A 144,179-nucleotide genomic window follows, 5' to 3' on the forward strand; every position below is an offset into this window, starting at 1 on the left:
CAGACCCCGCCTCCTGGCAACCAGACCCCGCCGCCTGGCAGCCAGACCCCGCCGCCTGGCAACCAGACCCCGCCGCCTGGCAACCAGGACCCGCCTCCTGGCAACCAGACCCCGCCGCCTGGCAGACAGACCCCGCCGCCTGGCAGACAGACCCCGCCTCCTGGCAGACAGACCCCGCCTCCTGGCAGACAGACCCCGCCTCCTGGCAGACAGACCCCGCCTCCTGGCAGACAGACCCCGCCTCCTGGGTGTTGCGATGGTGATCGTGTGTGTTTGGTTAGTGGTGGGTGTGGTGAAGGCGGGACATACCTGCCAAGAGTAACTGCAACCCAATGGAGTCTCACTTCCTCGCCCGTTGCCGATCTCCAACCTGGCGACTGTCCTTCCATTGGACCCGCAAATCATGTCCTATGCTCGGCTCCAGTGAGGGGCCGCATGTCCGACGGACCCCCTCCAGTCTTCTCCCGCTCCTGACCTTACACCGGGGGGGGCGGGGGGGGGTCATGGGTGTGTGGGCGGCGATTGGTGCTATGGGCGTTTTCTGAAGGCCACGAAGAATCCAGCACGAGTTGTAGAATAGAAAGAAATAACATTTATTTGCAATAACATACATATATATATACAGCAGCAGCAGTAAATCCTTTGCTGCTCACTCCTCTCTATCTGGTTCCATACTGGGCAGCTATATTTATGCAGGGGATCTGCTAATTATTTCTCCGCTCCCCTCATTGGGGAAGCTCAATCCCAAGGATTGTGGGATTGCCATTAGTCCCCAGCCAGAGGTAAGGAGGCAGGTTATAACATCGTGGGCCGAAGGGCCTGTACTGCGCTCTATCGTTCTATGTTCTATGAGGCAGGTTATAACAGGGCACACTGCTGTCTACTCACACTTCCTCCCCTCCCTTTTTACCTGGGCTGCACGCCGGTCCTCGTGGTGTTCCCACTGCACTGACCATTGCTGCCACCTGCGCCCAGTCCTGGCGAATGGCAGCGGCTGGCAGCCTCCTTCCCACCCGGAGTACAGGATCGCCGGTCCTGCCTCCAACGCATCTAAGTAGCATCTCGAGTTCAGCATCCGCGAACCTTAGTGCCGCACGTCTTGTTGGCTGGGATGGTGTGTGTTGGGAGTAAAGTGTGAATGTGTGGCTGCAGTTTGTCAGCCTTATGAGTGTCAATCACCAACCCCGTGAATCATGCACCATTTCTCATTGGAATCGATTGTGTTCCACTTGGCGCCAGTGCTAGCCCCTCCACAGTCACAGAATCGATCCGGGTGTGGCACCAGCTTTGCTGTCGTAGACATCCAAGAATCCTGCCTCGGAACCAACACTTAGGGCTGGAGTCTCTGATTTTGCTGCTACCTCCCGAGGAAGTGTCTAGTTTTACGATGGAAACTCGGCGCCGCTCCGCCCTGTGAGGGGCTAGCAGCAGCCACGTAAACCCCCGGTGTTCCCAACAGACACGGCAGCAGAATTGCCGGGTCCTGCAGCAGTCGCGCTTTACTACATGGTACCCGCCGCTTGCGGACCTGGCCTGTCAGATAGTTGCCCCCTGAACCCCCGATCACCACCTCCGGACCACCCCCCACCAATCCCCCCAGATGCCGTTGAAGCTCCCCCCCCTCCCCCCCCCCCCCAGAGCAAAATGGCTCCTCCCGACACAGTCCGCAGCCGCCACGCGAGTTTGATGAAGGCTAAGGACACATGTGATCAACGCCGTCGGGAACTCGACCTAGCAGATGCGGAACATCTGGGGAGGGCCTTCAGGTGCCCTCCTGAGGCAATCACAACAGCCTGCGGCATAGTCCCCGATGATGCCACTTTGGAGGAACGGAGCATCCTTAAATAGGTTTCGCCTCCCCCCATTTCGGTGTCAAAAGGGATTCTCCTAGTTACCATTGCTGCCTCACGGCCCCGGGGACGCAGGACCGATCCCGGCTCTGGGTCACTGTCCCTGTGAAGGTTGCACATTCCGTGTTCGCGTGGGTTTCACCCCTGCAACCCAAAATATGTGCAGGCTAGGTGGATTGGCCACGCTAAATTGCTCCTCAATTGGAAAAAATTGGAAAAACAATAAAGGATTTCACAGCACAGCATTTGGAAAGCAGCTGTGTCATCAGAAAAAGTCAGCGTAGATTTGCGACAGGAAAACCATGATTGACAAAACTACTGGAATTATTTGAAGATGTAACTTATTGAGTTGATCAGGAAGCACTGGGGGTTCTGGATTTATTCAAACTTCCAGAAGGCTTTTGAAAAGGTCTCCCACAGCAGGCTACTCTGTAAAGTTGAAGTGAAGTTTCTTGTGATGGATTTTTCAGATTGGCAGTGAATATTGGAGTACCGCAGGGATTGTGCTATGACTCCATTGTTAATGTTATACATTAATTATTTGGGCGAGAGAACTAAATGTATTATCTCCAGATTTTCAGATGATACTAGGTTGGGTGGGAGGGTGAGCTGTGAGGAGGATGCAGAGATGCTTCGGGGGTTTTGGACAGGCTGAGTGAGTGAGTGAGCAGATGCATCGCAGATGCATTATAATGTGGATAAATGTGAGGTTACTCGCTAGGAAGGCAGATTATTATTTGAATGGGTGTAAATTGAGAGCGATGGATATTCAGCGAAAACTTGTTGCCCTCGTGCATCAGTCGCTGAAAGTTGGCGCGCAGGTACAGCCGGCAGGAAAGAAGGTAAATGGTCTGTTGGCCTTCATATCGAGAGGATTTGAGTATAGGAAGAGGATGCATTGGTGCAACTGGTTGGCACATTGGTGAGGCTACACCTGGTGTATTCTGTGCCGTGTGTATGTCTTTATCTGAGTAAGGATGTTCTTGCTGTGGAGTGTGTGCAGCGAAGGTTTCACAAATTGATTCCTGGGTTGGCGGGCCTAAAATATGAGGAGTGACTAATTCGGTTAGGATTTTATTCATTGGAGTTTAGAAGAGTGAGAGGGGATCTCATAGAAACGTATAACATTCTAACAGGACTAGACAGGTTAGATTGAGAAAACATGTTTCGATGGTGGGGGATTCCAGAACTAGGGGTTATAGTTTGAGGATAAACATTGAACATTTTAGGACTCAGATTAGGAGTAATTTCTTCGTCCAGAAACTAGTTGTACTCGGAGGCAAATACCCCACGAGAGGCCAGGCTGACAGGGTACAATGCACTTTATTCCACAGTAGTCACAATAATCACTCCACTCCATTCCCCGCAGGGTCTCCTCACTGAACAGCTTCTCGGGCGGGGTTTATGTCCTGTGAGTAGTTCCTACAATTGGAAGGAAGTTCCTTCTCCGAGTCACCTGAGTAATTCATATCCTGAGGTACAGGAAGGATGCAGATGCTATTCAAACGCTGTCCCTGAGGGGGGTTGTAACACCCCTTTCCTCTACCCCAAGAAATGTCCATGTCTCCTGGCGGAGGGTCCCGTGGCCGCGTGGCGTGTGGGCGGAGTTCGAGGGGCGGTACAGCCCACCCGGAACGTGTTTAGCGCACCGGGGCACGCCGCTTCCGTGACAAATGTCGTAGTTGGCATGGCTCCGCGGTAAGGCTGCTGGTACAATCGGTGCCGATGCATCATCGCCGGGTGGCCCATTGTCCACATCGGAATCCGTGTTGCTGTCTACGCCATCGCTGGCCGGCTCCACTGGCAACACAGGTCTCCTGGCGACTTGGTGTTCAATGGGAGGCAGAACGGGCAGGTGGTGGTTCCCCTCGTGCCTCGGGTCTTCTCCTCGCCCGTACTGGGGATGGAGTCCGTGCCCTGTGTGAGGCCTCCGGGCCATCTCCCGGTGATTCCTGTTTGCGTAATTGTAATTGGTCCAGGTGGCGATATGTCTCTGCGCCTTGTACCTAGATCGCGTGGCAGCCAGACCCTGCCTCCTGGCAACCAGACCCCGCCTCCTGGCAACCAGACCCCGCCTCCTGGCAACCAGACCCCGCCGGCTGGCAACCAGACCCCGCCTCCTGGCAACCAGACCCCACCGCCTGACAACCAGACCCCGCCGCCTGGCAACCAGACCCCGCCGCCTGGCAACCAGACTCCGCCGCCTGGCAACCAGACCCCGCCGCCTGGCAACCAGGCCCCGCCTCCTGGCAACCAGACCCCGCCTCCTGGCAACCAGACCCCGCCGCCTGGCAGACAGACCCCGCCTCCTGGCAGACCCCGCCTCCTGGCAGACAGACCCCGCCTCCTGGCAGACAGACCCCGCCTCCTGGCAGGGATACATGTGGCTCCGGTGCCGACGTTCCTCACATAAACCGCGTGAACTGTGGTCAAGGTTCGCACTGGTGAGTGGCGGGGAGAGGCCGTTTCCGATTGGTCCTGCCGCTGACCGACCCGTTCCCCGATGTCCGGGAGCACGAGGCTGAGATGCATCCAGAGCAGCTCTGCCGGGGCAATGCCGGTTGTGGCGTGGGGCATCGTATGAAAGCTGAAAACACACCGTGCCAACCACGTTTCCCATCACCCCGACCTTCCCATTCCCATGGCTCTCTTGAGCGTTTGCCCCGCCGGTTGGGCAGGTGGATGCGGGACTGCGAGCGGGCCTCCCGCACCTGCCTGCGGGACTGCGAGCGGGCCTCCCGCACCTGCCTGCGGGACTGCGAGCGGGCCTCCCGCACCTGCCTGCGGGACTGCGAGCGGGCCTCCCGCACCTGCCTGCGGGACTGCGAGCGGGCCTCCCGCACCTGCCTGACGCCAGTCAGCTCCGTGAACAAACGGAACTCCTGCTTGGTGAACACAGCCCGATTGTCGGACACCAGGACCTCGGCAATTCCGTGCGTTTTAAAAATAGCCTCAGTCTGTCCGTAGTTGCCTGTATGGTCGCCGTGGTGACAAGGTCAACTTCAAGCCACTTTGAGTGGGCGTCCACTAATGACAACAATAATAAGGAACGTGGCCCCCAGAATCGCGCCAGTAAAGTCGATGTGTCCATGTGATATACAAGCTGTCTCCCGGGAAAATGAATGGATTCAGTCCCACAGAAAGGAGTTGAGGCCAAAAAGTTGTGGAAGTTCAAGATTGACTTACATATAACTGTTGAGGCTGAAGGAATGAAGGGATATGCGGAGAGATCAGGGTATTGAACTTGATGATCTGCCGTGATCATAATGAGTGACCGAGCTCGCCCCAAGAGCACACTGGCCTCCTCCTGCTTCTCCTTTCTGTCTATGTTTCTATGTATTCTGCCCAGCGAGCTATTGTTAAAGAGGGAATGGCACAGAGTGGGGACGGAGAGGTTGAAAATGCAGGATAACAATGGGTAGTGGGGAAAGTGTGGAGTGGGGAATGCCATATATAATTGCCAAGTGCACTCAGGATTTCACAGTGTTAAGATCCATTTTCCCCACAGATTCTAAGGCATCCGTTGCGTTCATGTATCAAGAATTGTACAACATTGAGTTTTGAGTTCATAGTACATAGAACATAGAACGATACAGCGCAGTACAGGCCCTTCGGCCCACGATGTTGCACCGAAACAAAAGCCATCTAACCTACACTATGCCATTATCATCCATATGTTTATCCAATAAACTTTTAAATGCCCTCAATGTTGGCGAGTTCACTACTGTAGCAGGTAGGGCATTCCACGGCCTCACTACAGTTCAGAACTGCTCGGTACCATCCACGTCATACAAATCTCCATGTCCGATATTAGATCATCTCCCAATTTCCTTTTGAAGGTCCACCGTATCAAAAATGCAAACGTTCAAAATCCTGTCATTGGAATTTGCTGAACAACGCGACTGGTGCGTCACTTCACTGCATCGTGTACATGACACAACATTCTGCCGCTGTGCCCCTCATCCAGCCTGTTTTATGTGGCCGAGGACGAGTGAAGTATTTGAAAGCAGAAACCTCTGTGTTGCTTGGATCTTTCCACATGGACTATTGCATTTTCTGATGTAGAAATATCGCTGATCACTGATCAAGAGTCAGCATCTTGGCTTCTTCCTTTAGGTTATAATGAGTGACGTCATTGAAAAAATTGAAGTATTTGTGCCCAATCAGCCTGATCAATCGCTCTAAAGATGCCACAAGTAAATCGGTAAGACATAGGAGCAGAATTAGGGCATTCGGCCCATCGCCTATGCTCCGCCATACAATCATTCCCATTGTTCTGCCTGCTCCCCATAACTCATGATGCCTTTATTGATCAACACCTATCTATCTGTCCAAACAAAACTCAGTGATTTGGACTCCACAGCGGCAAAAAAGCACCACAGAATCACCACCCTCTGAACAAAGAACAAAGAAAGGTACAGCACAAGAACAGGCCCTTTGGCCATCCAAGCCCGTGCCGACCATGCTGCCTGACTAAACTACAATCTTCTACACTTCCTGGGTCCGTATCCCTCTATTCCCATCCTATTCATGTATTTGTCAAGATGCCCCTTAAATGTCACTATCGTCCTTGCTTCCACCACCTCCTCCGGTAGCGAGTTCCAGGCACCCACTACCCTCTGCGTAAAAAACTTGCCTCGTACATCTACTCTAAACCTTGCCCCTCTCACCTTAAACCTATACCCCCTAGTAATTGACCCCTCTACCCTGGGGAAAAGCCTCTGACTATCCACTCTGTCTATGCCCCTCATAATTTTGTAGACCTCTATCAGGTCTCCCCTCAACCTCCTTCGTTCCAGTGAGAACAAACCGAGTTTATTCAACCTCTCCTCATAGGTCATGCCCTCCATACCAGGCAACATTCTGGTAAATCTCTTCTGCACCCTCTCTAAAGCCTCCCCATCCTTCTGGTAGTGTGGCGACCAGAATTGAACACTATACTCCAAGTGTGGCCTAACTAAGGTTCTATACAGCTGCAACATGACTTGCCAATTCTTATACTCAATGCCCCAGCCAATGAAGGCAAGCATGCCGTATGCCGTCTTGACTACCTCCTCCACCTGTGTTGCCCCTTTCAATGACCTGTGGACCTGTACTCCTAGATCTCTTTGACTTTCAGTACTCTTGAGGGTTCTACCATTCACTGCATATTCACTACCTGCATTAGACCTTCCAAAATGCATTAGCTCACATTTGTCCGGATTAAACTCCATCTGCCATCTCTCCGCCCAAGTCTCCAAACAATCTAAATCCTGCTGTATCCTCTGACAGTCCTCATCGCTATCCGCAATTCCACCAACCTTTGTGTCGTCTGCAAACTTACTAATCAGACCAGTTACATTTTCCTCCAAATCATTTATATATACTACAAAGAGAAAAGGTCCCAGCACTGATCCCTGTGGAACACCACTGGTCACAGCCCTCCAATTAGAAAAGCATCCTTCCATTGCTACTCTCTGCCTTCTATGACCTAGCCAGTTCTGTATCCACCTTGCCAGCCCCCCCCGATCCCGTGTGACTTCACCTTTTGTACTAGTCTACCATGAGGGACCTTGTCAAAGGCCTTACTGAAGTCCATATAGACAACATCTGGCTGAAGAATTTCCTCCTCATCTCTGTTTCAAAGGACCGTCCCTTTAGTCTGAGATTGTGACCTCTGGTTCTAGTTTTTCCTACAAGTAGAAACATTCAGTCCACGTCCACTCTACCCCGGCCTCGCACTATTTTATAAGTTTCAATGAGATCCACTCTCATCCTTCGAAACTCCGAGTACATACCCAGAGTCTTCAACCATACTTCATACAACAAGCTTCATACAACATTCCAGGGATCATTCTAATGAACCTCCATGGAACCTTTCCAAGGCCAGCACATCCTTCCTTAGAAACAGTTTCCAAAACTGCTCCTAATACTCCAAATGACGTCTGACCAGAGCCTTATTCAGCTTCAGAAGTACATCCCTGGTCTTGAATTCTGGGCCTCTCTACATGAATGCGAACATTGCATTTGCCTTCCGAACTGCCGACTGAACCCGCACGTTAACCTTAAGAGAATCTTGAAGTAGGGCTGGTAAATCCCTCTGTGCTTCTGATTTCCTAAGCCTTTTCCCATTTATAAAATAATCTATGCCTCCATTCCTCCTACCATAGTGCCGCTACCTCACACTTTTCCATATTGTATTCCATCTGCAAACTTCTTGGCCCTCTCTCCTCGCCTGGCCAAGTCCTCCAGCAGCCCCCATGCTGCCTCAATACTACCTGCCCCTCTGCATATATTTGTGAGATGAATAGCCTCAGAACCCACATCCATTTACCTTTGCAATATATCACCACAAATGTCGGAGACTTTCTTTCCGACGCGCAAATCTGCAGATTTGCCCTGGACTATTGATGTCACGTGGTACTACCTTTATTTGATGTGAAGGAAAACCATTGCCATTTAGCTCCGTTGTTATTTTTTGGAGAAAACAAATAATGAGGTTTGGAGTCGGATTGCCTTTGTGAAACGCAAACTGAGTTCTGCCCAGCAAGTTATTCCCGAGGGTTTTGCTTGAACACATTGTGGAAAGCATATCGGGCCACGACGCTCACCAGTGAAATGTGTCGGCTATTGCGGTGATTACTCAGTCTGGCTTTGACCTGCAGATTGTGTACAGAACATAATGAATTCTAAATAAACTAATAATGCCGGACTCGCTGAGCTTTTCAGTCAGAAGATAGATTCCAAGTACGCCATTGAAATTAAAGAGGGTATATTCACCCCGTGTCCTGGCACAGTGTTCATTTTTAACTCAGGAATGCAAAAATAAATTAGATTAGGTGTTTTTCCTGCTTTGTTGTTTGTGTGATCCTCATTTGCGCAGACAACATGACGCCGTCTACATTACAAGAGAGAGGACATGTCATAAAATGCGTATTCTCCTGTTCCGCGGTTCTGGACCTCCTGGTTTGATTCTGGTCTCTTTATGAATGCAAGTCCGTCTCACTTTCTATTTTGATGTATTTATTTGACTGTCTTCGTCTTGTCTCGACTCCTTCCTTTATTTCATCTCATGGTTTCCCTCTCAAAGCTCTCAGCCAATGTGTTGCACAGCCCATGCCCTGCGGTCTACCCTCTTCCAAAGGCTGCATTGGTTTTGTAGCGAGCTGAATAACCAGAAAAACTACTTTCGATGTAATGACTCTCATGACGATCCAATAATGTTGCAGTTTCTCGACGATCGAACACTCGAGAAGCTCTCTACTGAGAGAGCGTTGTCCGATCTGAGTTCCTGCAGAAAAACGAATGGCCACAAAGTTGGTCGTTCAGCGCTGAGACGATGCTGCCCTGCCTGCTGTCAGTGCTGCCTTTTTGCTGAACTGGCGCAATGTGAGACCACAGGTTAGTCCGAGGAATGCATGTTCAGCAGTGTGACTGCGCGGGAAAGGCTGGACATCAGGATGAAGGGAGCGCAGCATCTTTTTGGCCCAGTAGATATGTAGTGCTGAATTGACAGAGCGTCTGAACTGAAGGATTGTATTGTCAGTACTGAGGGAACTGTGCATTTTTGTATGGTCAGACCTGAGATGAGGTTGCACTGTTGGAAGTGCTATCTTTGCAATGCAATTAAACGTAGACTTGCCTAACTGGTAAGTTAGTTTGATGTGGAGATGCCGGCGTTGGACTGGGGTGAGCACAGTAAGAAGTTTTACAACACCAGGTTAAAGTCCAACAGGTTTGTTTCGATGTCGCTAGCTTTTGGAGCGCTGCTCCTCCCTCAGGTGAATGAAGAGGTCTGTTCCAGAAACATATATATAGACAGATTCAAAGATGCCAGACAATGCTTGGAATGCGAGCATTAGCAGGTGATTAAATCTTCACAGATCCAGAGATGGGGCAACCCCAGGTTAAAGAGGTGTGAATTGTGTCAAGCCAGGACAATTGGTAGGATTTCGCAGGCCAGATGGTGGGGGATGAATGTAATGCGACATGAATCCCAGGTCCCGGTTGAGGCCGCACTCATGTGTGCGGAACTTGGCTATAGGTTTCTGCTCGGCGATTCTGCGCTGTCGCGCGTCCTGAAGGCCGCCTTGGAGAACGCTTACCCGGAGATCAGAGGCTGAATGCCCTTGACTGCTGAAGTGTTCCCCGACTGGAAGGGAACATTCCTGCCTGGTGATTGTTGCGCGATGTCCGTTCATTCGTTGTCGCAGCATCTGCATGGTCTCGCCAATGTACCACGCTTCGGGACATCCTTTCCTGCAGCGTATGAGGTAGACAACGTTGGCCGAGTCGCACGAGTATGTACCGCGTTCCTGGTGGGTGGTGTTCTCACGTGTAATAGTGGTATCCATGTCGATGATCTGGCACGTCTTGCAGAGATTGCAATGGCAGGGTTGTGTGGTGTCATGGCCACTGTTCTGAAGACTGGGTAGTTTGCTGCAAACAATGGTTCGTTTGAGGTTGCGCGGTTGTTTGAAGGCAAGTAGTGGGGGTTTGGGGATGACCTTGGCAAGATGTTCATCTTCATCAATGACGTGTTGAAGGCTGTGAAGAAGATGACGTAGTTTCTCCGCTCCGGGGAAGTACTGGACGCCGAAGGGTATTCTGTCGGTTGTGTTCCATGTTTGTCTTCTGAGGAGGTCGGTGCGATTGTTTGCTGTGGCGCGTTGGAACTGTGGATCGATGAGTCGAGCGCCATACCCCGTTCGTACAAGGGCATCTTTCAACGTCTGTAGATGTCTGTTAAGCTCCTCCTCGTCTGAGCAGATCCTGTGTATACGGAGAGCTTGTCCATAGGGGATGGCTTCTTTAATGTGTTTAGGGTGGATGCTGGAGAAGTGGAGCATCGTGAGGTTATCCGTGGGTTTGTGGTAAAGCCAAGTGCTGAGGTGACCGTCTTTGATGGAGACGAGTGTGTCCAAGAATGCAACTGATTTTGGAGAGTAGTCCATGGTGAGTCTGATGGTTGGATGGAACTTATTGATGTAATCGTGTAGTCGTTTCAGTGATTCTTCGCCGTGGGTCTTGCAATCTCTGCAAGACATGCCAGATCATCGACATGAATACCATCATTACACGTGAGAACACCACCCACCAGGTACGCGGTACATACTCGTGCGACTCGGCCAACGTTGTCTACCTCATACACTGCAGGAAAGGATGTCCCGAAGCGTGGCACATTGGCGAGACCATGCAGACGCTGCAACAACGAATGAACGGACATCGTGCGACAATCACCAGGCAGGAATGTTCCCTTCCAGTCGGGGAACACTTCAGCAGTCAAGGGCATTCAGCCTCTGATCTCCGGGTAAGCGTTCTCCAAGGCGGCCTCCAGGACGCGCGACAACGCAGAATCGCCGAGCAGAAGCTTATAGCCAAGTTCCGCACACATGAGTGCGGCCTCAACCGGGACCTGGGATTCATGTCGCATTACATTCATCCCCCACCATCTGGCCTGCGAAATCCTACCAACTGTCCTGGCTTGACACAATTCACACCTCTTTAACCTGGGGTTGCCCCATCTCTGGATCTGTAAAGATTTAATCACCTGCTAATGCTCGCATTCCAAGCATTGTCTGGCATCTTTGAATCTGTCTATATATATGTTTATGGAACATACCTCTTCATTCACCTGAGGAAGGAGCAGCGCTCCGAAAGCTAGTGACATCGAAACAAACCTGTTGGACTTTAACCTGGTGTTGTAAAACTTCTGACTGTGGTAAGTTAGTAGTACGATTCCTCTTCGTCTACTGGAAGATGAACACATGATCACTTTTTGAGAAAAAAAACAATTCGAATACTCAATTATTTGTTTCCCATTAAGGGGCAATTTAGCGTGGCCAATCCACCTATCCTGCACATCTTTTGGGTTTGAGATACGAGGAGAATGTAAAAACTCCAGATGGGCAGCGACCTGGGGCCGCGATCGAAACTGGGTCCTTGGCACGGTGAAGCAGCAATACAAAGCACCGCGCCACCCTGCTGCAATTATGATGCACAGCTGATCACGGGTGCAGTTTCTATCTTCCAGTCACATTTCGGGAAAGCAGACATTCTGCATTATAATAATATTGTGGACCTGGGTGTAGTTGCACTCGGTGTTGGGTCTCTATTGTATAATAATTACGGCACTTTATAAAATTATGGTGAAAAATACTGTACCAACGGAATTTATTGTTTATTTCAGCCAACGGAAGAGGAAGTCTGCAAGCTTTTAAATACAGTTTTCAAGTAGGCAGCAAGAATGGGACTTGTTTCCAACAAGTTCAAGTTGTATTTGTCCTTTGCCACGGGGCTATTTGAATGTGTGGGCTTCGCCGGTGTGGTGTTCGGATGGGCCTCACTCGTCCTCGTGTTGAAGAAGGAAGATTATTTCCTCGATATCTGTGTGCCCTTGCACAACTCCAGTGATTTCGGGGAGAGGAATGGAACAGGTTAGTGTTTATTTATGTGGAGATAGTGTAGGGTGTCATGTGAGAGTACCTTTAAGAAATGGATGTTGAAGCAATGTACCTTTAAGAAATGGAGCTCATCATATTACTGAAGTGATGTCAGAGGGTGGGGGGAGCTGAGCTCACTTCTGCTTTTTGGTTTCAGTTTGAGAAGGCAGCTGGGAGTGTCTGTGTGTTTTGCTGAGAGCTGCAGGAAGAAACACAGAGCTGGTCTGTTGATTTCTGCAATCCAAAGACTATAAATATATTGAATGTAACCTCATGTCTATTTTTGAAGGTTTGAAGTCTTTTGGGTGTTTAAAGGAGCAGTTTGAAGGATTATTTAGTGCTGTAGTCTTTTGGGGTTATCTTTGAAGTAATGGGTGTTCAGATATTCAATGTTTGTTTTTAAAAGGGTAACTTGAGTTCATAGAATAAACATTGTTTTGTTTTAAAAACCATTTGTCCATAATTGCTGTATCACACCTGGAGAGTATGCCATGTGCTTCCCACACCACAATCTATTAAAAGTTGTGAGTCGGATGAACTCCATGAAACACTTTGGGGTTCTGTAAACCTGGACCCATAACAATTGGGGGCTCGATGGGATAAAAGTCCATCGATTGGATTGGCTTAACAAACTTAAAGACAGTGAGGGGTGATCATATTGTGGTTGCTTTTCAGGTGTGGTATTTTAGTTTAAGTGGGGAGTATGTTGTGGACAATGGCTCTTTCAGAGGCTAAGAAGTTTTTGGTGGTGGACACGGTAACACACAATACCTTACAGACAGAGTCTAAAAGCAGACTGTTAGATTTGGCAAACGCATTGCAGTTAACATTGCCTGGCAAAATGCGAAAAGGTGAGGTACTTACCACGGGAGCTGAGCATTTACATTTGCCTGGGATACATTCTGACTCATTAGAAATGGCAAAGCTCCAGTTGCAGATTGAGCAATTTGAACATGAAAAAGAATTAAAGCAGCTTGAATATGCAATGAGAGAAAAAGAAAATGAGAGAGAAGAAAAAAACAAAGATAGAGATAGAGAGGAAAGGGAAAAAGAGAGAGAGTTTGAACTTCATAAAATGGTTCTGAAACATGAAAATCAGTTAAAATTGGCAATCGCAAAGGGAAGCATACAGTTGGATGAGATTGGTGAGGATAGTGAGACAGAGCTTCATAGTCGAAGACCTGGTGGGGATCTATTTAAATATGTCCAAGCATTGCCAAGGTTTGACGAGAAGGAGGTAGAAGCCTTTTTCATTTCATTTGAGAAGGTAGCTAAACAAATGTAATGGCCACAGGACATGTGGGTATTACAGATTCAAACAAAGCTGATAGGCAGGGCTAGTGAAGTGTTTGCCTCACTACCGGAGGAGGTATCTGGAACGTATGAGGAGGTGAAAAAATCCATCTTAGGTGCATATGAGCTAGCGCCTGAAACTTACAGACAAAGGTTTAGAAATTTAAGGAAAGAATTAGGTCAAACATACATGGGATTTGAAAGGCTCAAATTTTGATAGGTGGATAAGGGCTTTGAAAATAGACCAAACGTATGAAGCTCTCAGAGAAATTATACTTTTGGAGGAATTTAAAAATTCAATTCCTGATGTAGTGAGAACTCATGTGGAAGAGCAGAGGGTTAAAACTGCAAGATTAGCAGCAGAAATGGCAGATGATTATGAATTAGTTCATAAATGTAGGCTTGGTTTCCGACATCAGTTTCAGCCGGTGAGAGATAGAAACTGGGGACATGAGAAATACTCAAGTGGTAAATGTAAAGGTGATCTGATGGGAGATAATAAAGAGAGTGTACCTCAGATTAAAAAAGAAATCCAGGAGGGTGGAATAGATATAAAATTTTCAAATGTTTTCACTGTAATAAACTAGGCCATGTAAAGTCACAGTGCTGGTGGTTGAAGGCTGGGAAGGCTGATGTGGTAAAACAGAATAAGACAGTGGAGTTTGTTAGAGTGGGAAAGGAAAGCCCAAGGGAAGCGAAGGAGGTGCAAACGATTGTACAGCCTGTTCAAGAAGTAATTGATAAGAAGGTGCCAGATGTATTTAAAGAAATTACTTGTGTGGGTAAAATTTACTCATGTGTATCAGGAGGAGCAGGTAAAGAGGTCACAAGTTAAAGAGATACGGGAGCTAGTCAATCTTTAATGGTAAGTGATGAGGAATTATGTAGTTTGGAAAGAATGTTGCCAGAAAAGGTGGTAATATGTGGAATTCAGGGTGAGAGGAGTAGTGTTCCTTTATATAAGGTAAGGTTGGAAAGTCAAGTGAAGAGTGGTGAAGTGGTAGTAGGAGTAATAGAGAAACAATCTTGTCCAGGAATACAGTTTATCTTGGGAAATTATATAGCTGGATCGCAGGTGGGAGTGATGCCTACTGTGGTTGATAAGCCAGTGGAAAATCAGACAATTGAAATATTGAAGGACGAATATCCTCGGACTTTTCCGGATTATGTAGTAACAAGGTCGCAAAGTCACAGGTTAAGACAAGAGGAGAAATCAAAGAGTGAAGATGAAGTTGAAGTGCAATTATCAGAAACGATTTTTGATCAGATGTTTGAAAAAGAACAAGAACAAGTGGAGGATGAGGTGCATATTTTTAGTTCAGGAAAATTGGCGGAGTTACAACAGAAAGATGTAGAAATAAAACGGATATATCAGAAAGCATATACAGAAGAGGAATCTGAGAGTATACCAGAGTATTATTACCGTAAAAGTGATGTCTTGATAAGAAAATGGAGACCTGTACATATGCAGGCGGATGAAAAATGGGCAGAAGTTCATCAAGTAGTATTGCCATTAGGGTACAGAAAGGAGGTGTTGCGAGTTGCACATGAGGTACCAGCGGGAGGTCATTTGGGGATAAGGAAAACTCAAGCTAATTCCAGAAACATTTTTATTGGCCTGGACTACATAAAGATGTAGTTAAATTTGTCAATCATGTCACACATGTCAAGTGATAGGGAAACCTCAAGCAGTGATAAAGCCAGCGACCTTCACACCCATTCCAGCATTTGAGGAACCTTTTAGAAGGGTCCTAATCGATTGTGTAGGACCGCTTCCTAAAACAAAAAGTGGGAATCAATATCTTTGGACTATAATGGATGTGTCTACTAGGTTTCCAGAGGCCATTCCAGTACGTAATATTACAGCTAAAAGATTGTGGAGGAGTTACTTCAATTCTTTACGAGATATGGACTACCGACAGAAATTCAATCAGATCAAGGATCAAATTTTACCTCAAAGGTATTCAAAGAAGTTAGGGATAGTTCAGGAATAAAACAATTTAAATCAACTGCGTACCATCCAGAATCGCAGGGAGCGTTAGAAAGGTGGCATCAGACATTAAAGACAATGTTGAGGGCTTATGGTCAAAATTACCCAGAGGAGTGGGAGAAAGGAATTCCATTCGTACTGTTTGCAATTAGGGATGCACCTATTGAGTCAACCAAATTTAGTCCTTTTGAACTAATTTGTGGTCATGAGGTAAGAGGACCACTTAAATTGATTAAAGAAAAATTGATGGGTGAGAAATCGAAAATTACACTATTGGATTACGTGTCAAATCTTTGGGAATCATTAAATAGAGCAGGTGAATTGGCTAGACAACATTTGAAAGTTGCACAAAATGTGGTGAAACGGGCAGGGACAAGAAATCCAAAGTTCGTAGTTTTACCAGTGGAGATAAAGTTTTAGTATTGTTACCAGTGTTGGTGAACTTTTAAAAGCTAGGTTTTGTGGACCTTATCAGATTGGAAGGAAATTAAGTGAGGTGAATTATGTGGTAAAAGCACCAGATAGGAGGGAGACTCACCGAGTGTGTCATGTGAAGATGCTTAAAAGGTACTTTGAAAGGGAAGGAGAGAAAAAGGAGGTTTTAATGATTCTGACTCCAAGTGACGAACCAAATCCAGATGACTGTGAATTTGGCATACCTCAAATTAAATTGGAAAATGAGGATGTTCTTAAAAATTGGGATAAATTGTTGAGTTATCTTCCAGAGGAAAAACGAACTGACCTGAAAGAGTTATTGATATCACATGGGCAAGTTTGTAGAGATAAATTGGGAAGTACTAAATTGGCTATACTTGATGTAGATGTGGAAATTGCTGTTCCTATCAAACAACAACCATATAGACTTAATCCTTGAAAATTGGCACAGGTTAACAAAGAGATTGAGAGTATGCTTAAAAATGGCATCATTGAAGTGGATTGCCGCCAATGGAGCTCACCCATAGTGATGGTACCTAAACCAGACGGTACCCAATGGTTGTGTGTGGACGATAGAAAGGTTACAAGACCTTGTTACAAGAACGGACTCTTATCCTATCCCACATTTGGAGGATTGCATTGAGAAAGTGGGCAATCCGCTTTTATTTCCAAATTGGATTTACTTAAAGGTTACTGGCAGGTACCTTTATCCGAAAGGGCGAAGGAGATTTCAGCTTTTGTGACTCCAGGTGGTATATACCAATTCAAAGTTATGCAGTTTGGCATGTAAAACGGCCCAGCCACATTTCAACGGTTAGCTAATACAGTCGTTTCAGGATTACCCAATTGTGCGGTATACATCGAGGATCTGGTAATTTTCAGCCAGACATGGAAAGAACATTTAAAACATCTGATGGAGTTATTCGATCGACTTCAGGAGGCAGGTTTGATGTTAAACCTAGCCAAAAGTGAATTTGGAGAAGCCCGAATCACTTTCCTTGAGGAGTTTCCGATACCCTCACGACGAAGGGAAATAATGAGATTTCTTGGCATGAGTGGATTTGATCAAACATTTGTGCAAGAGTTTTGTAGCATGATTGCTCCACTGATGGACTTGCCCAAGAAATGTAACAAATTTAATTGGCAGCGGAATTTCAACATGCATTTGACTGCCTGAAAGCTGTGGTAACTGATGCACCAGTATTGGAGAAATGCAAGGGTCTCTGTGGTCAGATTGAACTGAAGTATCTAACTTTAAAGAGAAATGCCGAGGCATAGAGGAATGGATGGATCGTGTAGAGACTTTCTTGTTCAAAGAGACTGTCAATCGAGAAGGACTGCGGTTGGAGGAAGAAGAACAAAAAAAAATGGACTGTATTATTATACCTGTTTGCGTGTGTTGTTTCTTTTGAACCGGTAAAGTGTTTTTACTGTGTGCATTTCTTAATTGATGGGGCAAAGGTGAAAAATGAAACCATCTTGAAGTTGATGGTTTATTTTTTTTTTCTTGGGGGGGAGGTGTCATGTGAGAGTACCTTTGAGAAATGGATGTTTAAGCAATGGACCTTTAAGAAATGGAGCTGATCTTACTACTGAAGTGATGTCAGAGGGTGGGGGGAGCTGAGCTCTCTTCTGCTTTTTTGAGTTTCAGTTTGAGAAGGCAGCTGGGAGTGTCTGTGTGTTTTGCTGTGAGCTGCAGGAAGAAACACAGAGCTGGTCTGTTGATTTCTGCAAACCAAAGACTATAAATATATTGAATGTAACCTAATGTCTATTTTTGAAGGTTTGAAGTTTTTTGGATGTTTAAAGGAACAGTTTGAAGGGTTATTTAGTGTTGTAGTCTTTTGGGGTTATCTTTGAAGTAATGGGTGTTAAGATATTCAATGTTTGTTTTTAAAAGGGTAACTTAAGTTCATAGAATAAACATTGTTTTGTTTTAAAAACCATTTGTCCATAATTGCTGTATCACACCTGGAGAGTACGCCGTGTGCTTCCCACACCACAATCTATTAAAAGTTGTGGGTCGGTTGAACTCCATGAAACACTTTGGGGTTCTGTAAACCCGGACCCATAACAAGGGGGAGAGGGGGATGGAAAGTCAAAGCCATTGAGAGAGGAAGAGAGGTCTGGAAGCAGTTAGGTGGAGAGCGGAAAGAGAGAATAAAGCAAGATACATAAATGCTGCATGAGTAATGGCACCAGCGATTGGGAAGCGGATACAAACTAAAATGGGACAAAATCATAGAATTTACAGGCCATTGCCCCCATCGACTCTGCACCAGCCCTTGGAAAAAGCACCCAACTTAATCCCAGGCCTCCACCCTATTCCCATAACCCAGTAATCCCAGCTAACCTTCCAGAAACTAAGGGGCAATAGAATATTACCAACCCACCTAACTTGCACATCTTTAGACTGTGGGAGGAAACCAGAGCACCTGGGGGGAGAAAGTACAAACTCCACATGGACAGTTACCCGAGGCTGGAATTGAACCCGGATGTGGAGCAGCCGTCCTAACCACTCTGCCTCCGTGCCACCCAAAAGGAAGAGAGTTAATCTGATGATTGAAGGAAACAAAGAGGGAGGGATAGAGAGAGAGGGGGAGGGAGGGAGAGAGCGGGGGAGAGAGGAAGTCAATGGGTGAATACGAATAAAGGAGATACAAAGAGAGCGACTGAGAGAATTGAACAGATAAAATGAGGTGGAAGAGACAGGCGAAGGTAGCGTGGCTGAGAAATCTGCGGAGCAAAAGAGGTGGTTAGTGAGATATTTATATCGGGTCAGATATGTGAATGGTTGGTGATGGGAGTACAGGAGCAGTGAGGGATAAGGACGTTCAGAGAGTACGGCTGCGGAGCGTGATGTCGGCCTGTTGTCATTTCACCCGGCGTTGCAGACAGTCACCACCCCAGTGGCCACCTCCCCATCATAAGTAAAGTGCTGGATTGTGGAGAATCCCTTCCTCACCAATAGCCTGTTCATGGTGGCATAGTGATTACAGCTGCTGCCTCACAGCACTAGGGTCCCGCTTCAATTTCCGTCTTACATAGAACATACAGTGCAGAAGGAGGCCATTCGGCCCATCGAGTCTGCACCGACCCAGTTAAGCCCTCACTTCCCCCCTATCCCCGTAACCCAATAACCCCTCCTAACTTTTATTTGGACACTAAGGACAATTTAGCGTGGCCAATCCACCTAACCTGCACGTCTTTGGACTGTGGGAGGAAACCGGAGCACCCGGAGGAAACCCACGCACACACGGGGAGAACGTGCAGACCCGCACAGATAGTGACCCAGCGGGGAATCCGCTATCCACTTGTGGCTATCCACTTGTTCTACCGTGCTACCAGTTAACTCTTGTTTGACTGTCTTTCCGGTTTCTGTCCACTATCTAAAAGTGGATTGGCCACACTATCCTTCCCCATAGCGTCCAAAGGTTAGGTGGGGTTACGGGAATAGGGTGGTGGAGTGGGACTGTGATGGGTGTTCTTTCGCAGATTCTGTTCAGACTCGATGGCCACTGCAGCGATTTCATGAAAGAGAGTTAGTGTGAGATGGAGAATCAGTGACGAGAAGGGGAAAATGAAGATGGAGAATTGAGAGACGCAGATAGTTGAAGGTCAAGTTAAATATGGATAGGGAGAAACGCCAGTAAAGGTCCAAAAGAGAGTTTGGGATAGAGACAGAAACTGAACAATTGGAAGGCCGTGGAGAAGTGGGCGGAAAGTTTGGGATGGAGATTGAAAAAGAGACAGTGAATGGAGAGACAACAGGAAGGATTGACCCGTCTGCAAAAAGGCAAAGGAGTACGACAGAGAAACATTGTGATAGAATGAGCCAGGATGAGAAAGACAGAAGGATCTATTGAGTCATTGACGTCTACATCACGGAAAAAGCCCTTCGGCCCATTGCGTCTCTGCCAGTCAAAGACAACCACCAAAATATACCGATCCCATTTTCCAAAACTTCACAAATAGTCTTGCATATCTTGCACATTGAAACTGAACATCTAAATACATGTGAACTGTTATGTGCGCCTGTATCTCCAGCACCCTTTCAGTTAGCGAGATCCAGACTCCAAAACCCCTCTGTGTGAACAGGTTGTCCTCCACATCTCCTCACAACTTCCTGCCCCTTACCTTAAACAGCTGTTCACTAAACATTGATCAACCCCTTTCCCCATCAAGGGGAAATGTTTATCCCTGTCTACTCTCTCGATGCTCCTCATAATTTTAACCGTTTCAATCCTGTGCCCCTCAGCCTAGTCTCATCCAAGGAAAACAATCCTTGCCTGTCAAATCTCACTTTATAACTCATCCAGTGAGGAAAACCAAATGAGGGTAAGGAGTGAACAGAGCTTGGAAAAGAGATACGGATGAGACAAAATGGAGTGAAAGTATTGAATAGGAAGAAAAGCGAGCGAGGAATTGAACGAGGCTGTGGCATTGAGATAGAGAGTAATTGGAGATTAAATGAGCTAAATGTGTTAAACAAATAATCTCAGGATTGCTACCAGTGGCACGTGATAGTCAGAGTAAGAATGACAGGATAGCTAGGATGAATACGTGGCTTGAGAGATGGTGCAAGAGGGAGGGTTTCAAATTCCTGGGACATTGGGACCGGTTCTGGGGGAGGTGGGACCTGTACAAATCGGACGGTCTGCATCTGGGTGGGACCGGAACCAATGTTCTCGGGGGTGTGTTTGCTCGTGCAGTTGGGGAGGGTTTAAACTAATGTGCCAGGAGGATGGAAACCGATGTAGGAAGTCAGTGGGGACAGAAACAAAAGGCAGGAAGGGAGAGTGTGTAAAGCATGACCAGAGAAAGCAGGGCAGAGAGCAAGGAAAGTCTACATTAAACTGCATTTATTTCAATGCAAGGGGCCTGACGGGCAAAGCGGATGAACTCAGGGCATGGATGGGCACATGGGACTGGGATATTATAGCTATGACTGAAACATGGCTAAGGGAGGGGCAGGACTGGCAGCTCAATGTTCCGGGGTACAGATGCTATAGAAAGGATAGAACAGGAGGTAAGAGAGGAGGGGGAGTGGCGTTTTTGATTAGGGAGAACATTACAGCAGTACTTAGAGGGGATATATCCGAGGGTTCGCCCACTGAGTCTATATGGGTGGAACTGAAAAATAAGAAGGGAGAGATCACCTTGATAGGACTGTACTACAGGCCCCCAAATAGTCAGCGGGAAATTGAGGAGCAAATATGTAAGGAGATTACAGATAGCTGCAAGAAAAATAGGGTGGTAATAGTAGGGGACTTTAACTTTCCCAACATTGACTGGGACAGCCATAGCATTAGGGGCTTGGATGGAGGGAAATTTGTTGAGTGTATTCAGGAGGAATTTCTCATTCAGTATGTGGATGGACCGACTAGAGAGGGGGCAAAACTTGACCTCGTCTTGGGAAATAAGGAAGGGCAAGTGACAGAAGTGTTAGTGAGGGATCACTTTGGGACAAGTGACCATAACTCCATTAGTTTTAAGATAGCTATGGAGAATGATAGGTCTGGCCCAAGAGTTAAAATTCTTAATTGGGGCAAGGCCAATTTTGATGGTTTCAGACAGGAACTTTCAGAGGTAGATTGGGGGAGACTGTTGGCAGGCAAAGGGACGGCTGGTAAATGGGAGGCTTTTAAAAATGTGTTAACCAGGGTGCAGGGTAAGCACATTCCCTTTAGAGTGAAGGGCAAGGCTGGTAGAAGTAGGGAACCCTGGATGACTCGAGATATTGAGACTCTGGTCAAAAAGAAGAAGGAGGCATATGACGTACATAAACAACTGGGATCAAGTGGATCCCTTGAAGAGTATAGAGATTGTCGAAATAGAGTTAAGAGGGAAATCAGGAGGGCAAAAAGGGGACATGAAATTGCTTTGGCAAATAATGCAAAGGAGAATCCAAAGAGATTCTACAGATACATAAAGGGGAAAAGAGTAACTAGGGACAGAGTAGGGCCTCTAAAGGATCAACAAGGACATCTATGTGCAGAGCCACAAGAGTTGGGTGAGATCCTGAATGAATATTTCTCATCGATATTCACGGTGGAGAAAGGCATGGATGTTAGGAAACTAAGGGAAATAAATAGTGATGTCTTGAGAAGTGTGCATATTACAGAGGAGGAGGTGCTAGAAGTCTTAAAGCGCATCAAGGTAGATAAATCCCCGGGACCTGATGAAATGTATCCCAGGATGTTGTGGGAGGCTAGGGAGGAAATTGCGGGTCCTCTAACAGAGATATTTGAATCATCGGCAGCCACAGGTGAGGTGCCTGAAGATTGGAGAGTGGTGAATGTTGTGCCCTTGTTTAAGAAGGGCAGCAGGGAAAAGCCTGGGAACTACAGACCGGTGAGCCTAACGTCTGTAGTAGGTAAGTTGCTAGAAGGTATTCTGAGAGACAGGATCTACAAGCATTTAGAGAGACAAGGACTGATTCGGGGCAGTCAGCATGGCTTTGTGCGTGGAAAATCATGTCTCACAAATTTGATTGAGTTTTTTGAGGGGGTGACCAAGAAGGTAGATGAGGGCAGTGCAGTAGATGTTGTCTACATGGACTTTGACAAGGTACCGCATGGTAGGTTGTTGCAGAAGGTTAAAGCTCACGGGATCCAGGGTGAGGTTGCCAATTGGATTCAAAATTGGCTGGACGACAGAAGACAGAGGGTGGTTGTAGAGGGTTGTTTTTCAAACTGGAGGCCTGTGACCAGTGGTGTGCCCCAGGGATCGGTGCTGGGTCCACTGTTATTTGTGATTTATATTAATGATTTGGATGAGAATTTAGGAGGCATGGTTAGTAAGTTTGCAGATGACACCAAGATTGGTGGCACAGTGGATAGTGAAGAAGGTTATCTAGGATTGCAACGGGATCTTGATCAATTAGGCCAGTGGGTCGACGAATGGCAGATGGAGTTTAATTTAGATAAATGTGAGGTGATGCATTTTGGCAGATCGAATCAGGCCAGGACCTACTCAGTTAATGGTATGGCGTTGGGGAGAGTTATAGAACAAAAAGATCAAGGAGTACAGGTTCATAGCTCCTTGAAGGTGGAGTCGCAGGTGGACAGCGTGGTGAAGAAGGCATTCGGCATGCTTGGTTTCATTGGTCAGAACATTGAATACAGGAGTTGGGACGTCTTGTTGAAGTTGTACAAGACATTGGTACGGCCACACTTGGAATACTGTGTGCAGTTCTGGTCACCCTTTTCGAAAGGATATTATTAAACTAGAAAGAGTGCAGAAAAGATTTACTAGGATGTTGCCGGGACTTGATGGTCTGAGTTATAAGGAGAGGCTGGATAGACTGGGACTTTTTTCCCTGGAGCGTAGGTGGCTTAGGGGTGATCTTATAGAGGTCTATAAAATAATGAGGGGCATAGATAAGGTAGATAGTCAACATCTTTTCCCAAAGGTAGGGGAGTCTAAAACTAGAGGGCATAGGTTTAAGGTGAGAGGGGAGAGATTCAGAAGGGCCCAGAGGGGCAATTTGTTCACTCAGAGGGCAGTGAGTGTCTGGAATGGGCTGCCCGAGGTAGTAGTAGAGGCGGGTACAATTGTGTCTTTTAAAAAGTATTTAGATAGTTACATGGGTAAGATGGGTATAGAGGGTTATGGGCCAAGTGCGGGCAACTGGGACTAGCTTAATGGTAAAAACTGGGCGGCATGGACTGGTTGGGCCGAAGGGCCTGTTTCCATGCTGTAAACTTCTATGATTCTATGTGAACATTTGGGAAACAAATTATACGAGAGCAGAGAATATGGAAATTGAGAGGGAGAAGCAACTTAAAAATATCTTGACTGGAAGTGGAGCAGGAACAAAAATGTGAGTAAATAATGAGTTGAGACAAGTTACTGACTTAGAGAGATCTGGATACTAATTGGTAGCAAGATAGATAGGGGAAAATGAAAAGTAACATGTACCAACAGATCAGAGAACCAGAGGGAGAAAGAGGAGTGGGAGCGTGAGAAAGAAACCGCGAGAAAGTAGGAGGACAGGGAGAAGCATAACGAGTTCAATGGGACAGGGAAAAGGAAGACATGTCGTGCAGTGGGAGAGTTTTCAACAGGACATCGAGGAAGTGAGACGATATTGTACAAGGCGGAAGGGGCCAGAAACAATGATTAATACATCGGAACGTCATAAAGCAAGTAATCATGAGGCGGAGGGAAGATAGAGGGAGGGAGAAAGAGAAAGGGATTGGATAAATTTGAACATGGGAGGGTGAAAGAGGGTTCAGACAGGACGATACTGAGTGATGAGAGAGAGAAGGAAGGAGAGGGCTGGAGGTAGTTCCTCATCACCAACGATTCGTGAAAAGTGTTGAATATGATGTAAAACAACTGTGGATTTACTGAAGTTGTGAAATGTGCCGAGTGTTTTATTTCCACATTTCTTACTCCCTTATTATCTCCTCCTTGTTCTTACAATTTCATTGGCAGCAGGATGTGATCCACAGGACCAACGTTTCACTCTGGTATTCACTATCGCCTCTTTCGCCTTCAATATTCTGGCCTTCCCCACTGGTGTTCTGCTTGATCGCTTGGGTACGTGGATCACCCGCCTCGTGGCCATGTAAGTCCTCCATTTTATTTCTTGACCATTGCCGGTTCGGGTTCGCGTGAGGGACGGAAGGGTAAAGCAGTATGGACAGGATGTGGAGTGAGAACACCAGGAAGATATACAGGAAAAAAACAAGTGCAAGGTGGTGGAACAGTTGGTCGGGGAAAGAGGTAAGATGGGAAAGAGTTGAAGGAGGATGGTGCGAGAGAGTTAGAGCAACGAAAGGGAAAGTGTTAAGATCCAGAGGCTGGAGCTGAAGTATGGGGTGTGCAGTAGGACGGGAGATGCAGACAGAACATGATGCGAAGGTGTGACAAATAATGGGTGATGTACCTGGAGGTATATGGGAGAGCAACGAGTACCCATGGAGGGCAGAGGGAGGATGTAGGGCCAGTCAAGGACAGGGATGGGAAGTTGTGTGTGGAGTCTGAAGAGATAGGCGAGATACTAAATGATGGTCCTGATGGGATTTATCCTAGGATTCTCTGGGAAGCCAGGGAAGAGATTGCTGGACCTTTGGCTTTGATTTTTATGTCATCATTGGCTACAGGAATATTGCCAGAGGACTGGAGGATAGCAAATGTGGTCCCTTTGTTCAAGAAGGGGAGTAGAGACAACCCCGGCAACTATAGACCGGTGAGCCTCACGTCTGTAGTGGGTAAAGTCTTGGAGGGGATTATAAGAGACAAGATTTATAATCATCTAGATAGGAATAATATGATTAGGGATAGTCAGCATGGCTTTGTGAAGGGTAGGTCATTCCTCACAAACCTTATCGAGTTCTTTGAGAAGGTGACTGAACAGGTAGACGAGGGTAGAGCAGTTGATGTGGTGTATATGGATTTCAGTAAAGCGTTTGATAAGGTTCCCCTCGGTAGGCTATTGCAGAGAATACGGAGGCTGGGGTTGAAGGGTGATTTAGAGATGTGGATCAGAAATTGGCTAGCTGAAGGAAGACAGAGGGTGGTGGTTGATGGGAAATGTTCAGAATGGAGTTCAGTTACAAGTGGCATACCACAAGGATCTGTTCTGGGGCCGTTGCTGTTTGTCATTTTTATCAATGACCGAGAGGAGGGCGCAGAAGGGTGGGTGAGTAAATTTGCAGATGACACTAAAGTCGGTGGTGTTGTCGACAGTGCGGAAGGATGTAGCAGGTTACAGAGGGACATAGATAAGCTGCAGAGCTGGGCTGAGAGGTGGCAAATGGAGTTTAATGTAGAGAAGTGTGAGGTGATTCACTTTGGAAGGAATAACAGGAATGCGGCATATTTGGCTAATGGTAAAGTTCTTGGAAGTGTGGATGAGCAGAGGGATCTAGGTGTCCATGTACATAGATCCCTGAAAGTTGCCACCCAGGTTGATAGGGTTGTGAAGAAGGCCTATGGAGTGTTGGCCTTTATTGGTAGAGGGGTTGAGTTCCGGAGTCATGAGGTCATGTTGCAGCTGTACAGAACTCTGGTACGGCCGCATTTGGAGTATTGCGTACAGTTCTGGTCACCGCATTATAGGAAGGACGTGGAAGCTTTGGAACGGGTGCAGAGGAGATTTACCAGGATGTTGCCTGGTACGGAGGGAAAATCTTATGAGGAAAGGCTGATGGACTTGAGGTTGTTTTCGTTAGAGAGAAGAAGGTTAAGAGGAGACTTAATAGAGGCATACAAAATGATCAGGGGGTTATATAGGGTGGACAGTGAGAGCCTTCTCCCGCGGATGGAAATGGCTAGCACGAGGGGACATAGCCTTAAACTGAGGGGTAATAGATATGGGACAGAGGTCAGAGGTAGGTTCTTTACGCAAAGAGTGGTGAGGCCGTGGAATGCCCTACCTGCAACAGTAGTGAACTCACCAACGTTGAGGGCATTTAAAAGTTTATTGGATAAGCATATGGATGATAATGGCATAGTGTCGGTTAGATGGCTTTTGTTTTTTGACTTCCAATGTCGGTGCAACATCGTGGGCCGGAGTACCTGTACTGCGCTGTATCGTTCTATGTTCTATGCTCTATGTTCTATGTTCTATGTGGTAGCACATACATAGAGGAAGAGGGAACAGAGGGAGTCGCGTGTGCTGCTGCGGAAAGGCAGGGCCGATAACAAAGGTATCGCCAGCAGAAACAGATGAGACAGACATGTTTGAGGAAGGGAAAGTTTGTAATTAGTTTTGGAGCCCAGTTTGCATGTGAATATCTGAGATAAACTTTATTAAACCTAATTAAGCCATTCCGTACACAGAAAGTCATGAAATAAAATATAGGCTTTGATGTGGGTCCATTATCCGATCCGTGATAGAGGGCTCATGGTAGACAATGAAGATGTGTTGAAAAATGATTTTAGGCGCATTTAATCGAGATATAAATTGCAGATAAGCAGTAGAAAACTTCAGACTGGGAATAACTACAAAGAACTCAGTATGGTAGTGTTGCTCTCTTTGGTATTGTCTCTTAATTTGGCTCTGTTTAATTACGTTTGCTCAAGAGTCACCAGGTATCTTTCGACACCGCCACAAGGTTCAGAACCGAATACTGATCAATAACTCAATACACCAGTTAGTAAGTTCAAAAGCAATGCTCATTTATTTACACACAGTCAAATCTACTCATGCATAAAACTCTACAACCTAAACTAACACTATTACTAAAGCCTATACTTAGCTTCGGGTGCCCACTCAGTCAGAGGAACAATGGCCGTTGCTTGGTTCTGAGGCTGCTGGGTTGAGCTGTTTACAGGGTAGCAACTAGGAGAGTCTATCTCGTAGCGTGCGTTGACTTGGAACTTACTTGGGCTGGCATAGCTGCTCGGCTGGTCTCTGTTCGCTGAGAGCCAAGGCCAAAGAAGAAAGATTTGCTCTTGCGGAATACATTTTATACCTGAAAGGGCTTCGCGCGCTTTTGGGCGGGCCTTGAAATTGGCCTCAATTAATTCGGCCTTTCCCAATCATTCTTATCGCTCTTCCTCCAATAGAGGGGCGGGTTCCCTGGTTGCTGGGCATGTCCTAGGTGGCCGTTGGTTTGCTTTGTTTGTGTCTCCTCTGGCGCCGGGGTGTCTGCCTTAACATTGTTTATCTAAATGTTTCCTTTTTGTCCCCGGAGATGGCTCATTTGTATGTAGATGGCTTAGCAGTTTCTGTCCTGTCTGAGAGCCAAGGCTCTAATCAACAGACAGACCTTGCACCTGTTTGTTTCTCAGTACTGTCCAATTTTCCCTGTATTCTTTGCAAGTGTCCATTTTGTAATCGGGACATGGCCATCCCAGAAGGCTACAAGCCCTCCTTGTGATCCTCAACGCGAAACATGAAGGATCACATTACTACGTCGTCTTCATCTTCTGACCAAATTGGGCACCCATACTTAGGCTCTACACTGTCCTATCCTATGCAACACAATTTTACATAAACCGTTTTAAATACATTCATTATCATAAAACTCTACGAGGCGCTATGACATTAATACAAGCATTACAGAAAAATTAAAAAACTGGTACCTCTAACTAATCTCAATAAACTGTCCTTATTCAAACAGTTCAAAAATAATCTATACATCTTAACCTGTACAAAATAGCAGCACACAAATTTCTCTGGCCTGGCAGTCAGACACAGAGGTTTACATCTCTTTATTCCACAGGATACATAAAGAAAAATGGATGCACTTTAATCCGTCCCAAGGGGTTCGGGGGTCTGGTGAAATCCGAAAATGGGGGACCTAAACCTATATACCGGGGTGCGAGAGCGATATGCTCTCTTTCGCCATTTCCTAACTCTAAACGTTTGCACGACACTGCAAAGTATCGCCAGCACTGAGAGTGCTTCGACTACATATGAGAGCGAGTACCAGGTGATAAACCTATCACACCAGGGCGGGGTATTGCTAGCTGTCGCGGGGCTAGTTATCTCGGGGTTCCGTGTATTGCAGGGCTGAGAATCATTTACGGTTTGTGTGGTAGGGGTCAGGGGGGTAGCGTCCGCGCGCAACTGAAGGGATCCCGCTAAGATCCATGTGAACACGAAGGCTGTCTTCATCTTTGTCGGTCTACTTCTTTGTCTTCCTCTGGGGTTCCTGTGGTTCCGGAGTTCTGTGAACACAAGCGTAATTTCTGTTATTATCTTGCTTAAAATCTCGAATGTCTGTCTCTCTGTCCTTTATTGCCAATTTCCCTTTATAATTGGTCACCATTTGTGACTCCCTCATTTTTTTTTTTTAAACCAAATGTTGGGACAGGACATCTCAGAAAAATACTGCCATACTGCCAGCCGTCTCGCAGCCTGTGTGATTTACCATCCCAGTGTTTGAGGATGTAAATTGCATGCGGAAACAACTTAAGGGTTGCCAAAACCAAACAAAAGAATTTTGAACGTAACGAGCCAAAATGGGGTGCGTATGGGCCGTGGCGGATAAGAAATGGGTGGAATCCCCGGGTAGGATGGTGATCAATGCCGTTTCTGCTCTACCCGAGCATAGTTGACCAGAGGGGGGGTCCCCACGCAGGGCGGGACCAATGCCGTTTCTCCACTGCCTGAGCAACCGGCAAGAATGGGTAAGAATGTGATCGTCGTGGGGGCTTCCTCTCGAATCAGGAGAGTAGCTATGAGTCATGTTCTGTCGACAAACTAGTTCCTCTGAACGGTTGTCTGGCGACAAACTTGTTCCATTAACAGGCATTGGGCGCCAAAGGGGGTGGTGACGTGGGGCCGTGAAACTTGCGAGTTTACGAACAACAATTAACATTAACACTAACGAACAAACATACAACGAAAATGCTGCAGGTTCCATCAGAAAGGACACCGTATCTCTTCATCGGTTCCTTTTGTCTCCATCATCTGGACACCTCACTGCTCAATAGCGAACAGGGTCGCAAAGGGATTCGTTTGGTGGGAGTCAGACTCTAAGTCATCATCTTCTTCCGGCTGCCAAACCCTTGTCTGTAGTAACCGTGCTAAAGCTGCTTGGGACGAATTGGGGTCCATCTCATCATTCCGGATGAGCCAGAACGAATTGTCTCGGTGCCAGAATCGTGTGTCGAGGTTGGAGCTACTATGCTTCAATCCGTAATCATCGGGCGGTGGGTCTGGGTCAGGGGCTTTGATATATGTAATCTCAAAGGGGTCAGTGGAATCATGCTTGGATTTGCTGGGAGTTGGGCCTGGTACAGAGGTATAATTGGAACGTGGTGTGCTGTGGCTATCGTCATTGTTATCGCTATCACTGTCACTGCTGGTTGACGGAAGGGAGAGGCGGAGTCGTGCCTCTGGAGGCAGAGTTGGAGTCGTGTCTGAGGGCGGGCGGGACTGGTTGGGGGAGGGTAGGAATACGTCATCTGTGGGTGGGGCGTGATCGTCTGCTGCTGCGAGCAGGATGTGGTGTGTGTGGTTATTCTGCAAGCCATAAGCCTTGAGCTGGTTTATATGAAACCACGCAGACTTACCATTGGGATAGGTTATTTTGTATACTGAGGGGCTTATTTTGTCTGAAATGGAGTACGGTCCGGAAAATTTTGGGGAAAGGAATGAACTGGGGTTGTAAAGGGAAAGCATAACTTGTTGCCCTACTGCAAACTCAGTGGCGTGTACTGTTTTGTCGAAACAAGCCTTGCTCTGTTTCTTCCTGGTTCCAAGTCTCACAGCTGCTGCGGATTGGGCTGCCTTTATGTTCTCTGACAATTGTTTAACCGCATTTTCATGGTGGGGGCTGTAAATGCGGGGCTGGCCAAATCCAGTCCTAATACATACTCTGTGCCTTTCATGGGGCGTCCGGTCATGAGGGTGTGGGGATTGTATCCTGGGGACATGGATACCGTGTTTCTTATAAACAGTAAAGCAAATGGGAGAACTGAATCCCAGGTACTGTTATTCTGCTGCACCATCTTCCTGAGGGTGGCTTTTAATGTCCTGTTCATCCTCTCCACAATACCACTTGACTGGGGGTGGTATGCAATGTGAAACCTTTGTCGAATGTCAAAAATCGTGAGGACGTTTTTCATTACACGTCCTGTGAAACGGGAGCCTTGATCGGACTCTATACTGCGGGGGAGGCCCCATCTTGTAAAGATGTGGTGTGTTAATATTTTAGCCATCGTCTTGGCCATATTAGTTCGCGATGGAAATGCTTCCAACCATTTTGTGAAGGTGTCGATGACCACCAACACATACTTATAACCATTTGTGCACGGCGGTAGGGGTCCGATATAATCTATCTGGAGATTTGTCCAGGGTCCATTAACCGGGCGGGTATGACTAAGTTGAGCCTTTTTCGCATATCTGTCCAGATTGTTCTGGGCACAGATTAAGCAATTCTCTATGTAGTGCGTTACATCGGTTTTTAAATCAGGCCACCAGCAGAGTGGTCTGAGGTGGGCTAGGGTGGGTTCAATTCCTTAGTGTCCATGATTGTCATGGAACTGACAAATGATCTGGTTCCTGTCCTGGCTGGGAACTATCTAAATGGCATCCTTTAAAATCACACCGTCATGTGTGGTTATTGCATTCTTGTATTTATCATACGGGGCTGCGAAGGTTCCCTTTAAAAATTCCCTGAGTTTCTCGTCCTCTTTCTGTGCCTTCGCTAGATCCTGAATATTGGTCTGTGAGACCTGAACTGCGAGTACTGGGGTGCTTTCGGGGGTTTCCAAAAATAACCATGCCTGGAGCCTGCCTTCGCTAGGGTGTCTGCTCTAATGTTACCAGGGGGGAAGAACGGTGATGACTGCGAACCTTAATTATTCCGTATTTTCTATCCTTCGCTGTCTCCAAGATATGGCGAAGTAATGGGACTGAGGGTAGGGGTTTACCATCCGCGGAAACAAATCCTCTTGTTTCCCAGAGGGGAACAAACTCTGTCAAACTATTACAGACATACAAGCTGTCCGAATAGATGTCTGCTGGGCTCGGGAATGAGTCGGGAAGGTCGACAATGTATGCAATTGCTGCCAGTTCTGCTGCCAGCGAGCCTAAGTGATCTGGCAACTTTTATGAAATCTCATCTAGGGCGTGTCCTCTATGTAAATACCGCAACCGGTAATTCTCTTTCCATTTAACACTGTGGAGGAGCCATCCACATAAATCTTCAGGGGTGCGCACGTGTCTGTGGGCTGGGGTCTCTGGGGTGTACTACCTGTTTTTCTGGGAGGTGTCTTGGGAATAAATGGGCCTGTGTTGTGTTTTGTGGTGACGGTCTCACATTCATGAGGGGTGCCTGCATACTGCAAATTATCGGCAAGGAAGGTGTGGGTCTTGGTTCATTTTACTGTAATGTCCCGTCCCTGGAAAAGAAGGGTCCAACAGGCTGCGCGGATTTGGCTGACTGCGCCATCCTTAAGTCGGCCGTCTAACAATAGCTGTGTCGGTGTGTGTTCTGTGAGGATGGTGATGGGGTTGAGTCCTGTAATGTTGGCGAAGTACTGCACTGCCCAAAAAACGGCGAGCAGGTGCCTTTCACAGGCAGAAAATCCTTGCTCTACACGCGTGAGGCGTATGCTGCGGGGCGTAACTGGTCAAGGCGTTCCTGGAAGAGCACAGCCGAAAGGGTTCGGTCGGTGCTTGCTACTTTGATAGTGTACGGGGAAAGTGGATCTGGGACTTGTAGTGCGTGGGCTGTGCTGAGTGCTCTTTTTAAAGCATCCACAGCATCTGTATGCTGTGGAAGCCATTCCCAAGGTGCCTGCTTCTTGAGAAGTTCGGAAAGGGGCGCTGCTTTAGTGGCAAAACTGTCAATATGGTTTTGGCAGTAACCAACCAGTCCTAAAAATGACCGGAGGGCTGAGACATTGTGGGGAAGGGGCAATTTGACGATCGAGTCAATTCTCTTTTGCTCGATCTCGCGTTTACCATGTGTGATCACTGCTCCCAAGTAAATCACTTTTTCTTTCAAAATCTGGGCCTTCTTGGGGTTGACTTTACAACCAATTTCTTTCAGGAGTCCTAGTAGTTCCGCGAGAAGCAAAATGTGCTCTCCCTTTGTGTCTGTCTGTAGTAACAAGTCGTCTACGCACTGGACCAGACAATCGGGGCGAGAAAATTTTGCTAATCCATTTGCCAACTGTTGGTGGAAAATGGAGGGGGAGTTGTGGAAGCCTTGTGGAAGGCACGTCCACGTGTACTGTTGCCCTTGGAATGTAAAGGCGAATTTGTACTGGCACGCTTTAGCCAATGGAATGGACCAAAAGCCGTTACTAATGCCCAAAACCAAAATTATTTTTGACTCGAGTCCCTGTTGAGCATGGTCTCGGGACTCGTGGCTACGGTGGGGGCTGCTGCTGGGGTTACTTTGTTCAGTTCCCGGTAATCAATGGTCAGTCGCCATGATCCATCCGGTTTCCTGACGGGCCAAATTGGTGCGTTGTTTGTGGAGGCTACTGATCTGAGTACGCCTTGATTCAACAATCTCTCTATTATTTTGGAGATTTCTCCCTCTGCTTCCTGGGGAAATCTGTACTGCTTCTGGGGTTTGGGGCCGGGACCTGTAATGTTCACAAAGCCAGTCAAACTGCCGCAGTCGTGCTTGTGGTGTGCAAATGCTGCTTTATGTTCCTGCAGGACTGCCCTAACCTGTGTGTCCTGACTAATGGTTCGAGGGTCAAACCAGAAGTCTCCTACTGAGCTAATCCTGTTTACAAACTCTCCTACTGTGAGCGTGGCGGGGGCTCGAGCTGCCTTTGCCATTTTCCATACACACTTGTTAACTGGGTCAAAAGAAAGGTTATGGGAGCTCATGAAATCGATCCCAAGGATATGTTCTGCTGTCTGGGGCAGATCATCCAAAACTACGGGGTGCTTAGCTGTGATGTTCCCTATTTGTATCGCTACAGGGGCTGTGATGTGTCCCTGTTGTAAATGGCCTGTAAAGCCGCTGAGTGTGATGGTGTCTGTTGTGGGCTACGTGTCTCGCTGGAACATCGTGGAGGAATTGAGTGTGGTGCGAGACCCTCCTGTGTCCCAAAGAAATTCTACGGGGTGTCCCTGAACTTTGCCTGCCACTACCGGTCTACCGGACTTGTCCCAAAGGATGTCGCAGACCCAGGTTGGGGAGCCCGAACACCGTCAGTCGGTGCCGTTCATGTCTGCATTCTCTGAACGGGTGCTAACGCTATGGATCGACTTTGCCATATTTCTGTTTAGGGTGCCTGTCTGTTGGTTTCTCTGCTGCTTTTGGGACGTGTTGCACTCTCGTGCAAAGTTTCCTAATTGTCCACAGTTGTAACATTCCTGAGCTTTGGGCTGGGGTGGGCTGTTCCTGCCCTCATTTACCCATGCGGGGTTCTGGTGTGCTTTAACTGGATTCATGTCTGCCTGCTCTTTATCGGGTGTTATGATTGCGGTTTTCCCTCAATTGATTGCTCCCAGGCGCGGGGCAATCCCTTCAAAACCCATTTTTCATTGTGGGCCTCATCTGAGGGGTCATAATTTGTGCAAGCTTTTCGTCCTGCTTCTGTGGCGTGGGCGACTAGAATTCGGGTCCATTTGGCCATATTATCTGGGGACAAATGGGCGTGGGCTAACTCTCCGAAAACTGCGGTGAAGTGAATCCACAAGCGTCCAGCAAACGCTGTGGGGTGCTCTGTCTTCTTTTGACTACACTTATTTAGGCTTTCTACGGGGTCTCCGCTGATAAAGCCGATCGCATCAAGGATCGCTGTGTGCATCTCTTGGAGTGTGCCTCCTCCTACATTCTGTGGGTCGGGAAGGGCTGCCACGATTCAAAGGTTGAGGCTTAAAATTGTGAGCTTCACTTGCTCCTTTTTGTCCAGGCCGTACATGGTAGCCTGCTGTTTGACTTTCACGAAAAATTGATGGGGGTCTGATGTGGGGAGGGACGGTGTAATTTTTCCACACGCGTCCCGTAATTGGGTCACGGTTAACAGGGTTGTATATAGGAAATCTGCTTCTCCTTCTCCTGCGGTCCTGCGGTGTGTGGTTACAGGATTCATGGGGGTGTGTTCTGCCTGCTCGGTTGTGGGTTGGGGCGCTTTCCTTTTCTGGGTTTTTTCCAGCGTACATGTCCCATGTACGTATCTATGGGCAGTCTTGTTTAATTCCTGCGAATCGGGGCCGTTTTCCGGATCTAATTGTGGTCCAAATGTGATTTGAAACCCATTTTGAACGGAAAGCAGAGATTGCAATTCTGCAATTTGCTTCCGGCACTTTGCGTGGTCTACGGAGCTCTGCCTTTGTTCCGTCGTGGAAGTATAGAGTGCTCGTATGGCTGCTTTCAGATCATTGCACTGTTTCTGCAACTTCTCCATTTGTTGTTCTGTCTCTTGTCTTACCAAGACCGCACGTTGCGTGTCCTGGTAGGCCTTATCATATTGCGTCTGAAAACAGTTCAAATGCGTGAGACAAGACTGATGTGCCCACTTGGCATCATCCACCTCTCTGTCCCTTGCTGCTAACTGCTCTTTTAAATCTCGATTCTCCTTCTCTACCTCACTCACGTCTAGCTCACTGGTTCTGTCTCTCTCCTCTATCTCTCTACGGAGCATCCTAACCACCTCCTCTGTGCCTCACAATTGTGCCAAACAGGACAACATTGCCATCGGCTTGCGAGCTTTCCCTAAGCTCTTCTTGTGGATCTCTGACAGGTTCTCCCACCAAGTATGTGCTATCCTCCGGGGACCTGTTTCCTCATTAGCGCAGAATTCACTCCAAAGGGGCCATCCTTTCCCTTTGAGATATATCCTGATCTCATCTTCCCAAATGGGATACTGTCCTACTCAACTGGTCGCTGCGACCTCGAATTCCTGGGGGTTCATAAGGCGTTCCATTGCCTTCATTGCCATTCTCTCTATCTGGGTTCCCTACTGAATTTGGAACGGGGGGTGATGAAGTGGTGATGTAAACACGGGTACAGCTTACACTAATTTCCAGCCTACAAAACTCCCGACAATTACACGCAACAAAATCTCTCAGGTTTACCTTATATCCCTGTTAGTATGCATGCATTAACACACTTCCGAATCTCAGAGACTTGATCAGTACTGTTCTTACACATGTGGTTTTCTGTTTCCAATTGGATTCTCAATTCAAATTTTGGGTTCTCTCGGAGTGGTTAGGCCACTTCTAAATCGAGTCCCACCAGAGTCGCCAGTGAATGTTGCTCTCTTTGGTGTTGTCTCTTAATTTGGCTGTTTAATTACGTTTGCTCTAGACTCGCCAGGTATCTTTCGACACTGCCACAAGGTTCAGAACCGAATACTGATCAAAGACTCGATACACCAGTTAGTAAGTTCAAAAGTAATGCTCATTTATTTACACACAGTCAAATCTACTCGTGCATAAAACTCTACAACCTAAACTAACACTATTACTAAAGCCTATACTTAGCTTTGGGTGCCCACTCAGTCAGAGGAACAATGGCCGTTGCTCGGTTCTGAGGCTGCTGGGTTGAGCTATTTACAGGGTAGCAACTAGGAGCGTCTATCTCGTAGCGTGCGTTGACTTGGAACTTACTTGGTCTGGTGTAGCCGCTAGACTGGTCTCTCTCTTCGCTGAGCGCCAAGGCCAAAGAAGGAAGATTCTCTCTTGGGGAATACCTTTTATACCTAAAAGGGCTTCGCACGCTTTTGTGCGGGCCTTGAACTTGGCCTCAATTAATTGGGCCTTTCCCAATATTTCTTATCGATATTCCTCCAATAGAGGGGCGGGTTTCCTGGTTGCTGAGCGTGTCCTAGGTGGCCATTGGTTTGCTTTGTTTGAGTCTCCTCTGGCGCCGGGGTGTCTGCCTTAACATTGTTTATTTAAATGTTTCCCTTTTGTCCCCGGAGATGGCTCATTTGTATGTAGATGGTTTAGCAGTTTCTGTCCTGTCTGAGAGCCAAGGTTCTAATCAACAGACAGACCTTGCACCTGCTTGTTTCTCAGTGTTGTCCAATTTTCCCTGCATTCTTTGCAAGTGTCCATTTTGTAATCGGGACGTGACCATCCCAGGTGGCCACAGTAGACAGTGTGTAGGTCAGTAGTAGATTTGGGAGGAGGGACAATGTAGTTTGCTGAAATCAACACATATGGCGCTTGTGGAACTGAATGTGATTAAGTGTGAAATGTGTTGTGACGATTCACAAGGAGAAGCAGGGACTTTAGGAAGAATTGTTTGCAGGAGTTTGTGGTAGCATGGCGACGTGGGCAGCTGATCACAATTTATGAAAATTTAGGTTTGGCACCTAAGGAATTGTGTGAAATAAAATGTAAGAATACAGCAATAGAAGTATATTGGAAAACAAACTATGAAGTAACAGGATAACTGCGATACATATCTGTTATGGCTTCTACTCGGTGCTGCCAATGGATACAATGTTGACAAATGTGAGGTTATCCATTTTGGTAGGAATAACAGCAAAAGGGATTATTATTTAAATGATAAAATATTAAAACATGCTGCTGTGCAGAGAGACCTGGGTGTGCTAGTGCATGAGTCGCAGAAAGTTGGTTTTCAGGTGCAACAGGTGATTAAGAAAGCAAATGGAATTTTGTCCTTCATTGCTAGAGGGATGGAGTTTAAGACTAGGGAGGTTATGCTGAAATTGTATAAGGTGTTAGTGAGGCCACACCTGGAGTATTGTGTTCAGTTTTGGTCTCCTTACTTGAGAAAGGACGTACTGGCACTGGAGGGTGTGCAGAGGAGATTCACTAGGTTAATCCCAGAGCTGAAGGGGTTGGATTACGAGGAGAGGTTGAGTAGACTGGGACTGTACTCGTTGGAATTTAGAAGGATGCGGGGGGATCTTATTGAAACATATCAGATTATGAAGGGAATAGATAGGATAGATGCGGGCAGGTTGTTTCCACTGGCGGGTGAAAGCAGAACTAGGGGGCTCAGCCTCAAAATAAGGGGAAGTAGATTGAGGACTGAGTTTAGGAGGAACTTCTTCACCCAAAGGGTTGTGAATCTATGGAATTCCTTGCGCAGTGAAGCAGTAGAGGCTCCTTCATTAAATGTTTTTAAGATAAAGATAGATAGTTTTTTGAAGAATAAAGGGATTAAGGGTTATGGTGTTCGGGCCGGAAAGTGGAGCTGAGTCCACAAAAGATCAGCCATGATCTCATTGAATGGTGGAGCAGGCTCGAGGGGCCAGATGGCCTACTCCTGCTCCTAGTTCTTATGTTCTTATGATATGACCAGTTCTCTGCTTTGAGAGAGAGCTTACTGGTGGCGATTTAACATCAGGGTCACCACACGTCACGTTATGGTAACCTCAGTATGTACGGGAAGTGAACTTATGCGGTTGACATTCCGATGCATCACAAATCAACCGTTCAGCTAACCGACCGTCCCGCCACAGGATACACACTGTGTGTGTGCGTCTATATGTTGTGTTTGTGAATGGCTGTGCGTAAGGCCGAGGGTGGTCGTCTTCGGGGACACATTCAGAGCAATTCCATTGTGTTCTACATTGCATCTAACTGGCACCATGACTTCCTTAGGAACGTTCTACGCTGAAACATGGTAACAGGAGAAATATACTCTTCGGTTCTTGCAAAGACTTCGTCAGATTTGACGAACCCACATCACACTCTGTAAATGATTTTAAAAAGTTATTCCTTCAACTCAGTGTTTCTGTAGAAAGTTCATTCCTCATTTTTTTATGCATTAGGTTCCAAATCTTCACAATAATCTTCACACAGTCAATCTTGGTTTGCTTCCAATTATTTGTCTCTGGGTGCTCCTGTTTCCTCCCACAACTGTGTTGGTTAGGTGGATTGGATATGCTAAATATCCCCTTAGCATGCAAAGGTGAGATCGAGTGACTGGGTTGCGGGGAAACGGTGGGGGACTGAAGGTGCAGATTCGATGGGCCAAATGGCCTCCTTCTGCATAGTAGGGGTTCCATGATTCTATTTTTGACAATTATTATACATTTCTGTCAACTGCCTTACTCCAGCCTGCCACTCAATTAGCAACTCTTTTCTTAGGCCGTCTGTTCCAAATCTTTCCACTTGGGAGGGATAGCTTGTTCTGTGCGATATGCTCTGCGTTAAGATCATTTGATGTAGTTGGACAGCCAGTCTCTCTTGGACAGTCTCTGTCATATTTGTTACAGTGGGGGCAAAACGGTGGCGCAATGGTTGGCACTGGTACTGCGGCGCTGAGGACCCGGATACGAATCCCGGCCCTGGGTCACTGTCCATGTGGAGATTGCACATTCTCCCCGTGTCTGCGTGGGTTTCGCCCCCACAACCCAAAGAGTGTGCAGGTTAGGTGGATTGGCCATGCTACATTGTCCCTTAATTAGCAAACAAAATTGATGGGTACTCTAAATTTATGAAAAAAGTTTAAAATGTTCTGTGAAAGAACGTTGCGTTTGGATGCTGCCTTCCATCAAAGAACCTCCACAATTTGAACACCACTGTGAAGTATATCATTCCTCTTCCATGCTCCAAAACATCCAACCCCCACTCCCTGAATAGAAGTCCGTCATGTGTTTTTTTAATAAGGGCAAACCCTCCCATGTGTCCTCCCGGAGGCAGTGATACTATTCCAAGAATGTGTTGCTCAAAATTGGAAACAACTCCGAAGCACCACACATATTAGTACTGAACATAGCGACTATGCCCCTTCTATTAATTGTCTGGACTGTGAGGATTTTTGGAAGTTCCGGTTCCTTGAATTGCTCTGGATAACTTAATTGACTTCACGGATGGGAGCGAAGGAGTGTGTGTGTGTTTGCGGGGGGGGGGGCGGGGGCGGGGGGGGGGGGGAGGGGGGGGATGACAAAGGACAGTAAGTTTAAAATAAGTTTTATTTTATCTTCACAGCTTAATGTATACCACAGCCACGCTGATGATCGCCTTCTCAACTGCCGGTGAGTTAAAATCACTCCAAAATATCTTATGAACAAATGGTAGATGGATCATAGAACATAGAACATAGTACATAGAACATAGAACGATACAGCGCAGTACAAGCCCTTCGGCCCACGATGTTGCACCGAAATGGGAAGTCAAAAAACAAAAGCCATCTAACCTACACTATACCATTATCATCCATATGTTTATCCAATAAACTTTTAAATGCCCTCAATGTTGGCGAGTTCACTACTGTTGCAGGTAGGGCATTCCACGGCCTCACTACTCTTTGCGTAAAGAACCTACCTCTGACCTCTGTCCTATATCTATTACCCCTCAGTTTAAGGCTATGCCCCCTCGTGCCAGCCATTTCCATCCGCGGGAGAAGGCTCTCACTGTCCACCCTATCTAACCCCCTGATCATTTTGTATGCCTCTATTAAGTCTCCTCTTAACCTTCTTCTCTCTAACGAAAACAACCTCAAGTCCATCAGCCTTTCCTCATAAGATTTTCCCTCCATACCAGGCAACATCCTGGTAAATCTCCTCTGCACCCGCTCCAAAGCTTCCACGTCCTTCCTATAATGCGGTGACCAGAACTGTACGCAATACTCCAAATGTGGCCGTACCAGAGTATTGTACAGCTGCCAGAGGGTCAGTACTGAGGGAGTGCCGCACGGTCAGAGGGTCAGTACTGAGGGAGTACTGACCTCATGACTCCGGAACTCAATCCCTCTACCAATAAAGGCCAACACTCCATAGGCCTTCTTCACAACCCTATCAACCTGGGTGGCAACTTTCAGGGATCTATGTACATGGACACCTAGATCCCTCTGCTCATCCACACTTCCAAGAACTTTACCATTGGCCAAATATTCCGCATTCCTGTCATTCCTTCCAAAGTGAATCACTTCACACTTCTCTACATTAAACTCCATTTGCCATCTCTCAGCCCAGCTCTGCAGCTTATCTATGTCCCTCTGTAACCTGCTACATCCTTCCACACTATCGACAACACCACCGACTTTAGTGTCATCTGCAAATTTACTCACCCACCCTTCTGCGCCCTCCTCTAGGTCATTGATAAAAATGACAAACAGCAACGGCCCCAGAACAGATCCTTGTGGTACTCCACTTGTAACTAAACTCCATTCTGAACATTTCCCATCAACCACCACCCTCTGTCTTCTTTCAGCTAGCCAATTTCTGATCCACATCTCTAAATCACCCTCAATCCCCAGCCTCCGTATTTTATGCAATAGCCTACCGTGGGGAACCTTATCAAACGCTTTACTGAAATCCATATACACCACATCAACTGCTCTACCCTCGTCGACCTGTTCAGTCACCTTCTCAAAGAACTCGATAAGGTTTGTGAGGCATGACCTACCCTTCACAAAGCCATGCTGACTATCCCTAATCATATTATTCCTATCTAGATGATTATAAATCTTGTCTCTTATAATCCCCTCCAAGACTTTACCCACAACAGACGTGAGGCTCACCGGTCTATAGTTGCCGGGGTTGTCTCTACTCCCCTTCTTGAACAAAGGGACCACATTTGCTATCCTCCAGTCCTCTGGCACTATTCCTGTATCCAATGATGACATAAAAATCAAAGCCAAAGGCCCAGCAATCTCTTCCCTGGCTTCCCAGAGAATCCTAGGATAAATCCCATCAGGCCCAGGGGACTTATCTATTTTCAGCCTGTCCAGAATTGCCAACACCTCTTCCCTACGTACCTCAATGCCATCTATTTTAATAGCCTGGGTCTCAGCATTCTCCTACACAACATTATCTTTTTCCTGAGTGAATACTGACGAAAAATATTCATTTAATATCTCGCCTATCTCTTCAGACTCCACACACAACTTCCCCTCCCTGTCCTTGACTGGCCCCACTCTTACCCTAGTCATACTTTTATTCCTGACATACCGAGTGAAAGCTTTTGGGTTTTCCTTGATCCTACCTGCCAAATACTTCTCATGTCCCCTCCTTGCTCGTCTTAGCTCTCTCTTTAGATCCTTCCTCGCTACCTTGTAACTATCAAGTGCCCCAACTGAAACTTCACTCCTCATCTTCACATAGGCCTCCTTCTTCCTCTTAACAAGAGAGTCCACTTCTTTGGTAAACCACGGTTCCCTCGCTCGACGCCTTCCTCCTTGCCTGATACGTACTTATCAAGAACACGCAGTAGCTGTTCCTTAAACAAGCTCCACATATCCAGTGTGCCCAACACTTGCAGCCTACTTCTCCAACCTATCCCCCCCAAGTCGTGTCTAATGGCATCATAATTGCCCTTCCCCCAGCTATAACTCTTGCCCTGCGGGGTATACTTATCCCTTTCCATCACTCACGTAAATGTCACCGAATTGTGGTCACTATCCCCAAAGTGCTCACCTACCTCCAAATCTAAAACCTGGCCTGGTTCATTACCCAAAACCAAATCCAATGTGGCCTCTCCTCTTGTTGACCCTCAGTACTGACCCTCTGACAGTGCGGCACTCTCTCAGTACTGACCCTCTGACAGTGCAGCACTCCCTGAGTACTGACCCTCCCACAGAGCGGCACTCCCTCATTACTGACCCTCTAACAGTGTAGCACTCCCTCAGTACTGACCCTCTGACAGTGCGGCACTCCCTCAGTACTGACCATCTGACAGTGCAGAACTCCCTCAGTACTGACCCTCTGACAGTGCGGCACTCCCTCAGTACTGGCCCTCTGACAGTGCAGCACTCCCTCAGGACTGACACTCTGACAATGCGGCACTCCCTCAGTACTGACACTCTGACAGTGCAGCACTCCCTCAGTACTGACCCTCTGACAGTGCAGCACTCCCTCAGTACTGACCCTCTGACAGTGTGGAGCTCCCTCAGTACTGACGCTCTGACCGTGCGGCACTCCCTCAGTACTGACCCTCTGACAGTGCAGCACTCCCTCAGGACTGACACTCTGACAATGCGGCACTCCTTCAGTACTGACACTCTGACAGTGCAGCACTCCCTCAGTACTGACCCTCTGACAGTGCAGCACTCCCTCAGGACTGATCCTCTGACAGTGCAGCAGTCCCTCAGGACTGACCCTCTGACAGTGCAGCACTCCCTCTAAACTGACCCTCTGACAGTGCGGCACTCCCTCAGTACTGACCCTCTGTCAGTGTGGCACTCCCTCAGTACTGACCCTCTGACAGTGTGGAGCTGCCTCAGTACTGACCCTCTGACCGTGCGGCACTCCCTCAGTACTGACTCTCTGACAGTGCAGCACTCCCTCAGGACTGACACTCTGACAATGCGGCACTCCCTCAGTACTGACCCTCTGACAGTGTGGCACTCACTCAGTACTGACCCTCTGACAGTGCAGCACTCCCTCAGTACTGACCCTCTGACAGTGCGGCACTCCCTCAGTACTGACCCTCTGACAGTGCTGCACTCCCTCAGTACTGACCCTCTGACAGTGCAGCACTCCCTCAGTACAGACCCTCTGACAGAGCGGCACTCCCTCAGTACTGACCCTCTGACAGTGCAGCACTCCCTCAGTACTGACCCTCTGACAGTGTGGCACTCCCTCAGTACTGACCCTCTGACAGTGCGGCACTCCCTCAGTACTGACCCTCTGACAGTGCGGCACTCCCTCAGTACTGACCCTCTGACAGTGTGGCACTCCCTCAGTACTGACCCTCTGACAGTGCGGCACTCCCTCAGTACTGACCCTCTGACAGTGTGGCACTCCCTCAGTACTGACCCTCTGACAGTGCGGCACTCCCTCAGTACTGACCCTCTGACAGTGCGGGACTCCCTCAGTACTGACCCTCTGACAGTGCGGCACTCCCTCAGTACTGACCCTCTGACAGTGCGGGACTCCCTCAGTACTGACCCTCTGACAGTGCAGCACTCCCTCAGTACTGACCCTCTGACAGTGCGGCACTCCCTCAGTACTGACCCTCTGACACCACGGCATTCCCTCAGTACTGACCCTCTGACAGTGCAGCACTCCCTCTGTACTGACCCTCTGACAGTGCGGCACTCCCTCAGTACTGACCCTCTGACACCACGGCATTCCCTCAGTACTGACCCTCTGACAGTGCAGCACTCCCTCTGTACTGACCCTCTGACAGTGCGGCACTCCCTCAGTACTGACCCTCTGACAGTGCAGCACTCCCTCAGTACTGACCCTCTGACAGTGCAGCACTCCCTCAGTACTGACCCTCTGACAGTGCGGCACTCCCTCAGTACTGACCCTCTGACAGTGTGGCACTCACTCAGTACTGACCCTCTGACAGTGCAGCACTCCCTCAGTACTGACCCTCTGACAGTGCGGCACTCCCTCAGTACTGACCCTCTGACAGTGCAGCACTCCCTCAGTACTGACCCCCTGACAGTGCGGCACTCCCTCAGTACTGACCCCCTGACAGTGCAGCACTCCCTCAGTACTGACCCCCTGACAGTGCGGCACTCCCTCAGTACTGACCCTCTGACAGTGTGGCACTCCCTCAGTACTGACCCTCTGACAGTGCGGCACTCCCTCAGTACTGACCCTGTGACAGTGCGGCATTCCCTCAGTACTGACCCTGTGATGGTGCGGCACCCTCTTGGCCGTGATCCTCTGGCAATGGTTATCTTACAGTTCAGGAATCCCTCAGTACTTACCTTGACAATGCAGCACTCTGTCAGTACTTTCCCTCTTATGGTACAGAATTCTCTCCGTTCTGTCCCGATTATGGTCCAGCACTCCATCAGCACTGACACACCATCAATGCAGCACTCCCTCATTATTCACCCTGTGTCGGCGCACCATTCTTCAGATCTTATCCTGTGAAGGTGCAGCAGTTCCTCAGTACTGACCATGTGACTGCAACACTCCCTCAGTACTGTTCCTCTCATGATACGGCACTCCTTCAGTATTGACCCACTGACAGTGCAGCACTCCCCCAGTAATGACCCTCTGACAATGCCAGCACCCCCTAGTGATAACCCTGTGATAGTGCAGTACTCACTCAGTAGTGACACTCTGACAGGGCACCTTTCACTCAGCACTCAACATCTGACAATGGAACACTTCATTATATACGGTCCCGATTTCAATTTGTATTCATCTATTCCACTCACCTAACCTCAGCACAGCTCAAACACAAGTCCCTACACGTCCTATGTGCTCAACCCGATCCCAGAATTGCTTCCTCCGTGGGCAACATCCCTCCATGGCTCCAACACTGCCCACAGCCAATAAACACCAACAAAGCACATTCGCCATTCAGCCAATGTTTACAGCCGCCTGACTGTACCCTTCATAACTCTCACCACACCTCACCTCGCCTGGAAAATTAAAAGACCAGCACAACATCCATTATCCCTCCTTCCTTTCATCCAGGCCCAAGAACCATGAAGTCTTCTGCACAATCTCACAGCAGAATTTCCAATTCTCAAACAGCCGAAGCAGTTAACAATAAAACTTTAGATTGAAGAAAAGGAAGAAACAAAATGGTGTTTTTTGAGTCTGGAGAAGGGTGTGCAGATTGCCTGGGTCACATTGAGATCCAAAAAGAAGAGGCGTTGAGCGTCTTGAACAAAATTAAGGTAGATAAGTCCCCAGGGCCTGATGGGATCTACCCCAGAATACTGAAGGAGGCAAGAGAGGAAATTTCTGAGGCCTAGACAGAAATCTTTGGATCATCAATGTATTCAGGTGATGTCCCGGAGAACTGGTGAATATCCAATGTTGTTCCTTTGTTGAAGAAGGGTAGCAAGGATAATCTAGGGAACTACAGGCCGGTGAGCCTTCCGTCAGTGGTCGGGAAATTACTGGAGAGAATTCTTCGAGACAGGATCCACTCCCATTTGGAAGCAAATGGACGTATTAGTGAGAGGCAGCACAGTTTTGTGAGGGGGAGGTCGTGTCTCACTAACTTGCTGGAGTTTTTCGAGGAGGTCACAAAGATGACTGATGCCTGATATGGTCTGCGGCGACCGGAGTGGAGCCATGGCTGCTGGGAAGAACTGGTCCATTGGATTTCTGACAGCGTCTGTTTGTGGAAACTTCCATTACCATCATTCTGACATTACAGTACTGAATACGGTTCAAAGAAGTAACTTAAGTGGCTGCAAATATACTTGTATGAGCTTGATAAATGTAAGATACATCAACTTTTTCACACTGATTTTCTCCTAATGCTACAGCTTCTGCGGGTCTGTTGTTCCCGGCGCTTTCTCTGCTGGCCGTGGGAGGGAACATCCTGGTCATTACAAACATCCAGGTAATGTAATAAGGAGTGTGATACAGTCAGAACGATACTGAGGCGGGCTGATCTGTCAGAGGCTTTGTTCACTGGGTAATTTGCACTATTAAGGTGGATGGCGGGCAGGGAGGGGGGACAGTGCTTGCGGGTGGTGGGGTGCGTCATTAAGTGATGACTCCTCTGCCAGAGTTTCAGAATTACCTTCTGCTCATTGAAACGTTAAAATGAATTGAATTATCCAAAGATCATCGCTGACCTCTACAATTGTATGAAGTGTCCAGTGGTTTACATTAAATGTATACTCAGAACCGAGAAAATGCACAGTGGTCACTTATAAATTATTTGTTGGTACAAATTTAATGCGTGCCAATTGGCTAGTGAATTTTCAACATGACGACGATCACAACATTCCCACTGTACCTCATTTGGATATAAAGCACTTCGGGAAGTCCTGAGATGGTGAAACGAAGTCTTAGAATACCATATTATTTTGTTAATATCATTATAATGCAGAAACTATCTGTTTTAGATACATCCGACGTTTATCTTACCTCGGTGGAATTCCGTGGTGATGTGTGTCATGTGAGAGTACCTTTAAGACATGGATATTTAAGCAATGTACCTTTAAGAAAACAGTGATGTCAGAGAGTGGGTGGAGCTGAGCTCAGGTCAGCCATTTTGAAGTTTCAGTTTGGAAGAAAAGAGCTTGGGGAGTGTCTGTGTTTTGCAGTGAGCTGGATTTGCTGTGATCTCTGCCATGAAAGACTATCTCTGGATCATTTGGGTGATTTTAACTCATAATAGTAAAGCCTTTAACCTGATGTGATTCTGTTTAAAGGTGTTAAGTCTCTTGGAAGTTTGAAGGAACATTTTGAGGAATTATTTACTGTTGTAATATTTTCGGAGTTATCTTTGAAATAAGGGGTGTTACGAGATCCAATGTGTATTTAAGATGTTAAGTTGTGTTCATGGAATGAACATTGTTTTGTGTTTAAAAACCCACGTGTCCATAATTGTAACCCCACACCTAGGGAACGAGCCGTGTGCTGGGAAAAGCAACAAATACATTAAAGGGGGAGGTTGGTTGAACTCCATGATACATTTTGGGGTTCTGAAAACGCCTCGCGAATTACTTGTGGAACGAATAGAAAAAGATATTCTTTTTTATGCCTAAGGCTAGTTTGCCCCGTCCCTGTGTAACGTGGTGCCATATCGGTTCAATCAGGTGAACGCAGCGCTGGCCAGGACCGCTGCCTCGCCCTATCTCGATCTGCGCCCTATTTACCTTCGGTTCGACACTGTGTCTGTGGGCGAGCTCACTCAGAACAGTCCAGAGCAGAAGCTGGACCTGCCTTACCCTTTGTGTTGAACTTCACGCCACACAGTATTCCATCAGGTTATCGCAACACGTGTCTTCTATTACGACATGTGTCATGAAATTATCACAATGCAATAAAATGCAGAGGACGTAATTTGAACAGTGCAAGTGTTACAACAATAGGCGCTATGGTTGCCAACGAGGAAGCAGGCGTTCGTCTTCAGGAAAATACTGGAAATAGAATACAATACCAGAGGTGAACTTCTGAGGCTGTTTAAGGCTCTGGTGAGACCCCAGTTGGAGTATTGTGAGCAGTTTTCTGACCTGTATCTAAGAAGGAAATGATGGCCTTGGAAAGGGTCCAGAGGTGGTTCACAAGAATGATCCCTGGAATGAAGAGCTTGTTTTATGAGCAGCTGTTGAGGACTCTGGGTCTGTACTCGTCAGTGCTTAAAACGATGAGGGGAGATATTGTTGAAACTGGCAGGATACTGCGAGGCCTGGATAGAGTGGACGTGGAGAGGATGTTTCCACTTTTGAGAAATCCAGAACCAGAGGACACAATCTCAGATGAAAGGGACGATCCTTTAAAACAGAGAAGAGCAGGAATTTCTTCAGTCAGAGGGTGGTGAATCAGTGGAACCCTTTGCCGCAGAAGGCTGTGGAGGCCAAATCGCTGAGTGTCTGAAAGACATATACAGCTAGCTTACTAATTCAGGATCCGGGGTTATGGGGAGAAGGCATGAGAATGGGGATGAGAAAAATATCAGCCATGATTGAATGACGGAGCAGACTCGATGGGCCGAATGGCCTAATTTCTGCTCCGATGTTTTCTGGTTTTCTTGTCTTATGTTCAGTTGAGCAAACATTTTGCACATGGAATTCATTACTGAAGGTGTATTTTGGTCGATGTGGGGAAATGCCGCAAGATATAAGGGCAAATTACATTTTTTATCATCCCAACCTTTATTTTTCTCCAGTCTTTGTGGCAAAAGCTTTCAACCGTCTGATGTGGGCCGCACGGACGCACAGTGGGTAGCACTGTTGCTTCACAGCTCCAGGATCCTAGGTTCGATGGGTTGGCTTAATGGGAGCATCATTGACAAGAAGATCAACAAGGCCATGCGGGAACAGTGTGCTGCAGTAGTCGGACCAGGTCTAAAGTATTCCATACAGTTCCGCACATCACACTGAAAGAAAAGCGTAGTTTCACTGGACATTGTGCAGTAAAGGTTAACTGGGTTATTGCCAGGAGTTAAACCAATGCATTTTCCCTGAGGAGAGGCTGAGAAAGTGCCAGTTTATTTGCTTTAAGCAGAGTAATCTGATAAGCAACTTAATGGAGGCAATACCGGGCCCAGATAGACCTAAATAGCAAAGTGTTACTTGCATATGAAGAGCCGTCAGAATTCTGGGGCACAGATGCCAAGTTATAAGGAGATAGATTTGAAGAGGCAAATATTTGTCCACTCAAAGCGTCGTACAGACTTGAAAATCAGTGGATGAGTGATTGTTATTGTCAGAAACTGTCACCACATTAAATAATTATAGTATTAATGAAATCCTGATACCGACTAGAAAAGGTGCAGAACTACAGAGTAGGTGCAGTGATGTAAGTTTGGGCTAGACAGCTCTCCGTTCACATAAAAGATGGTTCAAATTCTATTTTTCTGTCTCCTCAACTTCTCATGCAGCGACAATTTTCTCATCTAATCCCCAGATTGGAAACTTGTTTGGAAACCGACGTTCCACAGTCATCACTCTGTACTATGGAGCCTTCGCTACATCATCAGCCATCTTGCTGCTGGTTAAGGTAAAGGTCGGAACGTTGGGAGATGTGGGAAGGGTTAGAGGTAGTGCACAAAGCCAGTGTGGTGGTATGTATTAGGGGTAATATGGTACCTGTGAATCCGAGAGGCTATTGGCTGACAGGTCCCGGGTCCTGGTTGGATCTGCCGACTTCTGGCTCCGCCCTGAAGGCGAAGTATAAGAGCTCGAGTTCTCCCAGCAGCCTCATTCTGTTGCTGAGCTGCTGGGGGACAAGTCTCGCTTAATAAAGCCCAGATAGACTTCATCGCTTCTCGTCTCGCGTACGTTATTGTGCGCGACAATTTATTAAGCGAGACTTGGCCAGGTAGTGACCAAGTAAAGGGAGAATAGATTGATACTTTGCCGTTAGCTTGAGGAACAGCTATAGCAGAGGAGGGTGATTGACTGCACAAAGAATGAGTGCAGAGAGACGGTGGGGAGAGAGCAATAAATGACTGTGGCGGATCAAGATTGAGGATTTAAGAGGGAGGGGAGTTGTTCGGGCAGGAAGCGGAGATAAAATGATTCAAAACTGCGACAGAAGCGACCATTTTATTTTTAATATATCTTTTCATTTAATTCTTTCGCCAATCCGTCGCATTAGGTTTTATACGAGGCTGGTTTTTCGCTGAAGTCCATGTTCCTGTTCATCAGTTCCCTCAGCTCCATACATGTGCTGCGGACCTTCTTTCTCCTTCCCCGGACACACATTCCCTACCCTCTGCCAGAAGGGTACAAATATGGGTAAGTGGAAGAGAAGAGATGCTTGTTAAATCTGATCTCGGTGCCTGGGTATATTTTGTTGCAGAGAAGAAAAGCTTTTCGATATTGAATTAACACAACCACAATTAATACGGCTTTCGTTGGACTAAGCATGGAATAAGGAACATTGAGAATCCAGAGTAGATTGGACCATAATCAAGTGTATCGAGTGATATTCAATTTGGAAGGTAATCGAACAATTCAGAGTGTTTTTTCTGTTTCGAATAACGCAGATTTTGGGGGATCTTTCAGCGTGTCTTTAATAGAATGATTTCGGGATGGAAGTCGCTTACTGTCAGATGTTCGACCATTTGGAGTCATTTATCGGTTGCAATTGTGCCAAAATATTCTCGGGCTTTATACATTAAATAATGGACATCAGTATGCACCAGCGGTATATTTAGCGGAAAGACAGCTTGGAATAAGTTCCAAACTGGAATTTACCCCCTCGCTGCTGGAAGATTAATGCATAATAATCTGGTAACAAAGTGTGCAGGCTGGAATCTAACTGACAGATGTGGGTGTCTCATGCAGGCAGTCAGTAAAAAAGCAGAAACATTCCAAACCTGTCATCCAAGCCATTTTTGCAAGTGAGTGCCCAGACTGTCACCGATAAGCTTGACTGAAATAGACGTCATTATCCTTTGGAGGATATCGCTTTGGCTGGTGTGTTCCGATATGGGTGTTTCTCTGGTTGGCAATTGGTAGCTAGTGGTGTCCCTCAGGGATCAGTGTTGGGCCCACAACTGTTCACAATTTACATAGATGATTTGGAGTTGGGGACCAAGGGCAATGTGTCCAAGTTTGCAGACGACACTAAGATAAGTGGTAAAGCAAAACGTGCAGAGGATACTGGAAGTCTGCAGAGGGATTTGGACAGGCTACGTGAATGGGCTAGGGTCTGGCAGATGGAATACAATGTTGACAAATGTGAGGTTATCCATTTTGGTAGGAATAACAGCAAAAGGGATTATTATTTAAATGATAAAATATTAAAACATGCTGCTGTGCAGAGAGACCTGGGTGTGCTAGTGCATGAGTCGCAAAAAGTTGGTTTACAGGTGCAACAGGTGATTAAGAAGGCAAATGGAATTTTGTCCTTCATTGCTAGAGGGATGGAGTTTAAGACTAGGGAGGTTATGCTGCAATTGTATAAGGTGTTAGTGTGGCCACACCTGGAGTATTGTGTTCAGTTTTGGTCTCCTTACTTGAGAAAGGACGTACTGGCACTGGAGGGTGTGCAGAGGAGATTCACTAGGTTAATCCCGGAGATGAAGGGGCTGGATTACGAGGAGAGGTTGAGTAGACTGGGACTGTACTCGTTGGAATTTAGAAGGATGAGGGGGGATCTTATAGAAACATATAAGATTATGAAGGGAATAGACAGGATAGATGCGGGCAGGTTGTTTCCACTGACGGGTGAAAGCAGAACTAGGGGGCATAGCCTCAAATTAAAGGGAAGTAGATTTAGGACTGAGTTTAGGAGGAACTTCTTCACCCAAAGGGTTGTGAATCTGTGGAATTCCTTGCCCAGTGAAGCAGTAGAGGCTCCTTCATTAAATGTTTTTAAGATAAAGATAGATAGTTTTTTGAAGAATAAAGAGATTAAGGTGTTCAGGCCGGAAAGTGGAGCTGAGTCCACAAAAGATCAGCCATGATCTCATTGAATGGTGGAGCAGGCTCGAGGGGCCAGATGGCCTACTCCTGCTCCTAGTTCTTATGTTCTTATGTTCCCGCACCAGCCACCCCGAACAGGCGCCGGAATGTGGCGACTAGGGGCTTTTCACAGTAACTTAATTTGAAGCCTACTTGTGACAATAAGCGATTTTCATTTTCATTTCATTATTATGTGGGCAAAAAAAGTGGCAGATGGAATACAACGTGGAAAGGTGTGAGATTATGCATTTTGGAAGGAGACATCGAGGCATAGACTATTTTATAAACACGGAAATGCTGAGGAAATCAAAAGCACAATGGGACTTGGGAGTCCTTGTTCACGATTCTCTTAAGGTTAAAGTGAGGTTCAGTCAGCAGTTAGGAAGGGAAATGCATTCACGCTGAGAGGGCTAGAGTACAATGCAAGGGATGTACTTCTGAGGTTATGTAAGGCTCTGGTCAGGCACCATTTGGAGTATTGTGAGCAGTTTTGGGCCCGTATCTAAGGAAGGCTGTGCTGGCCTTGGAAAGGGTCCAGAGGAGATTCACAGGAATGATCTCTGGAATGGAAAGCTTATCGTTTGAGGAACTGTTGAGGCATCTGGGTCTGTACTCGGAGTTTAGAAGGATGAGGAGGGATCTTATTGAAACGTACAAGATACTGCGAGGCCTGGATAGAGTGGACGTGGACACAACATGTCCACTTTCTCAAAGAACTAGAATCAGAGAACACAATCTCAGACTGAAGGGACGATGCTTTAAAACTGAGATGAGGAGCAATTTCTTCAGCCAGATGAACAAAGAACAAAGAAATGTACAGCACAGGAACAGGCCCTTCGGCCCTCCAAGCCCGCGCCGACCATACTGCCCGACTAAACTACAATCTTCTACACAAGGTGGAAGGAGCAGCGCTCCGAAAGCTAGTGATATTGAAACAAACCTGTTGGACTTTAACCTGGTGTTGTGAGACTTCTTACTGTGCCCACCCCAATCCAACGCCGGCATCTCCACATCAATAAGAAGAGGAAGAGGGCAACTTCTCGCCGATCCCCCTTGCGCCATTAGGTGCGTTTGGCTGACAAACTAATCATTTGTTGCATAGATGCTCGAACCTACTTCAGCTTGTCCGTAAGTTTCGGACAAAGAGGAAGGTACAGACTAAAATGCAATGCAAATTTCAGGGTTGCTTAATCTACAGAACAAACTGGACAGATTTCGAGTCAGGAATTGAACAGCGGAGTTATCTTGGTTTTTATGTGGAGTAACAAAATATTGAGGAATAATATACGAAATTGAGTCTACTCGCAGAATTAAAACGTTCGTTACGTACACAAAACGTTCTTCTTCTTGATGTTCATTATCTTGTCCTCTTACTGGTCATAATCCTCATCCTCCTCTTCATCCTTCTCCATCTCCTCCTTCATCTTCTCCTGATCCTCCTGATTTTTCTTTGTCTTCTTCCACATCATCTTATTATTACTTGCTTTATTATAGTTATTATTAGTATGCGGGTGAACGCCCCATTCCTGGGACACCACTTATTGCCCAGCTCTTATTAATCCAGAGACGGTCATGGTGAGCTGCCTTCTTGATCCTTTACAGTGCGCAAGGCTGGATTCCCCACACCGCCCGCCGCATGTTCCTCGGCGGGAGCCCAGGCCGACAGCGGGATTTTCCATTCCTGCCACCAACCAATGGGATTTCCCATTGTGGCCACCCCAGGTCGCCGGGAAACCCACGGTAGTGGCTGCGCTGCTGGGAAAATAGGAAATACCGCCGGCGGAATATGTTTACCCAGGTGCTTATACAGACGGGTTCCACAATTCTTACATAAGGACAATGGCTGGACGGCCGTGTAGTATGTAGGTGGTAAAGTCCGCGCATTTGGAAAGTGACTGTCAAATGAGCATTGCTGAGTTCCTTAGGTGCAGTTTCTGGAAGGTACACATTGCTCACATGTATGTTTGTGGTTGTCGTTGTGTACGTGAGTGGTTGTGTATGTTAATGGTTGTTGTTGCTAAAATGCGATGCAGATTTGTGATATATGGATCGCCAATCACTTGGACAGCTTAGTAGATTGAATGTAGCACCCGTTGTTTTGCGGGAGGCGCACCCATTGAAACAAGTGAAGTCCATTCAATCATCTTCTGGACATTTACATTTTAGATGGTGGAGCTATTTTGGGGAGTCAATACCAGCTGCACAATTTCCTTTGGATGCCTGTTATTGTCGCCAGAATGAATGGCCAGTTGAGATTCTGGTAAATTGTAAACATCAGGACGTTGATGGAGTGATATGCATTCACTGTTATGGTATTGAATATTAAAGCAACATGGCTTAGCGAGTGCCATAAAAACGGAGCGACTCTTTCCTCCGTGCGCCCCAGTTACTCCACGTCGACTGTTGTGCACACATTGTCAGCACGCAACAATGACCAGGAGGCTGGAGCAGATGCCATAATGGCTTTAAGGTGTGATGTGGTGTGGAACGATAGATTTGTTCTTGGAGTGATAATATACGAAACAGGCCTTGGTTATTTTTGATACAAACTTTACTAAAAAAAATCAATTCGTAAACGTTTAATTCAGCTCTTACACTGACAGATTAAATGACGTTTCTTAACCTGAACAAACTAGTTCCCATTAGGCAACATTACAATAGAACATGCAGCTCTATTGCCACTTTCGCAGGCAGTCAATGGCAATACTTACATTTAGAAAGCAACTTTCCTTCGAGTGGAGACCTTTATTCTGATCCCTTTTTTAAAGCCACCATTGGTGGGATCTCTCATGACCTTTCCCTGGACGTTTTGTACAGCCTCTCATCTGTAACTGTTCAAAACAGCATTTCTTCCTCTCTCTTTCTCTGAGCTCCGCCCATCCCCTCAAACAAGGTTTCTTCCATGGGATGGCCAGACTGGAATACCTTACGGTTATCCTGGCTGATTGCCCATACCCTTTTAGACAAAAGAACAGAGAAATGCCATTCAAGAATAACTAACCTTCCCTTGACAGAAACCATAAGTCATCAGACTCTGAGATGGGATAATATATGGTCATCCATGGTTGTCCCGAATGACAATCAATCTCAAGTTGATCATTCTGGCCGACCTGGGGCATTCCGTGTATTCCCACTAACGAAGATAAGTCTGAATAGGACAAGATAACTCAGGCAGTGGTCGTATTCCTCTGACTCTGTTGCTGGGAGTCTTTTTAACTCCTAAATTGCCTGCGACTTATTGGACCCCATTAATGGAGAGGCGTTCTGCTATCGTGCGACCCCCATTAAAAAAGAAATTTCCCAAGATTACACACAGATTACATTCTACATGGTCCATACCGTTTTCAATGTTAAGCAATAATCACCACATTATAAAGTCTGTTGTAGTCTTTTCCAAGATCACAGTCAAGATAGGACATCAGCAATCACATTATCGTTTCACCACTATTGCATTAGTTCTGCAAAAGTAGTACGGGTATTGTCAAACCTACCAGTGACATTGACGACAGTCTCCATGCACGAGGAGGCACGGTGGCACAGTGGTTATCACTGCTGTCTCACGGCGCCGTGGACCAGGGTTCGACACTGGACTCGGGTTATTGCTTGTGTGGAGTTTGCACATTCTCCCGGTGGTCTGCGTGGGGCTCGTCCCACAACCCAAATTTATTTAGGATGGATGGATTTTACACACTAAATTGCCCCTGAATTGTAAAGTATTAATAATAATTCAGTTCGGTGCAATTATCGGAGTTGACCAGCAAGGTTTTTCTTTTGATTGTTCGACACATTGTTGCATCATTCATGCTATGTTCGTCACATTTATCTGGAGTTTTGTATTGGGCTTCTTTTGCTGTCTGTGGAAGATTACCAAAATAATTGGGAACAGATTGTGTATTTGGACCGTCTCAGTCATCATTGCATGTTGAATATGGCTGGCTACTCTGGTTACATTTTTACCAACCCTTCAGCCTCCAAATTCCGTATTCCGTTAAGGCCGATGCGCTCTGTGACCAGAGCCTAGTGTCATCACTTCCTGTGTAAATATTATGACAAGAGTTTTACTGCTCTTGGAGCCCCACAGTGCCCACTGTTTATTTACTAACTATCTGCTGCCTTGTGAACATCTCTCTCCCTTGTTGATGTTGCTGTCGTTCCTCTTTGATCTCATGCAGATGATTGCGTGTGTGCTGGAGTTACTGTGCAATCTAATGCCAGATCTCTGCTTTCTTCCCAATCTGTTTTTCAGGACCAGCTTTCTCTTCTGTGTAACAATCGTGTCTGACTTATTCTGAATGAAGTTCCCATGCCAGCTGCTTCTGCACCTTCACTTCTCCATTCACTCTGCCATGTAGTTCTATTTTTTGATCACGTAAATTAACCATCTCTGTTTGTGCCTGTACCATTCTCAGTACATTGAGTTTGCAGTAGTGTTGTTCATGGGAACATCTTTACGATAACTATACAAGACATGGATAGAGCAGGGGCAGGAATGGTTGTGGAAGGTGCCGGAGTTTAGATATTTCAGTAAGCTCAGGGAAGGTGGTAAAAGAGGGGGAGGGGTGGCATTGTTAGTCAAGGACAGGGTTACGGTGGCAGAAAGGACGTTTGATGAGGACTCGTCTACTGAGGTAGTATGGGCTGAGGTTAGAAATAGGAGAGGAGAGGTCACGCTGTTAGGGGTTTTCTATACGCCTCCGAAAAGTTACAGGGATGTAGAGGAAAGGATTGCAAAGATGATTCTGGATAGGAGCGAAAGCAACAGGGTAGTTGTTATGGGGGAACTTTAACTTTCCAAATATTGACTGGAAACGCTATAGTTCGAGTACTTTAGATGGGTCCGTTTTTGTTCAATGTGTGCAGGAGGGTTTCCTGACACAGTATGTAGATAGGCCAATGAGAGGCGAGGCCATATTGGATTTGGTACTGGGTAATGAACCAGGACAGGTGTTAGATTTGGAGGTAGGTGAGCACTTTGGTGACAGTGACCACAATTCGATTACGTTTACTTTAGTGATGGAAAGGGATAGGTATATACCGCAGGGCAAGAGTTATATCTGGGGGAAAGGCAATTATGATGCGATGAGGCAAGACTTAGGATGCATCGGATGGAGAGGAAAACTGCAGGGGATGGGCACAATGGAAATGTGTAGCTTGTTCAAGGAACAGCTACTGCGTGTCCTTGATAAGTATGTACCTGTCATGCAGGGAGGATGTGGTCGAGCGAGGGAACCGTGGTTTACTAAAGCAGTTGAAACACTTGTCAAGAGGAAGAAGGAGGCTTATGTAAAGATGAGACATGAAGGTGCAGTTAGGGCACTTGAGAGTTACAAGTTAGCTAGGAAGGCCCTAAAGAGAGAGCTAAGAAGAGGCAGGAGGGGACAGGAGGAGCCTTTGGCAGGCAGGATCAAGGATAACTCTAAAGCTTTCTATAGATATGTCAGGAATAAAAGAATGACTAGGGTAAGAGTAGGGCCAGTCAAGGACAGTAGTGGGAAGCTGTGCGTGGAGTCAGAGGAGATAAGAGAGGTGGTAAATAAATATTTTTCGTCAGTATTCACACAGGAAAAAGACAAAGTTATCGAGGAGAATACTGAGATTCAGGCTACTAGACTAGAAGGGCTTGAGGTTCATAAGGAGGAGGTGTTAGCAATTCTGGAAAGTGTGAAAATAGATAAGTCCCCTGGGCCGGATGGGATTTATCTTAGGATTCTCTGGGAAGCTAGGGAGGAGATTGCTGAGCCTTTGGCTTTGATCTTTAAGTCATCTTTGTCTACAGGAATAGTGCCAGAAGACTGGAGGATAGCAAATGTTGTCCTCTTGTTCAAGAGGGGGAATAGAGACAACCCCAGTAACTATAGACCAGCGAGCCTTACTTCTGTTGTGGGCAAAGTCTTGGAAAGGTTTATAAGAGATAGGATGTATAATCATCTGGATAGGAATAATTTGATTAGAGATAGTCAACACGGTTTTGTGAAGGGTAGGTCGTGCCTCACAAACCTTACTGAGTTCTTTGAGAAGATGACCAAACAGGTGGATGAGGGTAAAGCAGTTCATGTGGTGTATATGGATTTCAGTAAAGCGTTTGATAAGTTTCCCCATGGTAGGCTCCTGCAGAAAATACGGAGGCATGTGATTCAGGGTGATTTAGCAGTTTGGATCAGAAATTGGCTAGCTGGAAGAAGACAAAGGGTGGTGGTTGATGGGAAATGTTCAGACTGGACACCAATTACTAGTGGTGTACCACAAGGATCTGTTTTGGGGCCACTGCTGCTTGTCATTTTTAAAATGAATGAAAATCGTTTATTGTCACAAGTAGTCTTCAAATGAAGTTACTGTGAAAATCCCCTAGTCACCACATTCTGTCGCCTGTTCGGGGAGGCTGTTACGGAAATGACCTGGAGGAGGGCGGAGAAGGATGGGTGAGTAAATTTGCAGATGACACTAAAGTCGGTGGAGTTGTGGACAGTGCGGAAGGATGTTACAAGTTACAGAGGGACATAGATAAGCTGCAGCGCTGGGCTGAAAGGTGGCAAATGGAGTTTAATGCAGAAAAGTGCGAGGTGATTCATTTTGGAAGGAATAACAGGAAGACAGAGTACTGGGCTAATGGTAAGATTCTTGGCAGTGTGGATGAGCATAGAGATCTCGGTGTCCATGTACATAGATCCCTGAAAGTTGCCATTCAGGTTGAGAGGGTTGTTAAGAAGGTGTATGGTGTGTTAGCTTTTATTGGTAGAGGGATTGAGTTTCGGAGCCATGAGGTCATGTTGCAGCTGTACAAAACTCTGGTGCGGCCGCATTTGGAGTATTGCGTGCAATTCTGGTCGCCACATTATAGGAAGGATGTGGAAGCATTGAAAAGGGTGCAGAGGAGATTTACCAGAATGTTGCCTGGTATGGAGGGAAGATCTTATGAGGAAAGTATGAGGGACTTGAGGCTGTTTTCGTTAGAGAGAAGAAGGTTAAGAGGTGACTTAATTGAGGCATACAAGATGATCCGAGGATTGGATAGGGTGGACAGTGAGAGCCTTTTTCCTCGAATGGTGATGTCTACCACGAGGGGACATAGCTTTAAATTGAGGGGAGATAGATATAGGACAGATGTCAGAGGTAGGTTCTTTAGTCAGAGAGTAGCAAGGGTGTGGAATGCCCTGCCTGCAACAGTAGTGGACTCGCCAACACTAAGGGCATTCAAATGGTCATTGGATCGACATATGGACGATAAGGGAATAGTGTAGATGAGCTTTAGATGGTTTCACAGGTCGGCGCAACATTGAGGGCCGAAGGGCCTGTACTGCGCTGTAATGTTCTATGTTCTATATTCTATATCTTGCTTAAATACTTTTGTGCCTTCCAAGTAATGACACTTTCAATTCATTTTGATTTTCCTCTGAAAGTTTGCTCAATATTCTATCTCAATTTTGTAATTTGTCGTTTATGTCCAATTTACTTTGAGCTGTGCCAGATTCAGAATTGTCTTGATGTACCTATTCTCCCGAAGTTACAGCGACCAACACTTCTCATTCTTTCCATCTGTGTCAAAATACATGTTTTGCATCGTAACCTGACATCGTAAGTCCATCTTCGATCTGGCATTGTTAGCAATCAATTGCTTCGCTCTGTTTGCTTTCTATCTGATACGGTCCACTAATGGTTCCTCGAAAACGGGAATGTGTAACACAGGTGCTGGTTTGATTACCACCTGTGGTTTACCTATCACTTCACCTGTGCAGTCTATTTCAATTGTATCCTTATGTATTCTCGGTCAATAAGAAGGTCAATGTCGTTTTTATTGAGCTGCTCTCACCCTCAAATCCCCCCCCTCCCCGCCTGGAACCTCATGCATTACCCGCAAAGTGTCTTTGCTGCTATCCACCGGTAATAATATGTGACGAACTTCTGCCCATTTGCTATAAGCTTGAATATGTAAAAATCCCCATTTTCTCATTAATGAATTATTTCTAATGTAATGGCATTCTGATATTCATCCAAAGAACAAATAAAAAAAAGGAAATTGCAGCACCGGAACAGGCCCATTGGCACTCCAAGCCTGCACTGACCATGTTGCCCACCTGTATTGAAACCCGCTACCTTCCGTGGACATATCCCTGTATTCGCATCCTATTCTAGTATTTGTGAAGACGCCCATAAACGTCACTCGCGTATCTGTTTCCACTCCCTCTCCAGGCAGAGAGTTCCAGGCTCCCACCACTCTCTGTGTAACAAACATTACTCGTACATCTTCTTGAAATCTGCCCCTCGTACCTTCAACCCATGCCCCCCCTAGAAATTGACTGTTCCACCCTGGGAAAATGCTTCTGACTATCCGCTCTGTCCATGCATCCCATAATCGTGTAAACTTCTATCACGTCGCCTCTCAACCTCTCTCATTTCACTGAAAATAAACCAAGTTTCTCCAAACTCTCCTCACAGCTGATGCTCTCCATACCAGGCAACGTCGGGTAATATTTTCTGTAACCTCTGCAAAGTCTCCACATTTTTCTGGTTGTGAGGCGACCAGTATCCACGCAATATTCCAAGTGTGGCCAAACTAAGGTTCAATAAAGCTGCAACATGATTTGTCAACTTTTAAACTCAATTTCCTGGTCGATGAAGGCCAGCATGCCGTATGCCTTCTGGACTTCCTTCTCCACCCGCGTTTCCATTTTCAGGGACCTGTGCAACTGTACAGCCAGATTCTTCTGACTATCAACATCTTAAGGTTCTGCCATTTGCTGTATATTTCCGATCTCTATTTGACCTTCCAAAATGCATTACCTCACTTTCATTCTGATTAAAATCTATTTGCCATCTCTCTGCCAAAGTCTCTAACCGATCTACATTCTTCTCTATCCTCTGGCGGTCCTCATCGCTATCCACAATTCCACCAGCCTTTGAGTCATCCACAAAGTTACTAAGCAGACCAGTTACATTTTCTTCCAAATCATTTAGATATATTACAAACAGGAAGGGCCCCAGCACTGAACCCTGAGGAACCCCACTGGGCATAGCCTGCCATTTAGAAACGCACCCTTCCACTGCCACCCTCTGCCTACTAGATCCATCTTGCCAGCTCATCTCTGATCCAGTGTGACTTCACCTCCTGTACCAGAATGCCGTGAGGGACCTTGTGAATGGTCTTACTTAAGTCCATGTAGAGAACATCCACTGCCCTATCCTCATCAATCGTCTTTGTCACTTCCTCGAAAACCTCGATGACGTTTTTGACACACGACCTCCCCTTCACAAAACCATGCTGCCTCTCGCCAATATGTCCATTTAGTTCCAAGTGGGAGTAAATCCTGTCTGGAAGAATCCTCACCATTTTTTCCTCCAGCACTGATGTAAGGCTCACCGGCCTGTAATTAGCTGCATTATACTTGCTACTCTTCTTAAACAAAGGAACAACATTGGCAATTCTCCAATCCTCTTGGACCTCTCCTGCAGCCAGTGAAGATACAAAGATTTTTCTCAAAGGCCCAGCAATTTCTTCCCTTGCCTCTCTCAGTATTCTATGGTATGTCCCATCAGGCCCTGGGGACGTGTCTACCTTCATGTTTTTCAACACCCCGAATACCTCCTCCAACTTGACCTCAACATGACCCATACTATCTACACACAGACCCCAGACTCATCATCGAAAGATTCCTTCTCTTTTGTGAATACTGACACAAAGTACTAATTTGATACATCGCCCATTTCCTGTGGCTTCAGGCATGGATTCCATCCGCTATCAGTGAGTGGGCCAACCCTCTCACTGGCTACCCTCTTGCTCTTTATATATGTATGACCAGCCTTCGTATTTTCCTTGACACTGCTGGCCGATGACTTTTCGTGACCCTTTTTAGTGTTCCTGACTCATTGCGTAAGTTTCTTTCCACTTTCCTTGTATTCTGCACTTGCTTTGTACGTTCCCAGCATCCCAGCCGTGACAAGTTCTTCCTTTTTCATTTTGACTCAGCAAACAATATCTCTCATTATCCAAAGTTTCCAAACTTGCCAAACTTATCCTTCATCCTTAAAGGAACTTGCCGGTCTTGAATTCCAATCATTTGAGTTCATTCTTTATTGTACAACGTCTTTAGTTCTGAATCTCTTTGTTGTAATTCAACTTGCTCGAACTGAAGGCGACGTCTGCTTCATCTGATGTCTCCCGAATGGCACTTTAAGTGTACCGAGTTCACATGGACTGTCATGGTTCAAAAATACAGACCATTATCATCTTCTTAGGGGCAGTTGGAATGAGCAACAAATCGTGTCGAGCCAGCCTCGCCCACATGCCACAAAAATTAATATTAATTATGAATGATCAAAACTGTAAAGGATGAGGTATCCACACTTCAATTTGGCAACTGAACAAAACAGAATTAGTTGCCTCCACGTAGTGAGAGAAGTGCGAGTTCCAGAGGCACAGATAATATTGGGTTCAGTCTTCCATGGACTTAGATGTGGTGCCCTTGCTTTGAAATAGCAACATTATCTTACCCCCGCCATTTCAGACAATATACAAAGCTAAGCGTAGCAATGATACACCAGTCAGTTCAATTTGACGTGCAAACTTCTAGAATCAAGAAGTCGAGGCGGAATTAGTCCCATGGACACATGTGGTTGACTTATGCAGGCATGGAATTCATTCGGGAAGACAGGTTTTACAAGCTGGCTAAAGTTTTTCCAAGACTTATACCAGAGATGATATAATAAAACAATGCTCTTGCTGTCCTTGTCGGCCAACGTAAACAGTACTGTTTTACATTCTCACCACTAGTCCAGCATCAGAAAGGTGTTATCGATTTTACTTCCTTCCTTTGCAGCGGTGGCTTATATCCCAGTTACACAATTATGACGCAATGCAATTTTCATTAAAAGCCTCAGACGAGACTAAAAATACACAAAGTGAGAATGCTGGTTGTTTTACACGGTCTGAATGCGGAAAGCAGGTTGGCAAGTCCCTTGCCAAAGTCCAATTGTGTATTTATTCAGGGTTGGCAGCCTGCAGACTGATGTTAGATAGTTCAGTTGCCAAGTAGAGGTGACTTCCACAATGCGATGGGCAGGAATTGATCACATATTGCTACCAGCGCGGGTCAGTACGTTCAGAAATTCCCGGTGCACAAGTGTGGAGGAGCTTTGTGCGAGCGTGTAGGAGGGGGTGGGGGCAAGCAATCCCCTGGAGCCAATCCTGGCGCTTTGTTGATGAAAGGTGGGAGACTAAGCGGTGCAGCAACATTACAAGTTGTATGTTGCTGGTTTCAAGCCAGGGTGGAGGGGAGGGGGGGGGGGGGGGGGGGGGGCTGTAAAGCAAGTTACTCCCACTTCTCCAACCTGGATTGGAGAAAGGATGCTCATTTCACAACCTGCAATGTTGTATTTGATATACTTTCAATCGGAAATAATTTCAAAATGGGTTTCATGTTCCTTTGCTTTTGTAGACAGGTTGTCTGCGGTACCCGAGTTCGGCCTTAGTAATGGTCGCAGCATTTGTACAATTCCTTTCAATTGATCTCTGCAGTCACACGGTTAATTATACATTTCCGAGAGTTAATTGTGGTGCATGTATCTCTGAGCACGCTCCACACTATATGGATGTGAAGTTGGAGACAGGCGAGGCTCAGCGCCCCCCGTGGAGGCTGGACACCGACCTCCTGGCCGACAGCGCCTTCTGTCAAAAAACATCGCGGGCCGTAGGCGACTACGTTAGTAACAACCAAAACGGGGAGGTCTCACCCTCCACGTCCTGGCAGGCACTGAAGTCCGTGATTAGAGGAGAGATCATAGCCTACAAGGCAAGCAAAGATAGGGAAGAGAGGGTGGCCAGGCAACAACTGGTGAACTCCATCCTGGAAGTCGACAGAAAATACTCCGAAGCCCCGACTGTCGAGATGCTGGCGGAGACAAAAAAGCTGCAAATGGACTTTAACCCGCTATCCACTAGGAAAGCAGTGTACCAACTCCGCCAGACATGGGGGACCTTCTACGAACACAGAGACAGGCGGGCCGCCTATTGGCTCACCAGCTGAGAAAGCAGGCAGCCACAAGGGAAATAGTGCAGGTAAAGGATAACCGACGCAGACTGGTAACAGAGCCAAAGGAGGTCAATCGGACATTTGAGACCTTCTACCGGGTACTGCACGCCTCCGAGCCCCTCAACGGGGGCGCGGGGATCAAACAGTTCCTAGATGGACTGGAACTACCAGTTGTGGGGGAAGACAGACGGGGGGAGCTGGAGACACCAGTACACCTGGGAGAAATCATGGAGAGCATCAGCTCCATGCAGGCGGGGAAGGCACCGGGACCCGACGGGTTCCCGGCAGACTTCTACAAAAGTCGCAGCAGTCCTGGCCCCACACGTCAGGGACAGTGACCACAATTCGGTGACGTTTACGTTAAGGATGGAAAGGGATAAGTATACACCGCAGGGCAAGAGTTATAGCTGGGGGAAGGGAAATTATGATGCCATTAGACGTGACTTGGGGGGGATAAGGTGGAGAAGTAGGCTGCAAGTTTTGGACACACTGGATAAGTGGAGCTTGTTCAAGGATCAGCTACTGCGTGTTCTTGATAAGTATGTACCGGTCAGGCAGGGAGGAAGGTGCCGAGCGAGGGAACCGTGGTTTACCAAAGAAGTGGAATCTCTTGTTAAGAGGAAGAAGGAGGCCTATGTGAAGATGAGGTGTGAAGTTTCAGTTGGGGCGATGGATAGTTACAAGGTAGCGAGGAAGGATCTAAAGAGAGAGCTAAGACGAGCAAGGAGGGGACATGAGAAGTATTTGGCAGGAAGGATCAAGGAAAACCCAAAAGCTTTCTATAGGTATGTCAGGAATAAGCGAATGACTAGGGACAGAGTAGGACCAGTCAAGGACAGGGATGGAAAGTTGTGTGTAGAGTCTGAAGAGATAGGCGAGATACTAAATGAATATTTTTCGTCAGTATTCACTCAGGAAAAAGATAATGTTGTGGAGGAGAATGCTGAGCTCCAGGTAAATAGATTAGATGGCATTGAGGTACGTAGGGAAGAGGTGTTGGCAATTCTGGACAGACTGAAAATAGATAAGTCCCCGGGACCTGATGGGATTTATCCTAGGATTCTCTGGGAGGCCAGGGAAGAGATTGCTGGACCATTGGCTTTGATTTTTATGTCATCATTGGATACAGGAATAGTGCCAGAGGACTGGAGGATAGCAAATGTGGTCCCTTTGTTCAAAAAGGGGAGCACAGACAACCCCGGCAACTATAGACCGGTGAGCCTCACGTCTGTAGTGGGTAAAGTCTTGGAGGGGATTATAAGAGACAAGATTTATAATCATCTAGATAGGAATAATATGATCAGGGATAGTCAGCATGGCTTTGTGAAGGGTAGGTCATGCCTCACAAACCTTATCGAGTTCTTTGAGAAGGTGACTGAACAGGTAGACGAGGGTAGAGCAGTTGATGTGGTGTATATGGATTTCAGCAAAGCGTTTGATAAGGTTCCCCACGGTAGGCTATTGCAGAAAATACGGAGGCTGGGGATTGAGGGTGATTTAGAGATGTGGATCAGAAATTGGCGAGCTGAAAGAAGACAGAGGGTGGTGGTTAATGGGAAATGTTCAGAATGGAGTTCTGTCACAAGTGGAGTACCACAAGGATCTGTTCTGGGGCCGTTGCTGTTTGTCATTTTTATCAATGACCTAGAGGAAGGCGCAGAAGGGTGGGTGAGTAAATTTGCAGACGATACTAAAGTCGGTGGTGTTGTCGATAGTGTGGAAGGAAGTAGCAGGTTACAGAGGGATATAGATAAGCTGCAGTGCTGGGCTGAGATGTGGCAAATGGAGTTTAATGTAGAGAAGTGTGAGGTGATTCACTTTGGAAGGAAAAACAGGAATGTGGAATATTTGGCTAATGGAAAAGTTCTTGAAAGTGTGGATGAGCAGAGTGATCTAGGTGTCCAAGTACATAGATCTCTGAAAGTTGCCACCCAGGTTGATAGGGTGGTGAAGAAGGCCTATGGAGTGTTGGCCTTTATTGGTAGAGGGATTGAGTTCCGGAGTCAGGAGGTCATGTTGCAGCTGTACAGAACTCTGGTACGGCCGCATTTGCAGTATTGCGTACAGTTCTGGTCACCGCATTATAGGAAGGACGTGGAGGCTTTGGAGCAGGTGCAGAGGAGATTTACCAGGATGTTGCCTGGTATGGAGGGAAAATCTTATGAGGAAAGGCTGATGGACTTGAGGTTGTTTTCGTTAGAGAGAAGAAGGTTAAGAGGAGACTTAATAGAGGCATACAAAATGATCAGAGGGATAGATAGGGTGGACAGTGAGAGCCTTCTCCCGCGGATGGAAATGGCTGGCACGAGGGGACATAGCCTTAAACTAAGGGGTAATAGATATAGGACAGAGGTCAGGGGTAGGTTCTTTACGCAAAGAGTAGTGAGGCCGTGGAATGCCCTACCTGCTACAGTAGTGAACTCGCCAACATTGAGGGCATTTAAAAGTTTATTGGATAAACATATGGATGATAATGGTATAGTGTAGGTTAGATGGCTTTTGTTTCGGTGCAACATCGTGGGCCGAAGGGCCTGTACTGCGCTGTATTGTTCTATGTTCTATGTTCTATGCTCGTGGACTCACTGGCAAGGGGCACCCTGCACCCCACGCTAGCGGAAGCCACAATTTCACTGATACCCAAAAAAGATAAAGACCTGACGGAATGCGGATCATACAGACCTATTTCACTGCTGAATGTGGATGCGAAGATACTCGCAAATGTCCTGGCCAAAAGGCTGAAGGGCTGTGTACCAGAGGTGGTCACAGAGGACCAAACCAGCTTTGTCACGGGTAGGCAGCTCACAGCGAACATCAGGAGGCTGCTGAACATAATAATAGAGAACACCAGAGGCAACCGTCTTCCTGGACGCAGGAAAGGCCTTTGACAGAGTCGAATAGAAATACCTCCTCGAGGTACTGGAATGGTTTGGGCTTGGAGCGGCGATCACCGCCTGGGTGAGGTTCCTGTCCAACGCTCCCGAAGCGAGCGTCCGAACTAACACCACCAGCTCTGAATACTTCCAGCTGCAGAGAGGAACAAGACAGGGCTGCCCCCTGTCCCCAATCTTGTTCGTGCTAACAACCAAACCCCTGGCGATAGCCTTGCGGGCCGCGAAAAGTTGGAAGGAAATCCGGAAAGGAGACAGAGAGCACAGAATCTCACTCTATGCACATGACTTGCTCCTCTATGTCTCGAAGCAAGCCTACTACTCCACCTTCAAGGAACTATGAAACTGCACCCCTAAATCTCTTTGTTCGGTACCTCTCCTCATCTCCCTCGCATTTACTGAGTAGGTCCTGCCCTGATTGGATCCACCAAAAGGCATCACCCCACATTTATGCAGATAACTCGCACTTAACTCGTCTCACCAAATATTTGCTCATGCCTGTATTTTTCCGTTTGTGACAGTGTGCTCATAATTTAACTCTGTCCCCTTTCCACTCCTACTTTCAAGTGGAACAAAACCCTTCTGTGATCAGGTTACCATGACTGCACCCAACATTAAGTTGTGGCATTAAAAAAACATGTGACATAGCTCCAAGACTATTCCCTTGATCTAATATTGTCTCACCAAGTCTCATCAAGATGGCACTGGAGCTCTCTGCGAGCTCTCCCAAACAGATCCACTTTTTACTTAATGATCTGTTGAGCTGCTCGCAGAAAAATACTTTTCACTGTACCTCGGTACATGTGACAATAAACAAATCCAATCCAATCCAATCCAATATTGTATGCTGCGGTATTATACCCAGAGCGGATGTTATTTTCCGACAAAACAAAATCCAAGAGATAAACTTGACCAACAGCCCGCCACTCCCTGTTTTCGCATTGAAAAACCAGAGGAAACAAGCAGATCTTAGCAGCGTCGACTTACAGTCACACTTTTGGAATTGAAACAAGACAAAGATTTTGTCACAAGAATAAATCATAACCACAGAAGAACGCATTTACACAATTAAATAGTCTCATATATAGCAAGTAAAAAAACAGTAACATTCCCACTGCTCAAATACATTACGATTTTAATGGTATGCAACAGCTTACTTCGCCCTGATGTGCAAATCTAAGAACATCTGCAATATTGATTTCTGAAACCCAATTTTCTTTTCAATTTTTTGGATGGAGATTTCAGACTTTGCATGTTCAAAACAGAAACTGTTTTATATTCACAAAATCATCAACAAGTCAACTCAACACCTCTACTTGGGTATCATATTTCCCAATCATCTTCGATTCCATTGTCTCTGAAGGCTGTTGAACTCAGTATTTCCAAATGAAGGCGATCATCTTTGTTTTCCTATGCCGCCACTTTAGGGTGCAATGAAAGTGAATAAACATTTCATGTTTGACTCTTTCTACACAGAATCATAGAATCCCTACAGTACAGAAGGAAACCAATTGACCTATCGAATCTGCACCAGCCGCTGGAAAGAACACCCGACTTAAGCCCACTCCTCCACTCTGTCTCCGTCACTATACCAAACATTTTGGACACCGAGGGTAATTTAGCGTGACCAATCCACCCGGCATGCACATATTAGTGGGGCGAAACCGCCGCACCCGGAGGAAAACAATGCAGTCACGGAGAGAAAGTGCAAACTCCACACAGTCACCCGAGGCCGGAATCGAACCTGGGTCCCTGGAGCTGTGAGGTAGCAGTGCTAACGATTGTGTCACTGTGACCCCAAGTTGATTTTCTACGAAATATTTTCAAGTTCACAATAATGTAGCTATCTATCTGTTCAGGCAAATATTTGAACTCCTCTTTATTTCTATACCTGCTCTACGATAGGTTCGTTGCAAATGCATGCAGTTAACACGTCCAATGTTTTGATTTCTTAATTGCCCCCGACAGGATGTCTTAACCAATATTTCTCGAGAATAATTGAAGCACGTATGCACAGCAAGCATTCTTCTCTGGATAATAAAATATTCCCCAAACACATAAACTATCCTCATACTAGACTAACAAAGGGAAGGATTCCAAATGTCTCCGAAGCCAAGTCATTGAACTATCCTGCTTTGTATTGTGTACGTGCAACCCACAGACTTCATCTAAATCACACAGGATCCATCTTTTATTCTCTATTCTTTTCCGTTTTTGGCCACAGCAAAGTCATCTTCTCGGGCTGAGCCCTATTAGCTATTTTTCTGCCCATCACACCAGAGCATGGATATCTCTTTGAAGTTTACAGCTGTCCTCCTCTTTCAACTGCTCGTTCATTCATTGGTGTCATTTGCTAACTTTCGGATCATGGCCCTTAGATTTAAGTCCAAGTTTTGAAATTAGAAATCCTTGGTTAAAGGTACTTATTTGGGTTGACACCTCAAGATGGTCCTTACATGTTTGGGTTGCCCCAAATCACTCTTTTTATTGTGCAACCATGCCTCTAATGTCTCTTACGATGGTGAATCAACATCCTGGGGAGTTACCATTGATCAGAAACTAAACTGTCCGAGCTGGTGGCTACCAGGGCAGCTCAAATGCCTGGAATAATAGGGGGAGCAACTCACCCCTTGTCCCCCACAAAAGCCTGTCCATCATCTCCAAGACACACGTCAGATCATAATGAAGCAAAAGCTTAACCGCTGCATTGCTTCGTTCCCCTTCTCAGTTGCTGCATGAGCGGTTAGCTCCTGATGTTTCAGTGGCCATTGTGTTTAAAGATGGAAATTGTTGCTTGTTTGGTCAGGGTCAGTTGCGGGAAGTTAGAATTGGTGCCATTCTGCCGTGAGACGCTCATTGCGAGCCAGGCGCATCCACGATCCGGAGCAGGTGGGACCTCGCGAGAGGAGAACAGGGCGTCGCAAGAGGTGAGAGTAATAAGTGGGGTACGAGAGCAAGAGACCGAAGGAGGCATGGGTGAGAGTAACCAAGAGGAAGAACAAGAGAGGAGCCAAGGACAGCACGATGCAGAGACCGAAGATGTGAATCCACAAGCTCTTGGGTCAGGTGAGATTATCTCTCACATTTCCTTGCTTGTCTCCTTCCACCCCGTGTTGCCTGCTCTTCCTCGTATCACAGCGCATGCTTACCATCGCAGTCCCTCCCCTTATTTGTACCTTATTACTTTAGAATGCCCCTTTTCTCCTCAATTTTCTCCTCAACTTGTCATTATTTTCAATGCCATTTCCTATCTTACACTTTATAACCTTCTGATCAATGCTCTGTTTTCCCACTGTCTCTTTTCAATTACCTCTGCCATTCCCCACGCAATCACTTCAGAATTATCCCTTTGCCTACTGTTTTGTCCCTCTGACTTCCGTTCTCTCTGTTACCTGCTACTCCCTTGTCTTTCAATTTGGGGCCCGCAGTTCTATGAAGAGAGGCAGCAACTATCAAATAAAGGAGATTGTTGCTGACATTCTCATATCAAAGAAAATGAAATCACTGGTGGGGCTAACCGTAATCAGAAGACACATTTTCATAGATGTCGGGAAGGAGGGACGGATTCGGAAGTGATCAGAAAGCTTATTTGACATTGCAAGATCGTGTATGATGGCCGGACTGTCTCATTCTATGCTTGAATGTGAGATAATAGAATGGTGATAAATCTATTTGACTATTCTGATTGAAATTATTCATTGAATAATCGAAGATGTGCAGGTGAATTACATTGACGTTGTTAAATTGTGCCCTTAGTATCCAGAAATCTGGAGTGGCTATGATCAAAGCACCGCATTTCGGGTTAAGTTGGAGGGGTTGGTCGAGGGAAACTGTTTTTTCAGAGGATTGGTGCAGACCTGATGGGTAGAATTTCCTCATCCTGCGCTCGAGGAATCATAGGGAATCTATGAATTAAGTGTCCATCTATTTTCTTGTTCACAACGAAAAAGAATAAAGAACAGCACAATATAGGAACAGAAACCAAAGATAAAATGCTGGAAAATCTCAGCAGGTCTGGCAGCATCTGTAGGGAGAGAGAATAGCTAGCGTTTCGAGTCCAGATGACCTTTATCAAAGCTCTGGTCATCTGGGCTCGAAAGATTAGCTCTTTTCTCTCCCGACAGATGCTGCCAGACCTGCTGAGATTTTCCAGCATTTTCTCTTGGTCTCAAATTCCAGCATCCGCAGCAATTTGATTTTATACAGTATAGGAACAGGCCCTTTGGCCCTCCAAGCCTGCAACGATTACCATGCCTGCCTAAACTAAAATCCTCTGCACTTCGAGAGCCCGTGCTTCGCTATTCGCATCCTATTCTTGTATTCAAAGATAACTCTTAAAAGTCGCTATTGTACCTGCTTCCACCAACTCCACTGGAAGCGAGTTCCAGGCACTCACCACCCTCTGTGTAAAAGACTGCGCCTCACAACTGAAAGCTATGTTCCCTGGTAATTAGCTTCTCCACCCTGGGAAAAAGCTTCTGACTATCCACTCTGTCCATGCCACTCATCATTTTATAAACTATTATCATGTCGCCCCACCAACTTCGTCGTTCCGGTAAAAATAATCTGAGTATATCCAACGTCTCCTCATAGCTAATACCTCCAGACCAGGCAACAGACTGATAAACCTCTGCTGCACTCCCGCCAAAGCTTCCACGTTCTTCTGGTATTGTGGCAACCAGAATCGTATGCAATATTCCAAGTATGGACCAACTAAGGTTCTATACAGCTGCAACATGACTTACCAATTTTAATATTCAATGCCCCGGCCGATATAGGCAAGAATGCCGTATGCCTTCTTGACTAACTTCTACACCGGCGTTTCCAATTTCAGTGATTTGTGGATTTATACACCCAGCTCTCTCTATGCCTGTCAATACTTTTGATCGTCTTGACATTTACTGTATCCTTCCCACCTATATTAGACCTTCCAACATGCATTACATCACGTATCCGGATTAAACGCCATCTGCCATGTCTCCGTCCAAGTCTCCAACCGATCTATATCCTGCTGCATCCTCTGACAATCCACATCACGATCTGCAATTCCACCAACACGTGTGTCGTCCGCAAACTTACCAATCAGACCTTTTACGTTTCCCTCCAAATATTTTTTTTACTACAAACAGCAAAGGTCCCAGCGGAACACCTGTAGTCCAAGCCGTTCATTCAGAAAAGCTCCCTTCCACTGCTACCCTCTTTTCTCTATGACCTAGGCAGTTCTGTATCCATGTTGCCAGCTCATCTCTGATCCCATGTACCTTCACATTTTGTACCAGTCTGCAATGGGAGATCTTGCGAAATGTTTCACAAGCTCTATGTAGACAATATCCACTTCCGTTCCTGCATGCAGTGCAATGGTTAAGGACCATGACATTACCGCGGAAATAGTACTGAAGACTTGTACTCCAAAATTTGCGGCTCGCCTAGCCAAGCTGTTCCAATACAGCTACAACACTGGCATCTATCCGGCAATGTGGAAAATTGCCCGAGCGTGTCCTGTACACATGAAACAGGACAAATTGCCAGCCAATTACCGCCCAATCAGTCCTCTCATCACCATCAGCAAAGTGATGGAAGGAGTCATCAACCGTGCAATCAAGCATCACTTTCCCGGCAATCACCTGCGCATGGACGCACAGTTTGGGTTCCGCCAGGGGGATTCAGCTTCTGACCTCATGGCAGCCCTGGGTCAAACATGGACAAAATAGCTGAATGCCAGAGGTGAGGTGCGAGTGACTGGCCTTATCATCGAGGCAGCTTTGACCGAATGTTGCCACGCTCGGTCAAAGCTGCCTCGATGATAAGGGCAGTCACTCGCACCTCAAGGAACCCGAGCTAAACTGGAATGAATGGGAATCAGGGGGAAACTGTCCCCTGGTTGGAGTCATACCCGGCACAAAGGAAGATAGTCGCGGTGATTGGAGTTCAACCAACTCAGTCCCCAACTTCTTCAGTTATTTCATCAATGACCTCTCTTCCATCATAACGTCAGAAGTGAGGATGTTTGCGCATGACTGCACAATGTTTAGCATGATTAGCGACTCTTCAGATAATGAATCAGTCCATGTCGAAATGCAGCAAGACTTGGAAAATATCTAGGCTTGGGATGACAATTGGAAAGTTACATTCGCGCCAACAAGTGCCAGTCAATGACCATCTCCTACAAGAGGGATTTAACCATAAGAGCAAATGCTGGAAAATCTCAGACAGTTTGTAAGCTTCGGTAAGGACAGAAAATAGCTAATGTTTCGAGTGATCCTTTGCGAAAGCGAAAAGGCGCAGAAAGTAAGAGATACTTATACTGTAGGGTGAGGGAACGAAAAATGAGCCATAGTCTCAGAAAGCAAAGGAAAGGCGGTTTGGCCTTTCACATCTTTTATTCTCTCGGTACTACCAGATGTACTCTTTTCCCTTGCTTTATGTGGCTGTGACTGATCGTTCATTCCGTCAACATACAGTATAAATATCTTCCACTTTCTAGGTCTTGTAGCTTTGACAAAGGGTCATCCGGTCTCGAAACGTCAGCTCTTTTCTCTTCTTTCAGATGTTGCCAGACCCGCTGATGTTTTCCTGCATGTTCTCTTTTGGTTTCAGATTTCAGCATCTGCAGTAAATTGCTTTTGTGTAGAGGGATCTAACCAACGCCCCTGTCATGATATACATCAGCGTATCATGGTGCAGTCACACACACACTGATGGACATGCAGTAGGACCAACCAGCATCCACAACATCGCAGCCAATCACCAGTGAGAGCACATGCACTGTAAAGACAGGGGACAGGAGAGTTCCTGCTCATCCTAGCAGCAGCCAGCTCAGAGCACAGAGCTCACAGCCTGCAACACAGACATTCACCATGTGCTGAGTGCCTCACCTAGGTAGTGATAGGACAGGGTCCACAGATAAGCTGGTAATGCAGGTACCCAAGCTTACAGTATGTTATTACAGCTGAGTTGTTAATAAAATAGAGTTACACCATCTCCAGCCGTGTTGACATGTTTGTATACCAGAACACCCAACACGACAGCCCCTTGACATTCAGTGGAATTGCCCTCACTGAATACCCCATAATAAACATCCCGGTGTTTACCATTGATCAGAAACTGGACTGTGATAGCCAGAATAGTAATGTGGCGACAAGGTCTTCTCAAAGGCTTGGAATCCTACTGCGAATAACTCACCTCCTGAAACCTCCCCCTCACCCCCACCAAAACCTATCCACCATCTACAAGGCACAATGTAGGTGTGCAATGGAATACTCTCCACATGCCTGGATGCGTGCAGCTCCAACAACGCTCGACACCATCCAAGACAAAGCAACCCCGCTTGATTGCCTCCCCTTCTGCCAATATTCAAACCCTCTACCACCGACCAACAGTGGCTGACGTATGTAGAATCCAGAAGGTGCACTGCAATAACTCACCAAGTTTCCTTTGACAACCCCTTCCAAACCAACGTCCATAACCATCTCCGAGGACACGAGCAGCGGATACTGGGACTCTTACCACCTGGAGGTTCCCGTCCAAGTCACTCACCACCCTGACTTGGAAATATATCACCGTTCCTTCATGGGCTTGGCAAACATCCTGGAAATCCCTCCCTCACAGCACAATTGGTGAACACCTTATGGATTGCAGCATTCAAGAAGGCAACCCACCACCATAATCTGAAGGCCAACTAGGAATCGGCACTATATGTTGCTGTTGCCTTTTTACCCTTCAGGTGAACCACAAGCTGTTTCTTATATTGACCAAATGACCACACAACCAGTATGTTAGCTCAAAAACACAGTTTATTAATAACACAGGACTTGTATCTGTATGCAATAATACACACGGCTCCGTTCTAAACTGCGCCTAATAACTAAAATGACCTTTACTTAACTTCGAGTGACCGGCACTGTGCGAGATAAGGCCTTTATCCGGGTCCACGTGGTCGGTTGGAAGTTGTTAGGTTCGTCTCAGCTGGGCTCATCCTTCAGGAAATGACCGTGGTTCCTTGAACTTGGTTGTTCTGCTACAGTTGGTCACGCACAGGCCGGTACCAAACGAGGCTGATCCTGAGTGCGCAGGGCTTTTTATCCTCGTCTCATTCGTGCCCTTTTGGACGGTCCTTACTCTAGGTCCAATGAATCGATAGGGGTTTGATCATCCTTATCGATCTTCGCCAATTCGGGGCGGATACCTCGATGGCTGGGCGGGTCCTTGCTATATTGTCCCAGGCACGTAGGCCTTTCCAAATAAGGGGGGCTGGCACTGGTTAGTCTGCTATCGTTGATGATTCTTAATGTGAATGCTACTGTATTGGGGAAAATGGTGATCGATCTTTAATGAACTAGGAGTTCCTTCCCAGGTCTGGTTTATTTGCACAATGCACAGAGGCTGTATACCTGTCTGTGTACCAAATTGACCACAATTCCCATAGTACTTTGCAGGTGGCCATTTCACATGGCTACATTGTGGTAACCAGGGATGCACACATAAAAAAACAAGCCTTGGGATTCTCCTTAATACATTTTGCCAATTATTTTCCATGACCTCCTTTAGACCTCCTGACTCCTTTTTTAAATTTTCTTCCTACTTTCTTTATATTCCTCAATGAATAAAAAGATCAATCACATTTCACTTGGTCAAGTTAGCGAGGCACGTACACCGCCTCGAAAAGCAATGTTGCCTCTCACTAATAAGTCAATTTGTTTCCAATGGCGGTGAATCCTGTTCCAAAGAAACTGTTCCAATAAGTTCCCTTCCACCAAGGTAAGGTTCACCGGCCTGTATTATCCTGGATCATGCTTGCCACCCATCTCAAGCGGACCACACCTGTAACCAATGGGGATAGAAAGATTTCTGACAAGGCCAGAGAAATATCCTCCCTTAGCAGTTTCACTATTCAGCGGTAAATCCCATTAGGCCCTAGGGACTTATTTACCTTCATGTTTTTCAAGACACCCAATACCTCCCAGGCTATCTTTATACCCTTCCCCAGACTCATCATTTACCAAGTCCTTCTGTTTGGCAAAAACTGATGCAAAGGCTCATCTGTTACCTCTCCAATTTCCTCTGGATCCACACATAGATTTCTTCCTCTGTCCTTGCGCAGCGCAATCATTTCCCTTGCTACCATCTTGCTCTAAATACCATTTAAAAACAACCCTTGGTATTTTCCTTAATCCTGTTTGGCAATTACTTTCCATGACGTCTTTTAGACCTCCTGACTCCTTGTTTAAGTTTCTTCCTACTTTCTTTATATTCCTCATAAGGAATTTGCCTATTCCCAGCCTTCTAGGTCTTACGAGTGCTTCATTTTACGTTTTGACGAGGCTCAGAATTTCTCTCGTTATCCAAGGTTCCCGAAACATCCCATAGTTATCCTTCATCCTCACAGTAACATGCGGTCCAGAACGCTCATCAACTGACATTTGAAAGACTCCAACATGTCAGATTTTGATGTACCCTCAAGCAACCGCCGCTAACTAAATTTTTAGTTCCGGTCTAATATTTTATAATTAGCTTTTTCTCTAATTAGCACCTTCACGCGAGGACTATTCTTCTCCTTTTCCACAAGTACCTTCATATTTCATAACTTATTGTCACCGTTCCCAAATGTTCCGCGACTGAAGCCTCGATCACCTGGCATGGCTCATTCCCCAATACGAAGTCCAGAACGCCCCTTCCCTTGTTGTACGATCTACATAATATTTCAAGAAAACCTCCTGGCTTGTCCTTCCAAATTCTGACCTATCCAAGCCCCTATCACTAAGTGAGTCTCAGTAAACATAGTGGAAGCTAAAATCATCAACCACAACAGCCCTGGTGCTTTAGCATCTTTCTTAAATGTGTTTGCATGTCTAACATATCTCCCGCTGGCTGTTGGGAGGCCTGCAGTAAACCCCCAACACAGTGATTGCACCCTTCCTATTGCTGAACTCCACCCATGTGGCTTCGCTCCATGCGCCCTCTGAGGTCTCCTCCCGCAGTACAGCTGTGATATTCTGCTCAACCAATAATGCAACTTCCCCACCCCTTTTGCATCCCCCTCTATCCCGCATTACACATCTAAATCCTGGAATGTTTAGCTATCAATCCTGTCCTTCTCTCAACAAGGTCTCAGTAAGAGCAACAATGCCATAGTTCCAAGCACTAATCCAAGCTCTAAGGACATCTGCCTTGCCTATTATACTTCTCGCAAATGCACGCCAGACCACCAGTCCTGTTGTGTTCAGCAACGTCTCCTTACCTGCTCAGTCTAACTGGCCTTGTTTACTAGTTCCCCATCAAATGATTCACCTCCTGACCTACTGCTTTGGCTCCAATCTCCCTGCCACATGACTTTAAACCTGCCAAAGTGACAGCAGCAAACCACCTGGCCATGATATTTGTGCCCCTCCAGCTTAGTTGCAACCCATCCTTCTTGTACAGCTCCCACCATTCCCGGAGAAAATCCCAATGATCTCCACATCTAACTGAGTGCTGAATTTGGTGCTTTTTGAGTGCTATAGTTAGAGTTTGGTGACCGAGGGAGTATAAGGCTTCATTTTTATCTAAAGTTTAGTCTTTCTTTTATTTAGTTAGTTAACTTAAAAGTTGCTGTTTGGTTTAGAAGAAGGTGAATTTTCAATCAGCTTTAAACAGGCTTCTACTTGTAGGCACTTGTAGCTGGAGCTTGTTAATTAGTTAATTGGATTAGGCCAGTTTTCAGAGGCTAGATTCACAGTATAAAAGTGATCCCCTACAGTGCAGACTTTGTTTGCACTGAGTGCTGAATTTGGTGCTTTTTGAGTGCTATAGTAAGAGTTTGGTGACCGAGGGAGTGCTGAATTTGGTGCTTTTTGAGTGCTATAGTAAGAGTTTGGTGACCGAGGGAGTGCTGAATTTGGTGCTTTTTGAGTGCTATAGTAAGTGTTTGGTGACCGAGGGAGTTAGGAGAGGAGGGAGTAAGTTGCTCCTTTCATTTTGTTTCCGACATTTCCGCAAAGAGTGCGAAGAGAGCCAGGAGTTTACAGGAAGTGTAGCTGACTGGGAGCAGAGTCGGAGGGCGGAGATCTAGTTAGTCCACACGGCAGCTATATTCTGTAAGGTAAGAGGGTTGGAGGCTAGGCCAGTTGCAGGCTCCTCCTGTAGGATGTGGGTGGTGAGGGATACCACTGGTGTCCCCGCTGACTATACCTGCGGGAAGTGCACCCAACTTCAGCTCCTCAAAGACCGTGTTAGGGAACTTCGGATCATCCGGGAGGCAGAGGGGGTGATTGAGGAGAGTTACAGGGAGGTAACCACACCCAAGGTACAGGACAAGAATAGCTGGGTTACAGACAGGGGGAAAAAAACAAACAGGCAGACAGTGCAGGGATCCCTCGTGGCCGTTCCCCTTCAAAACAAGTATACCGTTTTGGATGCTGTTGGGGGGGTGACCTAACGGGGGAAGGCCTAGCGGCCAGGTCTCTGGGTCTGACTCTGGGGCTCAAAAGGGAAGGGGGGAGAATAGAAAAGCAATAGTTGTAGGAGATTCAATGGTTAGGGGAATAGATAGGAGATTCTGTGGTCGCGAGCGAGACTCCCGGAAGGTATGTTGCCTCCCGGGTGCCAGGGCCAGGGATGTCTCGGATCGTGTCTTCAGGATCCTTAAGGGGGGGGTGAGCAACCAGAGGTCGTGGTGCACATTGGTACCAACGACATAGGTAGGAAAAGGGGTGTGGAGGTAATAAACAAGTTTCGGGAGTTAGGCTGGAAGTTAAAAGCCAGGACAGACAGAGTTGTCATCTCTGGTTTGTTGCCGGTGCCACGTGATAGCGAGGCTAGGAATAGGGAGAGAGTGCAGTTGAACACGTGGCTGCAGGAATGGTGTAGGAGGGAGGGCTTCAGGTATTTGGATAATTGGAGCGCATTCTGGGGAAGGTGGGACCTGTACAAGCAGGACAGGTTGCATCTGAACCAGAGGGGCACCAATATCCTGGGAGGGAGGTTTTCTAGTACTCTTTGGGAGGGTATAAACTAATTTGGCAGGGGAATGGGAACCGGATTTGTAGTCCAGCAACTAAGGTAGCCGATATTCAGGACGCCAAAGCATGTAATGAGGCAGTGGGGAAGGGAACACTTACAAAGGAGAGTACTTGCAGGCACGGAGATGGGTTGAAGTGTGTATACTTCAACGCAAGAAGCGTCAGGAATAAGATGGGTGAACTTAAGGCATGGATCTGTACTTGGGACTACGATGTGGTGGCCATCACGGAAACTTGGATAGAAGAGGGGCAGAAATGGTTGTTGGAGGTCCCTGGTTATAGATGTTTCAATAAGATTAGGGAGGGTGGTAAAAGAGGTGGGGGGGTGGCATTATTAATTAGAGATAGTATAACAGCTGCAGAAAGGCAGTTCATAGAACATAGAACATAGAAAATACAGCACAGAACAGGCCCTTCGGCCCACGATGTTGTGCCGAACCTTTGTCCTAGATTAATCATAGATTATCATTGAATTTACAGTGCAGAAGGAGGCCATTCGGCACTTTGAGTCTGCACCGGCTCTTGGAAAGAGCACCCTACCCAAACTCAACACCTCCACCCAACACCAAGGGCAATTTGGACATTAAGGGCAATTTATCATTGGCCAATTCACCTAACCCGCACATCTTTGGACTGTGGGAGGAAACCGGAGCACCCGGAGAAAACCCACGCAGACACGGGGAGGACTTGCAGACTCCGCACAGACAGTGACCCAAGCCGGGATCGAACCTGGGACCCTGGAGCTGTGAAGCAATTGTGCTATCCACAATGCTACCGTGCTGCCCTTGAGAACAAATAAATCTACACTATATCATTTTACCGTAATCCATGTACCTATCCAATAGCTGCTTGAAGGTCCCTAATGTTTCCGACTCAATTACTTCCACAGGCAGTGCATTCCATGCCCCCACTACTCTCTGGGTAAAGAACCTACCTCTGATATCCCTCCTATATCTTCCACCTTTCACCTTGAATTTATGTCCCCTTGTAATGGTTTGTTCCACCCGGGGAAAAAGTCTCTGACTGTCTACTCTATCTATTCCCCTGATCATCTTATAAACCTCTATCAAGTTGCCCCTCATCCTTCTCCGTTCTAATGAGAAAAGGCCTAGCACCCTCAACCTTTCCTCGTAAGACCTACTCTCCATTCCAGGCAACATCCTGGTAAATCTTCTTTGCACCTTTTCCAAAGCTTCCACATCCTTCCTAAAATGAGGCGACCAAAACTGTACACAATACTCCCAATGTGGCCTTACCAAGGTTTTGTACAGCTGCATCACCTCACGGCTCTTAAATTCAATCCCTCTGTTAATGAACGCGAGCACACAATAGGCCTTCTTCACAGCTCTATCCACTTGAGTGGCAACTTTCAAAGATGTATGAACATAGACCCCAAGATCTCTTTGCTCCTCCACATTGCCAAGAACTCTACCGTTAACCATGTATTCCGCATTCATATTTGTCCTTCCAAAATGGACAACCTCACACTTTTCAGGGTTAAACTCCATCTGCCACTTCTCAGCCCAGCTCTGCATCCTATCTATGTCTCTTTGCAGCCAACAACAGCCCTCCTTACTATCCACAACTCCACCAATCTTCGTATCGTCTGCAAATTTACTGACCCACCCTTCAACTCCCTCATCCAAGTCATTAATGAAAATTTGCCATCCACCACCACTCTCTGACTTCTATCGGTTAGCCAATTCGTTATCCAACTGGCCAAATTTCCCACTATCCCATGCCTCCTTACTTTCTGCATAAGCCTACCATGGGGAACTTTATCAAATGCCTTACTAAAATCCATGTACACTACATCCACTGCTTTACCTTCATCCACATGCTTGGTCACCTCCTCAAAGAATTCAATAAGATTTGTAAGGCAAGACCTACCCCTCACAAGGAGGTTGGAGGAGTATCACCCTATTGAGGTAGTATGGGTTGAAGTCAGAAATAGGAAAGGAGCAGTCACCTTGTTAGGAGTTTTCTATAGGCCCCCCAATAGTAGCAGAGATGTGGAGGAACAGATTGGGAAACAGATTTTGGAAAGGTGCAGAAGTCATAGGGTAGTAGTCATGGGCGACTTTAACTTCCCAAATATTGAGTGGAAACTCTTTAGATCAAATAGTTTGGATGGGGTGGTGTTTGTGCAGTGTGTCCAGGAAGCTTTTCTAACACAATATGTAGATTGTCCGACCAGAGGAGGGGCAATATTGGATTTAGTACTTGGTAATGAACCAGGGCAAGTGATAGATTTGTTAGTGGGGGAGCATTTTGGAGATAGTGACCACAATTCTGTGACTTTCACTTTAGTAATGGAGAGGGATAGGTACGTGCAACAGGGCAAGGTTTACAATTGGGGGAAGGGTAAATAAGATGTTGTCAGACAAGAATTGAAGTGCATAAGTTGGGAACATAGGCTGGCAGGGAAGGACACAAGTGAAATGTGGAACTTGTTCAAGGAACAGGTACTACGTGTCCTTGATATGTATGTCCCTGTCAGGCAGGGAAGAGATGGTCGAGTGAGGGAACCATGGTTGACAAGAGAGGTTGAATGTCTTGTTAAGAGGAAAAAGGAGACTTATGTAAGGCTGAGGAAACAAGGTTCAGACAGGGCATTGGAGGGATACAAGATAGCCAGGAGGGAACTGAAGAAAGGGATTAGGAGAGCTAAGAGAGGGCATGAACAATCTTTGGCGGGTAGGATCAAGGAAAACCCCAAGGCCTTTTACACATATGTGAGAAATATGAGAATGACTTGAGCGAGGGTAGGCCCGATCAAGGACAGTAGCGGGAGATTGTGTATTGAGTCTGAAGAGATAGGAGAGGTCTTGAACGAGTACTTTTCTTCTGTATTTACAATAGAGAGGGGCGATATTGTTGGTGAGGACAGTGTGAAGCAGATTAGTAAGCTCGAGGAAATACTTGTTAGGAAGGAAGATGTGTTGGGCATTTTGAAAAACTTGAGGATAGACAAGTCCCCCGGGCCTGACGGGATATATCCAAGGATTCTATGGGAAGCAAGAGATGAAATTGCAGAGCCGTTGGCAATGATCTTTTCGTCCTCACTGTCAACAGGGGTGGTACCAGGGGATTGGAGAGTGGCGAATGTCGTGCCCCTGTCAAAAAAGGGACTAGGGATAACCCTGGGAATTACAGGTCAGTTAGTCTTACTTCGGTGGTAGGCAAATTAATGGAAAGGGTACTGAAGGATAGGATTTCTGAGCATCTGGAAAGACACTGCTTGATTAGGGATAGTCAGCACGGATTTGTGAGGGGTAGGTCTTGCCTTACAAGTCTTATTGAATTCTTTGAGGAGGTGACCAAGCATGTGGATGAAGCAGTGGATGTAGTGTACATGGATTTTAGTAAGGCATTTGATAAAGTTCCCCATGGTAGGCTTACGCAGAAAGTAAGGAGGCATGGGATAGTGGGAAATTTGGCCAGTTGGATAACGAACTGGCTAACCGATAGAAGTCAAAGAGTGGTGCTGGATGGCAAATATTCAGCCTGGATCCCAGTTACCAGTGGCGTACCGCAGGGTCTGGGTCCTCTGCTGTTTGTGATTTTCATTAATGACTTGGATGAGGGAGTTGAAGGGTGGGTCAGTAAATTTGTCGGCGGTACGAAGATTGGTGGAGTTGTGCATAGTAAGGAGGGCTGTTGTCGGCTGCAAAGAGACATAGATAGGATGCAGAGCTGGGCTGAGAAGTGGCAGAAGGAGTTTAACCCTGAAAAGTGTGAGGTTGTCCATTTTGGAAGGACAAATATGAATGCGGAATACAGGGTTAACGGTAGAGTTCTTGGCAATGTGGAGGAGCAGAGAGATCTTGGGGTCTATGTTCATACATCTTTGAAAGTTGCCACTCAAGTGGATAGAGCTGTGAAGAAGGCCTATGGTGTGCTCGCGTTCATTAACAGAGGGATTGAATTTAAGAGCCGTGAGGTGATGATGCAGCTGTACAAAACTTTGGTAAGGCCACATTTGGAGTACTGTGTACAGTTCTGGTCGCCTCATTTTAGGAAGGATGTGGAAGTTTTGGAAAAGGTGCAAAGAAGATTTACCAGGATGTTGCCTGGAATGGAGAGTAGGTCTTACGAGGAAAGTTTGAGGGTGCTAGGCCTTTTCTCATTAGAACGGGAGAACGGAGAAGGATGAGGGGCGACTTGATAGAGGTTTATAAGATGATCAGGGGAATAGATAGAGTAGACAGTCAGAGACTTTTTCCCCGGGTGGAACAAACCATTACAAGGGGACATAAATTTAAGGTGAAAGGTGGAAGATATAGGAGCGATATCAGAGGTAGGTTCTTTATCCAGAGAGTAGTGGGGGCATGGAATGCACTGCCTGTGGAAGTAGTTGAGTCGGAAACATTAGGTACCTTCAAGCAGCTATTGGATAGGTACATGGATTGCGGTAAAATGATATAGTGTAGATTTATTTGTTCTTAAGGGCAGCACGGTAGCATTGTGGATAGCACAATTGCTTCACAGCTCCAGGGTCCCAGGTTCGATTCCGGCTTGGGTCACTGTCTGTGCGGACTCTGCGCGTCCTCCCCGTGTCTGCGTGGGTTTCCTCCGGGTGCTCCGGTTTCCTCCCACAGTCCAAAGATGAGCAGGTTAGGTGAATTGGCCAATGATAAATTGCCCTTAATGTCCAAATTGCCCTTGGTGTTGGGTGAGGTGTTGAGTTTGGGTAGGGTGCTCTTTCCAAGAGCCGGTGCAGACTCAAAGTGCCGAATGGCCTCCTTCTGCACTGTAAATTCAATGATAATCTATGATTAATCTAGGACAAAGGTTCGGCACAACATCGTGGGCCGAAGGGCCTGTTCTGTGCTGTATTTTCTATGTTCTATGTTCTAACGCCTTCCCCATACAGAAGCTGTTTAGCCACGAGGTTAGCTGCACTGTCTTCCTATTGATAGCCTCACTGGCACGTGGCACAGGGAGTAACGCCGAGATTACAACCCTGGGGGTTCTGTTTCTCAACGTACAACCTAATTCTAACCTCCCCCTGTAGGAAATCGTCACTCTTCCTGCCTATTTCGTAAATGCTAATGTATGCCAGGACCACTGGCTGTTCACCCTCCCCTTAAGAATACCTCCTGCTGTTCAGAAACATCCTGCATCCTGGCACTGGGCAGGCAACATACAATCTTGGAATCACTTTCACGCCCACAGAAGTGCCTATCTGTGCCCCTAACGTTAGAGTCGCCTATACCTATTGACATTCTGCTCTTTTCGCTCCCTGCTGAGCAACATAGGCATCCGAGGTGCCATTGCTCTGGCTGCTGACGTTGTTTTCCCCTGCTAGGGCATCCCCACCAACAGTATACAAAACTGTTTCCTTGTTAGTGATGGGGACGGCATTGGGGGATTCCTGCACGGCCTGCCTGCCCCTTCTAGCGGTCACCCATATGTCTGCCTGCACCTGGATGTAACCACGTCTCTAAAACTCCTGTCGATGACGCTTTCCACCACCTGCATGAGCCTAGGTGTATCCAACTGCTGCTGCAACCGATGCAGTTTGTGAGGAGCTGCCATTGGTAAATTTCCTGCTGAGGTCATTGTCCAGAACGCTGGATACTTCACGGACCCCCCACATCTCCGCCCCTCTCCTCGTGATCTTTTATGCCGTGTTGCGGGTTCTGTCCTCGCGCTCGTCTACTCTGTCTCCACCATTCTCTTCACTTCTTTTTTCTGCCACTGCTGCTCTCCTCGCGCTCATTTACTCTGTGTCCATGCTGCTGTTATCTTGCGTTTTTGCCCTGTGTCTCTCCCGCTCTTTCACCCTCTGGCCCAGCTGCTCTCCTCCTGCTCTTTTACCCTGTGTCTCTGCTGCTCTCCTCGCGCTCCTTTCCCCTGTGTCTCTGCTGCTTTCCTCGTGCTCTTTTACCCGGTGTCTCTGCTGCTCTCCTCGTGCTCCTTTCCCCTGTGTCTCTGCTGCTCTCCTCGCGCTCCTTTGCCCTGTGTCTCTGCTGCTCTCCTCGCGCTCCTTTACCCTTTTTCTCTGCTGCTCTCCTCGTGCTCCTTTGCCCTGTGTCTCTGCTGCTCTCCTCGCGCTCCTTTACCCTGTGTCTCTGCTGCTCTCCTCGCGCTCCTTTACCCTTTTTCTCTGCTGCTCTCCTCGTGCTCCTTTACCCGCTGTCTCTGCTGCTCTCCTCGCGCTCCTTTACCCTGTGTCTCTGCTGCTCTCCTCGCGCTCCTTTACCCTTTTTCTCTGCTGCTCTCCTCGTGCTCCTTTACCCGCTGTCTCTGCTGCTCTCCTCGCGCTCCTTTACCCTGTGTCTCTGCTGCTCTCCTCGCGCTCCTTTACCCTTTTTCTCTGCTGCTCTCCTCGTGCTCCTTTACCCGCTGTCTCTGCTGCTCTCCTCGCGCTCCTTTACCCTGTGTCTCTGCTGCTCTCCTCACGCTCCTTTACCCTTTTTCTCTGCTGCTCTCCTCGTGCTCCTTTACCCTTTTTCTCTGCTGCTCTCCTCGCGCTCCTTTACCCTGTGTCCCTGCTGCTCTCCTCCAGCGCTTTTACCCGGTGTCTCTGCTGCTCTCCTCGTGCTCCTTTACCCTTTTTCTCTGCTGCTCTCCTCGCGCTCCTTTACCCTGTGTCCCTGCTGCTCTCCTCCAGCGCTTTTACCCGGTGTCTCTGCTGCTCTCCTCGTGCTCCTTTACCCTTTTTCTCTGCTGCTCTCCTCCTGTTCTTTTACCCGGTGTCTTTCCTGCTCTCCTCGTGCTCCTTTACCCTTTTTCTCTGCTGCTCTCCTCCTGCTCCTTTACCCTGTGTCTCTGCTGCTCGCCGCGCGCTCCTTTACCCTGTGTCTCCGCTGCTCTCGTCCTCCTTTACCCTTTTTCTCTGCTGCTCTCCTCGCGCTCCTTTACCCTTTTTCTCTGCTGCTCTCCTCGTGCTCCTTTAACCTTTTTCTCTGCTGCTCTCCTCCTGCTCCTTTACCCTGTGTCTCTGCTGCTCGCCGCGCGCTCCTTTACCCTGTGTCTCTGCTGCTCTCGTCCTCCTTTACCCTTTTTCTCTGCTGCTCTCCTCGCGCTCCTTTACCCTTTTTCTCTGCTGCTCTCCTCGCGCTCCTTTACACTTTTTCTCTGCTGCTCTCCTCGCGCTCCTTTACACTTTTTCTCTGCTACTCTCCTCATGCTCTTTTACCCGGTGTCTCTGCTGCTCTCCTCGTGCTCTTTTACCCTTTTTCTCTGCTGCTCTCCTCGTGCTCCTTTACCCTGTGTCTCTGCTGCTCGCCGCGCGCTCCTTTACCCTGTGTCCCTGCTGCTCTCCTCGCGCTCCTTTACCCTGTGTCTCTGCTGCTCTCCTCGCGCTCCTTAACCCTGTGTCCCTTCTGCTCTCCTCCTGCGCTTTTACACGGTGTCTCTGCTGCTCTCCTCGTGCTCCTTTACCCTGTGTCTCTGCTGCTCTCCTCCTGCTCTTTTACCCGGTGTCTCTGCTGCTCTCCTCGTGCTCCTTTACCCTTTTTCTCTGCTGCTCTCCTCGTGCTCCTTTACCTGTGTCTCTGCTGCTCGCCGCGCGCTCCTTTACCCTGTGTCTCTGCTGCTCTCGTCCTCCTTTACCCTTTTTCTCTGCTGCTCTCCTCACACTCCTTTACCCTTTTTCTCTGCTACTCTCCTCGTGCTCTTTTACCCGGTGTCTCTGCTGCTCTCCTCGCGCTCTTTTACCCGGTGTCTCTGCTGCTCTCCTCGTGCTCTTTTACCCTGTGTCTCTGCTGCTCTCCTCAGGCTCCTTTACCCGGTGTCTCTGCTGCTTTCCTCGCGCTCTTTTACCCGGTGTCTCTGCTGCTCTCCTCGTGCTCTTTTACCCTGTGTCTCTGCTGCTCTCCTCGCGCTCCTTTACCCTTTTTCTCTGCTGCTCTCCTCGTGCTCCTTTACCCGCTGTCTCTGCTGCTCTCCTCGCGCTCCTTTACCCTGTGTCTCTGCTGCTCTCCTCGCGCTCCTTTACCCTTTTTCTCTGCTGCTCTCCTCGTGCTCCTTTACCCTTTTTCTCTGCTGCTCTCCTCGCGCTCCTTTACCCTGTGTCCCTGCTGCTCTCCTCCTGCGCTTTTACCCGGTGTCTCTGCTGCTCTCCTCGTGCTCCTTTACCCTTTTTCTCTGCTGCTCTCCTCCTGCCCTTTTACCCGGTGTCTCTGCTGCTCTCCTCCTGCTCTTTTACCTGGCGTCTCTGCTCCTCTCCTCCTGTTCTTTTACCCGGTGTCTCTGCTGCTCTCCTCGTGCTCCTTTACCCTTTTTCTCTGCTGCTCTCCTCACGCTCCTTTACCCTTTTTCTCTGCTACTCTCCTCGTACTCCTTTACCCTGTGTCTCTGCTGCTCGCCGCGCGCTCCTTTACCCTGTGTCTCTGCTGCTCTCGTCCTCCTTTACCCTTTTTCTCTGCTGCTCTCCTCGCGCTCCTTTACCCTTTTTCTCTGCTGCTCTCCTCACGCTCCTTTACCCTTTTTCTCTGCTACTCTCCTCGTGCTCTTTTACCCGGTGTCTCTGCTGCTCTCCTCGCGCTCTTTTACCCGGTGTCTCTGCTGCTGTCCTCGTGCTCTTTTACCCGGTGTCTCTGCTGCTCTCCTCGTGCTCTTTTACCCTGTGTCTCTGCTGCTCTCCTCAGGCTCCTTTACCCTGTGTCTCTGCTGCCCTCCTGCTGCTTTTTTACCCGGTGTCTCTGCTGCTCTCCTCCTGCTCTTTTACCCGGTGTCTCTGCTGCTCTCCTCCTGCTCTTTTACCGGGTGTCTCTGCTGCTCTCCTCCTGCTCTTTTACCGGGTGTCTCTGCTGCTCTCCTCCTGCTCTTTTACCCGGTGTCTCTGCTGCTCTCCTCCTGCCCTTTTACCCGGTGTCTCTGCTGCTCTCCTCCTGCTCTTTTACCGGGTGTCTCTGCTGCTGTCCTCCTGCTCATTTATCTTGTTTTTCGTCTGCTCTTCTTACGCCCTTTTACCCTGTTTCCGCCTCAGTCCTTGCGCACTTTTATCCTGTGTCTCCGGCGCTGTCGATGCGCTCTTTTACTCTGTGTCTCCGCCGCTTCCCTCGAGTTCTTTTACCCCGTGTCTCCGCCACTGCCCTGGCGCTCAATCACCACCTACTTTGCTAAATTTTTGTTTTTTTGTTCCCTTTCTCTGAACACAGAGAGCAATCAGCAAGAAATTCCCTCCTTCAGAAGCTGCATCTCCTCTAAGATCTTCTTGACACACCTGTACTGGTACTCTGTTATGCTGCTCCGAAACAATCTGTTCATCGGTACCTTGAACCCCATGCTCACACAGCTCACAGGCGGTGACTCTATAAAAGGTAACTGGGTACAGTAACATCAGTGATTGGTGAGGAACGTTTAAGAGCGCGACAGTAGAGGGAGTGTGTCAGAAGGATGTCGGAGAGAAGGGAGAGAGAAGTTACTGTTATTAATGGCTACAAAAGGTGCGTTTAGTGTAAGAAAGTCGTGGATGCACATGTAGGGAAACTCTGGACACTAAAGAAGAAGGAGATTAAGGGAGGGATGAGGTCAGAGATCTGCATGGGGGAAACAGAGGGAAGAGGACGAGATAGATAGTGCAACAGAGAGAGGGAGCTTGGGGAAGATGGTTAGGAGATGGTGGGATAAGAAAGGAGCCAGGGGAAGGGAAAAACAAGAGCTTAATGGAAAGAGATGAAGGGGAAAGTAAAGGGAAAGTCTTAACAAATACAATGAGAGATTAATCAGAGGAGGGAAATGTGGAGAACAGGCTGACTTTAGGCCTCAGATGGAGCAGAAACATGTTGTTCCAAAGTGGAAAGACTGGGGAGGATGCTTGTGTTGGGAGACTTGAGTAGAGAAAACGAGAGTAACTTCAATCAATAAACATGGATGGCGGGAGGGAGTGTGTCTATGTACAGATACTGAGTGGGAAAGCGAATGAAAGAACAGGAAGCCACGGTGGAACAGTGGTTAGCCCCACGCAATCCAGTTCGATTCCTGACTTTGATAACAGTGTGGACTTTCTGCGTTCTTTCGTGTCTGCGTGGCGTTCCTCCGGATGCGCTTGTTTCCTCCCAGAGACCAGATATGTGCAGTTTAGTTGTATCAGCCATGCCGGATTACCAGCCGGTTTCCAAAGATATGCAGGATACGTGATTACAGGGACAGGGTGGGGGCGTGACCTTGGTATTTATTCTGAGAGTGGGTGCAGATACGATCAGCCCAATAGCCTCATTCTGCACTGCAGGAGTTCTGTGGGAGTTCTGTGGAACTGATGAGGGTGGTCGGAATTTTGGAGAGCGAGTGAAAAAGTGTGGAATAGATTGACCATAAACATAGCAACAGAAATAGACTCTTCTGTCCCTCGAGACTGCTCAATCATTCAATTGGTCAGGGCTGATGCCGTACTCCTCACGTATACATCTGTGTCCTTTTCCCGTAACCACTCATTTTGTTAATGATCAATTTTGTACCTATCGTAGCCTTAAATATATTCTTCTGCCTGTGTTGAAAATAAATCCAAGACTCACAACTTCCTGAGAGAAGAAATTCTTGCTCATCCTAAAATGACACTGCTTCGAATGTGTCTATTCCCCCCATAATTCTCCCGTTAAGAGAAACAGACTCTCAGCATTAACCCTTTGGAGCCCCTTGAGAATGAGCTTGGAGAATACCGACACAGTGGGGGTGGGTTGCAACTGGGGACATAAGCCCATTAAAAGAGAATTTTGGTGTGATTACGTGCGGAGAATCATTGGATGTTAAGCCAGAGCTTCTGCCAAAGAGAAAGAATGAGTGTGAGGGCAGAGTGAGATTGGTGGAAGTTTCTGATGAGCAATATTGTCAGTGAGGCGAGATGGATTGAGGGTACGGGACCCTTGTGGAGAGATATTGAATGCAAAAGATGAAGCAGCTGCCGACTGCGGAAAAAGAGAGGAAGAGCCAAGGAAGAGAGCGTGTCAGATGACAGGGAAAGTACATAAATGGCGTGAGGAAAGTGGAAGGCAGGAGCGACAGTCAGTGCAGAAAGAGACGGAATGGCGAGATATCAAGCTGTTGCGAATTAATGATGGGAGAATGACTGAGGAGAGTTTTATACAATGGCAAGTGATAATTGTCGTTCTGCCCAAATGCCAGTGCGAAACGAGGCGAAGATATCACAACAAATTGCATTTTTTGATCACAAGAAGTGTTTGTACTAAAACCAAAAGTGTGAATTCCAATACCACTATTAACGATTAAAAATGTGTATTTACTCCCTGATTAACAAAATAAATTAAGCTTAAACACACGGTTAGATTCCAAATTGTTCTATTTATTTAAACTCACCTATAAACAGTCATTTTTAGGCAACGAATGATATTCTTTTTTATTCAATAAAACGTCCAGCATTAACAATACAAGACATGCACTCTCCCCATTGGAAAGGCTTCTTTCTCTCCGAAATGAACTTTATGCCTTGGAATGAAGCTTTACTTTATGGAACAAACAAATGGATTCCTCAGGGTGGTTCAATCTGTATGAAGTACGATGTTCCATTTCATCTTTAAACTCATTGCACTTAAGCTCCTTTTGACGTATAGTTTCCTCAAATATAAATACATTTCATGTTGCATTTTCGGTGCAGTTTGGGGTAGAAGTACATTTATCTGTCTGTCTCTCTCTTGCTCTCTCTATCTTTCTCTCTCTCTCTCTCTCTGTCTCCCTCTCTCTCTCTCTCTCTATATATATATCACAAACATGCCAAGCACATCACACAACCCGTTTCACAGTGTCCCACAGAGAAATATAATATTTCTTTACAAAGAACAAAGAAAAGAAATGTACAGCACAGGAACAGGCCCTCCGGCCCTCCAAGCCTGCGCCGACCATGCTGCCCGACTAAACTAATATATTCTACACTTCCGGAGTCCGTATCCCTCTATTCCCATCCTATTCATGTAACTGTCAAGATGCCCCTTAAACGTTACTGTCGTCCCTGCTTCCATCACCTCCTCCGGCAGCGAGCTCCAGACGCCCACTGCCCTCTGCGTAAAAAACTTGCCTCGTACATCTCCTCTTTCCATTGCCCCTCGCACCTTATACCTATGGCCCTAGTAATTGACCCCCCTACCCTGGGAAAATGTCTCTGACCATCCACTCTGCCTATGCCCCTCATAATTTACGCCTCCATCATATGGAATAAATAAGTCATAAGACTTCATTTTCTCAATCCTCTCTCCTCATTGCATGTTTTACATCTCTATATATCCTAAACTGATATGTTGTACAATGTGTGCAATTTCATGGGAGTAGACACAAGTTTCTTCTATCAATAGATTTCATTTAAGTTCACTCTCCATGTTTCCAAGATCCAATTTCGCATGACTTTTATTGTGTCAGGCTGGCTCGGAAATTACTCAATATTTTCGTTCAGCTCATATCCCTTGCTACATTCCGGACCTTGTCAGACCGGACGACTTCTCGAACCCTACTTATGTTTAAATAACAGAACAGGAAATGCCCGAGATACTTCCCTATATCTCTTTGTATCTGTGGTTCTCTGTGTCTAATGGCCTCTGCATGTAATGTTCGGTGTTCCTTTGTGCCTGCCAATGTGTGGGTATTTCCCTCTTCTGGCCTGTCTGTCTTTGTTTCTGATTGGGGATTTGTGGTTCCACCTTTGTACTGTTCTGCCTGTCTTCGAGTTTACAGATCCAGGTATATTCTTAATTGTCCGTCTGCGGTTTTGCTGTTAACGTGTTTCTCTGACAGTCCTTCTGACAGAGGTGACAGCCTCACCTCTATGACAATGCGTCTGCCTCCATCGTTGTCTGCAAATCTCTATGCCTGTGATTCGTTGCGTATCCTTGTGTGTTTGTTTTCCGTCTTTCCTCCGGTAGACAGTTGGTCTGCTTGATTCATGTTGTTCGTCGATTGATTCTATTGGTGCAAACTCGAAGGGCCAAATGACCTCCTTCTGTACTGTCGAGATTATGTGGTCTTCGTTGCCAGTTGCCTCCCTGCCTCCCTGTCTCGGAGGCTTAAAATCTTCCCTGCGATTTATTTGAGCTTAGAACATAAGAACATAAGAACTAGAAGCAGGAGTAGGCCATCTGGACCCTTGAGCCTGCTCCACCATTCAATGAGATCATGGCTGATCTTTTGTGGACTCAGCTCCACTTTCCGGCCCGAACACCATAACCCTTAATCCCTTTATTCTTCAAAAAACTATCTATCTTTATCTTAAAACATTTAATGAAGGAGCCTCTACTGCTTCACTGGGCAAGGAATTCCATAGATTCACAACCCTTTGGGTGAAGAAGTTCCTCCTAAACTCAGTCTTAAATCTACTTCCCCTTATTTTGAGGCTATTCCCCCTAGTTCTGCTTTCACCCGCCAGTGGAAACAACCTGCCCGCATCTATCCTATCTATTCCCTTCATAATCTTATATGTTTCTATAAGATCCCCCCTCATCCTTCTAAATTCCAATGAGTACAGTCCCAGTCTACTCAGCCTCTCCTCGTAATCGAACCCTTTCAGCTCTGGGATTAACCTAGTGAATCTCCTCTGCACACCCTCCAGTGCCAATATGTCCTTTCTCAAGTAAGGAGACCAAAACTGAACACAATACTCCAGGTGTGGCCTCACTAACACCTTATACAATTGCAGCAGAACCTCCCTAGTCTTAAACTCCATCCCTCTAGAAATGAAGGACAAAATTCCATTTGCCTTCTTAATCACCTGTTGCACCTGTAAACCAACTTTTTGCGACTCATGCGCTAGCACACCCAGGTCTCTTTGCACAGCAGCATGTTTTAATATTTTATCATTTAAATAATAATGCCTTTTGCTGTTATTCCTACCAAAATGGATAACATCACATTTTTCAACATTGTATTCCATCTGCCAGACCCTAGCCCATTCACTTAGCCTATCCAAATCCCCCTGCAGACTTCCAGTATCCTCTGCACTTTTTGCTTCACCACTTATCTTAGTGTCGTCTGCAAACTTGGACACATTGCCCTTGGTCCCCAACTCCAAATCATCTATGTAAATTGTGAACAGTTGTGGGCCCAACACTGATCCCTGAGGGACACCACTAGCTACTGATTGCCAACCAGAGAAACACCCATTAATTCACACTCTTTGCTTTCTATTAATTAACCAATCCTCTATCCATGCTACTACTTTCCCTTAATGCCATGCATCTTTATCTTATGCAACATCGTTTTGTGTGGCACCTTGTCAAAGGCTTTCTGGAAATCCAGATATACCACATCCATTGGCTCCCCGTTATCTACCGTACTGTTAATATCCTCAAAAAATTCCACTAAATTCCATGATCTGCCCTTTATGAACCCATGCTGCGTCTGCCCAATGGGACAATTTCCATCCAGATGCCTCGCTATTTCTTCCTTGATGATAGATTCCAGCATCTTCCCTACTACCGAAGTTAAGCTCACTGGCCTATAATTACCCACTTTCTGCCTACCTCCTTTTTTAAACAGTGGTGTCACGTTTGCTAATTTCCAATCCGCCGGGACTACCCCAGAGTGTAGTGAATTTTGGTAAATTATCACTAGTGCATTTGCAATTTCCCTAGCCATCTCTTTTAGCACTCTGGGATGCATTCCATTAGGTCCAGGAGACTTGTCTACCTTTAGCCCCATTAGCTTGCCCATCACTACCTCCTTGGTGATAACAATCCTCTCAAGGTCCTCACCTGTCATAGCCTCATTTCCATTATTCACTGGCATGTTATTTGTGTCTTCCACTGTGAAGACCGACCCAAAAAACCTGTTCAGTTCCTTAGGCATTTCCTCATCTCCCATTATTAAATCTCCCTTCTCATCCGCTAAAGGACCAATATTTACCTTAGCCACTCTTTTTTGTTTTATATATTTGTAGAAACATTTACTATCTGTTTTTATATTCTGAGCAAGTTTACTCTCATAATCTATCTTACTCTTCTTTATAGCTTTTTTAGTAGCTTTCTGTTGCCCCCTAAAGATTTCCCAGTCTTCTAGTCTCCCACTGATCTTTGCTACTTTGTATGTTTTTTCCTTCAATTTGATACTCTCCCTTATTTCCTTAGATATCCACGGTCGATTTTCCCTCTTTTTACCGTCCTTCCTTTTTGTTGGTATAAACCTTTGCTGAGCTCTGTGAAAAATCACTTGGAAGGTTCTCCACTGTTCCTCAACTGTTTCACTATAAAGTCTTTGCTCCCAGTCTACCTTAGCTAGTTCTTCTCTCATCCCATTGTAATCTCCTATGTTTAAGCACAAAACACTAGTGCTTGATTTTACCTTCTCACCCTCCATCTGTATTTTAAATTCCACCATATTGTGATCGCTCCTTCCGAGAGGATCCCTAACTATGAGATCCTGAATCAATCCTGTCTCATTACACAGGACCAGATCTAGGACCGCTTGTTCCCTCGTAGGTTCCATTACATACTGTTCTCGGAAACTATCGCGGATACATTCTACAAACTCCTCCTCAAGGCTGCCTTGACCGCCCTGGTTAAACCAATCGACATGTAGATTAAAATCCCCCATGATAACTACTGTACCATTTCTACATGCATCCATTATTTCTTTGTTTATTGCCTGCCCCACCATAATGTTTCTATTTGGTGGCCTATAGATGACTCCTATCAGTGACTTTTTCGCCTTACTATTCCTGATTTCCACCCAAATGGATTCAACCTTATCCTCCATAGCACCGATGTCATCCCTTACTGTTGCCCGGATGTCATCCTTAAATAACAGAGCTACACCACCTCCCTTACCATCCACTCTGTCCTTCTGAAAAGTTTGATACTCTCGGATATTTAACTCCCAGTCGTGACCATCCTTTAACCATGTTTCAGTAATGGCCACTAAATCATAGTCATTCACGATGATTTGCGCCATCAACTCATTTACCTTATTCCGAATACTACGAGCATTCAGGTAAAGTACACTTATGTTGGCTTTTTTACCTCTGTTCTGAATCTTAACACCTCGATCAGTAACCTCTCCTAAGTTATATTTCCTCTTAACTTTTCTCCTAATATTCCTTCCCCTGGTGAGCCATCTCCCTCAACAGTATCCAAAGCGGTATATCTGTTTTGCAGGGAGATGACCGCAGAGGACACCTGCACTGCCTTCCTAGCTTGCTTGATGAATTATCTTTCTCTTTGCCCATCTGCAGATATCAGCATACGCTTTTTGAGTTATTATTTGTCAGTCTGTCTGTTTGTTTGTGGGACTCCCAAACTTGACCGTGACTCCCAATACAATTTGCCAAACTTTCTATTGAGGTCGTCACAAAGATTCCAAACCCGATGCACACCGAGACCAATATTCCTGTCCCAGTGGAACACTTTAGAGGCAGTCACCAAAACATTTACTTCATGTTTCATGAGAAGCTTGATGAGAAATGAAGACAAGTCATGTGGATACCTGGATGATGCTAATTCTATCACTCTCTCTCTCTCTCTCTCTCTCAGTCAGCAGTCTGACCAATGCCTTTGCCTTCGCCCAGTTGGGTGGCATCTTATGTGCTCCCTGGAATGGTCTGATCATGGACCGACACAAACGCAGAGGAAAATCGTCAGGCGCCTTGTCAGGTAATCCGAATTTTAACAGTCAGCTCCTCTCCAATATCGGTAATCTAATTAACAGCTCCAAGGTCCCAGGTTCGATTCCCGGCTTGGGTCACTGTCTGTGCGGAGTCTGCACGTTCTCCCTGTGTCTGCGTGGGTTTCCTCCGGGTGCTCCGGTTTCCTCCCACAGTCCAAAGATGTGCAGATTAGGTGGATTGGCCATGATAAATTGCCCTTAGTGTCCACAAGGTTTAGGTGGTGTTACAAGGATAGTTTGGGGTGTGGGCTTATGTAGAGCTCTCTGTCCAAGGGCCGGTGCAGACTTGATGGGCCGAATGGCCCCCTTCAGCACTGTAAATTCTACGATTCTATGAACAAAGGAACATGCAAACGTACGGATTCGGAAAGAGAGAAAATAAGTCGGAGCATTGAAACTGTTCTGTCACCCACACTGATTTATGATTTGATTATGGCCTCAGTTCCAGATTGAGCCAAACGCCATAACTTTTGACTTCCTTGATACTAAAGAATGTTACTGTGTCTTTCATTACAGAAGGATTGAATGCTGCTGGATTTCACTGAGTACGGAATTGGATGTGTGATTTTGTCCCTGATTATGCTGTGGTGTGGTGTTCCCCTTTGTCTCCATGTATTATTTTTGCGCCCCATGCATTTTGATAGATTCACTCCCTCACGTTGAGAGGTTAAAATGGTTGAATTTCTCTTTGTTTATTTTTCAGACTCGCCCATTTCCCAAAGACTGGCTGATATGGAATCAGCGGTGCTGTCTCTCGCCATCACTGTCATGTTGTGTGTCCTGTACACAATAACCGCCTCGATCCCTGTGACAGAGGTTCAGTACCTGACTTTTGCCCTGCAGGTGATCGATCGCTCATTCCTGTTAGGGGGAAACGCTTCATTCATCGCCATTGCGTAAGTCGACACCCACAGAGGGAACCACATTTCTTGCAGCAAAATTCAGATGCTGAGACTGGGATTGCCACACCATTGAGCCCATTCTGACTCCCATCATAGTATATCCTGGAGGTTCAGTGCAGGAATTACGATTCATTCCCCAAAACAGAGCTCGTTTCAGGCAGCACGGTAGCACAAGTGGATAGCACTGTGGCTTCACAGCGCCAGGATCCCAGGTTCGATTCCCCGCTGGGTCACAGTTTGTGCGGAGTCTGCACGTTCTCCCCGTGTCTGCGTGGGTTTCCTCCGGGTGCTCAGGTTTCCTCCCACAGTTCAATGATGGGCAGGTTAGGTGGATTGGCCGTGCTAAATTGCCCTGCAGCCATCTGGGATGGCCACTTCCCGATTACAAAATGGACACTTTGCCAAGATTGCAGGGAAAATGGACAATACTGAGAAAACAAGCAGCTGCAAGGTTTGTCTGTTGATTGGAGCCATAGCTCCCAGACAAGACCGATGCTGCAAACCATTTCCATACTAATGAGCCATCCCCGGGAACGAAAAGGCAACATTTAAGTAAACAATACCAATACAGACACCCCGGCGCCAGACGAGACCAGAACAAAGCAGCCAACGGTCACCTGGGACACGCCCAGCAATCAGGGCACCCACCCCTCTATTGGAGGAAATCGATGAGAACGATTGGGAAAAGGCCCAATTAATTGGGACCAAGTTCAAGGCCCGCCCAAAAGCGCGTGAAGCCCCTTTTGGGTATAAGAAGAATTTACCAAGCTCTCTTGCGGCCCCGGCTCTCACCGAGGAGAAACCTGCCCGACAGCAACATCAGAACAAGTAAGTCCAAGGTCAAAGGTCAACGCACGCTACCAGACAGACGCTCCTAGCTGTTATTCCGTACCAACTCGACCCCAGCAGCCTCAGAACCGAACAACGGCCATTGTTCCTCTGACTGAGTGGGCACCCGAAGCTAAGTATAGGCTTTAACAGTAGTGACAGTTTAGTCTGTAGAGTTTTCCGCATGAGTATATTTGACTGTGTAAATAAATTAACATTGAGTTTGAACTTACTAACTGGTGTATCGATTCTTTGATCAGTTTTCGGTTTTGAACCTTGTGGCGGTATCGAAAGATACCTCCCACAGTCCAAAGATGTGCAGGGTAGGTGGCTTGGCCATGATAAATTGCCCTTAGTGTCCAAAATTGCCCTTGGTTTCGGTGGAGGTGTTGAGTTTGGGTAGGGTGCTCTTTCCAAGAGCCGGTGCAGACTCAGGGGGCCGAATGGCCTCCTTCTGCACTGTAAAATCAATGATAATCTATGATTAATCTCGGACAAAGGTTCGGCACAACATCGTGGGCCGAAGGGCCTGTTCTGTGCTGTATTTTCTATGTTCTATGTTCATACCTGGCGACTCTAGATCAAAGGTAATTGTAATTAAGGAAGGCGACCATATTGGCCGCCATCTTCAGAGCCAAATTAAGAAAAACACAATTTACTGGTGACTCTGGTGGGATTTGACTTCGAAGTGGCCTAACCACTCCGAGAGAACCCAAATTTGAATTGGAATCCAATTGGAAACAGAAAAACCACAAGTGTAAGAACAATACTGATCAAACCTCTGAGATTCGGAAGTGTGTTAATGCATGCGTACTAACAGGGATATAAGGTAAACCTGAGAGATTTTGTTGCGGAAAACTGTCGGGTGTTTTGTAGGCCGGAAATTAGCATAAGCCGTACCCGTGTTTACATCACCACTTTATCACCCCCCTGTTCCAAATTCAGTAGAGAACCCAGATAGAGAAAATGGCAATGAAGGCAATGGAACGCCTTATGAACCCCCAGGAATTAAAGGTCGCAGCGACCAGTAGAGTAGGACAGTGTCCCGTTTGGGAAGATGAGATCAGGAAATATTTCAAAGGAAAAGGATGGCCCTTTTGGAGCGAATTCTGTGACAATGAGGAAACAGGACCTGGGAGTATCGGACATACTTGGTGGGAGAACCGGTCAGAGATCCACAACGAGGCACAGAGAAGGTTGTTAGGATGCTCCGTAGAGAGATAGAGGAGAGAGACAGAAATAGTGAGGGAGATGTGAGCGAGTTTGAGAAAGAGAATAAAGATTTGAGAGAACAGTTAGCAGCGAGGGACAGAGAGGTGGATGATGCCAAGTGGGCACACCAGTCTTGTCTCGCCTATTTGAGTAGTTTTCAGACGCAATATGATAAGGCCTACCAGAACACGAAACGTGCGGTCTTGGTAAGACAAGAAACCGAGCAACAGGTAGAGAAATTGCAGAAACAGTGCAATGATTTGAAAGCAGCCCTACGAGCGCTCCACACTTCCACGATGGAACAAAGGCAGAGCTCGGGAGATCACGCAAAGTGCCCGAAGCAAATTGCAGAATTGCAATCTCTGCTTTCCGTTCAGAATGTGTTTCAAAATACGTTTGGACCCCAATTAGACCAGGAAAACGGCCCCGGTTGGCAGGAGTTAAATGTGACTGCCCACAGATACGTACATGGGACATGTATGCAAGAAAAACCCCAAAAGAGGAAAGCACCCCATGAATCCTGTAACCACACACCGCAGGGCCGCAGGAGAAGGAGATTTCCTATATACAACCCCATTAACCGTGACCCAATTACGGGACGCGTGTGGAAACGTTACACCATTCCTTCCCACATCAGACCCCCACCAGTTTTTCGCTAGAGTTAAAGAGCAGGCTGCCATGTACGGCCTGGACGAAAAGGAGCAAGTGAAGCTCACAGTTTTAAGCCTCGACTCTTCAGTCGTGGCAGCCCTTCCCGACCCACAGAATGTAGGAGGAGGCACACTCCAAGAGATGCACACAGCGATCCTTGATGCGATCAGCTACAACAGAGGAGACCCCGTAGAAGGCCGAAACAAGTGGAGGCAAAAGAAGACAGAGCACCCCACAGCGTTTGCTGGACGCTTGTGGATACATTTCACAGCAGTTTTCGGAGAGTTAGCCCACGCCCATTTGTCCCCAGATAACATCGCCAAATGGACTCAAATCCTGGTCTCTCACATGACAGACGCAGGACAGAGAGCTTGCGCAAATTACAATCCCTCAGACAAGGCCCACAACGAGAAATGGGTTTTGAAGCGATTATCCCACGCTTGGGAGCATTCAGTCCAAGGCAAAACCACATTTGCAAAACCTGAGGATGAGCAGGCAGACATAGAACATGAATCCAGTTAAAGTGCACCAGAACCCCGCATGGGTAAATGAGGGCAGGCACAGCCCACCACAGCCAAAACCCCAGGAATGTTACAACTGTGGACAATTAGGACACTTTGCAACTTTGCACGAGAGTGCAACGCGCCCCAAAAGCAGCAGAGAAGCCAACAGACAGGCACCCTAAATAGGAATAGGGCAAAGCCAATCCATGGCGTTAGCGCCCGCTCAGAGAACATAGACATGAACGACACTGACTGACGGTGTTCGGGCTCCCCAACTTGGGTCTGCGACACCCTTTGGGAAAAGTCCGGTAGCCCGGTCGTAGCAGGCAAAGTTCGGGGACACCCTGTAGAATTTCTTTGGGACACAGGAGGGTCCCGCACCACACTCAATTCCTCCAAGTTGTTTCAACGAGACACATAGCCCACAACAGATACCGTCACACTCAGCGGCTTTATAGGTCATTTACAACAAGGACACATCACAGCCCCTGTAGCGATACAAATAGGGAACATTACAACTAAACACCCCGTAGTTTCGGTCGATCTACCCCAGACAGCTGAACATATCCGAGGGATCGATTTTATGAGCTCCCACAACCTTTCTTTTGACCCAGTTAACAAGTGTGTATGGAGAATGGCAAAGGCAGCTCGAGGCCCCGCCACGCTCACAGTTGGACGCTATGAAAACAGGATTAGCTCAGTAGAAGACTTCTGGTTCGACCCTCGAGCCATTAGTGCAGACAAACAGGTTAGGGCAGTCCTGCAGGAACACAAAGCAGCATTTGCACAGCACAAGCACGACTGTGGCAAATTGGCTGGCTTTGTGAACATTACAGGTCCCGACCCCAGACACCAGAAGCAGTATGGTTTTCCCCAAGAGGCAGAGGGAGAAATCTCAAAAGTAATAGAGAGTTTCCTGGATCAAGGCATACTCCGATCAGTAGCCTCCACAAACAACTCACCAATTTGGCCCGTCAGGAAACCCGATGGATCATGGCGACTGACCATTGATTACCGGAAACTGAACAAAGTAACCCCAGCAGCAGCCCCCACCGTAGCCACGAGTCCCGAGACCATGCTCAAAATTTTTTTCGGTTTTGGGCATTAGTATTGGCTTTTAGTCCATTCCATTGGATAAAGCGTGCCAGTACAAATTTGCCTTTACGTTTCAGGGACAACAGTATACGTGGACGTGCCTTCCACAAGGCTACCACAACTCCCCCTCCATTTTCCACCGCTAACTGGCAAATGGACTCGCAAAATTTTCTCGCCCCGATTGTCTGGTCCAGTATGTAGGAGACATGTTACTACAGACAGACACAAAGGGAGAGCACATATCGCTTCTCACCAAACTCCTAGCACTCCTAAAAGAAATTTGTTGTAAAGTCGTCCCCAAGAAGGGCAAGATCTTGCAGGAAAAAGTGATTTACTTGGGTACAGTAATCACTCATGATAAACGCGAGATCGAGCAAAAGAGAATTGACTCAATCGTTAAATTGCCCCTTCCCCACAATGTCTCAGCCCTCCGCTCATTTTTAGTACTAGTTGGTAACTGCCGAAACCACATCGACGGTTTCGCCACAAAAGCAGCACACCTATCCGACCGTCTCAAGAAAAAGGCACCTTGGGAATGGCTTCCACAGCACACTGATGCCGTGGATACTTTAAAAAGAGCCCTCAGCACAGCCCCCGCACTACAGGTCCCAGATCCACTTTCCACGTACGCAATCGAAGTTGCAAGCACCGACCGAACCCTATCGGCCGTACTCCTCCAGGAATGCCAGGATCAGTTATGCCCCATGCCATACGCCTCACGCGTGTTGGATCCTGTCGAGCAAGGAATTTCTGCCAGCGAAAGGCACCTGCCTTTTGGGCAGTACAGTACTGTACGTCACCTATATTACAGGACTCAACCCCATCACCATTCTCACTGAACACACCCCAATACAGCTATTATTAGACGGTCGACTTAAAGATGGCACAGTCAGCCAAATCGGCGCAGCCCGTTGGACCCTTCTTTTACAGGGACGGGACATTACAGTCAAAAGAACCAAGACCCACACCATCCTAGCCGATAATTTGCAATATGCAGGAACCCCTCACGAGTGTGAGATCATCACCACAAAACACAACACACCTCCCACGAAAACAGGTAGTACACCCCAGAAACCCCAGCCCACAGACACGTGCGCATCCTTGAAAACTTCTGTGGGCGGCTCCTACACATTTTGAACGGAAAGAGAATTACCGTTTGCGGCATTTATGCAGAGGACGCGCAGGGACGCGCCCTAGATGAGATTTCACTAAAGTTGCAGGACACTTAGGCTCGCAGGCAGCAGAACTGGCAGCAATTGCTTATATTGTAGACCACCCCGACTCGTTCCCGACCCCAGCAGACATCTATTCGGACAGCCTGTATGTCTGTAATAGTTTGACGGAATTCATACCCCTGTGGGAAACTAGAGGATTTCTTTCTGCACACTGAAAGCCCCTACCCTGAGCCCCATTACTCCGACATATCCTAGAGACAGCCAAAAATAGAAAATACGGAATAATTAAGGTTCGCAGTCATCACCGTTTCCTGCCCCCCCCCCCCCCCCCACCTCCCCGTCACATTAAAGCAGACGCCCTAGCGAAGGCAGGTTCCAGGCATGGTTACTTTTGGTAACCCCCGAGAGCACCCCAGTACACGCGGTTCAGGTCTCACAGACCAACATTCAGGATCTAGCAAAGGCCCAGAAGGAAGATGAAAAATTCAGGGATGTTTTAAAAGGAAGCTTCCCAGCCCCGTTTGACAAGTTTAAAAACGCAATCACCACACATGACGGTGTGATTTTAAAAGAAGGCATTTATGAAGTTCCCAGCCAGGACAGGAACCAGATTATTTGTCAGTTCCATGACAATCATGAACACCGAGGCATTGAACCCACCCTAGCCCACCTCAGACCGCTCTGCTGGTGGCCTGATTTAAAAGCCAATGTTACTCACGACATTGAAAATTTCTTAATCTGTGCCCAGGACAGTCCGGACAGATATGCAAAAAAGGCTCAGCTTAGTCACACATGCCCCGTTAATGGCCCCTGGACGAATTTGCAGATAGACTACATAGGACCCCTACCCCTCCACCCCGTACAGAAATGGTTGTAAGTATGTGTTGGTGGCCATCGACACTTTCACAAAATGAGTGGAAGCTTTCCCATCGAGAACGAATACGGCCAAGACAACAACTAAAATACTAACACTGCACATCTTCACAAGAGGGGGCCTCCCACGCAGTATAGAATCTGATCAGGGCTCCCATTTTACAGGACGAGTAATGAAAAACGTCCTCACAATTTTCGGAATCAGACAAAAATTTCACAAAGCATACCACCCCCAGTCAAGTGGCATTGTGGAGAGGATGAACAGAACTCTAAAGCCACCCTCAGGAAAATCGTGCAACAGAACAACAGCATTGTATTAGTGAGAGGCAGCACGGTTTTGTGAAGGGGAGGTCGTGCCTCACTAACTTGATAGAGTTTTTCGAGGAGGTCACTAAGATGATTGATGCAGGTAGGGCAGTAGATGTTGTCTATATGGACTTCAGTAAGGCCTTTGACAAGGTCCCTCATGGTAGACTAGTACAAAAGGTGAAGTCACACGGGATCAGGGGTGAGCTGGCAAGGTGGATACAGAACTGGCTAGGCCATAGAAGGCAGAGAGTAGCAATGGAGGGATGCTTTTCTAATTGGAGGGCTGTGACCAGTGGTGTTCCACAGGGATCAGTGCTGGGACCTTTGCTCTTTGTAGTATATATAAATGATTTGGTGGAAAATGTAACTGGTCTGATTAGTAAGTTTGCAGACGACACAAAGGTTGGTGGAATTGCGGATAGCGATAAGGACTGTCGGAGGATACAGCAGGATTTAGATTGTCTGGAGACTTGGGCGGAGAGATGGCAGATGGAGTTTAATCCGGACAAATGTGAGGTAATGCATTTTGGAAGGTCTAATGCAGGTAGGGAATATACAGTAAATGGTAGAACCCTCAAGAATATTGAAAGTCAAAGAGATCTAGGAGTACAGGTCCACAGGTCATTGAAAGGGGCAACACAGGTGGAGAAGGTAGTCAAGAAGGCGTACGGCATGCTTGCCTTCATTGGCCGGGGCATTGAGTATAAGAATAGGCAAGTCATGTTGCAGCTGTATAGAACCTTAGTTAGGCCACACTTGGAGTATAGTGTTCAATTCTGGTCGCCACACTACCAGAAGGATGAGGAGGCTTTAGAGAGGGTGCAGAAGAGATTTACCAGAATGTTGCCTGGTATGGAGGGCATTAGCTATGAGGAGCGGTTGAATAAACTCGGTTGGTTCTCACTGGAACGAAGGAGGTTGAGGGGAGACCTGATAGAGGTATACAAAATTATGAGGGGCATAGACAGAGTGGATAGTCAGAGGCTTTTCCCCAGGGTAGAGGGGTCAATTACTAGGGGGCATAGGTTTAAGGTGAGAGGGGCAAGGTTTGGAGAAGATGTACGAGGCAAGTTTTTTACGCAGAGGGTAGTGGGTGCCTGGAACTCGCTACCGGAGGAGGTAGTGGAAGCAGGAACGATAGGGACATTTAAGGGGCATCTTGACAAATATATGAATAGGATGGGAATAGAAGGATACGGACCCAGGAAGTGTAGAAGATTGTAGTTTAGTCAGGCAGCATGGTCGGCACGGGCTTGGAGGGCCGAAGGGCCTGTTCCTGTGCTGTACATTTCTTTGTTCTTTGTTCTTTGTTCACCTGAGATTCAGTTCTCCCATTTCTTTAATGTTCCTAAGAAACACGGTATCCACGTCCACAGGACACCTCCCCCAACCCCTCATGACCGGACGCCCCGGGACAGAGTATTTATTAGGACTGGATTTGGCCAGCCCCTCAGTCACCGCCCTCACACAGGAAAATGCTGTACAAGAGTTAATAGAGAACATAAAGGCAGCCCAGCTCGCAGCAGCTGTGAGGCTTGGAACCAGGAAGAAACAGAGCAAGGCTTGGTTCGACAAAACAGTACACGCCACTGAGTTTGCAGTAGGGCAGCGAGTGATGCTTTCCCTTTACAACCCCAGTTCATCAGAAGAACTAGGAGCAGGAGTCGGCCAACTGGCACCTTGCGCCTGCTCCGCCATTTATTGAGATCATGGCTGATCTTTGTGGACTCAGCTCCACTCTCCGGCCCGTACACCATATCCCCAAATCCCTTTATTCTTTAGAAAGGCATCTATCTTTTTCTTAAAAACGTTTGAAGAAGGAGCCTCAACTGCTTCACTGGGCAAGGAATTCCAGAGATTCACAACCCTTTGGGTGAAGAAGTTCCTCCTAAGCTCAGTCCTAAATCTACTTCCCCTTATTTTGAGGCTATGCCACCTAGTTCTGCTTTCCCCGACCAGTGGAAATAACCTGCCCGCATCTATCCTGTCTATTCCCGTCATAATTTTATATGTCTCAATAAGATTCCCCCGCATCCTTCTAAACTCCAATGAGTACAGTCCCAGTCTACTCAACGACTCGTCATAATCTAATCCCCTCAACTCTGGGATCAACCTAGTGAAACTCCTCTGCACTCCCTCCAGTGCCAATATGTCCTTTCTCAGGTAAGGAGACCAAAACTGAACACAATACTCCAGATGCGGCCTCACCAACACCCTATACAATTGCAGCCTAACCTCACTAGTCTTGAACTCCATCCCTCTAGCAATGAAAGACAAAACTCGATTAGCCTTCTTAATCACCTTTGGCACCTGCACACCAACTTTTTGCGACTCGTGCACCAGCACACCCAGGTCCCTCTGCACAGCAGCATGTTTTAACATCTTACCGTTTAAATAATAATCCATTCTGCTGTTATTCCTCCCAAAATGGATAGCCTCACACTTGGCAACATTGAATTCCATCTGCCAGACCCTAGCCCATTCACCTAACCTATCCAAATCCTTCTGCAGACATCCGGTATCCTCTGCACTTTTTGCTTTACCGCTCATCTTAGTGTCGTCTGCAAACTTTGACACATTCCACTTGGCCCCCAACTCCAAATCGTCTCTGTAAATTGTGAACAACTGCGGGCCCAACACTGATCCTTGAGGGACCCCGCTAGTTACAGGTTGCCAACCAGAGAAACACCCATTTATCCCCACTCTCTGCTTACTGTTAGTGAACTAATCCTCTACCCATGCTACCACTTTATCCTCAATGCCATGCATCTTTAGTTTATGCAGCAAACTTTTGTGTGGCACCTTGTCAAAAGATTTCTGGAAATCCAGATATACCACATCCATTGGCTCCCCATTATCTACTGCACTGGTAACGTCCTCAAATAATTCTACGAAATTAGTCAGACATGACCTACCCTTTGTGAACCCATGCTGCGTCTGCCCAATGGGGCAATTTCCCTCCACGTGCCCCGCTATTTCCTCCTTAATAATAGATTCCAGCATTTTCCCTACAACCGAAGTTAAGCTTACCGGCCTATAATTACCCGCTTTCTGACGACCTCCTTTTTTAAACAGGGGTGTCACGTTTGCTACTTTCCAATCCTCTGGGCCCACCCCAGAGTCCAGTGAATTTTGATAAATTATCACTAGTGCATTTACAATTTCGCTAGCCATCTCTTTTAACACTCTGGGATGCATCCCATTAGGGCCAGGAGACTTGTCTACCTTTAGCCCCATTAGCTTGCCCAATACTGCCTCCTTAGTGATTACAATCATCTCAAGGTCCTCACCTATCATATCTTTATTTCCATCAGCCACTGGCATGTTATTTGTGTCCTCCACTGTGAAGACTGACCCAAAAAACCTGTTCAGCTCCTCAGCCATTTCCCCATCTCCTATTATTAAATCTCCCTTCTCATCTTCCAAAGGACCAATATTTACCTTAGCTTCTCTTTTTTGTCTTATATATTTGTAGAAACTTTTACTATCTGCTTTTATGTTCTGAGCCAGTTTACTTTCATAGTCTACCTTACTCTTCTTTATGGCTTTTTTAGTAGCTTTCTGTTGTCCCCTAAAGACTTCCCAGTCCTCTAGTCTCCCACTAATTTTTGCCACTTTGTATGTTTTTTCCTTCAATTTGATACTCTCCCTCACCTCCTTAGATATCCACGGTCGATTTTTCCCCTTTCTATCGTCTTTCTTTTTGTCGGTATGAAGCTTTTCTGAACACTGAAAGATCGCTCGGGAGGTTCTCCACTGTTCCTTAACTGCTTCACCAGGAAGTCTTTGCTCCCAGTCTACCTTAGCTAGTTCTTCTCTCATCCCATTGTAATCGCCTTTGTTTAAGCACAAAACACTAGTGTTTGATTTTACCTTGTCATCCTCCAACTGTATTTTAAATTCCACCATATTGTGGTCGCTCCTTCCAAGAGCATCCCGAACTATGAGATCATTAATCAATCCTGCCTCATTACACAGGACCAGATCTAGGACCGTTTGTTCCCTTGTAGGTTCCATTACAACCTGTTCCAGGAAATTATCCCGGGCACATTCTATAAACTCCTCCTCAAGGCTGCCTTTACCAACCTGGTTAAACCAATCGATATACAGATTAAAATCTCCCATGATAACGGCTGTACCATTTCTACATGTATCCATTATTTCTTTGCTTATTGCCTGCCCTACCATCCTGTTACTATTTGGTGGCCTGTAGACTACTCCTATCAGTGACCTTTTCGCCTTACTATTCCTGATTTCCACCCAAATTGATTTAACCTTGTCCTCCATAGCACCAATATCATCCCTTACTATTGCCCGGATGCCATCCTTAAACAACAAAGCTACACCACCGCCCTTACCGTCCATTCTATCCTTTCGTATAGTCTGATACCCTTGGATATTTAACTCCCAGTCGTGAGCATCTTTTAACCATGTTTCAGTAATGGCCACTAAATCATAGTCATTCACGATGATTTGCGCCATCAACTCATTTACCTTATTTCATATACTACGAGCATTCAGGTAAAGTACACTTATGCTGTTTTTTATGTCTTTGTTATGAATCCTAACACCTTGATCAGTAACTTTTCGCAATTTATTTTCCTCTTACCCTTCCTCCTAATTTTCCTTGTCTTTGAACCCATATCTCTACATAATAACCTGTCACGAAACCTGCTGCCTTGATCTCCATTAACCATTATACTGTTCATTGCTTTACATTTCCCTTCCCCCCCAACTTGCTAGTTTAAAGTCCTTGTGACCAACCTATTTATCCTATTCGCTAGAACACTGGTCCCAGAATAGTTCAGGTGAAGACCGTCCCAACGGTACAGGTCCCTGCTGCCCCAGTACTGATGCCAATGCCCCATGAAATGGAATCCCTCTTTCCCGCACCACTCCTTTGGCCACGTGTTAACTTCCCTAATTTTCTCAACCCTATGCCAATTGGCACGTGGCTCGGGTAGTAATCCAGAGATTATAACCCTGGAGGATCTGTTCTTTAATTTGGTCCCTAGTGTTTGATAATCCCTAAACAGGTCCTCTTTCCTAGTCGTACCTATGTTGTTAGTCCCAACGTGGACCACAACAACTGGATCCTCCCCCTCCCTCTCCAAAATCCTTTCAAGCCGATCAGAGATGTCCCTCACCCTGGCACCGGGTAGGCAACATACCATGTGGGACTCTCGATCTGGCTTACAAAGGATGCCATCAATCCCCCTAATTATAGAATGCCCTACAACTACCACTTGTCTTTTTGCTCTCCCCTCTTGAATGGCTTCCTGTACCACGGTGCAGTGGTCAGTCAACGCATCCTCCCTAAAGCCCTCTTCCTCATCCACACAGGGAGCAAGTACCTCATACCTGTTGGACAAGGTCAAGGGCTGAGGCTCCTCAACTTCTAAACTCAGGATCCCCCTACCTGCCTCCCTTGCAGTCACACGACTCTGTCCCTGACCACTGTCCGAATTAACAGTACTTATTCTACCGGGTGTGACTGCCTCCTGAAATATAGCGTCCAGGTAATGTTCCCCCTCCCTGATGTGCCGCAGTGTGTGCAGCTCAGTCTCCAGCTCATCAATTCTGAGCCGAAGTTCCTCGAGCAGCCAACACTTGCTGCAGATGTGGTCACTGACGGTCTCAATGGGATCCACCAGTTCCATCATCATACAGCAACAGCACATCACCTGTCCAGCCATATTCAACTAGTTAATTAATTTTAATTTATTTTTAAAAACATTTCTTTATAGAACCCCAAGGATAAACCCGAACACAGCCCTCTCTCGCCACTCACCCAAACTCAGTCACTCACCTAAACTCAGATGCACTCTGTTCCAATCAGCGCTCCATGACTAAAGGCACTCCTGCCACACCTTTTGTGCACTCACCTCTCCCAGCTCTGTCCCGGCTCTCTCCTCCGGCGCGGTTTTCGCTGTCCCGGCTCTCTCCTCCCGCGCTGCTTTCGCTGTCCCGGCTCTCTCCTCCTGCGCTTTTTAAATCTCCCTGCCCTCTCCTCCGGCGCTGTTTTCGCTGTTCATTCCTTTCCCCCAAATTTTCCGGACCATTCTCCATTTCGGACAAAGTCAGCCCCTCGGTCTACAACATCACATATCCCAATGGCAAGTCTGCATGGTTTCACATAAACCAGCTTCAGGCTTATGGCTCGCAGGACAACCATTCACACCACACCTTGCTCGCAGCAGCAGGCGGGCACACCCCACCCACAGATGACGTATTCCTACCCTCCCCCAGCCCATCCTCAGACACAACTTCAACTCCACCTCCAGAGGCACAACTCCGCCTCTGCCTTCCTTCAACCAGCAGCGACAGCGACAGTGAGAGCGATAGCAATCACGACAGTCACAGCACACCACCTTATAATTATACCCCTGTACCAGGCCCCACTCCCAGCGAATCCGAGCATGATTCCAGTGACCCCTTCAAGGTCACATACATCAAAGCCCCTGACCCGGACCCACCACCCGACGATTACGGATTACAACCTAACAGCTCCAAACTCGACACACGATTCTGGCACCGAGACAGTTCGTTCAGGCTCATCCGGAATGATGAGATGGACCCCAATTCACCCCAAGCAGCTTTAGCCAAACTATTCCAGTCAAGAGTATGGCAGCCGGGAGAAGGTGATGACATAGAGGCGTACTCCCACCAATCGAATCCCTTTGCCACCCTGTTTGCTATTGATCAATGAGGTGTCCAGATGATGGGGGGGAAAAAGGAACCGATGGACAGATACGGTGTCCTTTCTGATGGAACCTGCAGCATGTTTGTTTTATGTTTGTTCGTTTAATGTACATGTTTGTTGTTTGTGAAATTGAAAGTTTTTCATGGCCCACGCCACCACCCTTTTGACGCCCAATGCCTGTTAATGGAACAGGTTTGTCGACAAACAACCGTTCAGAGGAACTAGTTTGTAGACAGACACTCATAGCTACTCTCCTGATTCGATCACGAGAGGCAGCCCCCACGACGACAACATTCTTACCCGTTCTTGCCGGTCGCTCAGGCAGTGGAGAAACGGCATTGGTCCCTGCCCTGCCTGAGGACCCCCCTCTGGTCAGCTACGCTCGGGTAGAGCACATATGGCACTGATCACCATCCTACCCGGGGATTCCACCCATTTCTTGCCCGCACGGCCCATACGCACCCCATTTTGGCTCTTTCAGTTCAAAATTCTTTTGTTTGGTTTTGGCAACCCTTAGGTTGCTCCCATATGATATTTACATCCTCGAACACTAGGATGGTCGATCGCAAAGGCTGCAAAACAGCTCGCACTATGTCAGTATTTATCTCGGATGTCTTGTCCCAAATATCTGGTTTAAACATTTTTTTTAAATGAGGGAGTCACAGATGGTGACCAATCATAATGGGTAATTGGCAACCAAGGACAGACAGACAGACATACGAGATCTTAAGCAAGATAATAAAAGATATTATGCTTGTGTCCATAGAACTCCGGAACCTCAGGAACCCCAGAGGAAGACAAAGAAGAAGACGGAAAGATGAAGATGATCTCCATCTTTTGCACCTGGATCTTAGCGGGATCCCTTCAGTTGCACGCGGACGATACCCCCCTGACCCCTACCACACAAACCGTGAATGATTCCCACCCATGCCCTACACAGAACCCCGAGATAGTTAGTCCTGAGACAGTTAACGATACCCCGATCCGGTGTGATAAATTTATCACCTGGTACTCACTATCCTACATAGTAGAAGCCCTCTTAGTGCTGGCGATACTTTGCAGTGTCGTGCAGACACTTAGAATCAGGAAATGGCGAAGGAGAGCCTACCTCTCTCGCGCCCCAGTATACACATTTAGGTCCCCTATTTTCAGACTTCACCAAACCCTGAACCCCTTGACATGAATTAAAGTGCATCCGCTTCTCTTTATGTGTGTTTTGTTCAATAAAGAAATGTAAACCTCTGTGTCTGACTGCCAGGCCAGAGAAACTTGTGTTGCTGTTGTTTGTACATTTAAAGTGTTCGGACATAGAACAGTACAGCACAGAACAGGCCCTTCGGCCCTCGATGTTGTGCCGAGCATTGTCTGAAACCAAGATCAAGCTATCCCACTCCCTGTCATTCTGGTGTGCTCCATGTGCCTATCCAATAACTGCTTGAAAGTTCCTAAAGTGTCCGACTCCACTATCACAGCAGGCAGTCCATTCCACACCCTGACCACTCTCTGAGTAAAGTACATACCTCGAACATTTTGTAGATTATTTTTGATTGTTTGAGTGAGGATAGTTTATTGAGGATAGTTAGAGGTTCCAGTTTTTTTAAATTTTGCAATGCATGCCTGAATGTCGTAGCGCCCCGTAGAGTTTTATACTGATGTATGTAAGTAAAATGATTTTAGATAAAGAATTGCATTTCATAGGATAGGGCAGTGTAGAGCCAATGGCCACCTCGGACACGCCCAGCAATCAGGGCACCCACCCCTCTGTTGGAGGAAATCGATGAGAATGATTGGGAAACGGCCCAATTAATTGGGGCCAAGTTCAAGGCCCGCCCAAAAGCACGCGAAGCTCCTTTAGTGTATAAGAAGAATCTCCCAAGATAGAATCGCTCTCTTGTGGCCCCGGCTCTCACCGAGGAGAAACCTGCCCGACAGCAACATCAGAAGAAGTAAGTCCAAGGTCAACACACGCTACGAGACAGACGCTCCCAGCTGTTATTCTGTACCAACTCGACCCCAGCAGCCTCAGAACCGAACAACGGCCATTGTTCCTCTGACTGAGTGGGCGCCCGAAGCTAAGTATAGGCTTTAGCAGTAGTGACAGTTTAGTTTGTAGAGTTTTACGCATGAGTATATTTGACTGTAAATAAATGAACATTGAGTTTGAACTTACTAACTGGAGTATCGAGTCTTTGATCTGTATTCAGTTTTGAACCTTGTGGCGGTATCGAAAGATACCCGGCGACTCTCGAGCAAATGTAATTGTAATTAAGGAAGGCGAACATATTGGCCGCCACCTTCAGAGCCAAATTAAGAGAAACACAATTAGCAACAGCCCTTAGTGTCCAAAAAGATTAGGAGGGGTTATTGGGTTGCGGGGACAGGTCGGAAATGAGGGTTGAAGTGGGTGCAGACTGGATGGGCCGAATGCTCTTCTGCATTGGATGTTCCATGTTCTACAATGTGGGGCCGAATACTTTGCGCAAAGTAGTAATTCAGAACAGGATGAGTTCTGAAAGTTATTCGGAATATTGGATGACTATTTGAGGTCGAATATATTTGGTCGGGATGTTAATAAGTGACATTGAATCAGTTTCTGAAACAATGACCCAATGCAATTCACTAAAACTCCTGCTTTTTGGGCCGGGTTATTTCCTGCAGGTTTCCGCGCTGCCACTTTGGGAAAATCTTTGGTCTGGACCTGGCTATCGCAGCAATTGTCAATTTGTTGCAGTATGCCTGTTTCGCTCTTCTTCAGGGACCTCTGCAACATGATCCTCTGTATGTGAGTATCAGCTGATATTGATTATTTACCATCGATCAGATAAATATACCCAGAAATCATAGGTTCAGTGAGAGGAGTTTCAAGAGCATTCATCAGATTTCCAGCTATATTTTTGGATGGAGGGATATATGAACTGAGCAATGAGCAGGTGGTTCAGCTGGTATGAGGTAGGCGATGGTGTAGTGGTGTGGTCACTAGACTAGTAATGGTGACATTTTGATTCGATTTTTAAAAATCTGCAATTTAATTAAGTCTAATGACGACACAAAACCATTGTCGATTGTCAAAAACCCATCAGATTCACTAATGTCCTTCAGGGAAGGAAATCTGCGAACCTTATCTGGCCTGGCCTACATGTGACTCCCCACCCAGAGCAATGTGGTTGACTCTTAAATGCACTTAGGGATGGGAAGTACATGCCAGCCAGCCTGTGACATCCACATCCCACGAAGTAATAACGGAAAAAAGGCAGCAAGCATTTATTCCTGATACCTACACAAATGCCGACTCAATAGTTAAGTATGTGTTCAATATCGCCAGCCCGCAACTGGGATGAATTTGAAAGTCTTTTGAATCACAGAGAAACTGGGCTAGCCCCTGTGAAGAACGATTACCGTTGGCCGGTTATTACTCTCCGTGGGTCACAGAGACTGAAACAAGCATTTTTCATGGATGTGTTCAAAATTAGGCTGTTTTATTTAGGCAAACTAATCATATGCTGTTTTGTCTGGCAGAAGTGACAATAGAATGGGTGGACGTGGATAGAATGTTTCCACCAGTAGGAGAGACTAGAACCCAAAGGCACCACCTCAGACTCAAGGGACGATTCCTTAAAACAGACAAGAGGAGAAATGTCTTTAGCCAGGTTTCGTGATTCCATAAAACCCATTGCCGCAGACGGCCGGGGAGGACAAGTCACCGAATGTCTTTACATAGAAAATAGAAGCAGGAGGAGGCCATTCGGCCCTTCGAGCCTGCTCCGTCATTCATTGTGATCATACCTGATCATCAAGTTCAATATTGTGATCCCGCCTTCCCCACATATCCGTAGATTCTTTTCGGCCCAAGAGTGACATATAATTTGGCTATTTCTAGTTAAGAGGGGCATGTATAGGTTCTTGATGAATAAGTAGATCGGGGATTATGGGAGAAGACAGAAGAATGGGGATGAGAAACATATCCGCCATGATCGAATAGCGGAGCAGACGCAGTGGGCCGAAACGCCTAATTCTGCTCCTATTTCTTCTGTTATCATTGTCTGTATAAGAAGATACCACAATTTACTTCGTAGGAAATAGATATCGAGTTGAAATTAGGAAACCCTCATGCAACGAATGCTTGGGATTTAGAACTTACTACCTGATTGGGATTCCAATAAGGCAATATAATTGCAAAGCAAAATTGGTTCAAAAATTACGATGCAAGAGTGTGAGCATAGAGCTGGAGCGCGGGACCAATTGCATTTCTCCTCCCCAGATATCACACAAATATATATAAACTATTTGAAATTGTGCAGCTGAACATTGGCTTCATCATCCTTGTATCTCTGGCCTGCATCCATCCCATCAACGTTTACCTCTATTGCCGACAAGAAAAACAGAAGAAAAGTGAGCTCATGACATCCCTCGGCGCAGTTGCCGTTCCAGAGAAGCAGGACGAATGAATAAATGACTCTACGCAAGGTATTAGCTGAAGTGGGAGTCTACTGAGCTGGGTTTGTGAAGGGTGTGTTTTGGGTTAGACTATGCAGGGTTGGCGCATTTTTCATTTACTGAACAAACTAATTCAACAAATCAAGGGGTGGAATATACAAGGCAGACCCGTAATTAGATATTGCATCAAAGGTACCGGTATAACTTGGGCTGGTTTAGCACAGTGGGCTAAATCAGCAGCGCGGTTCAATTCCTGTTCCAGCCTTACTGAACAGGCGCCGGAATGTGGCGACTAGGGGCTCTTCACAGTAACTTCATTGAAGCCTACTTGTGACAATTAGCAATTATTATTATTATCTGAGCAAACTTAAAACATCAACACCAATGTGATCCATGCAGTAGATAAAAGTATCCAGTTCCAGCGGTGTCCGCTGCCAGGCCAAAGGCATCCATCGTGCCGACGAAGCCCATATTCTCCCTTTCCAGGGATACCCGGCAGCAAACAAAGCTACAAAGGAGTGTCACAGAAGACTAGGGCGATGGCTGACTCTCCCAGTTTAAATATCCTGGTGGTTACCACTGACCAGAACCCTAACTAGACCCGTCGTCACAATACTTTGTCTATAAGAGCAGGTTAATAGACGGCCGTCTCCGGCGAACAACTCACGTCTAGACTCCAGGAGCTTGTCCATCATCTAACAGGCTCAAGTCAAGAATGTTACGTTATACTCTCTCCCATATACTCTTCCCTTGCCTGGGAACTATCAACAGTCAAGAAGCTCTAAACCTGCCAGGACAAATCATCCCTCTGAATTGCTGTTCCTTCAACAACCATGCAGCCCTTCCACCACTGGCACACATTGGTAACTGTTATTAGTATATCCAATGTGCACTGCAGGAACTTACCAAGGCTCCTGAGGCATAACCTTCCAATGGAACTAAAGCTTTGCTCCGACATGCCTTGACTCCTTTACCTCAGATGTTTCAACCCGACCCCCACCCCCACGTTCTCCAATCTCACTCCGTCTCCACACTCCGGTTCTGATATCGGCTGTTACATAAGAACGTAAGAACTAGGAGCAGGAGTAGGCCATCTGGCCCCTCGAGCCTGCTCCACCATTCAATGAGATCATGGCTGATCTTTTGTGGACTCAGCTCCACTTTCCGGCCCGAACACCATAACCCTTAATCCCTTTATTCTTCAAAACTGTTGCTCCCTATCCTCCCCTTTTCAGTTTCCCTCACTTCCCATGCGATCGCTTCTTCCTTACCTCTCTCGCCCTTTGGCCTTTTTCTGCTTTATATCGTTTATTTCCCCTCCTAACCTCCTGTCGTGCCCCTTTTCTGATTTCCCCCTTTCTCATTGTATCCGCTATTCCATTCATTGCCTCCTATTGACTCCTTCACATTCATTATTTAAAATTCAAGTCTGTTTCTCTTCCTCGCTCTCCCTTTTCCCTTTCCCCTCTCTTCTGCTTTCATTGTCCACCAGTGTTTTTTCTGCTATGTGCTTCTGCCTTCTATTACAGCTCCTGAAGTTAAAACTCTTTAGAATAGACTCCCTGCAGGGCAGAATGAAGCCTTTCGGCCAATCTAATCCGTGCCGCATCCAGAGGAAACCCACACAGACTCGGGGAGAACATTTAAACTCCACACGGCGACCTCAGCTGGAATTGAACCTGGTGATGTGAGGAAGTATTGGTAACCACAGTGCCACTATACTCTGCTTCTTGAAAGTATTTCCCTTTTAATGAGTATAAATTTGCAGAGCCCGACTCTATCGCCGTTTGGCGGGAGTATATTTCCACTCGAAGGCTGCCACACTGGGCATTCTCGCTGGAAAATGGTGCAATATTTAGGTATGAATTGTATTTTATTTGGGGATATCGATTTGCAGTCCATTACATCAATTGTAATCTTCAGGGACAAAATGTTAGAAAACTGAAATCCCTGTAGGAGCGACCGAATGAAAATGTGTTGGTTTGGGTTTTATAAATTAATTTTTAGTTATTTTGTGTGTTTAAAAATAATGTTTGTTTTCTTAGCGTATTGAAATGAAATGATTTTTTTGCTTCTGGTCGTCAAAATAAATAATATTTTGGCAGGAATGTTATTTCAAAATTCTTCTTTGTGGTTAAGAAATAATGAGAGCTATGAAACATATTGCACTCTGTAATAAAAGCCTGAAATTCAGGAAAACTCGGCATTTCTGGCAGCATCTGAGGAGAGGGTAGCGCAGGTAACGTTTTGAGTTCCTTTGACTCGTCTTGAGTGCTGAAGAGAGGGCAAGGTCGATTGGTTGTGTGGTTGAGGTTTGGTGGGTTGTATGCGGCAGTACTGCGATTGATTATATATGTTTAAATTGTGATGGGCTTTATGCGTTTTAAATGTGATGGTGGAATGTCAGTTGTATGCAATTGGACGGTGAGCTGTTATGTACTATTGAGCTGCCATCGGTTGCATGCGGTTGCACTGAGATGGACTATACAAGGTTGAATGCGAGTGAACTGTGGCGGGTTATATACACTTGATCTCTAATGAGTTGTATGAGACAGAACTATGATGCGCTTTCGACACTTGCGTTGTGATGGGTTTACTAAGGGTGAAGTCTGATAGGTTTTATACAGTTCAACTCTGTCGGGTGATCACGGTAGAGTTGTGAGAGATTGTATGTGGTTGAACTCTGAAGGATTGTGGTGGGATGCCGGGTGAGAACTCTACTATATGGAATTGCTGAAACTGTGAGGGAGGTTGAATGCACCACAGGAGTGATATCAATGACCTATGGGAATATTTTCTGATAAAATAACATTAATCGAAACACAGAATTGACATCATTAACAACAACAAAATAGCTTTACAGTTAACAGTTCTTAAATGAAAGAAGGAAATCGAGCGTATGTCCTAATTGGGCCAATTTTACAAATTAAACAAACAAATATAGTTCAATTGCCACTGATCAAAAAAGTTAGCAATCACGTTTAATTCATTTTCTCTGTGCAGGGATGTTGGCGAGAACTTTTCAGGAGGCATCTGAAAGACTCTTATTGCATTTAAAATCTCATGGCATTCTGAAAATTGCAGACAAACCTGGCTCCTCCCTTTAATTATCCCAGAATAAGACCTTATTCTGTCTTCTCACACAAGATGTCCCAAGATTAGCCGGGACAACATAAAATATATGTCTTATAAATAATCTGCACCCTCGGGAACTCCAGACTAAAACAACCGTCCATTAGCCACCTATCTACAAACAAGTAGATGCTTCCCAAATCGATCCAGAAAACTCTTCCTGCAAAATCAAGGAGGCCCTCACTGTTAGAACACAATATACACAGTTTTGGCAGATATACTTGATGCATGCATCTTAAATTTGTTTGAATGACATTAGTGCAACATGTATACAACATAAATACAATCACACATTAATAAGCAATTTAAAAATCTGGCTTATTTTCCATTGGCTTTTCAACTTTAAATGCTAAATGCTAATAAACATTACTATTACCGTATGAAACATACCTCCTCATATACATGGATGCGCATTTAAACACCAGTGTTGGGTGAAAATGTTCGCAAGTAGACCTTAACATGAGCAAAATAATTTATTGTTTACAGAGTTCTGGGAGAAAGTCCTGGATCCCTCGGCCCTGCAGGCACACTTTCCCATTGAGCTGTGGCTTAAAGTGGGTTAATATACCCTTTCAAAAGCAGAAATAGTTGGCATTCTCATTTACATAGAGCCAATCAATTCTCTTAGTACCGCAGTTCATTCCATATACAACTATAAATTCTTATTCTCTTAATATCGCAGTCCATTCCATATATAGCTATCAATTCTTTGCACAGTAGCTTGCATTTCTCCAATCCATATGTTGCATGCGTGATTACAGAAGGTCATTAGGTCATGAGTTGCCTGTCATAAGGTTGTGGGTTGCCAGTCCGAGATGTGGATTTAGAGGCCACCCTTCCTCTCGCAGCTGTCTTGACAGCTTAGAATGGCAGCGCCTGCAGTCCGTGGAGCACTGGTCCTAACTTGACCGATTGTCTTTAGAGGATACATCTGTCAGAGTCACTCTTAGTGCAAAGGTCACTGTCTCAGCAGAAAATAAGCAGACATTAATTCATATCCCAGCATATTATCAAAGCAGAAAGTTTACACCAACACCAGTATAGTCCATTTCAGTGTTACTTTCCCACATTTAAACGTTCCATTCTTCTCACATCTCAAAGCCGTCATAAAATATCTGCAATCAGGTTTTCTCTTCCGGCTAGATGTACAATTTTCAAGTTAAATTATTATCGGAATAAATTCCATCTGAACAGTCTTGAATTCCGAAGTAAAAATTTCTCTGGATTTCAATAATTTCAATATGTTTCAACGTCAATACGAAACTCAATCTCTTCTTTTCGATGGCTGAATGCTTATTTGACAAAATTTAGATAAATTCAACCAACACGTATTTTACTCCATTGTCATTTTCTTGTAATAGTACAGCACCACCGCCCACATCGCTGGCATCACTGACCACCTTAAATTTCTTGTCATAATTCGGGGTTACCAGAACTGGTGCAGTGGTCAACACAGCTTTCAGATAATCAAATGCCTCCTTACATTCTGTCGTCCAATGAGATTTCCTGTCGTTCTTCAACAGTTCAGTCAGTGTAGCAAACCACAATGCAGTCATTTGGCACGAATTTTCAACGTAAACCATTCACCCACAAATAATCCCTTTTCTCGTTGAAGTTATTGGTTTCTCCCAAATGACATTTGTGTTATCGTTCCCTCTGGCCACCAGACCATGTCCAAATAGTACAGCCGCAGAACCGACTCGGGCTTTCAGAGTCACTTTTTGTCAAGATTGCACCAACTTAGCCTCTTGGATTCGATCGAACAATAGCTTCAAATGTTCCAAATGCTACTTCCACATTTGAATGAATACCACCAGAACGTGCATGTACACCGGACAATTTGTTCATCAAAAAACCTTGTTGGTTAGTCGTTGGAATGTCACTGGCACATTTCGCATTCTAAATTGCATAATTGTAAACTGGAATTGACGATTTGGCGTTACGAAAGTCAAAGCTTCCGTCACCCTTCCTGATAAAGGCGTCTGACAGCATTCACTAAGTATGTCAATCATAGTAATGCAATTTTATTGCCCAAACATTTTAATACCGCTTTCTAAAGCAGGAATGCTACGTGAACATGAGTTTGTTGCTGTATCGACTTTTCTATGATCTACACAAAAGTTGCGTTCTATGTGGCTTTGTTACCATCACGATTGGTGAGCTCCAACCATTGAAAATCATTTCAATGATATAATTCGGAAGCATGCTTTTCGTCTCCTTTTACACCTGTGCCAACTTCAGTGGCTTTAGTCTGTATGGATCTGACTCATTTGGAACAAAACCTCGTACATCAATATCATGAAATGATATTGTCGTGGGCAGCACTGTGGCACAGTGGGCAGCACTGTTGCTACAGCTCCAGGATACCTGGTTAGGTTCTCAGCTTGGGTCACTGTCTGAGCGGAGTCCACACATTCTCCCCGTGTCTGCGTGGGTTTCCTCCGGGTGCTCCGGTTTCCTCCCACAAGTCCCGAAGGACGTGCTTGTTCGGTGAATTGGACATTCTGATTTCTCCCTCTGTGTACCCGAACAGACATCGGAATGTGACGACTACAGGCTTTTCACAGTAACTTAATTGCAGTGTTAATTTAAGCCTACTTGTGACAATAAAGATTATTATTTTTCTGAATAATCCACTTTGTGCTTCGCAATTTGCTCCACCATGGACAGCTGTGTAACTGCAACAACTATTTCATGTTACTGTGAACTTTCCCCTGATGATAACTCACTAATTGAACTGAATTTGATATTACTTCATCATTGTATAATATAATTTGAGGAATGTCAAATTCAGATCCTGATTTAATATTCTCCCTGATTTGTAACAAAGAACACATCCTCCTGCTTTCCTTCCCCATGAAAATAACTTTTGACCATATTATGTGAGGTTATCTATTTTGGTCGGAATAACAGCAAAAGGGATTATTATTTAAATGATAAAATATTAAAACATGCTGCTGTGCAGAGAGACCTGGGTGTGCTAGTGCATGAGTCGCAAAAAGTTGGTTGACAGGTGCAACAGGTGATTAAGAAGGCGAATGGAATTTTGTCCTTCAGTGCTAGAGGGATGGAGTTTATGCTGCAATCGTATAAGGTGTTAGTGAGGCCACACCTGGAGTATTGTGTTCAGTTTTGGTCTCCTTACCTGAGAAAGGATGTACTGGCACAGGAGGGTGTGCAGAGGAGATTCACTAGGTTAATCCCAGAACTGAAGGGGTTGGATTACGAGGAGAGGTTGAGTAGACTGGAACTGTACTCGTTAGAATGTAGAATGATGAGGGGGGCTCTTATAGAAACATATTACATTATGAAGGGAATAGATAGGATAGATGCGCGCAGGTTGTTTCCACTGGTGTGTGAAAGCAGAATGAGGGGGCATAGCCTCAAAATAAGGGGAAGTAGATTTAGGACTGAGTTTGGGAGGAACTTCTTCACCCAAAGGGTTGTGAATCTATGGAATTCCTTGCTCAGTGAAGCAGTAGAGGCACCTTCATTAAATGTTTTGAAGATAACGATAGATAGTTTTTTGAAGAATAAAGGGATTAAAGGTTATGGTGTTCGGGCCAGAAAGTGGAGCTGAGTCCACAAAAGATCAGCCATGATCTCATTGAATGGTGGAGCAGGCTCGAGGGGCCAGATGGCCTACTCCTGCTCCTAGTTCTTATGTTCTTATGTTATCATGACACACAGTAGCATTGTGGATAGCACAATTGCTTCACAGCTCCAGGGTCCCAGGTTCGATTCCGGCTTGGGTCACTGTCTGTGCGGAGTCTGCACGTCCTCCCCGTGTCTGCGTGGGTTTCCTCCGGGTGCTCCGGTTTCCTCCCACAGTCCAAAGATGTGCAGGTTAGGTGGATTGGCCATGATGGATTGCCCTTAGTGTCCAAAATTGCCCTGAGTGTTGATTGGAGGTGTTGACCTTGGTTAGGGTGCGCTTTCCAAGAGCCGGTGCAGACTCCCTGGGCCGAATGGCCTCCTTTTCCACTGTAAATTCAATGATAATCTATGATTAATCCAGAACAAAGGTTCGGCACAACATCGTGTGCCGAAGGGCCTGTTCTGTGCTGTATTTTTCTATGTTCTATGTTCTATGAAACACCCGCTTAACCGATCAGCCCACATGTGGTAGTGAGGGATTCGAACATCTTACACTTCTCAGCTGAATATTCAGTGAAAAAAACTCCCCACAATCCCAATCCTCAGGACAGTCGACTGCTTCATTCGAGACCTTTCTGACCACAGGTTTGTGGCTGTGAAAGTCCATTAATGGGAAGCTCACAGACCTGATTGTGTAATAGAAACAAGAGACAAACCAGTGAGCTGTAAATGCTGAGGCGGTCAGGCAGTAACTGTGGAGAGAATCCCAGTTACTGTTTCAGGGTCAGGAGCCAAAGCATTGAGCTCAAACAGGAAACTGGGGTTTTCTCCACAGCCGCTGCCTGACTGGCTGAGAGTTCAGTGTCTGCAGGAGTTTTCCCGGATATTAGTCCTGATCATGGCTCCCTCACACGAGCAGGTTCCCAGCTTCACGCTGCACAGTTGTGACCAACAGGACATTTTCACCGGGTCTATTGGTTGACATGAGTGACGGTGGGAACACATTGCTCTCTGCTCCATCAGGAATATCGCTCCTCCAGATAAGGAGGATCTGATTGGACCCATATCGGAAAAGCTGATCCCCTCCCTTGTTTCATTGGGCTCCTGGGATCAGTTATCAAATATTTCACTTTGATCAACAGAATGTGTTTCTGTGAAGGAAACAAGAATCCTGGATTTAATTCTGTCCCAACAACACCATTGTCGAGGAACCCTGAGGGAAAGGATGATATCTACCCAGAGATTGTGCTGGGATTCACTGTTGTCTGGACACCCATTCTCGCTGCTGACAAATCTCTGAATTCAGCAACTGGACACAGATCTTTATAAAATCCTCTCATTCAGCAGACGGTTAAAAAGGGTCATTTGGGGTCAGTCTCTGTCCCACAGCCCAGTGGTCAGGAGTTCCGAATGGAGGTTATACTTCCCTATTCCACAAAGCAAAAACTAAAAGCTCCCACATTCCCCAATATGAAGAAGAATCAATCACGATGTAACATTAACACAGCGAGCGATTAACCCTTTGCTCGCTGCTGAACATTGGAAAGCTATTACTGAGCGAAGCTGTGAACACACAGGTCACTAGGTGCTCACTGGTACAATTCATCACCCTCAATCTTCTGGAGCAGCCACAGCCCAGAGCTAATCGTCTCCGACACTCAAATGGAGGTCCAGATCCGGGAATCGATTCCTGAGCGACAGCTTCAGCTACATCAGACAGGAGAAATGGTTAATATTGCACTGAGGGTAGGGGGAATGTGGGGTAGTGTTTGGGGACAAAAAGCCACCTTCACTGCCAATCACTGGCTGGAATGGCACAGGCTGCAAGGAACGGGGCAAATTGCTGCCAATATTTGTAATGGAAAGATCCGAGGGAGAAATGGATTCAGGGACAGACAGTGTGGGAGAGGCTGTGAGAGTAACAGAGAAAGTGGGAGACAGGATGAGGCAGAGAGAGAGAGAGAGACTGGAGTGGAAAGAAGGAAGGAGAGAGAGAGCGGGGCAGACAGGAGCAGAGAGAGAGAGAGAGAAGGTGATATATTCTCTGTTGTAGCCCCACCTCCAGATCACTGCTTGATCACCTTGTGGTCAAAGGTATTTTTTGCAACAAATGTTTCCACGAGGCACTGTCCAACCAGTTGGAGCGTTCCCCGGCAACAAGGCCAGACCATAACACCGGGGGCAGGTAGAACCTCAGTACGTAGTGACACTTGGTGTTTGTGTACCGGGGGTCCATGCACAGCTTGATGCAGCCGCTCACAAAGGTGGCCATCAGGCTGAGGGGGGCATTGGGACTATTTCACCCTCATTATCCAGAGATTTGCACCTGGTGTTGTAGTGATCTGCACGTACACCAGGGACTGCAGCACAGATGTAACAGTCACAGCACCACTAGAGGGCAGCATCAGAGACGGGTATAAATGGTCGAGCCCAAGGTAGGATCCGCCTCTTTGAGAAGCACAGAGCTAGGGAGCAGCAGCACACAGAGACAGCTCAGCATAGGCAGTTTACCTTAGTTTCACTGGTCATACCTCTGACTGTTTTACATCTAGTTGAGCTCTGGCAGCAGAAAAAACCTTTGAATAAAGAGCTTGCATTAACTGTAAGTCTTCAGTCTTCATTCAGACTTAGAGAATAACATATGGTACCAGGTGTGATTTCAGCAAGCTAGCTAGACACCAGCAAGAGCTGAGGACTTAAACCAGACATTCGACCACGGAAGGCCTCGCAGCATTCGGACCCTTCAGACACCAATCGGCACAATGGTCCCAATCCAACCTCCATGCCTGCTCCAGACCACTGGTAATATGCATTCCAATTGGAACCTTTTTATACAACAGTTCAAAATATATCTAGAAGCGAAGGATCTAACCTCAGCGTCTAACCTGATGCCAGGAAGATAGCCTTGCTCTTATCCCTGGCTAGGCCGCAGGCACTAGAAATATATAATTCCTTTACCTACCTGGAAGGGGAGGACAAGGGCAAGCTGGAAATAATCATCAAAAAGTTTGAGACCCACTGTCAATCTGAAGTCAATGAGATATTTGAAAGGTTCAAGTTCCCCAGGCGCTTGCAACAACTGGGAGAACCTTTCAGCAGTTTTGTAACTGATTTAAAATTACTAACTCAATCCTGCAACTTTGAAAACCTCCGTGGCTCCCTCATCAGAGACCAGATAGTCAAGGGTATATCTGATGAGGGACTTAGAAAATCCTTACTTAAACGGAAAGACCTAACCCTGGAAACAGCCATGCAAAGATGCTCTACTTATGAAAAACGTAAAGAAGGTTATGAGGAGTTTACTTACCGGGACCAAGGCCTTCACCACGAGGTCGAGCCCATTAAAATGGTGGCCCAGGCGTCCAGAAGGCGCTCCTCTAGCGGCAATCCCGCGCGCGCGAACCTGGATGCAGGCCACACGCATGTGCAGTTCTCCCGAAGGTTTGACACGGATGAAAGGCCTACTGCACATGCGCGAGCGTGGAGGGACAGCGTCATGATGTGTCCCCGCTGCGGACACGCCCACTTATAAGGGCAATGTCCAGCTTCTGGAAAACAATGTTTAAAGTGTGGCAAATACAACTACTTTGCCTCACAGTGCAGAGCTGCTCTGCTAATGAAGACAACCAGACAGAAACACATGAACTTCAATGTAAAAAGCATAGATTCAACGGAGCACAAAAAACCCAATGATGAGTATTCCTCGGACGAGGACAACCTCGCTTGTGATAACTCGCTTGTCGTGGACACGATCGAGACAATCGAGCAACGTGACGCAACAATGGCCACGCCTCCCCCGGTCAACTGCATTGATTCCAGCAGTGAGGGGACTGCGACTGTGCAAGTCAATGACTTTCCATTAGTCTTCAAGCTTGACACTGGGGCCTCAGCTAATCTCCTCACGAGTAAGGATCTCCATTCGATTCCAGGAGACCATGAAATAATACTCGCTGCATGTTGGCTGAAGGACTACAACGGCAATCAGATCGCCTCAAAGGGATTGTGCCATCTCCAGGTGGACAACAAGACGATACTGGAGCAAATGACCGAGGGCATCGAGGGTGTCAGAGTCTATGTGGATGACATCATCGTCTGGCCCACCACTGAAGAAGAACCCCTCTGTCGTCTGAAGAAGGTGTTTCAGAGGATTCATAAATACGGTTTGAATCTGAACCAGGCAAAATGCACATTTGCGAAGGAGTCTGTCACCTCTCTGGGTGACACCGTATCATCTCAGGGTGTCAGCCCTGATGAGGCGAAAATCGCTGTAATCGGGACCATGAAGACGCCACACGACAAGAAGGCGGTGCTACGATTTCTGGGCTTCATCAACTTCCTCGGCAGGTTCATCCCAAACCTGTCCGCACGGACGGCAGCTTTACACAATCTCCTACGAAAGACCGCGTTTGAGTGGACACAACGTCACCAAAATGAATGGGTGAATCTCAAACAGCAACTAACGCGGGCACCGACCCTTGCTTTCTTTGACGCAACCAGACCCACCAAGATCTCCACTGACGCCAGCCAGGACGGGATTGGCGCCGTTCTCCTCCAACAGGCCGACCAGTCTGACTGGGTCCCGGTGGCATTCGCGTCCAGGGCCATGACCCCAACTGAGTGCAGATATGCACAGATCGAAAAAGAATGTCTCGGACTCCTCACTGGGATTCTGAAGTTCCATGACTATGTGTACGGCCTACACACGTTTATATTGGAAACCGACCACAGACCATTGGTCCATTTCATAGATAAGGATCTAAATGACATGACACCTCGTCTGCAGCGTGTCATGATGAAGCTGCGAAGGTATGATTTCACCCTAATATACACCCCGGGACGAGACCTTGCCATTGCCGACGCATTGTCCCGATCCATTGGCACTGACAACGCACCATCAGCCCCTATCGGAGAAATCGAGGCACAAACACAGTTATGCATGGAGAATTTGCCTGCTTCGGATGAGAAGCTTTGCCTAATCCGACAGGAGACGCAACCTTACGGGGGGTGCTGCACCTACTCCAGCACGGTTGGACGAGGGAACAATGTCCACAATTTCAGAATGTCAAGTCAGAACTGATTGGAGTTGACGGCCTGCTGCTACGCAATGCGCAGATTGTGATTCCGGCCACACTCCGCGCCGAGATGCTGCGTAAGATTCATAAAGGCCACCTAGGCATTGAGAAATGCAAAAGGCGAGCACGACAGGCTGTGTACTGGCCCGGCATGAATCAAGACATAATGGATATGGTCATGACATGTGACCCTGTCAAAGACACCAACCCGCACAGTGTAAAGAACCTGCAGCAACACAAACTCACACCGTCGCCGTGGACAAAAGTGGGCCTTGACCTGTTTCATGCCACAGGGCGTGATTACGTCTTGATCATGGAGTATTTCTCAAACTATCCGGAGGTAATGAAACTCCATGATCTCACGTCTTCATCTGTCATCAAGGCGTGCCAGGAGACATCCACGCGACATGGAATCCCGCGTGTGGTGGTGTCAGATAATGGTCCCTGCTTCGCGAGCTGGGAGTGGAAAGAGTTCTCATCCGTTACAGCTTTCGGCATGTAACATCCAGTCCGCGCAACCCACAGCCAAATGGGAAAGTGGAAAAAGGTGTCCACATTGTTAAACGGCTTATTAGCAAGGCAACAGATTCACGCACGGACATCAACCCAGCGCTGTTATCCTACCGAGCAACCCTATTGAGCTCAGGAATGTCGCCAGGTCAGCTGCTCTTCGACAGGGACATCCGGACAACCCTACCGGCAATTCAATTCCGAGACCCCGATAACGCTCTGGTACTCGACAAAATGCGGGTACCACGGTCCAAACAAAAACAATACTACGATCAACATGTGATCCCACTCAAGCCACTGAACATGGGCGACATCGTCAGGTTCAGGGACCCAGGAGGCAGACGGTCTGAGCCAGCCACGGTGATCAGGCAGGAGGCACCGCGGTCCGACATCGTCAAGTTGTCGGCGGGAGTTCTCTTTCGCCGCAACCGCCGGCATCTGTTAATGCTTCGGCCGACAATGCCGGTGATTCCCACACTGGACTTGACCAAGTCCATTTGTCCACAGGACGTTCCTCACCACGCAACGCCAAACAGCACTCTGGATGACATCAAACCGTCATCCCCACCTCCACCGTTACGATGCTCCAGCAGAAGTCGTAAGGCACCCGACCGGCTGGATTTGTACCAACACTTCAACACACCCACAAGACCAATATGGACATTTCTCACGATGGATACACAGCACAGTGAATTGTTTCTGTATTACTTTATCATTTTCGCAGTGTGCAGATTTGCTTATTCTCACCACTTGTTCTGTACAGTTTTCTTGCGGTCAGTTTAGGAAACATACTGTTGCTAACTTTTGGTTGGTTCAATTGGCTCTGTTTTATAACCTTTTCTCTAGAGTCGCCAGGTATCTTTATGATACCGCCACGAGGTTCAAGTTCAAGTACTGATCAATAACTCAACACACCAATTAGAAAGATTCAAATCAAAACACACTTATTATACACAGTAAATCGCTACTCATGCATAAACTCTACTTTCTAGGCTATTTCTATCACTAACAGGCCTATACTTAGCTTCGGACTGGCCCACCAGGTCAGGGGAACAAATGGCTTTTCGTTCAGGTCCTGAGTCTGCGGGATTCAAAAGCTGATATGGACTGGTAGCTAGGAGCGCCTATCTCGTAGCGAGCGTTGACTTGAGACTTACTTGGTTGATGCGGCAATAAATGAATGAAATGAATGAAAACCGCTTATTGTCACAAGTAGGCTTCAAATGAAGTTACTGTGAAAAGCCCCTAGTCGCCACATTCCGGCGCCTGTTCGGGGAGGCTGGTATGGGAATTGAACCGTGCTGGTGGCCTGCCTTGGTCTGCTTTCAAAGCCAGCGATTTAGCCCAGTGTGCTAAACCAGCCCAGAGTGCTAAACCAGCTAAACCAATAAGACAGGTCACTGTCAAGGGTTGGTTCAAGTTGCTGAGTGACCCTGCCAAAGAAGGATGATTTGAACTTGGGGGATTTGCTTTATAGTCCCCAGAGGCTTCCCGCCCTTCAGGGCGGACCCCGTACCTGGTTCCAAGTGATTGGACTGCTTTCCGATCACTTGGATCGATTTCTCCAATGCTGGAGCGGTTCCCTGATCGTTGGGCGGTCCCTAAATGTCCGTTGGCCTTCCTTTGTCTTGGCTCCTGCTGGTGCCGAGGAGTCTGGCTTGGCTTTGTTTACCTTAATTGCTGCCATTGTGCCTGGGAATCGCACATTACTATGTAGATGGCTGCTACATTACTATGCAGATGGCTGCTGTTTCGGTGATGTCTGGTTGTTTTGCAGGTTCCAATATACATGATTTCTGTATTTGCCAGTCTTTGCCTGTGTTGGCTGAATTTCCCTTCAGCCTTTGCGGTTCTCCATTTTATGTCGGGAAGTGGCCAACCCAGGTGGCTACAACCCCTCCTTGTGATCCTAACGCGAAGCGTGAAGGATCACATAACTGCGTTGTCTTCATTCCCTGACCCGGTGAGCACTCTTCTATGGCCTCCACACTGACCATAACTATGCAAGAAAAATTTTAACTAACATCTTCAGTGGCGCTATGTCAAAACATGCATTACAAAATAAAAAACAGTACCTCTAACTGTCCTCACTAAACTACACTCACTCAAACATTCAATCATATTAACTTCTTAAACAATACACACAAAATCATGGCAGCATTATTCACATTTTTCCTGGCTTGGCAATCAAGCTCAGGATTGTACAATCGCTCATGAAACACATTTCTTTATTCACAAAAAGAACGCAAACGAATGTCCTTTATTATAGATCGTGGGGGTCGGGGGTCTGGTCATAACCGAAAATAGGGGATCTTATCCTATATAAGTGCGAGCGCGGTCGGCTCTCCTTCTCCATTTCCTCATGCGGATAGTCTGCACGATGCAGCAGAGTATCGCCAATACCAATAGGGATTCGACTGCGTAGGACAGGGAGTACCAGGTTATAAACCTGTCACACCAAGATGGTGTGGTTTCACTGGTGACTGGGCTCTGGGTACTATGGGGAAGTGAATCATTAACGGCTGGGGGGGGTTGGGGTCAGGGGGTTCGCGTTCGCGCGCAACCAAATGTTCATTAGGGTGATGAGCAACACGGAGGATGTCCTCATGGTTCTTCTTCTTTCTCTTCTCTTCTCTTTGCTGGAGCTTTTGGACTTCTGTGGGATCAAGCATAGTGTCTGTTACTATCTTGGTTTAATACCTCGTCTGTTAGTATGTCTGTCCTTCAGTGCCAATTCTCCCTTTACAATTTGTCACCATGTGTGACTCCCTCATTTTATTTTTTTTAAACCGAATATTCAGGACAAGACACACTTAAAAATACTGAAAGAGTGTGAGCCGTCTAGCAGGCTGTGCGATTTACCATCCAAATGTTTGAGGATGTAAATAGCATAGGGTTGGCAACCTCAGGGTTGCCGGAAAACAAAACAAAACTTTTTTTGAACAAAAGTGCCAAAATGAGGTGCGTATGGTCCGCGACGGGTAAGAGTTGGATGGAGTCCCCGGGTAGGACGGCGACCAATGCCGTGTCTCCCCTACCCGAGCGTAGTTGACCAGAGGGGGGGTTCCCAGGCAGGACGGGTCCCAAGCCGTTTCTCCACTGCCTGAGCAACCGACAAGAACGGGCAAAAATGTAGTCATCGTGGGGGGGGTTGCCGTATTGGATTTACCTTTAAACCTGAAGGGCAGTTAGGAACGGTTTGTTTTTCTGTCGACAGACGAGTTCCTCTGAACTGGCGTCTGGGACATTAGCAAGTCTCTGTGGACAAACTAGTTGCTCTGAACTAGCGTCCGGGACAAACTAGTTTCTCTGACTGCCAGTGGGCGTCAGAAGGGTGGTGGCGTGGGGCCGTGCAAAAAATTTCCGATCTTACAAACAACATTTAACAATACCAGGACAAACAACATTAAACATGCTGCAGGTTCCATCAGAAAGGACACCGTTTTCTCCCAAGCGGTTCCTTTTTAAAACATCATCTGGACACCTCAGTTATCAGTTGCAAACAGGGTCGCAAAGGGGTTCTCGCTTGGGAAGTCAGACTCAATCATCATAGATTATCATAGAATTTACAGAGCAGAAGGAGGCCATTCGGCCCATCGAGTCTGCACCGGCTCTTGGAAAGAGCACCCTACCCAAGGTCAACACCTCCACCCTATCCCCATAACCCAGTAACCCCACCCAACGCTAAGGGCAATTTTGGACACTAAGGGCAATTTATCATGGCCAAATCACCTAACCTGCACATCTTTGGACTGTGGGAGGAAACCGGAGCACCCGGAGGAAACCCACGCGCACACGGGGAGGATGTGCAGACTCCGCACAGACAGTGACCCAAACCGGAATCGAACCTGGGACCCTGGAGCTGTGAAGCAATTGTGATATCCGCAATGCTACCGTGCTGCCTCAAAGTCGTCATCTTCTCCCAGATGCCCAACTGTCGAGTGTATAAGGGCGGATAGGGCTGCATGGTGCGATTTGGGATCCATCTCGTCATTCCGGACGTGTCTGTATGAATTGTTGCGGTGCAAAAAGGTGGTGTCTAGTTCGGTGGGGACGGAGTCGGGGTCGTAATCGTAGGTCGGTGGTCGGTGTTGGGGTTTGTTTCGGGAAGTAATCATGAAGGGATCACTCGAATCATGTTCAGATTCGCTGGGTGTGGGGTCTGATGTATGGGGATAGTAGGGAGGCGTGCTGTGGCTATTGTCTGTGTCACAGTCGCTGCTGCTGCAGTCTGTGGGCGTTCCGGGGCGGAGTGTATAGCTCGGGGGTGGAGTCGAGGTTGAGTCCGTGGCTGGGCTGGACGTGTTGGAGGAGGGTAGTGTTACGTTGGCTGTGGGCGGGGCGTGGTCTGCTACGTTGAGCATGACGTGGTGTGTGTGGTTCGACTGTGCTCCATATGCCTTAAGCTGGTTTATATGGAACCACGCAGTCTTTCCATTGGGGTACTTTATTTTGTAGACGGAAGGACTTACTTTGTTCGCAATGGAGTACGGACCCGAATATTTAGGTGACAGGAATGTGCTGGGGTTGTATACGGAGAGGATGACTTGCTGTCCTACACTGAACTCAGTCGCATGTACTGTCTTATCGAAACAGGCCTTTCGTGTGCCTAATCGTACCGCGACTGCTAGCTGAGCCGCTTCAACATTCTCTACCAGTTGTTCTACTGCTTTCTCGTGTGTGAGGGCCGTCACTTCGGGGCTGGTCAAATCTAATCCCAATAAAAATTCTGTGCCTTTCATGGGACGTCCGGTCTTGAGAGTGTGTGGGGTGTAACCTGTAGATGTTGAAATAGTATTTCTCAAAAACATCAGCGCAAAAGGGAGGACTGAATCCCAAGTGGTGTTGTTTTGTTGGACCATTTTTCTGAAGGTAGCTTTTAGGGTCCGATTCATGCGCTCCACGATACCACTCGACTGGGGGTGGTATGCGATGTGGAATTTTTGGGTAACGCAAAATATCGTGAGGACGTTCTTCATGACACGTCCCGTAAAATGGGAACCTTGGTCGGAATCAAGGCTGCATGGGGGGTCCCCATCTCGTAAAGGTGAGGTGGGTTAAGATCTGTGGTCTTGGCCGTGTTCGTTCTGGATGAACAAAGAACAAAGAACAAAGAAATGCACAGCACAGGAACAGCCCCTTCGGCCCTCCAAGCCCGTGCCGATAATGCTGCCCGACTAAACTACAATCTTCTACACTTCCTGGGTCCGTATCCCTCTATTCCCATCCTATTCATGTAATTGTCAAGATGCCCCTTAAATGTCACTATCGTCCCTGCTTCCACCACCTCCTCCGGTAGCGAGTTCCAGGTACCCACTACCTCTGTGTAAAAAAACTTGCCTGGTACATCTACTCTAAACCTTGCCCCTCTCACCTTAAACCGATGCCCCCTAGGAATTGACCCCTCTACCCTGGGGAAAAGCCTCTGACTATCCACCCTGTCTATGCCCCTCATAATTTTGTAGACCTCTATCAGGTCGCCCCACAACCTCCGTCGTTCCAGTGAGAACAAACCGAGTTTATTCAACCGCTCCTCATAGCCAATGCCCTCCATACCAGGCAACATCCTGGTAAATCTCTTCTGCACCCTCTCTAAAGCCTCCACATCCTTCTGGTAGTGTGGCGACCAGAATTGAACACTATACTCCAAGTGTGGCCGAACTAAGGTTCTATACAGCTGCAACATGACTTGCCAATTCTTATACTCAATGCCCCGGCCAATGAAGGCAAGCATGCCGCATGGCTTCTTGACTACCTTCTCCACCTTTGTTGTCCCTTTCAGTGACCTGTAGACCTGTACACCTAGATCTCTCTGACTTTCAATACGCTTGAGAGTTCTACCATTCACTGTATATTCCCTATCTGCATTAGACCTTCCAAAATGCATTACCTCACATTTGTCCGGATTAAACTCCATCTGCCATCTCTCCACCCAAGTCTCCAAACAATCTAAATCCTGCTGTATCCTCTGACAGTCCTCGTCGCTATCCGCAATTCCACTAACCTTTGTGTCGTCTGCAAACTTGCTAATCAGACCAGTTACATTTTCCTCCAAATCACTAATATATATTACGAACAGCAAAGGTCTCAGCACTGATCCCTGCGGAACACCACTGGTCACAGTCCACCAATTAGAAAAGCATCCTTCCATTGCTACTCTGTGCCTTCTATGACCTAGCCAATTCTGCATCCACCCTGCCAGCTCACCCCTGATCCCGTGTGACTTCACCTTTTGTCCTAGGTACCATGAGGGACCTTGTCAAAGGCCTTACTGAAGTCCATATAGACAACATCCACTGCCCTACCTGCATCAATCATCTTTGTGACCTCCTCGAAAAACTCTATCAAGTTAGTGAGACACGACCTCCCCTTCACAAAACCATGCTACCTCTCACTAATACGTCCATTTGCTTCCAAATGGGAGTAGATCCTGCCTCGAAGAATTCTCTCCAGTAATTTTCCTACCACTGAAGTAAGGCTCACCGGCCTGTACTTCCGTGGATTATCCTTGTTACACTTCTTAAACAGAGGAACAACATTGGCTATTCTCCAGTCCTCCGGGACATCACCTGAAGACAGTGAGTATCCAAAGATTTCTGTCAAGGCCTCAGCAATTTCCTCTCTAGCCTCGTCTTTTTGGATCTCAATGTGACCCAGGCTATCTACACACCCTTCTCCAGATACAACATCCACCAATTCCTTCTCTTTGATGAATACTGATGCAAAGTATTCATTTAGTACCTCGCCCATTTCCTCTGGCTCCACACATAGATTCCCTTGCCTATCCTTCAGTGGGCCAACCCTTTCCCTGGCTACCCTCTTGCTTTTTATGTATCTGTAAAAAGCCTTGGGATTTTCCTTAACCCTATTTGCCAATGACTTTTCATGACCCCTTCTAGCTCTCCTGACTCCTTGCTTAAGTTCCTTCCTACTTTCCTTATATTCCACGCAGGCTTAGTCTGTTCCCAGCCTTTTAGCTCTGACAAATGCCTCCTTTTTCTTTTTGACGAGGCCTACAATATCTCTTGTTATCCAAGGTTCCCGAAAATTGCCGTATTTATCCTTCTTCCTCACAGGAACATGCCGGTCCTGAATTCCTTTCAACTGACTCTTGAAAGCCTCCCACATGTCAGATGTTGATTTGCCCTCAAACATCCACCCCCAATCTAGGTTCTTCAGTTCCCACCTAATATTGTTATAATTAGCCTTCCCCCAATTTAGCACATTCACCCTAGGACCACTCTTTTCCTTGTCCACCAGCACTTTAAAACTTACTGAATTGTGGTCACTGTTCCCGAAATGCTCCCCTACTGAAACTTCTACCACCTGGCCGGGCTCATTCCCCAATACCAGGTCCAGTACCGCCCCTTCCCTAGTTGGACTGTCTACATATTGTTTTAAGAAGCCCTCCTGGATGCTCCTTACAAACTCTGCCCCGCCTAAGCCCCTGGCACTAAGTGAGTCCCAGTCAATATTGGGGAAGTTGAAGTCTCCCGTCACCACAACCCTGTTGTTTTTACTCTTTTCCAAAATCTGTCTACCTATCTGCTCCTCTATCTCCCGCTGGCTGTTGGGAGGCCTGTAGTAAACCCCCAACATTGTGACTGCACCCTTCTTATTCCTGATCTCTACCCATATAGCCTCACTGCCCTCTGAGGTGTCCTCCCATAGTACAGCTGTGATCTCCTCCCTAACCAGTAGCGCAACTCCGCCACCCCTTTTACATCCCCCTCTATCCCGCCTGAAACATCTAAATCCTGGAACGTTTAGCTGCCAATCCTGCCCTTCCCTCAACCAGGTCTCTCTAATGGCAACAACATCATAGTTCCAAGTACTAATCCAAGCTCTAAATTCATCTGCCTTACCCGTAATACTTCTTGCATTAAAACATATGCACTTCAGGCCACCAGACCCGCTGTGTTCAGCAGCCTCTCCCTGTCTGCTCTGCCTCAGAGCCACACTGTCCCTATTCCCTAGTTCTCCCTCAATGCTCTCACCTTCTGACCTATTGCTCCCGTGCCCACCCCCCTGCCATACCAGTTTAAACCCTCCCGTGTGACACTAGCAAACCTCGCGGCCAGGATATTTATGCCTCTCCAGTTTAGATGCAACCCGTCCTTATATAGGTCACACCTGCCCCAGAAGAGCTCCCAGTGGTCCAGATAATGGAAACCCTCCCTCCTACACCAGCTGTTTAGCCACGCGTTTAGCTGCTCTATCTTCCTATTTCTAGCCTCACTGGCACGTGGCACAGGGAGTAATCCCAAGATTACAACCCTAGAGGTCCTGTCTTTTAACTTTCTGCCTAGCTCCCTGAACTCCTGCTGCAGGACCTCATGCCCCTTCCTGCCTATGTCATTAGTACCAATATGTACAACGACCTCTGCCTGTTTTCCCTCCCCCTTCAGGATGCCCTCTACCTGTTCGGATACATCCTGGACCCTGGCACCAGGGAGGCAACATACCATCCTGGAGTCTCTTTCACGTCCACAGAAGCGCCTATCTGTGCCCCTGACTATAGAGTCCCCTATTACTATTGCTCTTCTGCGCTTTGACCCTCCCTTCTGAACATCAGAGCCAGCCGTGGTGCCACTGCTCTGGCTGCTGCTGTTTTCCCCTGATAGGCTATCCCCCCCAACAGTATCCAAAGGGGTATAACTGTTCGAGAGGGGGACAACCACAGGGGATTCCTGCATTGACTGCCTGCCCTTTCTGGTGGTCACCCATTTCTCTGCCTGCACCTTGGGTGTGACCACATTTATATAACTGCGATCTATGATGCTTTCTGCCACCTGCATGCTCCTAAGTGCATCCAATTGCTGCTCCAACCGAACTATGCGGTCTGTGAGGAGCTCCAGTTGGGTGCACTTTCTGCAGATGAAGCCATCCGGGATGCTGGAAGCCTCCCGGACCTGCCACATCTCCCAGTCAGAGCATTGCACCCCTCTAACTGACATTGCGTCAATTAATTAGTAAATTAAAGTTAAAAGTTTTTTTTAAACTTTAAAAGTTACTGTAAACTATCTGTTTCCTAGCACTAGATTTCGACTAGAAATGTGAAAGCTAAATATAGTCCTCTTCGATCTCTGGCTTAGATACCCCTCTAAATTATAATTAAGTAATTATGTTTAATTAGTTACCAATGCTTAATTTTTTAAAATTAGTGTAGATTCCCAACCAGCCACTCAGGTCACAGCTTTTCTGTGATGTCACTTCAGTCCCCCCCCCCCCCCCCCCCCCGCCCCCACACACACAATTTGAAAAGGTAATAAAAGTAAAAATGAGTAAAAATCACTTACTTACCTTCTGAATGCCTCTACCCATTTTGTAAACATGTCTATCACAATAAGTACATACTCATAACCATTCCTGCAAGGGGGCAATGGTCCTATCAAATCAATCTGGAGGTTAGTCCAGGGGCCATTAACGGGTCGGGTGTGACTAAGTTGAGCTTTCTTGGCTTATCTGTCTGGATTGTTCTGGGCACAGATAAGGCAATTCTCAACGTGCTGCGTTACGTCTTCTTTTAAACTTCGCCACCAACAGAGCTGCCTGAGGTGGGCTGTAGTGGGATCAATTCCCTGATGTCCATGACCGTCATGGAACAAACAAATGAGCTGATTCCTGTCCTGTTCAGGAACCACATAAAGGGTGTCTTTTAACACCACACCGTCATGTGTGGTCAGAGCATTTTTAAATCTATCATAGGGTGCTGTAAATTGTCCTTTCAAAATCTCCCTGAGATTGTTATCCTGCTTCTGCACTAAATCCTCGATATTAGTCTGCGAGACCTGAACGGCATTCACTGGTGCCCTCTCGGGTGGTATCCAAAAGTATCCGTGCCTGGAACCTGCTTTTGCCAGTGCGTCGGCTTTTACATTTCCAGGGGGGGAGGAACGATGGTGACTACGAACTTTAACTATTCCAAAAGTCCTGCCCTGTGCTTTTTCTAAAATGTGACGGAGCAATAGGGCTGAGGGGAGGGGTTTTCCGTCTGCGGAAACAAATCCTCTTGTTTTCCACAGGGGTAGGAACGCTGTAAGGCTGTTGCAGACATCGAGGCTGTCCTAGTATATGTCTGCTGGGCTGGGGAAGGAATCTGGGTGATCTACAATGTACGCCACGGCTGCTAGTTCTGCCGCCTGCGCGCCTAAGTGTCCTGGAAGTGATATTGTGATTTCTTCTCGGGCGCGTTCCTGCGCGTCCTCGACATAATTGCCGCAACCTGTTATGCGCTTCCCATCCAAGACTGTGGAAGATCCATCCACATAGATCCTTATGGGTTCGCACGTGTCTGTGTGCTTGGGGCTCTGGTTGGACTACCTATCTTTCTGGGGGTTGTTTTCGCAATAAGTGCAGTGAGATGATTTCACATTCGTGGGGGGTGCCTGGGTACTGTAGGTTATCTGCTAAGAAAGTGTGGGTCTTGGTCCTTTTAACAGTGATGCCCCGTCCCTGCAAAAGAAGGGTCCATCTGGCTGCTCTTATTTGACTGACTGTACCGTCCTTAAGTCGTCCGTCCAGTGAACGTTGGGTGGGGGTGTGTTCCGTCAGGATTGTGATGGGGTTTAGTCCGGTTATGTATGAAAAATATTGTACTGCCCACAAAACTGAGAGCAGGTGCCTTTCACAGGCTGAAAATCCCTGCTCCACAGTATCTAAGACTCTGGAGGCGTAAGCCACGGGCCTTAAATGTTCGTGTCGTTCCTGCAGGAGCACGGCCGAAAGGGTGCGGTCGGTGCTCGCTACCTCGATAGCGTAAGGGGAAAGCGGGTCTGGAACTTGTAGTGCGGGGGCTGCTATGAGGGCTCTTTTCAAAGAGTCCACAGCATCCGTATGCTGCGGAAGCCATTCCCAGGGGGCTCCTTTCTTTCGGAGGTCTGAGAGGGGTGCTGCCTTGCTGGCGAAACCGTCAATGTGGTTTCGGCAATAGCCAACCAATCCTAAAAACGACCGGAGGGCTGAAACGTTCTGGGGAAGGGGCAATTTGGCAATCCAAATCGGGGCATTATTAGTGGAGGCGACTGATCTGAGTACGACCTGCTCTAATAAGCTGTCGATAACTTTTGCGATTTCTCCCTCTGCCTCTTGGGGAAATCCGTATTGCTTTTGGGGCCTAGAGTCAGGTCCTGTGATTTGAACGGAACCAGTCATCCGGCCACAGTCGTGTTTGTGGGTCGCGAATGCTGTCCTGTGCTTCTGCAGAACTGCCCTAACCTGCTTGTCTGTGCTAATCATGGTCAGGTCAAACCAAAATTCGCCGACTGCGCTAATCTTGTTTGCGTATTCACCTATTGTGAGCGTTGCGGGGGCTCTTGCGGATTTTGCCATTTTCCAAACACATTGATTGACTGGATCGAAGGACAGATTGTGGGAATTCAGAAAATCTTTGCCTAAAATGTGTTCTGCTGTGTGGGGTAGATCGACTAAAACTATGGGGTGCCTGGTGGTGATGTTGCCGATTTGAATGGGTACAGGGGCTGTGACGTGTCCCTGCTGTGAGTGGCCTGTCAAGCCGCTGAGGGTGATAGTGGCTGCAGTGGGCCACGTGTTCTTTTGAAACATGGTGGAGGAATTGATTGTGGTGCGGGACCCTCCTGTGTCCCAGAGAAACTCGATGGGCTGTTCCCGTATCTTTGCTGCAACTACTGGTCGGCCGGACCTATCCCAAAGGGTGTCACAGACCCAACTGGGGGAGCCCGAACACCGTCAGTCCGTTCCGGTCAGGTCCGTCTGATCTGAACGGGTGCTCACACTATGTATGGGCTCTGTCCTATTTTTATTCAGAGTGTCTGCCTGCTGGGCTCTCTGTGGCTTTCGTGGGGCATTGCATTCTCGTGCAAAGTGTCCTAATTGTCCACAGTTATAACACTCCTGTGGCTTTTGTGGGGGGCTGTTCCTGCCTTCATTTACCCATGCGGGGTTCTGGTGTGCCTTAACTGCTTGTTTGTCTGCTTCTGCCTGCTGTTCTTCAGGATTTTTGTTTGTGGGTTTGTTTTGAACAGATTGCTCCCAGGCGCGGGACAATCTTTTTCCAACCCATTTCTCATTATGAGCCTCCTCTGAGGGATCATAATTCGTACAGGCTTTTTGTCCTGCCTCTGTGGCATGGGAGATAAGGGTGCGGGTCCATTTGGCCAGACCGTCTTGGGACAAATGGGCACGGTCTAAATTACCAAAAACTGCTGTGAAATGAATCCACAGGCGTCCAGCAAACGCTGTGGGGTGTTCCGTCTTTTTCTGCCTGCACTTATTCAGGCCATCTACGGGGTCACCTCTGTTGTAGCCGATCGCATCTAGGATCACTGCGTGCATTTCCTAAAGGGTGCCTCCTCCTACATTCTGTGGGTCAGGAAGGGCTGCTACGACCGAAGGGTCTAAGCTCAAAACTGTGAGCTTCACGTGCTCACGCTCGTCCAGGCCGTATATGGTCGCCTGCTGCTTTACTCTGGCAAAGAAGTGGTGGGGGTCTGAGGTGGGGAGGAACGGTATGATTTTCTCACACGCGTCCCGTAATTGGGTCACCGTTAGGGGGGTCATGTACAGGAATTCCGTGTCTCCTTCCGAGGTGACTGTGCGGTGGGTGGTTACTGGATTCATTGGTGCCTGACCTATCTGCTCTGTGGGGGGTTGGGGCGCTTTTCTCTTCTGGGGCTTTCCTTGCGCACATGTTCCCTGAACATACCTATGCGCGGTCTCATTTAATTCTTCACAATCCGGGCCGTCTTCCTCATCTAACTGGGAACCAAAGGTGCTCTGGAATCCTTCCTGAACTGGAAGCAAAGACTGCAGTTCTGCAATCTGCTTCCGGCACTTTGAGTGTTCTAGTGAGCTTTGTCTGTGCTCCGTGGTGGTAGCATGGAGCGCTCGTAATGCTGCTTTCAGGTCGCTACACTGCCTTTGCAACGCGTCTACCTGTTTCTCTGTTTCCTCTCTTACCAGGACTGCACATTGCATGTCCTGATAGGCCTTTTCGTACTGTGTCTGGAAGCTGCTTAGGTGCGCCAGACAAGACTGGTGTGCCCACTTGGCATCATCCACCTCTCCGTCTTTTGCTGCTAACTTCCTTCTTAATTCTAGGTTCTCTTTCTCTATCTCTCCCACATCGACCTTACTCATTCAATGTGTCTCCTCTATCTCTTTACGGAGCGTCTGAATGACCCCCTCTGTGCCTCGCAATTGTGCCAAACAGGACACGATTGCCATCGGCTTGCGAGCTTTTCCCAAGCTTTTCTTATGGATTTTGCTCAGGTTCTCCCACCAAGTATGTCCTATACTCCCGGGACCTGTTTCCTAATTTTCACAGAATTCGCTCCAAAGGGGCCATCCTTTCCCTTTGAGGTATTTTCTGATTTCCTCTTCCCAAATGGGACACTGTCCTACTCTGCTGCTGGTCGCTGCGACCACAAATTCTTCGCGGTTCTTGAGGCGTTGCATTGCCTGCATTGCCATCTTTCCTCTCGAAGTACTTCTCTTAATATTTGGAACAAGGGGTATTGAGGCGGTGCTGTAATTACGGGAACGGCTTTCGCTATTTTCCGGAATACAAACTCCCGACAGTTTTGTCGTGCCAAAAATCTATCAGTTTTACCTTATCACTGTGTTAATTACGCATGCATTAACACACTTCCGAATTATGAGGATTGATCAGAACTGCTTGAACACTTTCTTATTCAAGGGCCTGTTAGTTATAGAAATAGACTAGAAAGTACAGTTTATGCATGAGTAGCGATTTACTGTGTATAATAAATGTGTTTTGATTTGAATCTTACTAATTGGTGTGTTGAGTTATTGATCATAACTTGAACTTGAACCTCGTGGTGGTATCATAAAGATACCTGGCGACTCGAGAGCAAAGGTTATAAAACAGAGCCAATTGAACCAACCAAAAGTTAGCAACACTTCGGACTGGCCCACCAGGTCAGGGGAACAAACGGCCTTTTCTTCAGGTCCTGAGTCTGCGGGATTCAAAAGCTGGTATGGACTGGTAGCTAGGAGCGCCTATCTCGTGGCGAGCGTTGGCCTACGACTTGCTTGGTTGATGCAGCAACAAGACAGGTCACTGTCAAGGGTTGGTTCAAGTTGCTGAGTGACCCTGCCAAAGACGGACAATTTGAATTTGGGGGCTTTACTTTATAGTCCCCAGGGGCTTCCCGCCTCGGGGCGGACCCCGTACCTGGTTCCAAGTGATTGGACTGCTTTCCGATCACTTGGATCGATTTCTCCAATGCTGGAGCGGTTCCCTGATCACTGGGCGGTCCTAAGTGTCCGTTGGCCTTCCTGTGTCTTGGCTCCTGATGGCGCCGAGGAGTCTGGCTTGGCTTTGTTTACCTTAACTGTTGCCATTGTGCCTGGGAATCGCACATTACTATGCAGATGGCTGCTGGCTTCTGTGCTGTCTGGTTGTTTTGCAGGTTCCAATATACATGATTTCTGTATTTGCTAGTCTTTGCCTGTGTTGGCTGAATTTCCCTTCAGCCTTTGCGGTTCTCCATTTTATGTCGGGAAGTGGCCAACCCAGTTGGCTACAATATCAACTCAAAAGGGGGGAATGTAGTGATCTGTACATCTGTACATACATCTGCACATACACCAGGGACTGCAGCACAGATGTAACTGTCACAGAACCACTAGAGGGCAGCATCAGAGACGGGTATAAAGGGTCCAGCCCAAGGTAGGATCCGCTTCTTTGAGAAGCACAGAGCTAGGGAGCAGCAGCACAGAGACAGCTCAGCACAGGCAGTTTACTTTAGTTTCACTGGTCATACCTCTTGACTGTTTTACATCTAGTTGAGCTCTGGCAGCAGAATGAACCCTTTGAATAAAGAGCTTGTGTTAACTGTCATTCTTTAGTCTTCATTCAGACTTAGAGAAAAACATCGGCGTCTCTTCGAACATGGTCCATCTTTGATCTCCAGATTAATTTGAAGATGAAGCTCGGGTGATTGCTGCAACGTAGGATCGGTGAGAGGGCCAGACCTGCGCCACGTCCAGCAACACCGAGGGAACCGGAAATCAGGGTTGGCGAATAGTCATGTCGGTCAATCTGCTTGGTATTGTGTCCAGTAAGATAATCGGACTCGGGGCCCAGTGTTCCTCTATCTAATGGTGGGTTTAATTACCCAAACTAGCATTGTACTTCAGTGCTGATTAGCAATGTGACCAACCTGAGGAGAGGGGCTTCGAGGTGTGGGAAGTCTTTATTAGCAACATCACATTGATGTCAAGCCTGGCGACGGTCTTCATTCTGGGTCAATTTCCATCTTACAAAATACAGCTTGTGTAGGGTTTGCTGAAAAGTTATTGTTGAAAAAATTTCTTGTATTTCTCTTACATTACGGCCATTATTACTTTCAGCTGAAGAATGTTATCATCGCTCAGACAGCATCACGTCTGTCAGTGAATTAATGTACAATTCTGCCCTCGATATTGATACAATTCAGGAAACTGACCCCGGGGAGAGAGCAGACTGACCCCACTGTGTCTGTGTCACTGACCCCGGGGAGAGAGCAGACTGACCCCACTGTGTCTGTGTCACTGACCCCGGGGAGAGAGCACTGACCCCACTGTGTCTGTGTCACTGACCCCGGGGACAGAGCTCTGACCCCACTGTGTCTGTGTCACTGACCCCGGGGACAGAGCAGACTGACCCCACTGTGTCTGTGTCACTGACCCCGGGGAGAGAGCACTGACCCCACTGTGTCTGTGTCACTGACCCCGGGGAGAGAGCACTGACCCCACTGTGTCTGTGTCACTGACCCCGGGGACAGAGCAGACTGACCCCACTGTGTCTGTGTCACTGACCCCGGGGAGAGAGCACTGACCCCACTGTGTCTGTGTCACTGGCCCCGGGGAGAGAGCACTGACCCCACTGTGTCTGTGTCACTGACCCCGGGGACAGAGCACTGACCCCACTGTGTCTGTGTCACTGACCCCAGGGAGAGAGCACTGACCCCACTGTGTCTGTGTCACTGACCCTGGGGACAGAGCAGACTGACCCCACTGTGTCTGTGTCACTGACCCCGGGGACAGAGCAGACTGACCCCACTGTGTCTGTGTCACTGACCCCGGGGAGAGAGCACTGACCCCACTGTGTCTGTGTCACTAACCCCGGGGAGAGAGCACTGACCCCACTGTGTCTGTGTCACTGACCCTGGGGACAGAGCAGACTGACCCCACTGTGTCTGTATCACTGACCCCGGGGACAGAGCAGACTGACCCCACTGTGTCTGTATCACTGACCCCGGGGACAGAGCAGACGGACCTCACTGTGTCTGTATCACTGACCCCGGGGACAGAGCAGACTGACCCCACTGTGTCTGTGTCACTGACCCCGGGGAGAGAGCACTGACCCCACTGTGTCTGTGTCACTGACCCCGGGGACAGAGCAGACTGACCCCACTGTGTCTGTGTCACTGACCCCGGGGACAGAGCAGACTGACCCCACTGTGTCTGTGTCACTGACCCCGGGGAGAGAGCACTGACCTCACTGTCTCTGTGTCACTGACCCCGGGGAGAGAGCACTGACCCCACTGTGTCTGTGTCACTGACCCCGGGGACAGAGCACTGACCCCACTGTGTCTGTGTCACTGACCCCGGGGACAGAGCAGACTGACCCCATTGTGTCTGTGTCACTGACCCCGGGGAGAGAGCACTGACCCCACTGTGTCTGTGTCACTGGCCCCGGGGACAGAGCACTGACCCCACTGTGTCTGTGTCACTGACCCCGGGGAGAGAGCACTGACCCCACTGTGTCTGTATCACTGACCCCGGGGACAGAGCAGACTGTCCCCACTGTGTCTGTGTCACTAACCCCGGGGAGAGAGCACTGACCCCACTGTGTCTGTGTCACTGACCCCGGGGAGAGAGCACTGACCCACTGTCTCTGTGTCACTGACCCTGGGGACAGAGCAGACTGTCCCCACTGTGTCTGTGTCACTAACCCCGGGGAGAGAGCACTGACCCCACTGTGTCTGTGTCACTGACCCCAGGGAGAGAGCACTGACCCCACTGTGTCTGTGTCACTGACCCTGGGGACAGAGCAGACTGACCCCACTGTGTCTGTGTCACTGACCCCGGGGACAGAGCAGACTGACCCCACTGTGTCTGTGTCACTGACCCCGGGGAGAGAGCACTGACCCCACTGTGTCTGTGTCACTAACCCCGGGGAGAGAGCACTGACCCCACTGTGTCTGTGTCACTGACCCTGGGGACAGAGCAGACTGACCCCACTGTGTCTGCATCACTTACCCCGGGGACAGAGCAGACTGACCCCACTGTGTCTGTATCACTGACCCCGGGGACAGAGCAGACGGACCTCACTGTGTCTGTATCACTGACCCCGGGGACAGAGCAGACTGACCCCACTGTGTCTGTGTCACTGACCCCGGGGAGAGAGCACTGACCCCACTGTGTCTGTGTCACTGACCCCGGGGACAGAGCAGACTGACCCCACTGTGTCTGTGTCACTGACCCCGGGGACAGAGCAGACTGACCCCACTGTGTCTGTGTCACTGACCCCGGGGAGAGAGCACTGACCCCACTGTGTCTGTGTCACTGACCCCGGGGAGAGAGCACTGACCCCACTGTGTTTGTGTCACTGACCCCGGGGAGAGAGCACTGACCCCACTGTGCCTGTGTCACTGACCCCGGGGAGAGAGCACTGACCCCACTGTGTCTGTGTCGCTGACCCCGGAGAGAGAGCACTGACCCCACTGTGTCTGTATCACTGACCCCGGGGACAGAGCAGACTGACGCTGTTGATTCCCAAATTTCTTTATCAGTCAGTCTGGCCTCAATAAAAGTCGAGAGGGATTTGCAAGTATAACAAAAGTTATTTTATTCAGCTTGCAAGCTACCTATTCCACAGTGATACAGATAACATGTTGCTTTCTGCAGCCCCGGGAACTAAGTGAATGTCCCAGACAAAGAGATCAGTACTGATACATTCAAATGGCATCAAGTTTCACATACTCGACACCCATAGGTCATCCTATGTCCCTCCTGACTTGTTTGATCTATTCTGATTGGCTCACTTCCAATCCCTTTCTCCGGCCCCTATCAATTCAGCATCACTCTCATAGACACACCTCTTCCTGCTTTTTCCCATGCGGTCTAAAATCCTTTGTCTCTACTTGCCAGAATCAAAGTGGCTTATTTCTACATTACATTAACTAGTATCTCTAAAGTAACTATTTTATATCACATTCGTCATTCCCTCCTTTTATCATTCCATGATAACCGAACTATCCAATCCATAGCTACGGTTCCTCATCTAAAAAGATCCGTCGCTGCATTTCCAATTCCTGTCTTAGCCCCCCTTCATCTGCTTCACCCTCATGGATTTTAACAGTTAAATTTTTATGGGGGTTAAATTTTACCCATCACACATTTAAGGATGGCCAGGCCCACAAAGATGCAGCCGATAGCTACCACTAGATACATGGCCATATTTATCAACCAGTCCTTCCAACCTTCAAATCCCCAGTTACCCCAAGAGCCAGGATCCTGCATTCTGTCCAGGTGATCCCGTATGTGATCCATAAATTTAGTGATGTTATCCTGAACTCCCATGATACACTTGCCCTGCACTATGGCGCATACCCCAGCCTCACGGGCCAGAAGATAGTCA

General features: G+C 47.1%; 1 protein-coding gene across 1 annotated transcript; it reads left to right on the forward strand.

Annotated features, from left to right (window-relative positions):
- The first annotated feature begins 9,080 nt into the window (after positions 1–9,080).
- Positions 9,081–113,914, forward strand: LOC140402507 (equilibrative nucleobase transporter 1-like). The gene is made up of 13 exons (XM_072490366.1): positions 9,081–9,230; positions 12,019–12,265; positions 24,432–24,564; positions 39,289–39,335; positions 45,491–45,567; positions 48,588–48,680; positions 49,281–49,420; positions 68,812–69,071; positions 87,115–87,276; positions 94,420–94,539; positions 95,256–95,448; positions 111,462–111,585; positions 113,102–113,914. Exons 2-13 carry the CDS (start codon positions 12,076–12,078, stop codon positions 113,246–113,248), a joined length of 1,686 nt encoding a protein of 561 aa, XP_072346467.1. The 5' UTR covers positions 9,081–9,230; positions 12,019–12,075; the 3' UTR covers positions 113,249–113,914.
- Positions 113,915–144,179: the final 30,265 nt, after the last annotated feature.

Source organism: Scyliorhinus torazame, chromosome 25 (assembly GCF_047496885.1).
Source record: "Scyliorhinus torazame isolate Kashiwa2021f chromosome 25, sScyTor2.1, whole genome shotgun sequence".
Lineage (NCBI taxonomy): Eukaryota > Metazoa > Chordata > Chondrichthyes > Carcharhiniformes > Scyliorhinidae > Scyliorhinus > Scyliorhinus torazame.

Coding starts and splice junctions, on each gene's coding strand:
- LOC140402507 (XM_072490366.1), top strand. CDS start 12,076: ATGGGACTTGTTTCCAACAAGTTCAAGTTGTATTTGTCCTTTGCCACG. Junction 12,266..24,431: donor CGGGGAGAGGAATGGAACAG/GTTAGTGTTTAT, acceptor TTTCATTGGCAG/CAGGATGTGATCCACAGGAC. Junction 45,568..48,587: donor TGGTCATTACAAACATCCAG/GTAATGTAATAA, acceptor TCTAATCCCCAG/ATTGGAAACTTGTTTGGAAA.